Source organism: Anabrus simplex, chromosome 1 (genome assembly GCF_040414725.1).
Source record: "Anabrus simplex isolate iqAnaSimp1 chromosome 1, ASM4041472v1, whole genome shotgun sequence".
NCBI lineage: Eukaryota > Metazoa > Arthropoda > Insecta > Orthoptera > Tettigoniidae > Anabrus > Anabrus simplex.
In genome coordinates, this window is record NC_090265.1 from 695,947,659 (window position 1) to 696,091,837 (window position 144,179).

The following is a 144,179-nucleotide window of genomic DNA, read 5'->3' on the forward strand; positions in this document are numbered from 1 at the left end:
TGTTCATTTGCCGCTCCTTTTCCACCCTTCCTACATATCCAGTTCACCTAAGCGATTTGGCTCCTCCAAGGGCGCCCGACCGATTCGGCTCCTCCAAAGAGACCCGTGATGTTAGCATTGCCCGCGCACGTAAGGGTACCTAGGGGTCAAAACACCCCAGGTTGGCCAGTGAGGTTAGCATTGCTCTCGTACGTATGGGTATGACATCATAACCTCACCAGGGGTCAAAAGCACCACAGATCATTATCTGACCAATTGGGCCCTTCCAATGGAGTATGTGAGGTTAGGCTTGTTCTCGTAAGCAAGGTTATGACGATATTCCGCATCTTAACCTCACAAAGAGGTCATTGAACCCGAGTAAGAACCCAGATAGGTACACTAATAGGTCATTGTGTCAAAACCGAGAAAGCTATACTACTCAAAAAAGCGTGGGAAAATACTGACGGAGCACCCATTGTTTTAAAACATACTTTGCCCTTTTAATCGTGGCTATGAAATAGTTCTCCATTCTTCCACCAAACGATTTACTGCTGTAACAAATGAGGGGAAAATGCGTTGCGCACATCGACTATCCACTCAATTACGGTTAAGTCTCCCATTCTTCAATATACTGTACATCGATGGTCCTGTGCAGAGAGAAATATTATCTTTGGTTTCGCAGGTAGGCTACTTATTTTCGAGAAGATCGTGGCGTTTGTTTAGTAACGTCACGTCATATGTCACAGGGGTTTTGTTGCAGATTGATGGGAAGGGAAAAAGAAAAGTATAAAAAAAGGAAGACAGATTTTTTCAGGGGGCAAACTTAGGGGCCAATAGCAAAAAGATAGTCATCGCGGCGACCTGGCGCTCGGGATTTCTGCATCTGCCATAAACAACCTAACAGTATAATAAGATATAATATGAAGTCTGGTTTGAATGAATGCAGTTTACATAACGCTAAAAGAGGTAAAAATTTGAGAATCTTGATGAGTCTCTCATGACCACTGTTTGAGATCCAAGGGAGTTAGTGTTAGTACGTGGACTGTCAGAGGTGACGGGATGTTCGTTCCCAAATGGCTTTGAATGCTAATACCGGACACCCAGGTGTTAGTAGAGATGACCATGTAGTAGAGATGACCATGTTCTCTTTGAATTCCATTGGAAATGTGATTTGTTGCTAGCTGATGGTCCTTCCAATTTTATTGAAGTTCTGTACCTTTCTAATTTACTTAGTGTTACATTGATAAAAAAAGGGCAAATAATTCTTTCCAAGACAGGAGATACCCCTTGGTGATTTTCTCGGATGGAGTTTTGGACTTCGAATTAGAGAGTGGAGTTTTGTTCATGTAAAATCTAGCCATCATCATCCGAAGTCAAATCGTTTGGTGAGTCAGCTGTAAAATCAGTAAAGAACGTATAAAATAAGTATTTAACCTAGACGGAAGTGAAGATCATTATCTGAATTGGCTGAAGTTGAAAAATACCCGTGTATCCAAGTTAATGGGACAGTATCTGAGAACATATATTCTGTTTTCATTTAAAGCTGAGACTTGATGTATGAAAGTAACCAGCGTATACTGATAAAGCAACGACACAGAAGTAAGGAGTTATATGACCGCAATGCTAAGTCTTGGCTTGCGTAATCCATAGGGTATCCATGCACATGTGAACCTGAGAACATACCTGGGTCAGAGGTACCGCAGGAGTGAGATACATTCACGGCTATGGTACGAAGGGGAAGAGGAGGAAACAGGAAGGTAGAACTGTGGAAGAGAGTGTTTTGTTTATCAAAATACACTCCATCTCGACTCATATGTCAGCTAGTGATGGGATTATTGATTCATTTTACTTAAACGATTCATTCGATTCCATTCACGTTATTGAATCGATACAGTGATCCGATTCACGGCACATTAGAGTCACCGTTCCTATTACGTCTGTGCAGTGTGAACTGATACGACAGCCGCAACAGCATTCAATGCTCACTTCTGCCATCTGGTTTTCATTCTATAAACTGCTTTCCTATGTGTCATCCAGCTATCAGATTCAGGTTTCCTGCAGCCACCTCTTCGCATCAAGTTTTGATGTTACAAAGGTTTTCTCCCACGGTGACAACTCCATAAAATAAGTAGGCCTATATAGAATTAGATGAAAAGATCTGTACACACAATCACCAATGATCTCCATTTGGTGTTGTCGCCCAGGTGGCAAATACCCTGTCAACTGTTTGCATAGTCTTTTTTTAAAAATTATTTCAAAGAACTTGGAAATTTCACTGTATTCATGGTTTTCTGATTCAACGTCTTTTTAGTTATTGTGTCAGACGGCTCACTTATTTATTGTCCACGTATACCAATGGTCTCGGTGATTCAATTATTGAAATCTTGTGTAATGATGCGACATACGAAATGAGAGAATACTGAGCGGTTCTTCCCAATATAAAACAGATAATTTTCAGGTGTCATGAGCATCATTCATAGTCATAGAATTAATTGACGAATGTCAACTAAGTTATAATACTAAGATTCATTTAAACTAATAAATAGAATAACCTAATAATAGCCTATAAGTAGAATATAAGAAAGGTCAGTGTTCAAGAGAGAATGCGCTGAATGAGATCCCGGCCGGAAGCGATATACTCTGTGGCCTAAGCGCTGATTCAGCCCGACACAGCATTGTACTCTGCCCAGTTATATGTTGCCAGTTTTAGTTTCCCATTACTAGTATTGCCATATTGTCAAATAGATGGAATTACCTTATGGCAGTAGTTATATTAGTTTTCGTTTTATCCCTTTTTATCAATAGCAATATTGAGATCGTTGATATCTGAAAAGACATCAGTGATGCATTGACATTTGATTATTATTATTTTCAATACTATCAGTTTTCGTTTTATCCCTGTTCTTAACAGCAATATTGAGATTTTTTGAGGTTTGGTTTATATATGAAAAGACAACAGTGACTTATTGACAATTGATTATTATCATTTCTAGTAACTTTGTTTTTTTTTTCTTTCTTTTGTTTGGTGTTAGTTATTTTTACTATACTAGCTTTATGATATGTGTACAGCAACTTAAGCAGACTAGGCTAGGCATTATTATTTTTCTTCCGTAAAGGATCAATAAGGCTTCATTGCTGTAGATCTGGTAGAAAAATAAAGATTACTTACTTATTTACTTACTAACTAATAATAGCCTATCTACTCACTAGCTACTTTGGAGTTATGTTTTGACTACCTTTCTAACACTGCTAATAAATCCATCTATTGTTTAAACCTCCCTGTAAGAAGAGGACAGTGAATGCCAGTGTGTATTATTTTCAAATGAGCCGAGAGTGGGAGTCCGTTATAGTGTATGATTCTTTCAGTGTACCATGGCTCTGTATAGCTTCCCACACACTAGCGTTCTATCCCACGTGAAAGTCGAATCATAGAGGAAAGAACGCCAGTTAGCGTCTGATGCAATACTGTCCTGTTGGTTGTACGATATCTCGTCGATAATTCCGCAGGGAAACGCATGCAGGTAGTGAGTCACAGTGGGTTAACACGACGACTTGTTGTCATGTAGCGCTATACTCTGGTGTTCGGTCTTCTTGGGAAAATACAAACGGATGATCTAACACAGGATTATGTTATTTCTGAGGACAGACAGGAAAAGAATTATATTAGAAATGTTCTGAAAAGAATCTTCAAAGATTTTATTGATACATATAGAGCTCATCCTGCTTTGTGGCAAATAAGAAATAAAGCATTGTACAGTAACCGCAATTTAAAGCTTTGTGGCTATGCAGAATGTGTGCAAGTGTGAAAGAATTATGATCCTGAAGCTGACATAAGAACAGTGAAATTGAAAATTCAGCCATTGCGAGGTTCATTCAGGAAATAATTTTTTAAAAGTGAGTAATATGCATCAATATTCTGTTATGTATGATTATTAAGTCATTTTATTCACAGGAATATGGGCACAGCTCAGCTGTTGCCATAAACATGTATGTCTATGCAATAATGTACTTACTAACTACTGTTTACAGGTTGAAACCATACAGGAACTGGAGCGGAGGAAACTTATCAGTCACATCTCTGATACTTCAATACAATGAGTTTTTTAACATTTGAAGAAGTACGAACAAAGAGCTTAGACTAGACAATTTCGAAGATTCACCAGGCACTTCAATCGCAGAGGAAACACAATACCCCGACAAAAACAATAATGGAAGGAATGAGGTAATACATAATATACATAACTGACTCCAAATAGGTAGTTTTGATGTAACATCCGTTTGTTATGCTTTGTCCTTTTCAATCACTTTTTTTTGTTGCCAACAGACTTTGCCTATCCCATTGAAATATTCAAGGTAGGCCTACTGCGTTTTCGCAAATCGCAGACTGCAGCACATTCTTTACGCCATTCACCATATTTTCTCAGTTCATGAGTTTTCTTGTCTTGTGAGTCTACCGTTCTACCATTTAAATAATATTTGCTTTTCCGTCGCAGCAAATTATATAGCACACAAATAGCCATCAACACAATCCGTATGTGTTTAGGTTTAATATTAATAGCGGTACGAAGTACTCTGAATCTGGAACTCATCATTCCAAACACATTTTCGACGACATTTCTCAACCTTGAACAAGCGGTAATTAAAAATTCCCTTCTCGTACGTTAGTTCAAACTGGCTGAATGGCAAGTATTGACCAAGGGTGGTCGGACAGAAAATATGGACGTGAGGAGCTTGATACAAGCGCAAGCAATGCCAGACGTACCTAGGGGAACTGTGCTTGCCAAATTGAGAGTCTCAGGTCCCCCTTTTAATTAACTCTTACAACAGGATACGTGGGTGTATTTTACCACCGCAATTCACAGGGTTTTTTAATTGATCCCATAGCTTTTGTTTTTGGAGTATCTTTCACTGAAAAGTTCCTGCCCCCCCCCCCCCCGCCCCGACTCCCATGAAAAAAATAACCACACTTACATTGTGGAGTTCGTCTAATTTCACGTGGAACTCCATTCCTGTACACTTCCTGCTTCCAAGATACCTCGGCCCCAGATCCCTACGCGTTTGAATTTAAGGTTCAGTCAAACAAAGTCCATCAGATCATGGCAAGCAAGAACCGCCAAGTCCACTGGTACCAATGAAACGGCTCATCCATCTCACGTGACATAGTTCATGTCTTTATTCTGCATAGGTTTCATTTCACAGCTGTTTAGCTGGTCGTAATATCACATACATGTGTTTAAATTATCAAGAAATTTATTAATAACATGGAAGATTGTTCTGTTAAAATAATCCCATGTGATCCAGGCAGAGGTCAGAAGCGAAAGGCGTGTCCTAGCAACCCGAAACGTGAGAGAGAAAAGAGGATAAGGTATGTATGTTTAGTTCTTTAGCTATGAAACTTCATACTCTGCGTTAGTACTATAAAATGAAACTACCGTTCTGAAAACAATGTTTATTATTGTTACAGATATATTGCAGAATCATTGCCAGTTTATCCAACTTGCAATCATGCTGGGAAGCCACATCAAGCATTTCAATGTAAGCGCCTGACTATGAACGATATGAATCGTTCTATTCTATACCTGGAAAAAAAGATTCAGGATAGTTTCATATTGAAACACATTGTGCCAACAACACCCAAACGCTCTAGAAAACGTGATGGTTCACAACAACATTTTTTTTTTTTTTTTTTTTTTGCTAGTTGCTTTACGTCGCACCGACACAGATAGGTCTTATGGTGACGATGGGACAGGGAAGGAAGCAGCCATGGCCTTAATTAATGTACAGCCCCAGCAACAACAATTAAATACAAAGTGCGAGCCAAGAATGGGTTATTAATTCCTGTGTGTAGACAGACTTTCTTAGCTATTCTCTGCATTAATAAGGACCATGTGCAATCAGTGGCTAAAAAAACTACCAAACGTCTGGTCGGTTATTACAAGACAAAAGAGGTCGCATGTCGAAGAAAAATGAACCAAGTATATTAAGATGTTTCTTGAAACACTAAGAGTGACTGAGAGTCGTTACTGTAGGCCTAAAACTAGTACTCGTCACTGCCTCCCAAGTGAGCTCAACATTAAAAAGCTGTGAAAAATGTACAATAAGAAGGTGGAAGGTATTTTCTGAATTAAGAGTAACAGAGTTGGTTTTCTAGAAGATATTTCAATGAAAATTATAGTATTGGATTTGGAGCACCTATGACTGATGCTTGTTCAGTATGTTTGAGTTTGAAGCAGAGAATACAGAATGAAAAAGATAAAATTTGTAAATACCAAACTGATGATGGAACTCAGAGTGCATCGCCTAAGGAGCAGTTCTGCTATTGACATAGACGAGCTGAATGTTCATAATTTTGCAATAGTAGAGGGCTTTTTCCAATCAAAGCTGAACAAAGAAAGTGTGTTTACGTACACATGGTCAGTGTATGACAGGAACTGATTTTACAAACATCAGACGCATTCGATTAGTAGCAGATGGATGTGGAAGGCAGAATAAAAACACTATGCTATTTGTTTTACGTTGCACCGACACAGATAGGTCTTACGGCGACGATGGGATAGGAAAGGTCTAGGAATGGAAAGGAATTGGCTGTATCCTTAATTAAGGTACAGTCCCAGCATTTGCCTGGTACGAAAATGGGAAACCACGGAAAACCATCTTCAGGGCTGCCGACAGTGGGGTTCGAACCCACTATCTCCCGGATGCAAAAAAGACACTCTGATGGTGTCAACGTGTTCAAAATGGTTGTGTGAATGTGCCCCACTGGTACTGAGAGCCTTGGAATGGTTTACCCAGTGACCGGACACTCATTTCCACCAGCAGGCCGTGTATTTGGTCACATAGAGAAAGTTGTCAGGAAAAATCCAGCATAATCCATCCTCAAGAGTATTATGAAATTTACTCACAGTTTGGAAGTGTTCATTTTATCAATAATGACTTCCATGTCTATGACTTTAAACACTTCAGCAAAGAATTTCAGAAACCACCGTCTGCATGACATTTCAAGATTTCTCAAATCAAGAGAGTAATACTGAGAAAAACAAGCAGTGGAGTTACAGTTCAGGGTGAAGCACATTACTGCACTGATCTATGTATCCCTAAAAGTATTCTCAAGAAGGGAAAGAGATTAGGGAATTACTGCTCTTAATATTCTTACAAATGGTGTCTAAGTGAAAAAAGAAAAACTCGCAGACATAGACAACATACTGAAAAATCACTTTGGAATGGAATGGTGAGAAATGGAGAGCCTCAAATTCTACAAGGAACTCATCGATACTAACAATGAAAATCTACCTGAATTAATAAAAGATGAGCCTGCCTGTGAAGGGAATGAGAGTGTGTGCCTGATCTCAAAGTTTAAAACAATGTGAATGTTTTTCGATTGTCAAGATCTATTTGGTGAACTATAACTAATTCAATTAACCATTATTCTTGAATTTACATTTGTAAGAAAGCCTTTTATTATTTAAATATTTCATTGCTAACAAAAAAATACTTGACTGAAGAGACCTAGCTTCTCATTCGTCTACATGGCAGTATTTTGAATTGATGATTACTATCATGTTCCAACCAAAACCCTCCAAGTCCAAAATAAAATCCACACTTAGGCCTACAGCGAAAATAATAGGTGTACGTTTATTTTTCTTTGCTCATATTGTTCCCAAACCCCCTTACACTTGTCCAATACACACACACACACGATAAGTACAAATGGTAAAGCAGAGGCAGGTTTTTCTCAATTTCTGAAAATTTTGTCAATATGGACTTGGCGGCTTTTGCATATTGTCCTCAAATATCAGAAATAATTTTCTAATAAAAATGTTTTGTGATACTCTCGTCCGAGATTCGAATCAATAACCACAAAGTTGAATTTTCCCTCCTAAGAGAGAGCGCATGGTGGTGGTAGCAATATGTATATAGTAGGCCTATATAATACATTATGTATTGTTTTGGATAGTAGTCGATTGCATTTCTGTCTCACCAAAAGCAATTCTTGGACCTATGACCTTAGCTGTTAGGACCCTTTAAACAACAAGCATCATCATCAAAGTATTCCCACTGGGAGAGTTGGTCGTGCAGTTGGAGGCACGCAGGTGAGCTTGCATCCGGGAGATAGTGGGACGAGGCAGCCCTGTTAATGGCATGGAACAGTGAACAAAGACTGCTGTGAATACACGGACAGAATTGTGAGACTGTGTTGCATACAGGCTATAAATTAAGTGGCTGTGCCATTAAGGGATTTCGTTAAGCCACCGTTTGCTTCGATTACATTGTATTGTACACCACACGTGTCTGCGGATGAAATGGTGCCTACATCGTCATCCCCCTATGGGTGGAACTGGCAGAATAACACCCACGGTATCACCTGCCTGCCGTAAGAGGTGACTAGAAGGGGCCCTAGGGGCTCTTAACTTGGGAGCGTGGGTTGGCAACCATGGGGCGCTCAGCTGAGTCCTGGCATTGCTTCCAATTACTTGTGCCGGGCTCCTCACTATCATTCTATCTGACTTCCTTGGTCAACTGTTGTTCTTTTCGACCCCGACGGTATTTTGTTGCGAATCCGCCAAAAACCCTTGCTAAATGAAATCAATCATGCTTAAATCAGTTACAATAAACATAAGAGACCCACAATTTTGAGTGTACCGAGTACTAAAGTAGTTGTAAATAGAAATTTAGCAGGAGTATTAAAGATTTGAAAGGGGACTGCCTGGCCGAAGCAATAAAGGCGTGCTCGGTTTATCCGGAAGGACGTGGGTTCGAATCCCCATCACGAAGTTGTAAAATTTAACGAATGAGATTTCCACTTCCAGAGGTGCACATGGCTCTGAGATTCACTCAGCCTACACCAAAAATGAGTACCAGGTTAATTCCTGGGCACAAAGGTGACCAGGCATAGAGTTAACCACTCTACCCCATAATAGCGGAAGCCTTTTCCTTTCACCCCTCCAAGGGCCTTCATGGCCTTAGAGACGACTTTGCTCTGCTTTGCTGTTAAAGATAAAAAGGAGGGCAATCCTATTCATGGGGAGTCTTTCATTTTCACGCCCTTCGTGGCCCTTGTCTTTCTATGACCAATACCTTAATTTTTCAAAGTATGGGATCCCTTCCATTTTCTCTCTCTGATTATAGTGTTATATAGAGGATGGTTGCCTAGTTGTACTTCCTCTTAAAGCAATAATCACCACCGCCACGTCAAGTGTAATCACATATGCTGAGTAGACCTTGAACCACCTCTCAGATTCAGGTAAAAATCCCTAAACTGGCCGAAAACCGAACCCGGGGCCTTCACGTAAGAGACACGCATGCTGCCCCTACACCACGGGGCCGGAAAAATTTTACAGGAGACAATAAAATCGTTCCTAAATTTTCCAAAGTGCATGAATAGGAAAGCAAATTTCTCACACAAATTGTATGGTGATTATCAGGAATGTTGTGTGGTTATCAACGTTTTTGTGCTTTTCTTTTGGTACACGCATGCACAGAAATGGTATCCCGACATAAACAATCAAGACTGCCCTACTCCAGTACTGAAAAGGAGGGGAGTGAGTGAAAGGGTAGTGTTGAAGGCCACTTCATTACTGAAAAGAAGGGGAGGGAGTGAATGGGTAGTGTTGAAGACCATTCCAGTACTGGAAAGGAGAGGAGGGAGTGAAGGGATAGTGTTGAAGGCCACTTCATTACTGAAAAGAAGGGGAGGGAGTGAAGGGGTAGTGTTGAAGACCATTCCAGTACTGGAAAGGAGGGGAAGGAGTGAAGGGGTAGTGTTGAAGACCACTCCAATACCGAAAAGGAAGAGAGGGAGTGAAGAGGTAGTGTTGAAGGCCACTCCAGTACTGAAAAGGAGGGTATGGAGTGGTGGGTAGTGTTGAAGGCCACTCCAGTACTGGAAAGGAAGAGAGGGAGTGAAGTGAAGAGGTAGTGTTGAAGGCCACTCCAGTACTGAGAAGGAGGGTATGGAGTGGTGGGTAGTGTTGAAGGCCACTCCAGTACTGAAAAGGAGGGGAGTGAGTGAAGGGGTAGTGTTAAAAGGCCACTCCAGTACTGAAAAGGAGTGGAGGAAGTGAAGGGGTAGAGTTGAAGGCCACTCCAGTACTGTAAAGGATGGGAAGGAATGAAGGGGTAGTGTTAAAGGCCACTCCAGTACTGAAAAGGAGGGGAATGAGTGAAGGGGTAGTGTTGAAGGCCACTCCAGTACTGAAAAGGAAGGGAGGGAGTGAACGGATAGTGTTAAAGGCCACTCCAGTATCGAAAAGGAGGGGAGGGAGTGGTTGGTAGTGTTGAAGGCCACTCCAGTACTGAAAAGGAGAGGAAGGGAGTGAAGGGGTAGTACTGAAGGCACAGTGTTTGCATTCCTATACATCCACCACTGTGCTCATTTCAATTACAACACTCTTGTAGCAGGCTGTCTATCCGTAGCAATGTGTTAAATGAGGAGATGGTGGGACGCCATGCTTTGTTTATATCGGAACACCATTTTTGTGCACGGTTGTACGTAAGACACTTTCTAGGAAGATGACTTATCTGTTTCTTGACCTGAAAAGATACAGTGCCATATTAGTCATGCTAAAATGGCATTTATTGTTTAATTACAAAACCTTAATATCCAATTTCCACTCAATTTACTTTCCAAATTAGACAAATGGGTCATTAATCATTTGAAATGTGGAAGTCTTATACATATTATGATAAGCATATGTACACACGCCTCTGTGGTGTAGTGGTAAGTGTGATTAGCTATCACCCCCGGAGGCCCGGGATCGATTCCCGGCTCTGCCACGAAATTTAAAAAGTGGTACGAGGGCGGGAATGGGGTCCACTCAGCCTCAGGAGGTCAACTGAGTAGAGGGGGGTTCGAATCCCTCCTCAGTCATCCTCAAAGTGGGTTTCCGTGGTCTCCCACTTTTCCTCCTGGCAAATGTAGGGATGGTACATAACTTAAGGCCACGGCCGCTTAATTCCCTCCTTGACTATCATTTCTAATCTTCCCATCCCTCCGCAAGGACCTTGTTCAGCACAGCAGGTGTGGACGCCTGGGCAAGGTACTCGTCCTCCTCCCCAGTTGTATCACCTCGACCCAAACCTGGAGGGTAAACAGATTAAGACAGAAAGAATATGTATACACACATTTAATTTTTTATGTCCATGTTAAAGGTAACATAGGTAAAAGACTTATTTAAACAAAACAAAAATGACAAATGTATCATGTTCAGACTTAGCCATTTTTAATGCAAATTCTTGACGAAGTCGTCCTCTATGGCAGAGATGTTACTTAAAGGAAAACATGTCTGATTATTTTATCAAATTTGTGGGCATCTACTTTTCTACCCAGTAGGCCTACGCATAAAATGTCATTTTTTCAAAAAAATTTGACATGACTAGTTTTTGCACCGAGGTCTTCAATTACTTGGGTCGCCACTTGATGTTGATTTCGCCAAGGTTTACGTCAAGATGCCCTTCCTGACACATCAACTCAATATGGAGGCCTGTATTCACAATTGCGGGCTTTTGGGTTTGTTGGCAATATGGTGTGTTGTTTGTAAATGGATAGGTGAGTGTTAAAGAATTAACCATACAGAGTAAAAATCTACAACCTGGCTGGGAATCAAACCTGGGGCCCTCTGAGGCGAGTCCCTAACCATTCAGCCAAGGAGACGGAGAAAAGTTATAAGCAAGAGACAGATTTTTTAAATGTTTAAAATAAGGGAATAATTATTACATTTGCCTTCTTTGGAGCCCTAAGGTTTTAGAGGTATGTGTCTCCCAAGTGTTCCCCTCAAAATTAGCCCAGGTCAAGCCCGCAGTTTATTTTATAACTCAATACAAAGCTCTGATTATAAAATGACTTATACTTTATTGACAATTAAGAAAATTGATACAGTTTAATAATAATAACTCATTTCCTTCTTCGTCTCCCTCCTTTCTTCTGCCTCTTCGGCTGCCTTCATAGCATTAAGCCCGCCACCATCATTGGATGTGGCGCGCACACTGAACCTTTAGTTAGCATTCCACTCCCAATTTTGCTCATCCAACTTCTTGTCTATCATGATGTGATAGCTCTCCTCCTGCTTGTCAACGTTTCCCTGTTCAAAAATATACACATTCTGTTAATACGATCAGATCTGGAACCCAGATGAATTTCAGTGAAATACAAACCTTTGTTTTAACTTTTCCTAGGTTGCCAGATATTTGCGGTCACGGACATTTGTGGTCATCGGACATTTGTGGTCAGCGAGATAAACTTGTGCCCATTCACAGAAATACCCCAGCAGTGACAGGACATTTCCAGTCACTGGAGCAGGGGGTGGGTAGCTTAATCTCGGGATATCCACGCTAACCTGCCTGAGTTCCTGCTCCCTCTTTCTAGATTAATATTCTGGATAAAGTGTGATGGGAATCAGCATTTTAAAATATATAATTTACTATTGACCAAATTATGTTATGTACTTGAGTTTGGAGGTTGTTCATTAAATAACCAATAGGCCTACAGAAAATCCGATGATGTCATAATTTTCCAAGCTTTGTTTCAATTTTCATTTTATGTAAGTTTTGAAATTTTTAATTATATTAATATTTTTTACTGAAGGTAGAACACAAAAACTCTCTTATGATGCTATAAAACTTACGCTGCACACACTGAATTTGTACCCAAATTGAAACAGCGAGTTTTGAAACTATTGTAGCTAATAGAGTAGAATCTCGATGCGTCGTCCCCGGAACCGTCGTTTTCCTGTAACAATCGTTCAATTTATTCAGTCCCAAAAATGTTCCACATAATCTAATGTTAAATTTCCCCGCATCTATCGTTCCTCGAACTATCGTTTTTCTCATCAATCGTCAAAAATGTACTAGTCCTCGGCCACAATTTCCCTGCATTTTTAGTTCATGAGAATAAAAAGTACACAAATGTTCTTTTGAATTTAAAGCAGTATGGAATAGCAACTTGGCTCCAGTCATCCCGCGGTAAGCATGTTTTCTTTTCTCAAATGTTAATTTAATATGTGCGCCCGATCGTTAAGATGTACGAAAACCAAAGATGCTGAACAGAGCCTTGCTACTACCGAGTAGCCAAAGGCCAGAAATTGAGAAACACTCAAACAGCCAATCAGGGAAGCTACCTATGATTCGACCCAAAGTTTTACCAATAAAATTTATCGTTATTCTTACCAATCGGATTACAGCACCATATATGGTAATGTGGGAAACATATTCTAGAGGTTTCGATTGTGAAACTCAGCAATTTCATGATCGAAGCCTCCACGTGGCAACCACAGGGTGATACAAAGAATGGAATACAACATGTACAATACTGGAGATCTCCAATACCAAAATCAATTACCAAAATCAATGTCTTCCAACACTCATAATGATTATTAAATATGAACAGTCTTTCCTGTAAGTCCTGAAAATTCTTTAAATCCACAAAATTTCACAACAAATGAAACACATAAAAATTTACATAAATTTACAGCAACAAAAAAAAAATATTTCATTGAATTCTTCAAAAAATATCTGTTCCTTAGTTTCTTTCAATGATGGTTTCATGACAAATTTTTAGTATAATGTCAAGAATTAAATGATTCCAACGACTTTATGAACTCATCACCGGCGACAAATACATAAGAGTTTTTTATTTATATTTAAGAAATAGTTCTTAACATATTACATATAGGGACATGTTTCACCCATAATGAGGGTGTCATCAGCCTAAATCTCATACCTGAAAGACAATTAGATTAGGATCCTGATTGTTCTTATACGTCTAAAATATAGATAAAGAGGATACTGTTTTAGATCCAAATGTGTATAAAATGACTAGCAAGTAGAATATAGTAATTATAAGTACTTTTATGATAAAGTTTTATAATCAATCCTTATTATAGATCTTTACAAATGTCTTGTTTTTTAAATGTGGTAACAAGTAGGTAAGTTCAAAAAGAATACGTAAATTGCTGCTTTGAAATGAAACCTGGTAAATAGGCCTATAGTGCCTTATTCTGAATATGGCGTAAGGAGCTTATAATAGCTTAATATTTAGGATAAAAGTCACTCTTAGAGGTAGTTAAATTTAAATCCAAAGTTGAAGTTGTTAATTTTATATGAAAAGATAGGATGACAAACTTCTTGAAGTACTTCGGAGTGAGGAGAAGTACTCGTCAGAAACGTAGCTATTTTTATAATTAGCTGGTAGACGTGGTTGTAGCTTCTTGTATTAAAAGTCGAAAGGAAAATGTGCGAGGTTGAGTAGAGCTTGTGGTGTTATGTCCCTTCGACAGTTGTTATCTTAATTTGGTTAAAGATGAGGTAAAATCCAAAGTTGTTTGTCTGTTGAAGTTGTTAATCTTATATGAAAAGATAAGATGACAAACTTCTTGAAGTACTTAGGAGCGAGGACAGGTACTCGTCAGAAAACGTAGCTATATTTATAATTAGCTGGTAGACGTGGTTGTAGCTTCTTGTATTAAAAGCTGAAAGGAAAATGTGCGAGGTTGAGTAGAGCTTGTGGTGTTATGTCTGAAATAAGAGGAGAGTGAAATGTTAAGGAATAAAATTAAAGGAGAAGGAGAGAATGAAGAAAAAAATGATATGTGTGTGAAGATTACTTACCCTTTCGAGAGTTGTGATGTTAATTTATTTAAATATGAGGTGAGTTGAAGAAAATATGTTGTGTGTGATATCATTTATCTTTTCAACTGTTGTAATGTTAATTAGTTGCCATGGTAGCATTTGAATGACTGCTATTTGTGCTTCTATACTAGACTTAACTAAAGTTGGCGTCTGACAGGTAAGGTTGGAGGGAGGAGCACTGCACGTGCCATTTCACGATGTTGCCACATTCCAGCATTCCATCTACATACTCTTACCCCTCGCTTCCGGCTCACTTGTTCCCTCCTTCATTCTGACCGCTGTGATCTGTTGTAGACTACCTGCCCAGGCGGTGTCGTCCCATTTGCGATCACTCTTATACAAACAATCAGGTTCTTGACAGTGACAGGTTTGGCAACTCCCAGCAAGACGAGCTGCCCTGAAGTTTTGTCTCCATGGCAACCGCAGTCGCCCCACCCTCGTTCCCATGGCAACCACACAGCCACTCCCTTTATCCCGCCTCGGCAGGCAGTAAACGGACCTCCCTCTAAGAAATGTCAGACGACAACTCTTATTATTAGCAGTATAGTGTTATACTGATGTGACATTGGCGGGGGTGGGGGTAGGTTGGGCGGAACGTTAAGTTTATGCGTTATTGGATGTGGCTTGCTTGTGGGGGCAGATGGGGAGGTAGTTGTGTTTAGTAAAGTGGGAGGGGTCTTGGAAGATGATAATTTCAGATTGTTTATTAAGTTATCTCGTATAATGGGTTTTTGACTTCAAAAATATTGTTAAGGTTTGAATTGTTGTTGTAATATTGGTCTAAACATGTGTTGTGTTTGGAGGCATTATAATGTTTTAAGTATCTAGTGTGAAAGCTGCGATGTGTCCGATGTACGAGACACCACATTCGGTGCAAGTGAGTCTGTAAATGCCTGAACCTGAGTAAATGTTATTTGAATTGACTGTGTTGTGATTGAAAAATAATTTTTGGTTGGTGTTATTTCCTCTAAAGGCTATGCAAGTGTTTTGGTTTTTTTAGGGGGTTCAAAATTTGGTAAATGTCTGGATTGTTGTAAGTGAAAGTAATAAAATTAGATTTTTTGGGTCTGTCAGGGATGAGGTTAGTTAGTTGTTAATTTGTTGATTAAATTTTATGTAATTGAGTTCATCTTTTAGGTTCTTAGGTGATATAGGGATTTTTAAGGCTCTGTAAATTAAACTATGGAAGGTAGATAGTTTATGGGAGTTTGGATGTAATGAAGTATTTTTTATTGTTACTGCAGTGTGGATTGGTTTTCTATAAATTTGGAAGTCAAAGTTATCATTATTATGTGTTACTGTGACATCTAGGAAATTTAAGGATCTATTGATTTCATCTTCCTTGGTGAATTTTATATTTTTGTCTAGGTTGTTAAGGATATTTAAAATATTATCGCTGTTATTGAGTTCTTTATTAATAATTACAAAAGTGTCTTATTTATATTTGAGGCATATAAGAACAATCAGGATCCTGATCTAATCTTTCTTTCAGGTATGTTTTGGCTGACGATGCCCTCATTATGGGTGAAACATGTCCCTATATCTGATATGTTAAGAACTATTTCTTAAATAAAAAATCTCTTATGTATTGAACAGGTGGAATGTATAATCAATAACATGAGATTTGTAACATGTAATGCATATATGTATGCATTAACCTTCCATGTTTGCTTCTTGATTTCATTCTGTGTGAAGATAATATACAGCATAGGACTTAATGTGTCCCCCCTGTAACACCCTATTTGTATGCCGGATCCACCTTGATGTGCAGAGATTGTCACTTATTTGAATATAGTTCTCCGAAAATATGTTGGTAACTAGCCTTGTGAGCCATGTACGGCCAATGATTCCCTCCAGTTTTCTAGCAAGTTTCAGCCTATCTACTGTATCAAAAGTCTAGGAGTAGTCAATAAATATTACATACATTTTGCCTTGCTTTTTTTCTGGTTGTTTCATGAATATCTTGCAGGAGGCATTCCACTGCCATCAGAGTTGATCTCCCGGCTTTAAATCCAAACTATTTATCAGGGAGAAGCGGGTCTGCTATTCTATTCATTCTTTGAGTTATCAGTTTGATGAGAATCTTAAAATCTGCTGATTCAGGAGCCACTCCGTGATATGATTCCGAGTTTTTTGCTTCTTCTTTCCCTTTGTAGAGCATCTTAATGACTGATTTTCTCCATGCATTTGGAATGTTTCCTGATTCCAGACACTTGTTCATCAGTTCTAACCACACTGTTTCTAGACAAGGGAGAGATGTCTTCAGGTATTCGTTGTAGAGGCCATTAGGACTTGCTGCCTTATTAGATTTTGCACTTGAGATCACTTTCCTTACTTCTTCTTAAGTGAAAGGACTGCATGGTTTAACTCATTCCATTGTAGGTGTTAAGTCTTATTTGCACAGTACATTTTCCATGTACATCTCCCAGATCTCCATTGGTATGTCTGTTGGGAACCTTGGTTGGCATGGCGTGTGTCCTTGATTTCCTTTATTAGCTTCTGGTATTGTACTTCTATGTAACTGGCTTTCTTTTCCTTCAAAAGAGTTTTGTATGCCTTTCTAGCAGTTTAGTTGAAATATACATTGTAATTTACTACAAATTTTCAGGAAACATGCCCTAATGTCTGCTGTTTGAAAATTAAAGTTAAGCTGTAAAGATTTAATTCAAAATTTAATAAAGTACGGTAAACAAAATACGTACTCACAACACAACAATTTCAGAAAATTACAAATTATTAGGTACATTTAATGTTATTGCAATATTTCTCAGTATTTCGTGGGATACCTTTTGATTTAATCACTGCCTTGATTCTGCGTGGTATCAAGTCTATCAAATCTCTGAGATATTCTGGTTTGATCACTCTGAACCATAAACTGACAATGGCTTCTAACAGCTCCCTCTTGTTACTGGGATTCCGCTGTGAAACCAAAATTTTCAGCCTTGCCCACAAGTTCTCAACTGGGTTGAGGTCGGGACTGTTGCCAGGTCAAGGAAGCACACTAATGTGATGGTCAGCAAACCATTTCTTATTGATTCTAGTGCTGTGGCATGGCCCATTGTCTTGTTGAAAGATGCACGGATGGTTGTTACCTTGAAACAAATCATGGATGGAGGGCAGCAATTTCGACACTAACAAGAAAACATTGGGAATGGTTAAATCATCGATCGCGATGAAACTTGGAAAATACATTGAGGTACACGTAAAAATGATGTCGGCATCAATTTTGGGTGCCAACATTCATTAGGGCGTTAACTACGGGGCCTAAAAGTTGCAACATTTCAAATTCCACGCGATCAGCGATGAATACCTGCTGGCCAATGCTAAGCCTGCACACTGCGTGCTTGGAGACACACCTCTTCACCTCCTCCCCTCCTCGCTACAATTGGTTCGCCACCGCACGTTTCCCTTTTTCTCGCGCTTGCCGGCTGCTTAGCTGTTCAACGGGACCGGCTCTATACTTTGCTTCTTTTCGTACTATAATTATTGAAATCCTTTAAATAACGTTCCGTTTCACACATAATGATAATAAATAACCTACACTAATATACCCGTATTTTATTCAAATGTCACATTTTCATTCCTGCTAATTCCGGTGAGTTGTCACATTCGTGGGTACAACTCCGAGTTAAGTACCACCAGGCGTGGTCAAACGTGGGATGGGGAACTGCATCCTACCTATGCTTAAATTATTATTTACTTCTAAAACGCCTTAAACCTGTCAGCAGTGTCCTTTAGATTTGACATACATATGGAATTAATTAAATTAAATCGACCACCACTAAATAAATCTCCCACTTTTAAACAACGTTAAATACCTTTTTATGTAAAGAAATTAGTGCCCGGGTAGAGGATCTCATTGAATGTAATGAGATTCGGTACCTCGGGATATCAAAACCTGGTTATAGGTCCAGATCTTCATTTTATGTCACCTTCCCCCCCACTCCCACCCATTTTGTGTACGCTATCAGTTGTGTCATAACGAAACTATATCGCGGACGACAACACCAACAATTATAAACTCCGAGTTTGAAACTACTGGTATTTTCCGTATTGCATACTCTGGTATAAGGAATAGGCCTATGGGTAGAATGTTTTTATTTGTGCTTGTACTGAACAATTTATTTATGTTTTGCAGTGACAAGCACAACGCATTTCAATTACAGCAATGGTTGCCGAATATAAATACATTTAATGCATAGGCAACTTTGATATGAGTATGACATGGAATGTAGTAAAGTTTGACGTAATAAGAAAAACCTTGAAAAATAAAAAAGATGTGCATTTATATATGCAGTAGATATACAGTAATCACAGGCAGGCCTGTAGTCTTACTGTACTGGTACTTTTGTGTTATAGCTGACGAAGGTCTATGTTGTTGTTGCTAGGGGCTTTACGTCGCACCGACACAGATAGGTCTTATGGCGACGATGAAGGTCTATGTATTCAACAAGTACCGATATTAAAGTATCACACTACAGTCTTCTGGGTATAATGGCAGTTATATACGCAAGAAGTTAAATGGCTATTGTACGAACTGGTACAACAACAAACAATTACAAGGCAACACAATAAATTACTCCGTATAAGCCTACATTACATCGGGCAAACTCCCCGCCAGTGACTGATAGTAAACAAAAACAGTCTTTGGTCTATTCGAAACATTAAAAAATAGTGAAAAGAAAACCGAAACAAAACAATTAACAACAGGCACCATTTTTTTTGCTAATTGCTTTACGTCGCACCAACACAGATAGGTTTTATGGCGGCGATGGGATAGGAATGGCTTAGGAGTCGGAAGGAAGCGGCCATGGCCTTAATTAAGGTACAACCCCAGCATTTGCCTGGTGTGAAAATGGGAAACCACGCAAAACCATCTTCAGGCCTGCCAACAGTGGGATTCGAACCCACAATCTCCCGGATGCAATCTCACAGTCGTGCGCCTCTAACCGTACGGCCAACTCGCCAGGTGCAAACCTTTTCATAAACATTTCAGAAAACATAAACTGACTAATACAATGTGGAAATTACAAACGAGAGATATGAGGAAGGCTGATAGATTACCCAAAGTGCAGCACCGGTTCTCTTCGACAGCTAAGAAAACAGGCTGGCGAGGGGGAAGGGAAACGTGCGGTGGTGAACCAATTGGAGCGTGGAGGGGAGGAGGTGCAGAGGCATGTCTCCAAGCACGCAGTGTGCAGGCTTAGCATTGGCCAGCAGGTATTCATCGCTGATCGCGCGGAATTTGAAATGTCGCAACTTTTAGGCCCCGTAGTTAATGCCCTAATGAATGTTGGCACCCAAAATTGATGCCGACATCGTTTTTACATGCACCTCAATGTGTCTTCCAAGTTTCATCACGATCGACGATTTAACCATTGCCGATGTTTCCTTGTAAGACTTCTTCTTGGTACTTTTTGGCGTTAATGTTACCCTGAAACACTTGCGGACGCCCAATTCCATGTCTTGTCATGCAGCCCCACACCATGACATTGATGGGATGCTTCATAGTGGCAATGGTGCACTCAAGCAACAAGTCTTCGCCTGGTCGACGACGAACGAACTTTATTCCATCGCTTCCAAAGCTGCTGATCTTGGTCTCGTCACTTCAAATGACTCTAGCCCAGTCTTCTTGCGCCCACTCCTTCTGTGCTAAATCCCATTGCAAATGTTTCTGCCAAACCATTTTCACAAGTTTCTGTCAGACCGTTCGATCTGAAACTTCAACCCCTCAAGTCTTCAAGATGGCATTTATATCTTTTGCGGTATGCCGACGATCTGTAGAGAAAGACGGCAGATTCTATGACAGTCTTGATCAGTCAATGTTGGTATTCTGTCAGTCTCGGAGCAGTTTTGGTTGACCCAGTTTCTTCATACCACTTGCAAACTTTCCTCATACCCGACTTCGTAATGCCTCCACCCAATCTTTTTGCTATTTCTTCATAAGTATAACCTTCTTCACGGAGTGTTATTGCTTTACTCCTTTTACTCAATGACCAAACAGTACATTTTGGTGCAGGAGACATTGTTTTCAACACTGTATTCCGTCTCAACTCAGCTCACTTTAAAGAAATCTTACACTTCAACAACAACATTTTGCTGACTATTACTGTTACAACAATGATCATAATGCTTTTTCTCACTGGATAAAGCAATAATAATAACCATTCATTGTTTGATTTGTCAGAACAAAACAAATGACAAACTTGTTTTACAGCTGAAAAAGCATGTAAAATAGTGAAGTTTTTTAACTGTTGTCAGTTATATCTATTTACTTATTTTTAATAAAAATACAACATATCCCACTTTTAAAAAATGATAAATATTTAGTATACGTATTATAAACAAAAGGTAAAAGCATAATTTATTGATTTAGTGTACCACAACTTACGTACATTTCATGATAATTATAAAGAATGAACATTTCAATAAAATGTCCAGAATTTATGCCACTACCGGTACTGTATAACTAGAACAGTAATAGTGTCAATATTGTTTCCAAGAAAAAAAAGAAACATAACAAACATGACAGTGTAAAGAAAGGATCATTTATAGCCACAAATGCTGTAAGTTTTCTTCGTACATTTGAATTAAAGAATAACATTCTACAAGTTTCAAGCGTTTCTTCCGCCGTTGCTTTCCAGTACAAACACCGAATGGATGTTTGTTTTTAAATTTAACAACTGGCAATTATTGTAAGTCTATTAAAACATTGACCAAATATCACAAACACCGCTATTAAAAACAAACTCTGCATTGGCGCATCCCATCGCTCTTCCCAAGAAAATGAACGCCACCCCCTGTCCTCTAACATGCGCAGGTTAGGGTTTGTCAGCTGGGAGCCGACTTCATGTTCATGATTACAATTTAAATGTCCATGATTAAGTGATCTATTTTCCACAAAATGATGAAACAATTCTGGGATGGTGAATTGAGAACATACACCACATTTCTAACCGAGTCGTATGTACAGTAAAAAACAAAACAACCGAGCATGTTGGTTGTACGTTGAGGGTCTTGCAGCTGTGAGTGTGCCTTTGGGAGATAGTAGGTTCGATTCCCACCATCAGCAGCCGAAAGATGGTTTTCCGTGGTTTCCCAATTTCACTATACCTTAATTAAAGATTATTATTAATCATATACAGTCGTATCAGCACACTTGTTTTTAAAACATACCGGTAACCGGTTTTTGGACACTAAGTTCCATCATCAGTGTTAGAATTTAAATTTAATATCACATGAGTGTGTCATCAAAATTAGTTAAAATGAGTTTAAAATGTAGCCCTGTTGATATTATGGTATGTTCATGCCTTTTACAACATCATTTTAAGTTTCTATGTAGGTCTATTATTTGCATACTTTTACACTTTTTTTCTTTTTCTTATTTTACAGTTAATGTCAACAGGGCTACATTTAAACTCATTTTAACTCATTTTGACGACACAATCATGTGATATTAAATTTAAATTCTAGCACTGATGATGGACCTTAGTGTCCGAAAACTGGTTATGTTTTAAAAAAGAGTGCACCGATATGTCTGTACATGATTAATAATAATAATAATAATAATAATAATAATAATAATAATAATAATAATAATTGTTACAGAGTTTTCCGTGGTGAAAGAAGGTGCGGGCTGGAATGGGTCTAACTACTAGTCCGAAAGATGAATTAAAATTTCAATAAAGGTTATATTTTCAAAACTTAAAAATGGTGACATAGAATTTTGAGTGTACAACAAATAACAACAAGTTAAATCAGGTACACAATCAAGAAGTCCAAACTTGACCCAGTTTCCACTAGGGGAAATAACAAAATCAGGTACCAGAGTAGATTTACAAGAAAAGCCCGAGATTCGGGTTCTTACAAGTTCTGGGCTTTGTGCCCCAAGTTACAATTCCTGAGCCCTCAGCTCATAACCTCAAATTATCAAAGGGCAGAAAACCCCTAATTGCATGGAGCACTTGCTCCCAACTTTTAACTTCAAGCCTCCCAGAGGCACCTTTCACACACAAGAAAGAGCTGACCCGCTCTCAATTTTTCAAGCCTATTTAAGAGACCATAAACTGACTTTACACTTACTACCCTCAAGGCACACAAAGAAACAGGGGTATTTAATACCCAACCTACAGGGCCTTCGCATGAAGAAAACAAAACATCAGGTTAAGTTAATGGCCCAAAGTACAGAAAGGACTGGAGGTGTGAACTTGCACTCCTAAATACACAATATTAAAACCTAGGTGGCTCTAGGCCGATACACAGGGGCTAATCCCAAGCTAGGGAGGTGACTCATATGAAAAAAACTTTAATACATTAAGGGAGAGAAGAAACAGTTATGAAAACGTAGTCACCTCAATTTCAAAATGAAGGGGAGCTCGAGAGGGTGAAGCACTCTCTATCCCCGCTTTACGGTAAAAGAGATTTGTAGTTTTTACATAGAATGAAAAGGAATTTACATTTTAAAGAGATGGGTTACATATTAAGGTTTCGAACCCTCCCCGAAAGTTAGACTGCTGAGCTAGCAAGAAATAAAGATGTTAAAAGGCCATTACCTTATTGAAGATCTAACTACGAGTCGCTTCCTGCCCCCTGCTACATATTCACACACTGAGTTAGATGTTATACTAGTGGCCCCGAGACAAGAAAATCAGCAGTTTTTATACTCTCGTGGAAAATTCGAGACCTTTCAAGAATGAGTAGACACACCCCCTCAATTTTTATTGGTAGACTATGAATTACACATGGAAATTTGAAGAAGAAAGCTATGATTGGAGGAAAATTAATTACAGAAATTACTGATTGGCTTAATTCAAAATAGGCGGAAGGAAAGGATTACTATTGCCAACCCACAAACCACAGAACAAAATTTAGTAAAGACAAAACTTATGAATGCTACATTTCTCCAAGAAGGTTCATTCCTTTACACCAGAGTTCGTTATCATAGTTTTGGGTAGAGACATCTGTTAGAGAATGTCCACACTTCTCGATCAATGATAAACAAAAGCAAATAAAAAAAAAACACAGTGACATCTTCTGATAACCAGTAGAGTTGGTTCAGTTGTTAAAGTTCCGGGTTTCTCCAGTAGAGAAGTTTCAATTGGCGCAAGATTTGAACTTGTGTCGCGTAGAGGTGTACCGCCCGGTACAATAATAATAATAATAATAATAATAATAATAATAATAATAATAATAATAATAATAATAATAATAATAATAATAATAATAATCTATATATATAAAATAAGAGTTTTGTCTGTATATTGCTCAGAATTTGAAAAGAATGGTATTTCTGTTTCGGTCATGTCCACAGTAACAAGGAAATGCCCTTTTCACTTTTCCGTAATGTCTGTCTGTCTGTCTGTCTGTCTGTCTGTCTGTCTGTCTGTCTGTCTGTCTGTCTGTCTGTCTGTCTGTCTGTCTGTCTGTCTGTACACGCATCACTAGAAAATGGCTAAAGAGAATTTAATGGAAATTGGTATGCGAAGTCGGGGAATAAGTCACTACAATCTAAGCTATAAATAATTTTATTTACGCTGATGGAAATGGTAGTTTAGGGGAAGGCCTAAATTTTAATTTACGTAATTAGTGGTCCTATCTCATTGAAAACTGGTATACAAAGTTGGAGAATGATCCAATACAATCTAGGATATAAATCATTTTATTCACGCTGAACAAAATGGTAGTTTAGAGGAAGCCCTAAAATTTAATTCTCAAATATTTATATTAGACCTATTAGTGGTCTTATCGATAAATACTACACAACCAAGGTTATATAGAATTAAATTTCCAACCATTTATGTCTTATACATTTTTACCGTACTGGCTATGATAACAGAGATATTCATGAATTTGTATTTTTGTTGCTAAGTCAATATCGACATCGAGCCACGAGAAAATGGGTTAACAGAAGTTAATGAAAATCTGTATATAGGGTCGGGGAATAAGAAACTACAGTCTAAGCCATAAACAACTTTATTCACCCTGGATGGAATTGCAGTTAAGGGGAAGGCGCCTAAAATTTAATTTTTAAATACAGTACTTATGTTTTTGGTCCTATAGAAAAGTACTACATAACAAAAGAGAGAATACAATTTTTGATCATTTTGTTTTATTCAGTTTTACCATTCCGACTCTGACGAGTGGTATTTCAAGAGTCGGAAGAAAACTAAATGTGAAGGCCTACAATACCGAAAGTGCATAACATTGATCAACAATAACATTATATAGGCCATGGTTTGTTGTGATGTTATTTGTCTCTTATGCTGACTCTCAACTCCAATAGATGGGATTACTGCTGCATACCGAGTATAATACCCTGACTGAATATTGGCGGGAAATAGCCGGGGAGTTAGAAAACTTTCTTCTTTAGCATGCCATTCCTCTGGTTCCTACGTTTTCTGATACAGCTGGTACGTAACACACTGGTTCTTCATAATATACCAGCTATTCGATCCCTACTCTGACGTGCTGTTTTGAATGATCAGTGTGCATACTTTAGGCGTAGTAGTAGTAGTAGTAGTAGTAGTAGTAGTATGGTCTGGTCTAGAATAACAATTTAGGCCTATTCCAAATTATGACAGCACAATAACTCAAAATTCAACCCTGAAAAGAGCCGTTTCTTAAGAAAAGCTTCTTCTTCTTAACTTTTATTAAATTCTACATACATTTTATTCCAAATTATCAGTGAAGAGGGGGTTTCTCCTCTGGCTTGGAGGAAAAATTTGCCTCCAAGTCGGAGAGATTTTTCTGACGCCAGTGAAGTGAACTGATATTTTCTGATTCATCAGATACTCCTAGGAAACATAAAGGGGCATAGTTTTTGCTCTGGGAGTCTCCACTATTCGACCCTCTTCCCACCGAAAAAAGACGAAGAGTGTTCACGAATCACGGTTGTTTGCGGCTTGGTCATACCAGCTTTGGGACTTTGGACTGTTAGATCGGCAGTGTAGTCCTGGTCGTTAAAAGTGAGAAAATGTGTGGTGTTTCATTTGATCAAGTATTTCATATGAAAGCATTGCTTTTAATCGTGCCATTCCTACTGACATCATTGTAATGTATGTTCATTTCAGTTGGGAAAACCACTAAGACAGTCTTTCTGAGGATGTAAGAAGGCAGGTTGGAGAGTGAGTGTCTACTATTATAATGAAAACTCCCCAACCTGATTGTGACTGATGGCATGCAAGCGGGTCTAACATTACAGTGAAAATTTCCTAACTCAGTCTTCATATGAGAAAAGATGTTTGGTGACTTTCCCGCCGCGTTTCTAGGGTAACGTTAAGAGCTATGCAATTTAGTACAATCTTGCTCACAACGTGTAAACTAGAATTCTGTATACAATGTAGAGTTCCATAGCGAAGCACGGGTACATCAGCTAATAATAATAATAATAATAATAATAATAATAATAATAATAATAATAATAAAATAACTACATCAGCACTGTTAATAAGAAATGGCTTTGATATTTTATAATGATTATAATTCTGAATTAAAAACACAGTCAATACCTTTCTAATCCTAGCCTTTTACCAACCTTCTATCACCAAAAACCTTCCGACGTGTTAGTGCAACATTAAACAAGTAGGAAAACAAAGTAGAACAAAACAAAGTCTACAAACTTTCTATTCCAATTCTAAATTATGAAAAATTACATATTCTTTGAAATCATTCCTATTTCTCTGAAAATTAAGGTTATTGCCGTAATGTCATCTTATAGCAGTAATTTGCAACAAGGAAACTGACCTCAACGGTTTTCAATTATTACGCGATGTAAAGAAACTGTGCAAATATTATGCTTATTATTTCCAACGTGTATATCATGGTTGCAATATTTTAATGCTTCTATGAGGTTTACATTAAGAAATATGTCCAAATATAGTAACCGTATTTTATTATTTTGCTTTCCCCCAATTTTTTATATCACCCCCATTTATCATTTTCCCACGTATGTATGTTGGGTAGTCAGCCCGAAGGCCTGTTTGATCCTCTGTAGCTCCGCCAACAGCTGTCATAAACAGCCTAGGCGTCACTGAAGGGGCGTACTAGGGAAATGAGGAGCGAGGTAGTTTCCCGTTGCTTTCCTCACCGAGCCAGTCGTTGCTATTACATACCAGTCTGCCAAGTCCACTGAAATGCATGCACCAACCGACCCTATGAGCGATATTTTCACACCATTCATAACAGGGACTGGCTGCATAAGGAATGGTATTACTAGCATCACTCGTACCTCAGTCACTTTCATATTGTCAAAGCCAAGGATGAGACTGAGACAGGTCAATGAAAATAACAAATTTGATATAGCCCATACCAGAAGACATAGTGCCACATCCATCGTAATTTTTCTCCTCCCCCTTGAAAAATGATGCATCAAAGTTTTACTGTAGAAGGGTGCTATACAATTTTAGTTCTAATTGTATTAACAATTAAATTAATGAAAATGTATTATTGTATTTAGTTTCTTAGGTTTTAGACCTCATCTCATGTGATAGGAAAGTATGCTTTATACGAGTATAACAATTTATAACTGTACTTCTGGATAAAATTTAAGCTAATGATTTTAGTTATTTCCATGTTATATGAACTTCTAAATAAATTAGGTGATAATTATATTTATATAAATAAGATCTATGCGGGGAATAGAATAGGGATATGTTTCCTGTAAAACCAGTTACTGTACATAGTAAGCAGAATACAGTTTGGTCAAATATTATTAGTAATTTTTTATGCATTTTGTAACATTTTTCCAAAAATTTAAGGGGATTTCATATTGAGTTTACCGAGCTCGATAGCTGCAGTCCCTTAAGTGCGGCCAGTATCCAGTAATCGGGAGATAGTGGGTTCGAACCCTACTGTTGGCAGCCCTGAAGATGGTTTTCCGTGGTTTCCCATTTTCACACCAGGCAAATGCTGGGGCTGTACCTTAATTAAGGCCATGGCCACTTCCTTCCCATTCCTAGGCCTTTCCTATCCCATCGTTGCCATAAGACATATCTGTGTCGGTGCGACGTAAAGCAAATAGCATATTCAGTTTTCTTTTTGGTCTACAACATCCGACACTTGTGATTTGCTTCATTTGGCGAAACCTGGGGACAAAGAGCCAAAGAATGCATGCAGGTAATGGAAGGCAGTGAGAAAGAATTACTTTTTTATTTGTGAAAAACTTCTATGTTAAATAAGGCTTGATTATTTAAAAAAACGACCCCTTAGATGTGAAGATCAAGAAAGAAGGCTAAGTTATATGAATTTTCTTTAAACACAAGAAAATATTTTTACAACTGATGACCATTCAACCATAAGATGTAATCCACACATGTGCAAGTCTCATCACAGGCGAGATAATACTTGCACATAAGTTGTGTAACAATATTTTACAGGAGAAAAATTAGAGAATCAGACACATGGATGAGAAATATTGATTATTCTATTTTAATGGCTTCTTTTAGTGTGGTGGTAGAAGGAGGGTAAGTATCATGTTGTGAGATTATATCTATTGAATGTGATATTATAGTTTACTACTCAAGTGACTTAGAAATCTCTGCTGAATCTTTTGTTGATGTGGAAAATGCACTTACTTTTCTTCTTTGGTGGTGAATCTCCATTGCCATTCTCCCGTTTCTAAAAAGAGAAGAGAACATACTGTCGTATCATGTAGATCAAGAAAAGACAAAAGACCAGAACTCAGGCTGATAGGAGAAATAAAATAAAATGTTTCAATTCATTATTATTACATGCATTTCTTTTTTGCTTTACGTCGCACTGACACAGATAGGTCTTATGGCGAAGATGGGAGAGGAAAGGCCTGGGAATTGGAAGGAAGCGGCCGTGGCCTTAATTAAGGTACAGCCCCGGCATTTGCCTGGTGTGAAAATGGGAAACCACGGAAAACCATTTTCAGGGCTGCCGCAGTGGGGCTAGAACCCATTATCTCCCAATTACTGGATACTGGCCGCACTAAAGCGACTGCAGCTATTGAGATCGGTACATGCATTTATAAACAGATCTAGTAATATTATAAGAGCTAGTACTTCCACTTTCTAAAAATATTTTCCCAAAGACTTCAGGATGTGGTGGTGGTGATTTTTTTGTTTTAAGAGGAAGTACAACTAGATAACCTTCCTCTCTGACCAAATTAAGTGGAAAAGAAAATTAAAAAAAAAACTAAACTAGGAATTTCTATCATTACTTTCTACAGAAACAGAAATAATCTGAATCTTGGAATAATAACCACAATCTAAAACATTTTATGATTCTTTTGGAAATGTTAGGGGGCATAGAAATAGTTTTTTACTTTGGAAATGTTACCTCAATAACAGGTTTATAGATGAGAATTTTACAGGCAAGTCAAAAGGCTAGGAAGTGCGAACTATTCTCAGGACCATACTCTATGAAGACAACTGAGGACTTTATTTCATAAACAAGAAACAATTCTTCACATTTACTCCCTTTCAAAATCTTTCACAAATTTTTGTAATAATGGTAGAAAGGGATATGAATGTTTTAAGTAAATGAGGTGAATATTTTCTAGATCTGCTGAAGTCATGAATAGTGAAATTTAGTGGGAGAATAATGATGGCAACAGAATTGTGCTTTATGAAGTGGAAAGGAGGGTAAATTTGTCCGACTTACCCTCCACTATTGGAAATGCTTATATGAGTCAGGCACCCAGTACACTGACGACTTAAAAACTTAATAATAATTGTAATCCTCTTGCTCTCTTGTGTATTAACCCTAGAATACTAACATACGTATGCGGACTGCTCCTTCCAGCGTTACCCCCAACAGACCACCTCTATGCAGTGCTTCCACTGATCAATGTGGATGATGTCACTATAGCATTTAGATGTATGTGTGAGGAGCGTATGCCGGGAGAGTTAATTTTCTGGAAGTCACTGTGCTTTTTTACGTATTGTTAGTATTGACGTATTATCATTTGTACGTAAAACATATGTATTGTTAGTACGTAATAGGTACTTGCATGTTGTCGTATGCAGGTAGGTTGCTCATTCTGGATTGGTTGCTTTATAGTTAGTAGGCATGTGGCTTTCCAGGTCACGAGGGGTGAATGAAGAGTGAAACAGGAGTTAATTTACCGTATGTTTTACGACATGAGAGCAGGGAAGACAACCATTTAGAAAGTGAATCTGAGCACAAAGACTCTCCAATGACTTTTACAAGCTTCTGTTGAAATTGAAATAACACAAGCGAAAGGAGAAGAGCTTTTTGTTGATTGTGAAGTGGATAAACTCACCCGGTATAATCACTTTTATACCGCTTTTCATGAGAGTTTAATCGTGATGTAAACAAATAGGTGCGGCACCTTGCCTTTGTACATGGACATAGACGTAGTTGATTGGAGAAGCAACCGTCGCACTCACTCAACTGTATACGAGCTTGAGGAAAAGTAGTACATCGCATTAATTTTGGGAATATGTTCAATAAACTAAGTGAACAGAATCCAGGTTTAGTAGTTTATTCAGAATTTCAGATCTTCGCACTGTTGTCCTATGCGATTCGCAGCAATTTACATCTGAACACGAGACGTTGAGGACCGAGCTCAATAGCTGCAGTCGCTTAAGTGCGGCCAGTATCTAATATTCAGGAGATAATAGGTTCGAACCCCACCATCGGCAGCCCTGAAAAAGGTTTTCCGTAGTTTCCCATTTTCACACCAGGCAAATGCTGGGGCTGTACCTTAATTAAGGCCATGGCCGCTTCCTTCCCACTCCTAGCCCTTTCCTGTCCCATCATCGCCATAAGACCTATCTGTGTCGGTGTGACGTAAAGCAACTAGCAAAAGAAAAAAAGAAAAGAGACGTTGAGGGGATGGAGGTAGGTACTATATGCTCAGCAAATCACAACTCTTTCTTCAGCAGAGGCATGGGCATACCATGTTCCATCAGGATTAAACTCAACTCTCGTGAAAAGACATATAACAGTGTTCTTACTTGTGAATTTTTATATGAAGTGTTTGTTAGTGACATGATGGGAAAGAAAAACAGTAGTTATGATACACAGTTTAAATTGTCTAATAAAATTTGCCAAAAATAATGGCAATCGTGTTGCATCTCATGAATTTTCTGTAACATCACCACACGTGTGATACTGGCAGAAGCAGAAAGAAGAATTACAATGTACCAAGAAAACAATTTTATCATTGCGGGGACCAAAAGCCAGTAAGCATCCAGAATCAGTGAAGGCAGGCCTACAGATCTCTCTTGAGAAAACGAAAGTTTTAACTAATATCAAGCTGGCACCCAGAGAGCTCACAGTGGGACAAGAAAAAATGATGTGAGTAGATAAGTTCAAGTATCTGGGAGAACTGATAACACCAAAATTGTCAGCGAATGAAGCCTTTACATTACTGATGAACAAAATGGAAATGGCGTACCATTTAACCAAGAGCGTCTACAAGAAAAGTCCATACATTTCAAAGCAAAGCTGAGACATTACTGCACTGTCATCTGTCCAGAGGTCTTATACACTTCAGAATGTCTTGCAATAAACAAAAAAGACCTGATCAAGAAATTGGAGGCCAAAGAAAGGAATATTTTAAGAAAGATCATAGGTCCTGTCAAAGACAATGGGGAGTATGGAAGACAGCATAACGACGAACTATACAGCCATGTAGGGAAAATTAGCAATACCATCCGGAAAAGAAAAATTATCTTTTATGGGCATGTGACATGAATGCACCAAATAAGACTGACCAACTGCATCATTATCTTCTTTCAGCAGAAGAAAACCACCTTGAAGAAGTGGGAATCACACATAAGGACATCCAGGAGCATATCCCACTTAAGAAGAAACCTCAAGAGTTCCTGGGTTTCCGAGACAAGCCAAAATTATAAACAGGATAAGCACGGACACCGCAGAGGAAAGAATGACACCAAGAACGCATGTGAAAATACTGGGCCGACATCAACGCCAGAAGTAGCCAGTTGAAATGACGTGGTCCAAAGTTGGCCAGTACAACATGAATAAAAATTAATAATATGAATGTCCATCACCATCACCTCCCCATGGCCTATTAATTTCCAATGTTGGGAATGGTTTGCTTGTTAATACATCTTATAATTACATAGGAACCTAAAATCAGCCTATCATATTAAATAAGGTTCAAATTGACTGCCCTTCTACAGTAAAATGAGAAATGGTACTTGGAACAACATGGCTCTAGAACAGGGTTTTCCAAACTATTTGTCTCTGAGGGCCCCTGAGCATATCATATGCATGTCCAAGGACCCCTTAGCCACTGCATTCAGTAAACAAAATATAGAATTTTTTAATGATACCATGTTCGATTTTAGGACTAATATTTACTTTCTTTGAAACCGGAAGTTCAATTTAACCTAATTTACATAATGATATTTGGAAATGCACAGAAATTATAAAACAATGTGACACTTAGGTAAGGGTTATTCTGCCCGAAGGCAGGTCCGAACCTCCGCAGAGGTGTTCCTGAGCCGGAGTTTACGTGCGGTAGGGTGGCCAGTTCCTTTCCGCTCCTCCATTCCCTTACCCTTCACCAACAGTGCGTGGCAACCCATCCAACTCCTGACCACGCCCAATGTTGCTTAACTTCGGAGATCTCACAGGATCCGGTGTTTCAACACGGCTACGGCCGTTGGCATATGACACTTGGCTAATACTTAATTACAACAGTCTGGACCTGGAAACTTACTTGAAAAAATTGACTTATTGTGGTTGTCGGATCAATGAGATGCATAATGCTGTTTTCCTAAGATCAAGCGTTTTACAAACATGGTCACTCCGACCGATCAGCCTCTACATAGCTCTATTCCTGTACTTCGTTTTCATTTGTGTGAGAACAGAAAAGGTACACTCACACAGGTATGTTGTTATGAAAGGCATTAAACGCAGTATTTCCGTTCTAGAAATTGTAGGGCATAGGGTATGTCATGACCTGAAAAATTGATGAGAGACATGGTGTTGCAATACTTGCATGAAATTTCCTGAAGCTAAACATGCCACTCCACCCATATCATACATCAATTTATTTTTCCACTTTCTCTATACCAAGACACTTTGGCTAGTTGATCTTCCTCAAAGGCAGGCAGTTCATGTTTAGTTTCAAAGAAGGGATTTCTGACCCACGAGATATTCTCAGCCACAGGCGGAAAATATAGTCTGAGTGCAGATACTAGCAATTCCAAGTTTTCACAATTACATCACTTATGCCGCCTTGTATTTATGTCTTCTTTTTCCGCTGCTAACTTGTTCATCTATCAGCCAAGTAAGAGTTACATAAACTGTGAAGACATAGTTCCTAAATTTAGTATAATCCATGAATTGTGTGTGTAAAATAAAAATTCAATTTTCAAATACAACTTACATTATTCTTGTGGACCCCTTGGATTATCGTTGCAGCTCCCCCAGTTTGGGAATGGCTACTCTAGACCTTCGAGTGAGAATCTTCTAATAAATGAGTGTTGAAGCCCGCCCTCCTGATGAAGCTGGGAAGTAGGAACAAACTCGTCGATGCCTGAGAAGAGATGGGATTGGTGAGGAGAGAGCCTGTATATCTGTTGGTGGCAGTGTACGAAGATGTTGAGATTGTAGTTCTTCTTTTGTGTTTCCATGTTTGTCCTCATCTCCTATTTCTGTTGCTTTCTCTTCCTACACTGACCTTCCTGTTACATGCGATCCTTTCTCATTCCTGTCTCTTTCTCTGACTTGATTTACTACTCAAGTGACTTTGAAATCCCTGCTGCATGTTTCATAGATGTAGAAAATGCACTTACCTCTTTTCTCCGGTGGAAGATTCCCTCCTTCATCCTTTTCCTTCAGCGTCTAAAAGATAAGAGAAAAAATATTGCCATGTCATGTAGAACTAGAATTGAAAAAAGAAAAATGCTTTACTTCATTATTAATACGTGCATTTTTAAACAGATCTCATAACATTATAATACTTCCAGTTCGAAAAATATTTTCTCACAGACATCAGGAATTTTTATTATTATTACCTGTACATTTTACAGAATATGGGATTGCAGTGGAGTCAAACAAAGCCAGGTGATGCAGGAATTATCAGATTAGGGAATGAAGTCTTAAAGGAAGTAGATGAACATCGTTACTTGGGTAGTAAAATAGCTAATTACGGCAGAAGTAAGGAGGACATAAAATGCAGACTAGCACAAGCAAGGAAGGCCTTTCTTAGGAAAAGAAATACACTAACTTTGAACTTTGATACAGGAATTAGAAAAATGTTTTTGAATTATATGGAGCATGGCACTGTACAGAAGTGAAACATGGACAATAACCAGCTTAGAAAGAAAGAGAATAGAAGCTTTTGAAATGTGGTATTACAGAAGAATGTTGAAGGTGAGATTGATAGATCAAATCACGAATACAGAGATACTGAATCAAACTGGTGAGAGGAGATATATTTGGCTGAATACAACGAGAAGAAGAGATAGAATGATGGGAGTGGTGGTGATTTTTGTTTTAAGAGGAAGTACAATGAGGCAATCAACCTCTCTGAACTAATTAGTGGAAAATAAATTTAAAATAAAAACAAAATTATTTATTCTACAAAGGAATTTGGAAATGCAGTACAAAATAAAACAAAACCTTATTGAGTTAGGCCAAAAAGTTCCCTGAGTAACATTACACTTGTAATTTATATACCCTTGATTAGTCCACTGACGCACATAAAGCGGATGACGAGATCAGCCGTAGTTGCGTCATCGGCTAGTATGCATTCAAGGGTTTCCTGCAGGCCAAGGCTCCGTCTTAGACCGTTGAGATCGGCGCACTCTGTGAGGATGTGGGACACGGCACCACAAGAACACACTGGGGGGTCTTCCCTCTTTAGGAGATAAGAGTGTGTAGATTGTATATGACATATCCTCAGCCTACACAACACTATGGCCTCTCTCCGTGAAGGCCAGAAAGAGGACCGCCACATGGTAGTTGTTTTCTTAATTGATCTCAGCTTGTTGGAAGTTTGGATAGCTAGCCACTCCGGTAGAGGATGGTTGCCCAGTTGTACTTCCTCTTAAAACAATAATCACCACCACCACCACCTCAGGACGTGAAGATGGTTTGACATAGCTGAGAACAAATATCTTTAGCGGGGACATTGACAGCTCTTGGAGGTAAAAGTACCGCTTCCTTTGCAGCAGCATCCATACCTTTGTTTCCCGCAATCCCAATGTGGCTTGGAAGCCACGCAAAAGTGATTCTGGTGCCAGCATCACTTAACCTGGCTAGAAGGTCATGAATCTGCTGCACCAGTGGGTGTTGCGAGAAACAGGTGTCAATAGACTGCAGAGAGCTTAATGAGTCGGTACACATAAGAAAGTGGCTTCTTTCGTCATGCAGTGCAAACTGCAGAGCCTCTAAGATGGCGTAAAGCTCCGCAGTATACATGCTACATACATTAAGAAGCAAGATCTTCGTGCTCATATCATCGGTGACAAAAGGGTAACCAGCATTATCTCTGATTTTAGAAGCATCCACGAAGATATGTTTCATGGCCGGATATTGGTTACAACCGTACATCGCAATGAGGTGTGGCCAAACTCTTGACAGTTATAACACCTCATTGGTGCCAGAATATATGGACGAACAGTCAGACGGTACATTGTCACTTTTATCCGTTCAGGTACAGTCTCAGCGTCAAAGGTAAGGATGAAAGCACCCGTATCGAGTAGCTTATCACCCACACGCCTCTTCAACCTCTTTACGTCAGTTACAACCGGATGTGCTAGGTACCGGATCATAGTATCATCGGAAGACTTAACCAAATCCCTGTGGAATATAACTCCCTTGCAGGAGTTAAGGGTTCGGTGCTTCTCGATATTTGTCAAGGACACTTTTACCATCGACCCTGGAAGCAACCAGGAATTGTGGAAGACGTTCGTCACTTATATAATCTACTGGAACTGGAGTATACCGCTTACGTTTTTTACCTATCTTGGATGCTGTTTTTTGCAGGGTGCCACCCTTTAGAAGAGTTGAAAGAGAAGAGAGAGGTTCCATTTTTGGTCCCACAAGTACTCCAGAAATATGAAGTTGACCTTCGGCAGAGCCAAGGAGTTGTACTGAAGGCAAGGCTATATACATTGCAGAGGGCACCCGGTATCTGGAGGGGGTTGCTAAGAACTACTCTCCCAGTAGCCATGCTTCACCTCACCACGACCTGAAACAGGCAACATTAAGAAGACGGCTTAAAGTGGGCAAAATAGACTTGTAGAATCTCTAAAGCCAGTTGGCTTGAGGGAGGAATATATTACCAAATGGTGAACGGAGGCAAATTAGATATTGATAACACTGTACCCACAATATCCATCCCGGTCTGGAAAGAAAATCGTAAGTTAAATAATTGTAGGATTCCTTAATTTCTGCATAGTGAGACAGCAGATTCATAGATAACAATTGTGAATTACAGGGTCTCTCATAGTGCATTGGCACTGCCAATGGCTACAATTAGCCTACACAGTGGCCTCCACGGTATGCACTAGCCAGCGTCTTGGTAGGTGTGCTAGGTACCAACTGATGAGCCCAGCCTAGCACACGGGGGCGAAACGCTGGCAACCAGGAATGAGTTAGCTGGAAAATTTATAATGTCCATTAACGGACTATTTATATTGGTTATTTTGGTAATCAGTAAGGGAGGACTGCTGTAGTCTGGCGGAGATAAGCTTGTGTCTCACGGTCAGTCACATCTTTGAAACATCTGGAGAGGAAGGAGTTGGAAGATTTTGCAAACTGCATTAGTTGAGTTCTTGACATGAAGCGGGGCATTTTAACTGTTATATATGTGCACAGAATATGTCCTGCAAGTGTGAGAGGCTAAGTCCACGCATAAAATTAAGCCAAGATAACGCTACTCTATGTCAACCATAAAATTGCAGGTCTGTCTAACTTAAATATCATGTTTTGTAGTTAGAAATGTAAATGCTAATCCCTTTAAATTAATTAATTATTTTAAATTTTTAAATAAAATCACGTTGTATATGTGGCATATGTAAAATTTAAGTGGGGCGTTTTAACTGTTATATATGTGCACAGAATAAAATTTGTTGTAAAGTGTTATATAAAAGTGCAGAATCAGAGTATTTATAAGGTAGTGTTTAAAAGAATGTGTCCTGCAAGTGTGAGAGGCTAAGTCCAAGCATAAAATGAAGCCAAGATAATACTACTCTATGCCAACCATAAAATTGCAGGTCTGTCTAACTTAAATATCATGTTTTGTAGTTAGAAATGTAAATGCTAATCCCTTTAAATTAATTATTTTTAAATTTTTAAATAACATCGCGTTGTATATGTAGCATATGTAAAATTTAAGTGTTGTGACAATGAGGATATGCCTTGTCATTATTGTAGTGTGGAGGTGAATTGTCAGTTATTCATGTCAATGCGCAAGATTTTAAAATATGGTTAAATTTCTTTAAAAAAACTAAAAGTGAAGTTAAATATTGCAATGAAAATCAATGAAATAATGTTTGGGCCGATGAAAGTTACAAAAATGATAATGATAAAATAACTGTTATGAGTGTGATAAAGTCAAATATCCACATATCCAATAATAATAATAATAATAATCATAATAATAATATTCACATCAGGATAAAATTTGAGATCATGATAATTATACGTTCAGCAGTTACCAGTATGTTAAACAAGATTTGTGGTTTTTATTGAAATCCAGTGAAGTATGATAAAGTTGGCATTTTTGGGAAACTAAAATTTTGTGACACCGTGTATTTGTGATACAGAAAATCATGGTATGCTATTTTGCTCCCGAGGTCTGGAAAAATTTCAAGAAGTTAATTGTGAGATCATTATAAAGTTGTTTGGTTGTTGGATGACATGTATTTAATAAAGGTTTCAAGTTTACTTCACTGTATAGTTCACAGTGATACCTGTTTGGAGTGTTAACATAAAGGTCAGTTGAAGCCTTACACTTGAGTTGTGCCATGAATATTGTGATGGTAGTGATATTACATATCAAACGAGAGTGGAGTTTATTTTTATTTAGTGAACTTCACTGCATGTGTTGAGATTGTATTGAGGAATGGATTAAACTATTCGGACATTTCTAATTTTGATTCCAGCTTTATTGTAGGAAATAGAAATATTTCCAGGTTTGAGTTCATTTTCTTAGCGAATTTCACTTCGTGTGTTAAGAGTTTCAACAAGGATCAGATTTAAATATCCGGACATTGTGTTAAAAGTTTTGATTTCGCCTGGCAGTATGAGTGATGTGTAGACACTGTAACGTTGGCTCAATGACAGGATCAGGGCATTGTCTGTACATAGTCAAGTCATGGGTTAGGCATTTTTGCGAATCAGCTTGAACGATGTTAGTGCTTGCAGTAGTGGATATGAATGTGAAAGATATCAGCGGGTACTATTTAGGCCATGTTTCGGCATAATTTTTACTAGCCAGAAGGTGCTCCCATATAGTGTTGCATCAGTAGGGGCATGAATTGAGGCTAGCCCAGTGCGGCTAGGCTGGTGTGAAGTAAGTGCAGGCAGCTTACGTAACAAGCACACGTCACAGTGAAGAGAGAGAGTGAACACACTTAGCAGGAAAGCTATGGAGTATTGACGTCTGATTGCGATTATGAGGCTCTCCTCCACTACTCACTGAAGTGGTGATTGGGATACATTATCTATATATATAAAGTAGCTTGTCCTGACTGACTGACTGACTGACTGACTGATTCATCATCGCCGAGCCAAAACTACTGTACATAAAGAAATGAAATTTTGGAGATATATTCATATTAAGATGTAGGTGCTCGCTAAGAGAGGATTTTTGGATATTCCGTCGCTAAGGGGGTGAAAAGGGGGGTGAAATTTTAAAATGAGTGTGTCTATATCTCAAAACTTTAAAAGTTTACAGATGTGAAAATTGGTATTTAGAATCTTCTTTAAAAATAAGGAAACACGTATTTTTTTGTTTTGAGACAATCCCAATAGGAGGGGCACAAAAGGGTGAAAAAGGGGTTGAATGCCTTTAATCGGGATACCGGTACTTATATCTCAGAAACTGAAGATATTACAGACATGAAAATTGGTACTTTTGATCTCTTTTAAAAATAAAGAAACACGTATTTTTTTGTTTGGGGGAAATCCAATTAATGGGAGGGTGAAAAGGGGGTGAATTTTTAAAATGGGTGCATCTATATCTCAAAACTCTTAAAGTTTACAGATGTAAAAATTGGTACTTAGAATCTTCATTAAAAACAAAGAAACACGTATTTTTTTGTTTTCGGAAAATCCCAATAGGAGGGGTGAAAAGGGGTGAAAACGTGGTTGAATGACTTTCATGAGGATACTTATATCTCAGAAACTGAAGATATTACAGACCTGAAAATTGGTGTTTAGGATCTCCTTTAAAAATAAAGAAATACATATTTTTTGTTTTTGGAAAATCCAATTAATGGGGGGTGTAGAAAGGGGGTGAATTTTTAAAATGAGTCTATCTATATCTCAAAACTTTTAAAGTTTAAAGATGTAAAAATTGGCATTTAGAATCTCCTTTAAAAATAAAGAAACACGTATTTTTTTGTTTTCGGAAAATCCCAATTGGAAGGGTGGAAAAGGGTGAAAAAGCGGTTGAATGCCTTTAATGAGGCTACTTATATTTCAGAACCTGAAGATATTACAGACCTGAAAATTGGTATTTGGGATTTACTTTAAAAATAAAGAAACAGGTATTTTTTTGATTTTGGAAAATCCAAATAATGGAGAGTGAAAAGGGGGGTGAATTTTTAAAATGAGTGTGTCTACATCTTAAAACTTTAAAAGTTTACAGATGTAAAAAAATGGTATTTAGAATCTTCTTTAAAAATACAAGAACACGTATTTTTTGCTTTCTTTAAATCCCAATAGGAGGGGTGTAAATGGGTGAATAATGGGATGAATGCCTTTAATGAGGATACATATATCTCAGAAACTGAAAATATTACGGAACTGAAAATTTGTATATGGGAGCTCCTTTAAAAATAAGGAAACAAGTATTTTTTTGTTTTTGGAAAATCCAATTAATGGGGGTTAAACAGGAGTGACAAACTGGGGTGAATTTTTTGAAAGACTATATCTACAGAATATCTGAGAAACGTAAAATGTTATAGACGTAAAAAGTGGGTATTTGGAATCTCCTGTAAATGTAAAGAAAGATAGGTGATTTGTTTTCGGAAACTCCACGTAAAGGGAAATAAAAAGGGGTGAAATTTTAAAAAGCGAATTTCTACAGTATATCTCAAAAACTTAACATGTTACAGAAGTGAAAAATGGTATTTTTATCTCTATTAAAAATAAAGAAACGTGTATTTTCAGCTTTCGGAAATACCACTTGGGTGGAAGGGGGGGGGGGGGGTAAAAGTGACTGAAAATGGTGTTGAATTCTTTTAATTAGGCTACTGATATCTCAAAAATGAAGATATTACAGACGTGAAATCTGCTTTGGAATCTGCTTTAAAAGTAAAGAAACACGTATTCTCGGAAAATCCAATGAAAGTGGGGGGGGGGGAGGTGAAAGAATTGAAAAATTAATTGAATTAATTGTATGAGAATACATACATCTAATAGAAACTAAAGTTGTTACGGACGTGAAAATTGGTATTTGAATCTCCTTAAACAAAGAAAAACGCGTTTGGGGGGCGGGAGTGAAAAGGAGTTGAATTCCTTTCATGAAGACACATAAATCAAAAACTGAAGAAGTTAGAGTCGTGATAATTACTATTTAGAAGATCCTTTACTATTAAGGAAACAAGTATATTTTGCCGGAAAATTCACTTACGGGGTGGGGGGGAGGGGAGTGTGAAAGGAAGTGAAAATAAAGTGAATTATTTTTATGGGGATACTTATATCTCAAAACTGAATGTAACAGATGTGAACATTGGTGTTTGGAATATCTTTTAAACATAAAGAAACACGTCTTCTATTTTTTTGGGGGGGGGGTGTAAATAAACTTAACGGCGGTGGGGTGTAAAAGGAGGTGAGATCAATTGATTTTACTGTTCATAATGTACTTAAGGAGCCTCCGTTGCTCAGGCGGCAGCGCGCCGGCCTCTCGCAGCTGGGTTCCGTGGTTCAAATCCCGGTCACTCCATGTGATATTCGTGCTGGACAAAACGGAGGCGGGACAGGTTTTTCTCCGGATACTTCGATTTTCTCTCTCATCATTCATTCCAGCAACACTGTCCAATATTTCATTTCATTTGTCATTCAACGATCATTGCCCCAGAGGTGTGCTTCGGCAGCCGGGACAATTCCTATTGTCGCTGCTAGATGGGGCTTTATTCATTCCATTCCTGACCCTGTCGAATGACTGGAAACAGGCTATATAGTTTCGATGTACTTATTCTGATCATAAACCGATCATTTTTAATCTTTCCTGGGCTGGTTTTCAACAGCCATCTTTTCCTTCGGAGAACGTTCTTAGATTACAGTAGATCCTCCTGGCATGTAAATAAAAATTTAAACACATTTGAAATAAACGATAGGAATGAGATGGACCGTCAAATTGTTCACCTCTATAATAAGGTCAACAATGCACGGAAGTATGTCATTGGTATCGCCAGAAATCCCGCACACTTGCCTACGTGCGACGATGGTGCTGGTCACATTGTAACAATGACACTGGCAGCAGATGTAATTTACCGCCAAGTAGCGATCTTGCAGCTTGCTGTGGGGTTCAGAACATCTTTTAATAATAATAATAATAATAATAATAATAATAATAATAATAATAATAATAATAATAATAATAATAATAATAATGTTCTGGACCGTTGTCAAATGTGCGGACCCCCCTGGAAAATGGTCCTGGACGGGTAATGACTAAGAATGCAGTCCGGCCGCGGGTTCAGTACCGCCAAGGCACCTAAGACGACACCACGCCGAATCTCCTGAAGGATTTGATCCATATTAAAAACGCTCATAGGAAAAGATGGCAAAGATTTAGGGACCCAACTGACGGGGTGGAATATCTGGACCTAGCCCGGGAAGTACGAAATCGATTGCTTGAAAGAAAGATTGAAAAATGTGAGGAAACATACCGTAATCTATTAGAAAACGAGTCAGATCGCGAATTTTGACGGATTCTCGCAGAAAACGAGTCAGATCGCGAATTTCGGCGGATTATATATCTAAAATAATTAGCATTCAATTATAAATTTCAGTATAATACCGTAGCGAAGCACGGGTATCTTGCTAGTTTACAATAAAACTCCTCAAAAAAAACAGACCTTTTCAAGATATTCCAGTTTTATTTATACTGTGCTCGCTGAAGTGTTGATTAGGATACATTATTTAAAATGAAACTCTATAATCACAATGATTAGGATACATTATTTAAAATGAAACTCTATAATCACAATGATTGGGATATATTATTTAAAATGAAACTCTATAATCACAACAAAAAAACCTGACCTTTTCAAGATATTCCAGTTTGATTTATATTCCAGTTTGATTTATACTGCACTCGATATAAGCAGTCAGTTTGTTTTACCATGTATAAAGGAACAGGGTCAAAGTGTACAAGCTACGATTTACATTTTCTTGCATAGAAATGACGGTATTTTCATTTTGAAAAAGTAAAATTCCTGTTATTCATTAAACAAAAATTAATATCATTACATAATGCAACAAATATTTTGCACAGTTTTGTAGTGTTGTGTGACTTTCCTTCACTGAATATCCGAAAATAGTTTTCAATTCCTTTTTGTTCTTTTTGTTTTTCTATTTGCTTTACGTCACACCAACACAGATAAGTCTTATGGTGATGATGGGATAGGAAAGGCTTAGGAATGGGAAGGAAGCGGCTGTGGCCTTAATTAAGGTACAGCATTTGCCTGGTGTGAAAATGGGAAATCACGGGAAACCATATTCAGGGCTGCCGACAGTGGGATTCGAACCCACTATCTCCCGGATGCAAGCTCACAACCGCGTGCCCCTAACCGCGCGGCCATCTCACCCAGTAAAAACTCTACTCTTTTATCTTTCATGCATTTTTACAAACAATGTTTATTTTTGAGTGCTTACAGGCAATTCTTATACTTCTTCTGAAGGTTTAAAGCCTCAGTATAATTAAAAAACAATTTTTGTCAATACAATCAAATATATACAGAAGATTAGAGAATACATTTTCTCAAACTACCGTTTTGAACAAACTGAATCTACTTTCAGAACACTGAATAGTTTTAGATAAATTTTTGCATAAAGCATGAAAAATTATCATATGATTTTAATAATTTTTTTAATGAGACTGCAATCACACTTTAATAAGACTCTGTTTAGAATTAGTGTTTGGCAAGATTTGACAATCATAATCCAAAAGCAAGATTTGTTAGAAAAACTTTTAATTCCACTATTTGTGGATTTTAATATGTAATGTATCATAATTGTGAATTTTTATACTATGTCAATACAATACAACCTGTACTTTAAAAATATCTACTGAAGATGGCCCATAAATAAGGGCCGAAACATGTATGATTTTGAGTACATTTGACATGAACTTGTAACCCCCTCAGGGAGCGTTAATAAGGTATTGAATAGAAGGAAAAATAAAGGCTTATACTTTGTACAGTTCAGGCCAGGGTAAGCCACTTAACCTGCAAGGACTCGCGCGCAGACTTGATGTGAGGACATGCACATGAACTTAAAAGACCATAATTATGCTTAAGTGAAATATCACTTTAAAATGTACTAAATATTGATTTGCTGCTGTTTATAAAGTTTTGTTTTGTTTTTAGGGTTCTTTTGATGCCTTTCTCATGGTTTACTGAAACATATTGTTTTTATTTGCCATTACAACACATAAGGTATAAAAAAAGTAACATAAGCAACATAATAAAACAACACAAATTGATTACTCAGTACACAAACTAATTTAACAATGTTTCATAAATTAAACAATTTCTGAAATTAAAATGGACATAAGAAATTATGTACGTATATTGAAACAACTGCCACATAAAACTAAAATTTTCTAGACCAAATAATCAAATATCTTTACAAAGTACAACGTAACATGTAACTCAGTGATTCGTCAGCACGCTCTGAGCAAGAGAAATGGATGTATATCAGATGTCTGTGGTAACATTCCTCCTGTTTTGTGAAACTGGTTCCACCAGCCTCTCAATGGCAGCCTGAGCACTGTTATTCACTGAAAACTGTCCAGCAGACTGCTTGCCAGTGTATACTTCCATGCTGCAAGTATATGTTCTTGTGTCTGCAAGGGCATAGAACTTGATGCCGTACTTTGTTGAAAGTGGCACCGTCCCTGAAACCCCTCAAGCATCTCATCTATAATAGTGATGTATTTTCTGGGTGAATAATTACTCTTGCAGAGGTCAACTAAACCTTTAAAAAATTCTGGTATCAGAGCAAGTTTATCTTCTTTCCTCCTTTTGTTCCTGGTATCCAACTGATTAGCTTGCAGAAAGAATTGGAATCTTTCCCGACTCATAGTAGTACAGAATTGTTCTGTTGCCTATAAATGTCTCAGATTAGTGTGGGAAAATATTAGTATCCCTGCTAAGTACAACAATCCAATGACCGATTTTATCTCAGCTCTATTAGTATTGACAGAATCCCCGTCTCTCTCTTAATAATTTTCTCTTGACTGTGCAATCTAAATGTTAGTGTACCTAATAATCTGGTCCATTGAATCATTCAGGTAAAAGAGCATCCATGATTCCAATGATGAAGTGACATTTCTGGCTCGGTTCGTTGGTCCAGGTAGGTGGGTAACAGTATTATGCTGTCTGGTCCGCTCACGGCCAGTGTTTGCTCCACAGCGCATGTTCCATGATGTAGTCATATCTCTTCTGGTATACTGAGCAGTATTGAATTGATTCACATTCATTTCTTCATTTTCAGAGTCAGCAGATTTTTCGGTGTTGATGTTGTGGTCACAATTCTCAACATCTTCTACATAGTCTGCCTCTTCCTTCGAATACAAGTCGTCTTCACTTTCATTGTGCTCATCACCAAACAGATATTTTTTAACTGCACTTAGTTTTATTCCTAGCTGTTAATTATGTAATTCCTCTTTCTCAACCTGAGAATATTTTCTAGTTCAATTGAGTTCATCTTGGTAACATAAATTATAGCACACGAGCGCTTGCACATTGTCCGAAAGACTATAACATTTGTTATGTAAGAGCCCGCGCGTGATCTAAAGCACCACAGTCTAACAGTCCTCACTCCAGACAAGACCCCTGCTAACTGCGGGACAGCTGTAACAGCAGATTTGCTTGGTAATACTGCACCATGGATATCGTGGAGGGGGTAACTGGGCTGCCAAAGGACGACCAATGTCAGAGTGTGTGTGTTCTTTTTCCAACCGTGTGAGTTACCACGGGCTAATATATAATGAATGATTGGTGTTTTAGTTTTTAATAGGCTCAAGAATCTTCAGAAGCTTGGAACGGCTGGTGGTGGTGGTGGTTGTTATTATTGTTTTAAGAGGAAGTACAACCATCCTCTATAAAACACTAATCAGAAGGAAAAATGGAAGGGATCCGACACTTCGAAAAATGAAGATATCGGTCATAGAAAGACAAGGGCCATAAAGGGCGTGAAAATGAAAGACACCCTAGCCCTCGCAAAGCTAATAGCGTCGGGGCTGGAAAAGAACAAGAGTTGACCAAGAGAGGTCAGACAGAATAGATGCAAGTGAGGAGCCTGGCACAAGTAAGTGGAAGCAATGCCAGGATTCAGCTAAGGGCTCCGTGGTCGCCAACCCACGCTCCAAAGTTCAGAGCCCTTGGGGCCCCTTTCAGTGGCCTCTTACAACAGGCAAGGGGTACCGTGGGTGTTATTCTACCGCCCCCACCCACAGGGGGATTGGAAAGGCTGCCAATATTAAATCTTAAATACCTTAAATATTAAATATTCTTTTAGGCCTGGTGTTAAAATATCTTTTTATAACAATCACCAGTTACATGACACTTTTTACTGTAATCTGTAGACCACTGGTAGATTGTTAAGTCAACAGATAAACTCGCTTAGTATAGTTCAAAGGTTCATATTAACTGATATTTTACATTGTCTTTAAAGATTATAGTTTTGATAATAGGAATACTAGTGCTATTATAGTAACTATTTCACCCTGTGCAAATTTGATAGTCTTATTGCATATGCTATCATGTACAGGCATTATTTCTTTTTGCTTTACAGAACCCTGTTGGCCAATATACGGGTGCAATTTAATTAAGTTTGCTGAGTTATCACCAAATGTATAACCAAACATTTTTTACTTGCTGATGGCAAAACATGGAGTATCAATTGCCAATTTTGCCCTTCAACTTTCCAACTACCTTTGCAAACTGGAACGTATGATTCTGAGATCGAAAGGCATACACCTTACCACTGATCCACAGAGGGAACTAATTTATGGTAACTGATGATCAAAGAAAACTTGTGTAATATACTGTATTGTGATGACTAGAGCCCGGATTTCCATGCAGATGCATGTTTTCAAATAAGCTGGTTACAATTCTCAAACTTTGCAAATATTTGCTTTATGGCTTAATGATTCCAAATAACCGTTCTTTTTCTGTGCATGTTTGCATGTTTTGGCCTTTTTAGGACAAAATTCATGCATAATGCATATTTTGAAGATTTTGGATTTAATAGCGAATATTTGGACGTTTAATATTGCATAATATGACTTTTCTTGTGACTTTGGCGCATATATAATGCTAACTTGCATGATAGTGCCTTTTAGGAATGTTGGTTTGCGGAATTTAGGGCCTTCTTTCCATGTTATACAGAATGTCTATTACTGAGAAATGGAGGGAACGTATTCCTGGCATCCTACATGATAACCAAAATTAGTACATAATCCAATTAACCAAACACTTTCTTATCTGCTGCTTGAGTAAACATTGACGTAAGCCGGAAGGCCCCACGTCGATCTGTGTAATTCTTGGGATTAAATTGTCCCAGTTATACATTGTTATAAATCGAACCATAAATTGTGCATTACTCATTGACGGCTCATTCTTTCGTCTGTGTTAGACAAACAAAATAAAACTTGCATCGCATTTCTGTGACGCCGCGTTACTGAGCTAGCAGCTGGTTTTGCACTGAACCCTCTTCCGTTGTTATCCTGGATTTTCCTACCGGGAACTCTCACTCGTCGCAGCAGGCAATCAATGCCAGTTATTGAGGAGATTCCAATGTGTCTGCCATCATCGCACGGAGAAGTATAGCTGCGGCAGCTAGATATAAGTTGAAAAAAGTGATCCGTTCAAATCCTGATTTTGATTCGTCAAGCTTATATAAGACGTATTGTAGTGAAAATGCAAAAGACGTACAATTTGACCTCACTTTGTCCCAAATGTTTTCAATTAACTATGCACTGTCACTTCTTGTGACGTGGAACTTCTGTGCTTAAGGATGTGCTGACAGATAAACGGACGAGCTTAAATCAAGGCAATTTGGAGAAATTAGTTGTTGTACAAATGTTTCAAAAGGAAGTGAATTTTGATTGTGCATATTTCCAGTTTATCGTGCATGTTTTGCTATATGATAGTGCATGAATGCATGCATATTTTGAGATTTGATAGAGCATGGAAATCCAGGCTCTAGCGATGACAATAACTGAGCATAACACTGCAACATTTAACACAATTATAATACGGTGAAACAAATATCTGTGCATTACATTACATTCCAAGACTGTTGCAAAAATCTTCCAAGAGTATTATTTTGCCGGTTAATTACTTTGAAAAAATATCCCTAGGAAACTTCATTTTTGAATTGATTGTACTCTATAGATAAGTTAACTTATGATTTATTTATCTTTCCTCTATAACTTTTTACAATCTATGTCTACATCTTTATAGCCATTTTATGGCATTCTCCATTAGTAGAATAATGAGCTGTGCTGCTTTTGTACATTAAGCCATGTTCTCCTACAGCTATAACAGATTTCTATGATACATTTTAACATACAGTATTGCTTATCATATAATCATGTTTTAGAATGTGTTATGAAAGTACAGCATGTCCTCATCTGAATAATTTCCAGTAGAATGTAACATTGGTTACTGTCATTGTTCTCGTGTTTCTTTTATTTAACACTGTTGACAGTGGTGGTGGTGGTGGTGGTGGTGGTGGTGGTGGTGGTGGTGGTTTCTCTTTTAAGATGAACTACAACTAGGTACTGATCCTTTCTGAAAAAAAATTTCATGGGAACAAAAAAATAAAAAATGTATTAATTCAACAGAGGTATTTTAAAAAGAATTAATAAATCAATTTATTTTATTAATCTGAAAAGAACATAAACAAAATGGAATTTAAGTTTGCTGAATAACAGAATGAATGAATGAAGCTCTCTGAACAAATGAAATGGAAACAAAAATTCAAATAAAATACATTTTATTCAAAGGAGAAATTTGAAAAGTAATTAAAGGACAAAAAATTTATTATTTTATTACCCAAAAAGGTCGCTAATGCATCAGAAGGGAACGTATGTTCCCCGAGTAAGAGAACACTTGAAATTAATCCACATGAATGACGAGATCCACAGTAGTCACGCCATCAGCTAATATTTCCGGTTTCTCCTTCAGGCCGAGATTCCATCTTCGGCCACAGAGATTGGATGTGGACCTCGATAAAGTCAGCATCTAAAGAACACACTGGGGCATCTTCTCGCTTTAAGAGGTAAGGGTACGTAGATCTTCCATGACCTATCCTCAGCCTAAAAAGCTACTGCCTCTCTCTGTGAAGTCTGGAAAGAGGAAGTCGTGGTGGTGATTACTGCTTGAAGAGGAAGTACAACTAGACAACCACCCTCTCTATAATATTAATCAGAGAGAATGGAAGGGATGCAACACTTGGAAAAATTACAGTAAGTTATCGGCCAAAGAGAGACAAAGGCCATGAAGGGTGTGAAAAATGAAAGGGTCCACAGGCCTTGATATCTAATACTGTAGGGGTTGGAAAAAAAACAAGAGCTAACCAAGAAAGGTCAGATAGGATAGATGAAAGTGAGGAGCCTGGCACGAGTAAGTGAAAGCAACGCCAGTGCTCAGCTAAGGGCCCCATAGTCATCAACCCACGCACCCATATAAAGGGCCTCTAAGGCTCCTTTTAGTTGCCATTTACGGTAGGCTGACGATATGGTGGATGTTATTCTACTCCCCCACCCACACATCTCCAATTATCTACGAACCAGTGGCACTGTTCTTTACACCCACCAACACAGCAAAATTTTCAGATTATTGGAGGGTGCCTGATCTATAAACCACAGTCCTTTTTTTCTCCTGGGACACAGTCATGGTGTTTGCTATGCTATTCGTGGCACAGCAGAATTCACGGTTGATGGTATCCTACATTAGCATATGGTTTTCCTGTACCATCTTCTTCAGTGCACAGCAGTCCCCATCATCATGGCATACACAGCTGTGGTTTTGTTGTGGTTGAGTTTTCTTACTTTCATTTCACTATCAGGTCCCAGACAGTTGACTTGGGCAACTTAAGTTCAACAGAAATGACCCTGTCTGATGGCTTACAGACAGAACAACCAAAAATCCTTCCCCATTGAGTTTATTAAGCTCCCTTACTCAAAACATTCTGTACGTATCTCATAGCTGTGAACAACATTAAGTGATTAGTGGTGGTGGTGATTATTGTTTTAAGAGGAAGTACAACTTGGCAACCATCCTCTATATATGACACTAATCAGAGAGAGAAAAATGGAAGGGGTCTGACACTTCAAAAAATGAAGGTATCAGCCCTGAGGTCAGTTAGGATAGATGAAAGTAGCAAAAGTAAGTGCAAGTAATGCCAGGACTCAGCTGAGGGTCCCATGGTTGCCAATCCATGCTCCCAAATTAAGAGCCCCTGGGGCCTCTCTTAGTCATCTCTTATGACAGGCAGGGCATACTGTGGGTGTTATTCTTGCGGGCCCACCTACAGGGTGAAAAGTGGAGAAGCATGAACATAACTTTATATGGAAAGTGGATCAGAAAACTTCACCGAAGTACACCATGTCCTATATTCTCATACTCAGTGAAAAAACAAGGAAACAAAACCTTTGAGATAAGGGTGAAAGGACCTTGAAATTATCCCAAAAATCCAACAGCAATAACAACAACAACAACTTGAGAATAAATATATTTTGCAGTATAAGAACATTAACAACACCCGCCAACAAGCAGCATACATATATTATACAGTAATTGTTTTGATTGGAAATCATTCATAATGCAGGAAGTTTTGTCCTTTGTGTGATTTTCAGCCGATACCTAAACCATGACTACCACCACGATGACTTCAGCCCTCATCTTTTCCTCCCATCCTATGATGACTATTACATCTTCCCATCCTACACCACTTATGTCCACGTCCCTATCCGTGCCATAAACTTTTCCTCAGATTAGTGTACCACCTCCTCACTTTCTGTGCCACCGTTCACCACCTGTTTCTTCGTCTGCACAGCCACCAACTACGACACTGTCAACCCCAGCCGCACCAGCATTGGTCGCCTGTCAACCAGCATCACCGCCATCACTATCAGTTACCAACACAGTCTTCAGTTGCGTCGTTCGCAGCATCGACCCACACATCCCCGTAACAGAAGTCCAACATCAGCTATGCCTTCACGCCATACCAGTCTGGAAGGCGTTTTGCATCTTCAACTCCACCAGCCCAACATACTTAGTACGCCTACAGCTACCCAACCATCTCATCGCCACTGGTGCCCCCATCTACGGTCGTCTTCATAACGTCGATACCTCCTGACTTTCCCCTATAGTTGTGAGGTGTCGGAGATGTTCGAGTGTTGGCAGCCGTGGGAAGAAGATATTAATTGGGGGAGAAGGTGGACGGACGTTGTGGGGTGATTGAAAAGGAGGATGATCAGGCCGAGTGCAGTAACGTGGTGTGGTGAGGGGATGTCTAAAAGGCTCGCTAATTACTTCTCATGCTCCTTGAATGATGCCACGTTTCTAAGCAAGGTCTGTTTACAAACCTGCATTGTCTTCAAAGAATCCGTCACAAAGCCTGAGTTCAAACAGATTATAGCAATACAGATCTTCAAATTGTTATCAAGAGATGGCAGTAGGTTACTGTATCTGTGATTTGTGTGTGTAACGCGGCAAAGGAGTATTATGGTGAAGGAAATCATGAGGAGGATCTGTGCGGGATAATTTTGTTGTCGAGCATGGCCTGCTGTGTGAGTTCTAAAGGCCTGCTGTGTGAGTTCTAAGGGTTAAACATGCTCGCAGGCAGATTTGGTATTTGGTTGTGTGGTATTGGAGATTGGTAGTAAGGACCAGGGTAAAAAAAAGGCAGAAATAGAGAGTGCCTACTGGTAAAACCAGGTATATTGTGCAAGGATTTGGGCTGAAATATTCATAACCATTTTCCTAGTGTTTGTCAGTTATTAATGGGACCAGTTCGTCTTGTTACTGCTGGGTTCAGGCTCGGACCAAAGGATGGTCCCACAGTCCAGCAGCCAGTGGTTCCTGGTGCCAAGTCTCCATTTATGGAGAAGGGGCAGTAAGTGCCAAGCAGTATGTAAGGTAAGGGGCAACCTTCTTCCACCTGTTGATGTTCCAGTCTATGCATCTGTATCTGTAAGTAACTAATTCATTCTAAGATAATTATAGATATTAACATAAACAGTTTCCTGGGTGATTATATAAGTTTCCTAGAGTGCGAGCCTGGTTGTCCACTCTCGTGTCCTAAAGAAAACAAGAGAAAAATAGAGAATAATAATCTTAAAATGCTATCTCCTCGGTAGGACACGGGCTGAGTTTCCGCTCCCAAGTCACTGTCGGAAGGCTGAGGTGGAATGATACATCCAGTGTCATCCAGCTATGTTCTCTTTGTTGTGGGGTGTTTCTGTCACTCCTTTCCTCCCTTGTGTCCTTGAGAGATGAAGAGAGCTATAACATATAAATCATAACATTGGCAGTGTACATTTTGGTGTGTTATTCTTGGTATCAGCTTTGGAGTGGGATTGCCTTTGGGCCTCCTGCAGCAGGCCTTAAATAAGATCAGGTGTAGATGTGCTGAGTAATATATCAATCTATTAAAAAGAACTGCACGTCAGTTGTGGGTTCTAGGAGCTATTTGTGGTTTGATTATATGTGTTGACCATGTGTTGGTGTTATCTTGCAACTATGATCTGTTATTAGTGATATTAGGGTTATATTTTGCTGTATTTTTGTGCCCTATGTGACCAACATCTCAATTTCTTACAATCAGTCTATAGTTAATACCAGTTAGTAGGACAATTTATTATTTTTGTTGATCATACTGCCTTAAGTGTTGGCCATTTTGCATGCTTTAAAACCATAGCCGTGAAAAACCATGATACAGATGGGGATTCTACTCTTCATGTTCTGCATTGCCTAGGTGACAAGAGTTTATACTGTTTATCTGCATCTTCTGCCCTTACTTAGTCAGCCATCTTTAGGGCAGGCAAACTGCGTAGAGACCGAATATCTCTTGATATAAGGAGATCCGCTATACCAAGTGCCAACAGTCTCCCTGAGAGTGGATGAGCAGGTATAGGTTAGGGCACTCTACTAATATGGGGGCAAGAAATTGTCCCTGAAGGCAGAGGAATGAAATTTTGGTCAATGGCATTAAGATGCAGAAGGCCACTGCATTCATGATCCTCAAGGATATCCCTAAAAATTCACATAGTAATGGTTCAGTACAATGCAAAATTATTTTCCACAGTTTCTATTCCTCCAGTTGGATCCTCAGGAAGGAACGCTACGAACTTTGTGATGAATAATTGTATGTTGCAATGTTTAGATCAGATCTGGCTACGTGAATTGCCAGCCACTGTATGGAGATGGCATCTTAAGAAGAAAATAGCAATAATAAGAAGAAGAACAGTATGTGTTTTGGTGTGAGGTAATATTTTTTATCAACGTCATAGCATCCAATGCCACTAACTAATTGCTTGATCTTTTTCCTCATGACTTCGTGTACATTTGAAGTGTTTGTTTTTGGATATGGTGCCTTATAGGGTGGACTTTCATGATTTGATACAGTTCCCATAATAGTGTATCAGATGGAAGTTTAGCTGACGCTCATAGGCATTTGTGTTGAATTCTTTCCAGCTTATACAGGTTCGTCATGGCAGTGTAATCCCATGCTGGAGCTCCAGACATGATTAACAGCCTTTTATGGATTTATACATGTTTATGGCTACCTTCATGTTCAAACTGGATTTTTGGTTCAGTACTGGATAATGCTGAATGAGTCGTATATGTGTATTGTGCTGAATGGCTTTTATATGATGTAGCATGGTGAGCTTCTTGTCTAGGACTACCCATAGGTATTTAGCTTTGTGCCATGCCATATCTTGGTTGAACAGTGTGAACGGTATAATACTGGCCTGCCTATGTGTGCATCTGTTCTTCTTTGTGAACATCACAGCCTGGCACTTATCAACATTGACCTTTATGCACCACTTAGTTAGCCATGGCTCGAGAGTGTGGTGGTGGTGGTAGTGATGGTGATTATTGCTCTAGAGAAAGTACAACTCAGCAACCATCCCTTATATAACACTAATCAGAGAGAAACAATGGAAAGGATCCAACACTTCAAAAATGAAGGTATCAGGCAAGTTAAGATAAAGACCATGAAGGACGTCAAAATGAAAGGCTCCCTACTCCTCAAATGCTCTAATAGCATCGGGGTTGGAAAAGAACATGAGTTGACCAAAGGAAGTCAGATAGGATAGATGAAGGTGAGGCGCCTGGCAAAGTAAGTGGAAGCAATGCCAGGGCTCAGCTTTGGGCCCCATGGTCACCAACTCATGCTCCTTAGTTGAGAGCCCCTGGGGCCCCTTCTAGTTGCCTTTTCTGACAGGCTGGGGATACCATATGTGTTATTCTACTGCCCCCACCCACAGGGGATATTGCGGGGGAATATTTCCCCCTTTACTCCAGTCAAGTGAGAGGCGGTGGTTATTACTGTTTTAAGAGGAAGTACAACTAGGCAACCACCCTCTATATAACAATAATCAGAAAGAAAAAAGGGAAGCGATCCGACACTTCGAAAAATGAAGGTTTTGGCCAAAGAAAGACAATGGCATGAAATTGAAAAACTCTCTAGCCCTCGCAAACCTAATAGCGTTGGGGTCGGAAAAGAACAAGTGTTGACCAAGTGAGGTCAGATAGGATAGATGAAAGTGAGGAGTTCGGCACAAGTAAGTGGAAGCAATGCCAGGACTCAGCTAAGGGCCCCATGGTTGCCAAACCACGCTCCAAAGTTCAGAGCTCCTGGAGCCCCCTTTAGTCGCCTCTTACAATAGGCAGGGGATACCGTGGGTGTTATTCTACCACCCCCACCCACAGGGGGAAGTCAGATGAGAAGCTACAAGTGTTTAGACCTTTCAGAGAGTAAGTGTTTGTTTGTCCACCCCTTGTCCCTTTTCCCTACAGGGTCGGGTATGAGGTGAGATGAATCTGTTGTGGCGGATTTTTATCACCGGATGCCGTTCCTGACGTCAACCTCATCAGAGGACTTAATGAGATGAAATGAATGACGTGATATATGATAGTAGGGAGAGGGTGAAACTCGGTGCCGGCACATAGCCTACTACTCCTGTCAAATAGCACCAAGGGAATCTGCTCAAGGCTTAACGTCTCCATCCGATGGACGAATCACCAACAGCAGCGTTATATGCCCTCACTCCACATGAGCCCTGCGGAGAGGTTTGGAATTTAATCCAGGCTTTGGCACGCAATCTAGTGATTAGAAATTGTATACCACCACCTCCTCTACCCTGCCAGCCAATATTCTGATGATGAAAATTTTTTCGACCAACGGGACTCGAATCAGCTAATCTCGGTGTCAGACTGTTTAGACTTCAGTGCCTTAACGACCATGGCCACCAGCTGGGCTTTTTCAGATAGTAAGTGTATTGGCTGAAAATAGGAAAATATGGAACCTACAAGACTTATTGTTGAAATACATATGTAAATCTTAGATATGTTGGAATTCAGCTTCAGGTTTTAATTTTGAGGCTTGCTACTGTAAATTATTAGTCTTGAACCATAAGATGTTGAATTAGGTAGATTCTGTTGAAACAGATAACAGTCACTGTAAACTAGAACTTTGAGAAATCAATTTTAGCCAAATTTTGAACATTTGAAGATACTGTGTTTAGGAGGTCAATTTCTTTAGAAATAACAGTTATTCCAGTTTTAGTATAATATTACTGCTTGTGTGTACAGTGATGACACTAAAACACTCACTGCAGTATGTACCTTTAAAATAAGTATGCATCCAAAGACAAATATCCTAATGGTGGTGGTGATGATGTTGGTGGTGAGTATTGTTTAAGGAGTACAACTTGGCAACAATCCTCTAGTAATACTAATAATAATAATAATAATAATAATAATGTTATTTGCTTTACGTCCCACTAACTACTATTTAAGGTCTTCGGAGACGGCGAGGTACCGGAATTTAGTCCCGCAGGAGTTCTTTTACGTGCCAGTAAATCTACTGACACGGGGCTGTCGTATTTGAGCACCTTCAAATACCACCGGACTGAGCCAGGATCGAACCTGCCAAGTTGGGGTTAGAAGGCCAGCGCCTTAACCGTCTGAGCCACTCAGCCCGGCACTCTAGTAATACTAATCAGAGGGGAAAAAAAGGAAGGGTTCAGTACATAGGAATATGAAGGTGTCGGCCAAAGAAAAATAAGACTATGAATGGTATGAAAATAAAAGTAAATAAAAGTCTCCCTAAATTTTGCAAACCTAATACTAGTGGAGTCAGAAGAGAACAAGAGTTGACTCAGGAAGGACAGATGAATGTGAGGAGCATGACAGAAGCAAGTTGAAGCAATGCCATCCTATGTTATGAGATGGTGGTTGTGATGATGACTATTGTTTTAAGAGGAAGTTCAACTAGGCAATGCAACCATCCTCTTTACAACACTAACCAGAGAGAAAAAATTGAAGGGATCCAATGCTTCAAAAAATGAAAGTATCAGCCAAAGAAAGAAGAGGGCCAAGAAGGATGTGAAAATGAAAGACTCTCTAAGCCTCAAATGAACTAAAACCACTGGGGTCAGAAAGGAGAGGAGTTAACTAAATGAGGTCAGATATGAAAGGCACTTAAAGATGATGTATGAAGCACAGAAGAAAACATTCTGATTCCTGCACGGAATCTCACCAGAAAGGTTCTTTTCCCTTTCAGTCTGGAGAAAATGAATGTAAGACGTGCAAAGTATGTGTTTTCGACACCTGTAATAGCTATTCTGAAATCTTTACCAGTAGTTGCTCCCGAATGTGACAGATCATCAAAGTCTTCATAAGACAATTGAATTCCTGGACACTGTGAAGAAATGGCATGACATTCATGATGCGTGCTACACCAAACAATCTTACACTTCTAGAAATACAGACAATGAAGTATTTGCACAAATTGACAATGAGCAGTTGACCTGGCTTTCAGAACACTTTTTGCCTTTTATGGGGGAAATTCAAAGATCCGAGATAAAAGAAGTTACTAAAAGGAGCCCCGGGGCTTTGAACTTGAGAGCATGGGTTGGTGACCACGGGACCCTTACGTGGCCTCCGGCCATGTCACCTATCGTCACATTCAAGAAGCCCCACCTGCTTTTTTTTTTGTCCTGCTTAGTTCTATTTACACTTTCATTCTTTACACCGGTGCCTCCCCCGCTTCCTGGGGTAAGGCAAATATCCTCCTTTTTCTCAAACCTCCAAAAACCCCCTTCTGACTTACATTCCTACCGTCCCATTTCGCTCATTTCCGTACTATCTAAAATCTTAGAAGGCATACTAAGTAAACAGATCTCTTCTTACCTTCGTACCTTTCACCTGTTTTCTGCTTCTCAGGTAGGTTTTCAACCCCGTCGCTCCACTCACGATCATCTTTTTCATCTATCTGCCTCCCTTCATACGTATCTCCGACCACGAAAAACAGCATCTCTGGTATGCCTCGATGTCAGCAGGGCCTTTGACTTTGTTTGGCACTCAGGTCTACTTTATAAATTTTTGTCATCTTCCCCTCCCAGTCACTATTATTCGATTTATTCATAATTTCCTCAAATGTCCTACAGCTCGTATTCTTATTCATGGCACTCCCTCTTAGACCTTCCGCCTGACCGCGGGTGTCCCTCAGGGCTCTCCGCTTTCTCCCCTTCTCTATTTTCTTTATACGTACGAAATTCCACACCCTGAACTTCCATTATGGCTCTACCGGTATGCAGACGATTTAGCTATCCTTGCCCTAACTCCCACCGTTACTACCCTCAACCGTAAACTTCAACAATATCTGAATATCTTAGAAAACTGGTTCAATACTTGGCATCTTTCGGTCAACCCATCCGTAAGAAATCCCGCCTTTGCCGTCCTCGTCACCGTGTTTTCCTTACCATGTGCAACATTCATCTCACGGAAACCAAACTCCTCAAGTATCTTGGTATAAAGTTTCAAAATAACTCGCAATGGAAATATCACCTTACGGATGTCTGTCACCGATTCCTTCAACGTCAAAAATTTCATTGTTCCGTATTGAAGAATATTACAGTTAAAATTTAAATAATTGATAAAGAGATTCAACCTATTCAATACAAAAGAATAAGAAATGTAGTGAATTACATTCCCATTTAATAATAAGTAGAAATGGTACCGGTTTCGACCCTAGTCCAGGTCATCATCAGCCGATTAAAACATGAAAAACAATGCATAGGAAAAGGAAATGAAAGATCAAGTACAGTCCGGATCAGTAGAAGAGGGGATATAAAAATGTCCTCCATACCCTTACCGGTCGTACGTGGGGTCTCAAACCATCTCACATTCTCCATCTTTACAAATCCTTCATTCGTCCTATTGTTACATACGCTTCCTTGACTTGGTTAACGACTCTTCCTCAACAATATACTCGACTTTTGACTTTAGACAGACATGCACTGCGTATTGCTCATCATCTTCCCTACGATTCCCACACTGTTGATGTTAATCGCCATTACTCCTTTCCCACCATTCTTCATCACCTCCACGACCTCCGCCTTAACTATCTTCATACTAATACTACCAATCATAACCCTATAGTTACCGAAGCCCTTTCTCTTTCTCCGCTTACCACCGCCTGACACATCATATCTTTTTCCACCTTCTCATATGTAGCTTCCTTTCTTGTACCACTATCTCCACTCTACCTGCTGTTTTTCTTTCCTCCTCTTCATAATATTTGGGTGCTGTGTTTCTGGAGACAGTGATGTCACTCAACTGCTGATAGCAATTACGGCACCAAAAGTGCCATTGACAGTTTTTCTGTTTTTCGCATGCAGTACCTATCCTCGAACTCTAATTCCAAGATTAACGTTTCCATTTCATTTTTGTTCTTATTACTGAGTTTGTATGTGAATTAATGTTAAGCCTTCAGGACTCAAAGTCAATTCCCAGTGTTTTCTCTTATCAAGTGTTCATGTGTCAAGTGCTTTAGTGATCTATATAACTTATGGTGTCATTCTGGACTATATACACATCAGGAAGAATTTTTATGCTTATCTGATCATGGTTCCTTATTGTTGTATATATGTACCATTATGTTGCTGTATTTGTTTTTGATCAATAAATGGGGGATGGCGGGTGCGGTGCGAGCACACTCTGGGGGCCGTCCTGGGTGTTCGCGGTGACCTCTGCGCCAAAACCACCTTCTCCTATTATGTATGTACGACACATACTGTGATAAGTGACTCTTCTTCCAATTTCATTACTAGTTCTCCCGGCCAAAGAGCTACACGTTTAGCTGGCAGCCCGCCCACTCACCATATTGGTGATGGGAATGAAATAACCATGTGATTGATTGATGATTGATTGATGATTGATTGATTGATTGATTTAGAAGTCTATTAGCGAGTTTGTCACTTATTCCCGTTTTCTCTAATTCTGCCTCAGTGCATCCGATAAACTGATCGAGATTGCGGTCATAAATAAATTTGGGTTTAATCACCATCTTATAAATTATCAGCTATCTTAATTTTTTCCTGCACACATCTGATGTTGCGACATTCGTATTGAATACCAATATAAATGGTCCGTTATTGGACATTATAAAATTTCCAGCTAACTCATTCCTGGTTGCCAGCGTTTCGCCCTCGTGTGCTAGGCTGGGCTCATCAGTTGGTACCTAGCACACCTACCAAGACACTGGCTAGTGCATACCGTGGAGGCCACTGCGTAAGCTAATTGTAGCCACCGGCAGTGCCAATGCACTATGAGACACTTTGTCCCATTATCAAAAATTGATGCATGCTTGGCCATCAGATGATATAGATGTTGATTCCCATAGGGAATCTGAAATATTTGTTCCGAATGAGTTAATTTATAATACCAATATAAATGGTCCGTTATTGGACATTATAAAATTTCCAGCTAACTCATTCCTGGTTGCCAGCGTTTCGCCCTCGTGTGCTAGGCTGGGCTCATCAGTTGGTACCTAGCACACCTACCAAGATGCTGGCTAGTGCATACCGTGGAGGCCACTGCGTAAGCTAATTGTAGCCACCGGCAGTGCCAATGCACTATGAGACACTTTGTCCCATTATACACATCAGGAAGAATTTTTATGCTTATCTGATCATGGTTCCTTATTGTTGTATATATGTACCATTATGTTGCTGTATTTGTTTTTGATCAATAAATGGGGGATGGCGGGAACAAATATTTCAGATTCCCTATGGGAATCAACATCTATATCATCTGATGGCCAAGCATGCATCAATTTTTGATAATGGGACAAAGTGTCTCATAGTGCATTGGCACTGCCGGTGGCTACAATTAGCTTACGCAGTGGCCTCCACGGTATGCACTAGCCAGCGTCTTGGTAGGTGTGCTAGGTACCAACTGATGAGCCCAGCCTAGCACACGAGGGCGAAACGCTGGCAACCAGGAATGAGTTAGCTGGAAATTTTATAATGTCCAATAACGGACCATTTATATTGGTATTATAAATTAACTCATTCGGAACAAATATTTCAGATTCCCTATGGGAATCAACATCTATATCATCTGATGGCCAAGCATGCATCAATTTTTGATAATGGGACAAAGTGTCTCATAGTGCATTGGCACTGCCGGTGGCTACAATTAGCTTACGCAGTGGCCTCCACGGTATGCACTAGCCAGCGTCTTGGTAGGTGTGCTAGGTACCAACTGATGAGCCCAGCCTAGCACACGAGGGCGAAACGCTGGCAACCAGGAATGAGTTAGCTGGAAATTTTATAATGTCCAATAACGGACCATTTATATTGGTATTATAAATTAACTCATTCGGAACAAATATTTCAGATTCCCTATGGGAATCAACATCTATATCATTCGTATTGAAGCCGCTGTTTGGAGAGCAATGTTATGCCCGTTTCGCCATTAGAAAATCCTATATATATTTTTTCAGCATATTCTGAATGGTACAGTTAGGCAGTACAAAGATCTCAAATCTGTAGCCGGTAGTTGCTTTCCTATGCCAGAAGATGCAAATTTTTAGCTTAGTTTCTCCGTATTTCATTTTTTCTTCCCGTAAGATTCAGTTTGTTCTAACAGGAATAAAGGCTCCTAAATGATAATTTGTACCATTATTTTCAATTTGGTTTACTTTTTAGTCAAGTTCAGGTATCTTAAATCATTTTTCTGATTCCATTACCGTTTCCTACTTCTCAATATAAGACTGTTTTCTGTAATCTGGCATTTGAAATCTTATCAATATATATTTAGATTTAACATAGATACTCGTAGCCTTTCCTCGACATAGAAACGAGACTTGTAGGTACTTCTTTTTTGTTTGTGGGTGACACAGATTAGTTATATGCTGAAGATATGGTGTGTTCATCGTTATCTGAATCAGAAATTTTACTAAATTTTGATGGCAAGACGTCATTTCTTGGAGCTGGAGCCTTCCTGCGTTTGACACTTTTCTGTTGTGAACAGGATATAACTTACACTAAAAACAGAAGGAACTTTGTTGGGGAGATTTCGCTTGATTGATATGCTTACACTGAAATCTGATGTATTAAAATGCAAGCTACGTACATACTTGTGCCTTGAAGTAGCTTCCCTGCATTTCTCTCTTAAACCGCACTCCGAAGGAAAATCGTGGAACGTCATATTTTCTTGCTTTTTAGCGGTATCTGAAGTACATAGAGGTAACCTACACAACAGTGCACCATGCTTTTCAACCTCACGGACACTCACCGACAGAAACAATACGCACAATAAATTGCATAAAATCAACACATCACAATTACTTCGTATATCACAATGTTTAAGTCTGCCAAGAGCAGAACAGAAACCTGACATCTAGAGGCCAAACCATCTTTTCAGTGGCAAATTAGCAGCTATGTCCCGCCCTTGTATATCTCGTATGCAACGCCTGTGCATACCGATTCGTGTACCGAACAAGTATTCAAGCGTTGTGGAATAAACATTTTTAGTGCGGATCTTCTGACCACCTTCTCTGTTCTCTGGAATGTATTAAACTATGACATTTACCAGTTTTCCTCTAAAGAGCTTGAAAATTCCCAGAAAATTTGCTAATTGGGAAAATGAAATTTCGTCGGTTATGCTTGTATAAAGATTGAAAAGTAATGTTCTTTCTTTTTTCTTTTCTTTTTTTTTTTTTTGCTATTTGCTTTACGTCACACCGACGTAGATAGGTCTTACGGCGACAACCATCTTCAGGGCTGCCGACAGTGGGACTCGAACCCATTATCTCCCAATTACTGGTTACTGGCCACATTTAAGCGACTGCAGCTATCAAGCTCGGTAAAGTAACTTTTTACAATACCTGAAGCATAAGAGAGGAGAGATTCTTCCTCTACACTTGCTATAATCCTACCATCTCGCCACAACTACTACTACTACTACTACTACTAGAATATTTTCATTCTTCCCCTGAAGGGTGAGGCAGGCCTCTTAGATGGTGACGCCGTCTCTCAGGCCGGGAGATTTGTTACGGCGAAGGAGATGCTCGGAGAAGGTGAAGGGGTTGGCGGCTGTGGCCTATACCACGAACTGTCCCAGCATTCGCCTTTATGCAGGAGAATGGAAAACCACGGAAAACGATTCTCAGGACAGCCGACGGTTGGGACCAGCCATGAGGTCCAGCCCTGTCCCGTCTTCCGAATGCAGAGGCGTAGAGCCACGGTAGAGCCGTGACCAACCCTCCACTGCCAATTATGGGCCGAGACCCACTTTGCATCTGCCGACGTCGCCCCAGAAAGTATTCTTTCTTATACAGGAAAATTGAAAGTAAGACAGCATGAAACACCGCCATCTCAATTGGGTGAAAATAAGAAAAGCCCTCATTTTTATAATGTAGCAATGGTGGATGCAATTTGAGTAATCATAAAATCAGTCTTTTGGGTGTTGACGAAGCTAAACTGAACAACTTTTAATCAGTCATGAGCTAATTAAATGTTCTGTTCCTTGTGGCGTATGCTCAACAACATTATATATTGGTGTTCTGTGGTTGAACATCAAAGTTTATAAAACAAATGTGACGTTCAGGTGCAGGAAAAGTGAGTGCTCTTATGCTATCTGCTAAAATGGGTACATTTTTGGAGGCTCGCCTTTCGCACGTGAAAATCATACGATTCGTTGGGTACTGGTTGTTATCAAACAGGCCACATCAACCATTCACATTCAGTGAGCACTAGGGATGGGCTTGAGCGTAGCTTGAGTAGCTCGAGCTGACGACGTCATACCTCGATGCAGGTCAAGCAGTACTCGAGCAGGAGTATAGCCCGCCACCTATGAGTGATTTCTTTGCACTAAATCAGTTGTGTGGCAATCTTCTTTGCTCTTTGATGTCAAATACCCCATGTTTGTGCTAATAAAATAAGTTTATATCAAAATAAATTGAATTATTAATGACTAATCCACTAGAATGACAAGAACATAATACCAGCCCTATGTGTCCAGTGATGCATTTTCACAACATGCAATATCTACAGATTGTGAAAAGTAAATTAAAAAATCCTGAAAGTTCAGTTATATCCTGTCGGACTCAGGACTTCAGTTCTGTTCAGATTTTCTCATTATTACAATTCTCCCTGCTGTCCCTTTTCCTAATTAGCACATATGGCAGCAAAATAATTATAAATTGAGTGGGTACAAATTAAATATCGAAGGTCCCGTTATACCAATGGTGTATTGTATAAAAACACGTCTTCGTGTAGGAGAAGTAGTATCATAGCACTATAATAAAACTGAAAAAATATGTTATTAAAATGATACATCCAATCATTAGAAGAACCATAAATTGAAGTAACAACCAAATAACGACAGAAAAGCCACAGAAATATTATCACTATGCAGAGCTCATCTTCATGTTGAGCAGTCAGTTAAATTTGATAACAGAAATTTATTCTGGGCATATATGGGTTTAATAAACTGATGCGTCCACTACAACTTTTAGTACGTCCGTAAATCTGTAGAATGGTCGCTAATTACTCTACTACAATGTAATGCTGAATGTGAAGACCAAAGAGAATGAGTGAAGACGGAAGTGTAGCTCGAGCAAGTTGAGCTCGAGTCAAAATAGACACGCCCTGCTTAGAGCGCATGCACGCCTACGTCACGAGGAAATTTTGTGCTTCTCGATCTTGCTCAACCAGGCTCGACCAGGCTCTAGGAGGCGCTGACTCGACACACCAATTCGTGATGTCAGCACTCGAGCCTGCTCGAGCAGACAATCGAGTGGCACATCCCTAGTGAGTAGTGGTGGGGACGGAGCGGTTCGGTTCGGAGCAAGTACTGTGACCTCATTACTCGGTTAAACCAAGTACAGAACCGAGTACAACTTTATAGCGGTCAATTTAAACTTTATATTGACCTTCTAAGCTACAGTTTTCATTCATAAAGAAGATTATTAATTACTATCAGTGGTACAATGCTCCTACTATTTATTATTGGTTATTTGCACAATTTTTATAAAGTAATATAAATTTAAAAGATAACATAACAAAGAGTTAATTACAACTCTGTGCTTAATATGAGGCATATGAAGTAGACATAAATAAAGAAATAAACATACAAATGAATAAATACATACAATAAATATTAATGCATACGGATAAACGTACCGTATTCCATAATGTGATCATTGATGAAACAAAATCCAGTGCTTTGAAATGTGCCTAAACTCATATAATATCAAACATTTCATTTATAAGTATGTGGTAAGGAGTTAAAAGAAAAATCTGTTAAGGTAACATCAGTATTGGAAATAAGTAAAGTATACAAATGAACCCAATTCCTCATCTTGTAACAAGCATTAACATCAAGACACAACACGTTGTGCACAGACAGTATGGGAAGTACCATTAGTGTTCTGTATTGCATGGAACAGGTGTTATAGAGGAGGAATTTCCATTCAGAAATATCAGAGTTTCAGCTCATTTTGCAGAAAGCGACGACCTTCGGTCTGAAAGAATTTGTCCAGCACATGAAAACACCTCCTATGCGGGCACAGATGTAGCAGGTACACTAAGGTAAGCAAGAGCAAGTTCACTTAAGGGCCAATGAATATTGAAACTTCACGATCGCATTGTAATCGAAACCGACTTTCAACCTATTAGGTCGTGTTATGTACATTTAGTACGTGTTGAAGAGATGTTAAGTACAGAAAAACAATGGCCAAACAGACACCAATGGAATCCGAACCCACAATCGCCCGACATCGCGTTGGTAGCTCTACCAATTGAGCTATGGTGGCCTAGTTCTCTTTTGTTCTGTTGGAAAGGATGTAAGGGACAGGTCTGGCTCTATCCTCTTATAACCCTCAGTGACTGCATGTCTTCGCATACAAAAGTAGCCAAACTCTTATGGAACTTACTTTTTTCCTGCACTGTCTCATCCAAACGTAAGAATGAAATTAATTCGACGATGTGCAACTGTATTTGTAGCATGTTCTTATGATGCGCCCGCTTTATGTGATTCCATAAATTTGACATTCCTCCACCTGTACAATAGATCTGATTGCAAATTTTACAAGTAGCGGATTTTCTACCTGGACTGCTAGTAAAATACTGCCATGCTTGGGAGGACTGTAATGGCATTATTCCTTCTTTCCATTACATATATCGGTAGACAATAGAGCACAACAACTTTAAACAAATTTATATATTATAAGGAAACACAAATAGAACAGACGTCTCAGTCTGGAGTCTGAACAACAGCACAGTGGTGTTGCGAGTGTAGCCTGGCTGGAAGGTTTACTAAAGCGCCCGCAGCGCTATACGGTGTATTCGAGTTGAATCGGTGCTCCGCTGTGACGTCACATAAACCTGAAGAACCAAGTTACTCTACAGTTCTACTCGCTCTGTCCCCACCACTACTAGTGAGCACGAGTACAGCTGGGAACAGTATGAGCGGAGCAGAGCAGTTGTTTCCGCTCATCCTACGGAGACCTCTGGTAGTCGTCCGATTGAATTCACTGGCGGAAAATTCAAATGCTTTAATGTGGACAATGTTGTAACGGTGATCTTAGGAGGAATTACAATTTAGATTTCAGTACTAATTCCACAGATGTATGTGTTCCCCTACGTTTGTCATTCAAATGCTATAGTCGTTTCAAGATCGCCGCATTATTTTTATAAATAACAGATTTTGATCAGCTGACAATCAGTTTGCAATAGGTGCAGGTGGATAGAATTCTGTAGATTGAATATTAGCATACATTATACCATTGCAAATGCATATACAATATTATTAAAGCGGTAGTAAAAAAGTTTAAGTAATAATTATATTCCATGCATGTAAACATGTATTATATACGATGCTCTTACATGTAATTATACTTGTAGCTCATTTATTATAGTAGGGTACGTCTGGCTCCATGGCTAAATGGTTAGCGTGCTGTCCTTTCGTCACAGGGGTCCCGGGTTCGATTCCCAGCAGGGTCAGAAATTTTAACTTTAATTGGTTAATTTCGCTGGTACTGGAGCTGGGTGTATGTGTCGTCTTCATCATCATTTCATCCTCATCACAACGTGCAGGTCGCCTACGGGAATCAAATCAAAAGACCTGCATCTGGTGAGCCGAACTTGTTCTCGGACACTTCCGGCACTAACAATAAATGCCATACACCATTTCTACTTTTACTGAAGGGTACGAACTGATTGGAAATTGTTATATGCTGTACCGGGCTGAGTAGTTCCGACAGTAGAGCGCTGGCCTTCTGAGCTCAAGCTTGCGGTTTCAATTCCGACTTTGCTCGGTGGTACTTGAAGGTGGTCACATACGAGAGTCTCATGTCGGCAGGTGTACCGGCACATGAAAGAACTCCCGTGGGACAATTGCCGGTACCTTAACGTCGCAGAAAACCACAGAAGTGGTTATGGGAGTATAATAATAATAATAATAATAATAATAATAATAATAATAATAATAATAATAATAATAATAATAATAATAATAATAATAATAATAATAATAATAATAATAATAATAATAATAATAATAATAATAATAATAATAATAATCTTTCTATCAATTTACCCTCCAGGGTTGGATGTTCCTTCGGACGCAGAGAGGGATCCCACCTATACCCCCTCAAGGACAGTGTCCTGGAGCATGAGACTTTGGGTCGGGGATACTTTTTTGTTTCGTTTTACGTCGCACCGACACAGATAGGTCTTATGGCGACGATGGGATAGAGAAGGCCTGGGAGTGGAAAGGAATCAGCCGTGGTCTTCAGTTAGGTACCATCCCAGAATTTGTCCGGAGGAGAAGTGGGAAACCACGGAAAACCACGTCCAGGATGGCTGAGGTGGGAATCGAACCCACCTCTACTCAGTTGACCTCCCGAGGCTGAGTGGACCCTATTCCAACCATCGTGCCACTTTTCAAATTTCGTGGCAGAGGCTGGAATCGAACTCGGGCCTGCGGGGGGTGGTAGCTTATCACACTTACCACTACACCACAGAGGTGGATGCAAACTGAATGTCAACAGACCAAAATCTGTTATTCATAGCGTAAAAAAATAATGAGGCAGTCTTGAAAAGACTGCAGCATTTGAATGACAAACGTAGAAAAACACATGCATCTGTGGACTTAGTACTGAAACCTAAATTGTAATTCCATCCAAGATCACCATTACTACATTGCCCACATTTAAGCATTTGAATTTTCCGCCAGTGAATTCAATCGGAGGACTACTGGAGGTCTCCAGAGGAAGCGCGAAAACAATTGCTCCCCTCTGCTCCTACCGTTCTCAGCTCTAGCCAGTCTGTCTTTGTCTTAGCTATGTTATGTTCCACAGTTTCATCTGAGATTGCATCAGTTCATCATTGGACGTAGAGCTGGGAAATGGAGCAGCTGCTCCTATGACTGCAATCAGTAGTGCGAGTGCAGTGCTCCCTCTGGTATTCTCTGGTAGTAAACTGTTGCTTAGAAACCAATCGGTGCTTCGGTGGGCGAGCGGAGGGCGACGGAAGATGGAGGAACAGTACTGAATGTATGCTCACTTGCCGTTCCATCCATGGAGAGCAACAGATGTGCTAGCGACATAGTAAATACTGCTTTATAAGTATGACGAAGGCGAATATATGAAATATATACATTCTCATTTATCGATTGTGTTTCATTTGTTTATTACTTTTGTAACAATTTGTTTTGCGTCATGCCATCTTATGGTGATGATGTGATAGGAACGGCTAAGGAGAGCAATTTCTAGGCGTGAAAATGGAAAACGACGTAAAACCATCTTCAGGGCTGCCGATAGTGGGTTCGAATCCCACTGGTTTTCCGTGACTTCCCACTTCTCCTTCAAGCAAATGCCGGGATGGTACCTAACTGAAAGCCACGGCCGCTTCCTTCCCACTCCCAGGCCTTCCCTGTCCCATCATCGCCATAAGACCTATCTATGTCGGTGCGACGTAAAAACAAAACAAAAAATTATCCCCGACCCAAAGTCTCACGCTCCACGCTCCAGGACACTGTCCTTGAGGCGGTATAGGTGGGATCCCTCTGTGCGTCTGAAGGAACACCCAACCCTGGAGGGTAAAACGATAGAAAGATTATTATTATTATTATTATTGTACTCCCATAACCACTTCTGTGGTTTTCTGCGACATTAAGGTGCCGGCATTGTCCCACGGGAGTTCTTTCATGTTCTTTCATGTGCCGGTATACCTGCCGACATGAGACTCTCGTATGTGACCACCTTCAAGTACCGCCGAGCAAAGTCGGAATTGAAACCGCAAGCTTGAGCTCAGAAGGCTAGCGCTCTACCGTCGGAACTACTCAGCCTGGTACTGCATATAACAAGTTCCAATCAGTTCGTACTCTCCAGTAAAAATTGAAATGGCTTATGGCTTTCAGTGCCGCAAATGTCCAAGGTCAAGTTCGGCTCACCAGATGGAGGTCTTTTGATTTGATTCCCGTAGGCGACCTGCGCGTTGTGATGAGGATGAAACGATGATGAAGATGACACATACACCCAGCTCCAGTACCAGCGAAATTAACCAATTAAGGTTAAAATTTCCGACCCTGCTGAGAATCGAACCCAGGACCACTGTGACCAAAGGTCAGCACACTAACCATTTAGCCATGGAGCCAGACGTACCCTTCCATAATAAATAAGCTACGAGTATAATTTAATGTAAGAACATTGCATATAATACATTTTTACATGCAATGGAATATAATTATTACTTAAACTTTTTTACTACAGGTGTTAATAATATTGTAAATGCATTTGCAACGGTATAATATATGCCAATATTCAATCTACAGAATTCTACCCACCTGCACCTATTGCAAACTGATTGTCAGCAGATCAAAATCTGTTATTCATAAAAATAATGCGGCGATCTTGAAACGGCTACAGCATTTGAATGACAAACGTAGGGCACTCAGTCTACAGTATATGATCGGACCGGAATCTCTACACGTCGACAGTCTTACACCTACATATCAGGAATTTTCTGGAAGTTACGCGATGATTCCTTCACCGCCGCCATCACCTGTGCGATCACGTTCGCCCAGGTCACCACCAAAGTTCATGGAAACTACTCAAGTAAAACAACCTCGTCGTTTATTGGAGTCTGGTAAGTCCTCATGGAAAAAGGAAAAGAATTTGTCCGACACAATCCCTGACACAACGTTCTCCAGGCTCTGTCAAAACCTCACTGGGATCTAATGCTCATCTGGAATCTTCTGGAACGGACCTTGGGATCCATTTGCTGGGCCCTGGACCATCGACCGCCTGATAACTGCCCAACCTGTTAGACCAACCTGCACTGTACATGCCTGCACATGTACGTAGTTATGCTCAGGTGGCACAAAACCCAGCAATACCACCTAATATTTGCCAGCGCAGTATTTTTACTCCATCGCTCCAGCCTACTGTTCAACTGCCTTTCTATCTGATAAAGCTTACAAATCTGGACATCACCAAAGCCAACGTCAGGTGCATCTATCAACTAATTGCAAAATTCATGCCAAATCTTCAGGATTATAAACTGGAAATCCAACGGATGAGGGATGGTTATAATCTTAAAACCTGCCAATCATTTTACCATCACATTACGAGTAACATCGGAGCTCATCAACTAGGGCCACTAATGTCACCACACAGCATCCAGCATAACGTCCTGCACACCCCCCCTACAACCGGTCACCGATTCTGTCTGTGGTTGCTTATGGAGTCGACCGAGGCTATACCGACGATGAGGTGGCTGCTCAACTCCAACTCGAGGACCACCATATCTACCGAGTCATTCGTATTCGGAATTCTCAAGGACCCACTTCATTGGTTCGCATTCTATCACGCAACGTCTCGACGCTCGACACCCTGCTCCGCGACGGTGCCATGATCTACACCCGGCGCCATCGGGTGGAACCCTCCAGAACATCACCACCTCAGAAGATCCGCTGCGGGACGTGCCAGAGGTTCGACCACACCGCAGGGACACCATGTGTTCATCCGGAGGTTTGTACCATCTGTTCATGTGAGAAGCATCCAACTCATGCTTGTCCCAATAAGTCGAATCCAAAGTGTGTTAATTGTAATCAAAATCATCCTGCTTTCATTATAAGTGTCATTCCAAACCTGCTCCTGAACCTGATCACCCTGAAACTGTTGTCCTTGTTCAATCTCAAGACCTCCCTACCCCTGTCTCTTCCTCCTCCCTCTCCTCCCCGAGTTCTGAGAACATCATTCGTTTTATTACGATGGTGTTACAGAATGTCTTCCTCTTCCATCGCCCACACATCCTAAATCAGATCCAGGTAGCGGCTCGATTGGTTTTGAACACCCATGTTGACGTGGCGTACTCAGGAAATAAGATGCATTTCGCATTTTTCCCCCTAAGTACTGTTCACTTTATGCGTTAGCGTATTGAAGCTGTACTATGCTAACATAAGATCTCTTAAGTCCAATCAGCCACTGCTGAACACCTCCCTTTCCTTGTATGCCCTGGATATATTTGATCTGAATGAGACATTTCTGACGCCGGCCCAAATGCCTCAATTTCCCCTGTTTACTTTCTATCGCGCTGATCGTCCGACTCAAGGCCATTGTGGCATGGCTATCGGCGTCAGATGGGATTTTACTGTTATTCAGCATTACTTTCACTTCCCTACTAATTTTTAAAGGAGATTACAAATACCAAATTTCACATCTGTAACATCTTCAGCTTTTGAGATATCAGTTTCCTAATTAAAAGAATTCAACCCTATTTTCAGTCACTTTTACCCCTCCACCCAAGTGGTTTTTCAGAAAACAAATAATACATGTTTCTTTACTTTTAATAGAGATAAATACTACTTTTCACTTCAGTGGCATGTTAAGTTTTTGAGATATACTGTAGAAGTGCTCATTTTAAAATTTCACTCCCTTTTTAGTTCCCCTTATGTGGAGTTCCCAAAAACAAATCACCTATGTTTCTTTACTTTTACAGGAGATTAAAAATACCAGTTTTTATGTCTGTAACATTTTACGTTTCTCTGAGATATCCTGTAGATATAGTCTTTCTAAACATTCACCCCAATTTGTCACTCCTGTTTAACCCCCATTAACTGGATTTTCCAAAAACAAAAAATATGTGCTTCTTTATTTTCAAAGGAGATCCCAAATGCCAATTTTCAGGTCTGTAATATCTTCTGTTTCTGAGATATAAGTATCCTCATTTAAGCCATTTAACCCATTTTTTTACTCTTTTTTGCCCCTCCTATTGGGATTTTCTAAAAAAATATGTGTTTCTTTATTTTTAAAGGGGATTCTAAATATCAATTTTTACATCTGTACACTTAAAAGTTTTGAGATTTATATATATATATACACACTCATTTTAAAAATTCATCCCCCTTTTCCCCCCTCCCCCATTAATTGGATTTTCCAAAAACAAAAAATATGTGCTTCTTTATTTTCAAAGGAGATCCCAAATACCATTTTCAGGTCTGTAATATCTTCAGTTTCTGAGATATAAGTATCCTCATTAAAGGCATTCAACCCCTTTTCACCCTTCCTATTGGGATTTTCCTAAAACAAGAAAAAATACATGTTTCTTTATTTTAAAGGAGATTCTAAATACCAATTTTTACATCTGTAAACTTTAAAAGTTTTGAGATACCGGTATAGATACACTCATTTTAAAAATTTATCATCTTTTCACCCCCCATTAATTGGATTTTTCAAAAACAAAAAAATACGTGTGTCTTTATTTTTAAAGGAAATCCCCAATACCAATTTTCAGGTCTGTAATATCTTCAGTTTCTGAGATATAAGTATCCTCATTAAAGGCATTCAGCCAATTTTTCACCTCTTTTCACCCCTCCTATTGGGATATTCCGAATACAAAAAATACGTGTACCTTTATTTTTGAAGGAGATTCTAAATATCAATTTTTACATCTGTAAACTTTCAAAGTTTTAAGATATCGATACACTCATTTTAAAATTTCACCCCCGTTTTCACCCCCTTAGCGATGGAATATCCAAAAATCCTCTCTTAGCGAGCACTTACATGTTAATATGAATGTACCCCCAACATTTCATTTCTTTATGGCCAGTAGTTTTGGCTCGGCGATGATGAATCAGTCAGTCAGGACAAGTTATTTTATACTATAGACTAGCAAGATACCCATGCTTTGCTACGGCATTATACCGAAATTTATAATTGAATGCTTAATGTTTTATATATAATCCGCGGAAATTCGCCATCTGACTCGTTTTCTGAGATAATCCGCCAAAATTCGCTATCTGAGTCATTTTCTAATAGATTACGGCAAGTTTCCTCCTATTTTTCAATCTTTCCTTCCAGCAATCGATTTCGTACTTCCCGGGCTAGGTCCAGGTATTCCACCCGGTCGGTTGGGTCCCTAAATCTTTGCCATCTTTTCCTATAAGCAATTTTAATATGGATCAAATCCTTCAGGAGATCCAGCGTGGTGTCTTTTTGGGTGCCTTGGCGATACTGAATCCGCGGTCGTACTGTATTCTTAGTCATTATTCGTCCAGGATCCATTTCCAGCGCGGTCCGTACATTTGACGACAGTCCAGAACATCATCATCATTATTATTATTATTATTATTATTATTATTATTATTATTATTATTATTATTATTATTATTATTATTATTATTATTATTATTATTATTATTATAGATGTACTGGACCCCACAGCAAGATGCAAGACCGCTACTTGGCGGTAAATTACATCTGCTGCCATTGTCATTGTTGAGAATGTGACCAGCACCATTGTCGCGCGTAGGCAAGTGTGCGGGATTTCTAGCGATACGAATGACATACTTCCGTGCATTACTGACCTTATTATAGAGGTGAACAATTGGACGGTCAATCTCATTCCTATCGTTTATTTCAAATGTGTTTAAATTTTTATTTATATGCCAGGAGAACCTACTGTAATCTAAGAACGTTCTCCGAAGGAAAAGTTGGCCCTTGAAAACGAACCCAGGAAAGATTAGAAATGATCGGTTTATGATCAGAATAAGTACATCAAAAATCTACAGCCTATTTCCAGTCATTCGACAGGGTCAGGAATGGAATGAATAAAGCCCCCCATCTAGCAACGACAATAGGAATTGTGCCGGCTGCCGAAACCTGTCGCACTGCTCTGGGGCAATGATTAATGAATGACAAATGAAATGAAATTATATTGGACGGTGTTGCTGGAATGAATGATGACAGGGAAAACTGGAGTATCCGGAGAAAAACCTGACCCGCCTCCGTTTTGTCCAGCACGAATGTCACATGGAGAGACCGGGATTTGAATCACAGAACCCAGCTGTGAGAGGCCGGCGCGCTGCCGCCTGAGCAACGGAGGCTCCTTATAAATACATTATGAACAGTAAAATCAATTGGACTCACCTCCTTTTACACCCCACCACCGTTACGTTTATTTACCCCCCACCCAAAACAAACTAAAAGAAGGTGTGTTTCTTTATATTCAAAGGAGATTCCAAACACTAATGTTCACGTCTATTACCTTCAGTTTTGAGATAAAAATAATTCACTTTTTTTTTACTTTCACACCCCTCTCCCCCTAAGTGAATTTTCCGGCAAAAAAAACCTGTTCCTTTATAGTAAAGGATCTTCTAAATACCAATTATCATGACTCTAACTTCTTCAGTTTTTGATTTATGTGTCCTCATGAAAGGAATTCAACTCCTTTTCACTCCTGCCCCCCTAGATGGTTTCCCCCCAAAACGCGTTTTTCTGTGTTTTTAAAGAAGATCCAACTACCAATTTTCACGTCTGTAACAACTTTACTTTTTATTAGATTTATGTATTCTCATACAATTAAGTCAATTAATTTTTCAATTCTTTCATCCCCCTCCCCCTCTTCATTGGATTCCAAATATCAAATTTCACGTCTGTAACATCTTCATTTTTGAGATATCAGTAGCCTAATTAAAAGAATTCAACACCATTTTCAGTCACTTTTACCCTCCCCCTCTTCCAACCATGTGCTATTTCCAAAAACTAAAAATACACGTTTCTTTATTTTTAATAGAGATAAAAATACCATTTTTCACTTCTGTAACATTTTAAGTTTTTTGTGGTATACTATAGAAATTCTCATTTTAAAATTTCACCCCTTTTTAGTTCCCCTTAAGTGAAGTTTCCAAAACAAATCACCTATGTTTACATTTACAGGAGATTCCAAATACCCACTTTTTATGTCTTTAACATTTTACGTTTCTCAGATATTCTGTAGATATAGTCTTTCATAAAATTCACCCCAATTTGTCACTTCTGTTTAACCGCCATTAATTGGATTTTCCAAAAACAAAAAAATACGTGTGTTTCTTTATTTTTAGAGGAGATCCAATATACAAATTTTCAGTTCTGTAATATCTTCAGTTTCTGAGATACACTGACTGACAGACCAAATGCAACACCAAGAAGGAGTGGTTCGAAAGGGATGAAAGTTGGGGAAAAAACAGAGACGGCACGGACGAATAATTGATGTTTATTTCAAACCGATATGCAGGTTACACAATGCGCACGGCATCGACTCAGTAGGATGTAGGACCACCGCGAGCGGCGATGCACGCAGAAACACGTCGAGGTACAGAGTCAATAAGAGTGCGGATGGTGTCCTGAGGGATGGTTCTCCATTCTCTGTCAACCATTTGCCACAGTTGGTCGTCCGTACGAGGCTGGGGCAGAGTTTGCAAACGGCGTCCAATGAGATCCCACACGTGTTCGATTGGTGAGAGATCCGGAGAGTACGCTGGCCACGGAAGCATCTGTACAACTCGTAGAGCCTGTTGGGAGATGCGAGCAGTGTGTGGGCGGGCATTATCCTGCTGAAACAGAGCATTGGACAGCCCCTGAAGGTACGGGAGTGCCACCGGCCGCAGCACATGCTGCACGTAGCGGTGGGCATTTAACGTGCCTTGAATACGCACTAGAGGTGACGTGGAATCATACGCAATAGCGCCCCAAACCATGATGCCGCGTTGTCTAGCGGTAGGGCGCTCCACAGTTACTGCCGGATTTGACCTTTCTCCACGCCGACGCCACACTCGTCTGCGGTGACTATCACTGACAGAACAGAAGCGTGACTCATCGGAGAACACGACGTTCCGCCATTCCCTCATCCAAGTCGCTCTAGCCCGGGACCATGCCAGGCGTGCACGTCTATGCTGTGGAGTCAATGGTAGTCTTCTGAGCGGACGCCGGGAATGCAGGCCTCCTTCAACCAATCGACGGGAAATTGTTCTGGTCGATATTGGAACAGCCAGGGTGTCTTGCACATGCTGAAGAATGGCGGTTGACGTGGCGTGCGGGGCTGCCACCGCTTGGCGGCGGATGCGCCGATCCTCGCGTGCTGACGTCACTCGGGCTGCGCCTGGACCCCTCGCACGTGCCGCATGTCCCTGCGCCAACTATCTTCGCCACAGGCGCTGCACCGTGGACACATCCCTATGGGTATCGGCTGCGATTTGACGAAGCGACCAACCTGCCCTTCTCAGCCCGATCACCATACCCCTCGTAAAGTCGTCTGTCTGCTGGAAATGCCTCCGCTGACGGCGGCCTGGCATTCTTAGCTATACACGTGTCCTGTGGCACACGACAACACGTTCTACAATGACTGTCGGCTGAGAAATCACGGTACGAAGTGGGCCATTCGCCAACGCCGTGTCCCATTTATCGTTCGCTACGTGCGCAGCACAGCGGCGCATTTCACATCATGAGCATACCTCAGTGACGTCAGTCTACCCTGCAATTGGCATAAAGTTCTGACCACTCTTTCTTGGTGTTGCATTTGCTCTGTCAGTCAGTGTATATGAATCCTCATTACAGGCATTCAACCCATTATTCACCCTTTTACAAACCTCCTATTGGGATTTACAGAAAACAAAAAAATACGTGTTCCTTTATTTTTAAAGGAGATTCTAAATACCAATTTTTAATCTGTAAACTTTTAAAGTTTGAAGATGTAGACACACTCATTTTAAAAATTCACCCCCTTTTCAACCCCCATTAATTGGATGTTCCAAAAAAAATACCTGTTTCTTTTTTTAAAGGAGATCCCAAACACCAAGTTTTAGGTCTGTAATATCTTCAGTTTCTGAGATATAAGTATCCTCATTAAAAACATTCAACCTTTTTTTCCACCCCTTTTCACCCCTCCTATTGGGATTTTCCAAAAACAAAATAATACGTGTTTCTTTATTCTTAATGAAGAATCTAAATACCAATTTATACACCTGTAAACTTTAAAAGTTTTGAGATATAGATGCACTTATTTTAAAAATTCACCCCCCTTTTCACCCTCCCATTAATTGGATTTTCCAAAAACAAAAAATATGTGTTTCTTTATTTTGAAAAGAGATCAAAAGTACCAATTTTCAGGTCTGTAACATCTTCAGTTTCTGAGATATAAGTATCGGTATCCTGATTAAAGGCATTCAACCCCTTTTTCACCCTTTTTCACCCTTTTTCACCCCTCCTATTGGGATTTTCTGAAAACAAAAAAATATGTGTTTCCTTATTTTTAAAGAAGATTCTAAATACCAATTTTTACATCTGTAAACATTTAAAGTTTTGAGATATAGATACACTCATTTTAAAATTTCACCCCCCCCCCACCTTTTCACCCCCTAAGCGACAGAATATCCAAAAATCCTCTCTTATTGAGCACCTACATCTTAATATAAATGTATCCCCAAAATTTCATTTCTTTATGTCCAGTAGTTTTGGCTCGACGATGATGAATCAGTCAGTCAGTCAGGACAAGTTATTTTATATATATAGACTAGCAAGATACCCGTGCTTCGCTACGGTATTATACTGACATTTATAATTGAATGCTTATTGTTTTAGATATATAATCCGCCGAAATTCGCGATCTGACTCGTTTTCTGCGATAATCCACCAAAATTCCCGATCTGACTCGTTTTCTATTTGATTACGGCACGTTTCCTCCCATTTTTCAATCGTCCTTTCCAGCAATCGATTTCGTACTTCCCGGGCTAAGCTCAGGTATTCCTCCCGGTCCGTAAATCTTTGCCATCTTTTCCTATAATAATTTTTAATATGGATAAAATCCTTCAGGAGATCCAGCGTGGTGTCATATTGGGTGCCTTGGCGGCACTGAACCCGCGGCCGGACTGCATTCTTAGTCATTACCCGTCCACGCGCCGTTTCCAGCGCGGTCCTCACATTTGACGACGGTCCGGAACATTATTATTATTATTATTATTATTATTATGTGTTGCTGGAATGGCTGATGACAGGGAAAACCGGAGTATGCGGAGAAAAACCTGTCCCGCCTCCGTTTTCTCCAGCACGAATGTCACATGGAGTGACTGGGATTTGAACCACGGAACCCAGCTGTGAGAGGCCGCCGCGCTGCCGCCTGAGCAACGGAGGATCGTTATAAGTACATTAAGAACAGTAAAATCAATTGGACTCACCTCCTTCTACACCCCACCGCCGTTATGTTTATTTACCGCCAACCCCCCCCCCCCCAACAAAATAAAAGAAGGCTTGTTTCTTTATGTTTAAAGGAGATTCCAAACACCAATGTTCACGTCTATTACCCTCAGTTTTGAGATATAAGTATCCCCATAATAATAATTTACTTTTTTCACTTCATTTCACACTACTTCCCCCCCCCCCCCAAGTGAAATTTCCCGCAAAAAATACTTGTTTCTTTGATAGTAAAGGATCATCTAAATACCAATTATCACGACTCTAACTTCTTCAGTTTTTGATTTATGTGTCCTCATGAAAGGAATTCAACTCCTTTACACTCCCGCCCTCCAAGATGGTTTCACCTCCAAAACGCGTTTTTGTTTTTTTGTTTTTAAAGGAGATCCAAATACGAATTTTCACGTCTGTAACAACTTTAGTTTTTATTAGATGTATGTATTCTCATACAATTAAGTCAATTAATTTTTCAAATCTTCCCCCCCCCCCCCCCCCTTCATTGGATTTTACGAGAATACGTGTTTCTTTACTTTTAAAGCAGATTGCAAATATCAAATTTCACGTCTGTAACATCTTCATTTTTGAGACATCAGTAACCTAATTAAAAGAATTCAACACCATTTTCAGTCACTTTTACTCCCCCCCCCCCCCTCCACCCAAGTGGTATTTCCGAAAACTAAAAATACACGTTTCTTTATGTTTAATAGAGATAAAAAATACCATTTTTCACTTCTGTAACATGTTAAGTTTTTTTAGATATACTGTAAAAATTCTCATTTTAAAATTTCACCGCTTTTGAGTTCCCCTTAAGTGGAGTTTCCAAAAAACAAATCACCTATGTTTCTTTACATTTACAGGAGATTCCAAACACCCACTTTTTACGTCTGTAATATTTTACGTTTCCAAGATATTCTGTATATATCGTCTTTCAAAAAATTCACCCCAATTTGTCACTCCTGTTTAACCGCCAATAATTGGATTTTCCAAAAACTAAAAAATACGTGTTTCTTTATTTTTAAAGGAGATCCCATATACAAATTTTCAGTTCTGTAATATCTTTCGTTTCTGAGATATATGTATCCTCATTAAAGGCATTCAACCCATTTTTCACCCTTTTACACCCCTCCTATTGGGATTTACAGGAAACTAAAAACTACGTGTTCCTTTATTTTTAGAGGAGATTCTAACTACCAATTTTTACATCTGTAAATTTAAAAGTTTTAAGATGTAAACACACTCATTTTAAAAAATTAACCCCCCTTTTAACCCCCCAATATTTGGATTTTCCAAAACCGAAAAAATACGTGTTTTTTTACTTTTAAAGTAGATCCCAAATACCAATTTTCAGGTCTGTAATATCTTCAGGTTCTGAAATATAAGTAGCCACATTAACGGCTTTCAAACCATTATTCACTCTTTTACACCCTTCCTGTTGGGATTTTCCGAAAACAAAAAGAATACATGTTTCTTTATTTTTAAAGGAGATTCTAAATAGCAATTTTTACATCTATAAACTTTAAAAGTTTTGAGATGTAGATACACTCATTTTAAAAAATCACCCCCTTTTCACCCCCCTCCCATTAATTGGATTTTCTAAAAACAAAAAATTACGTGTTTCTTTATTTTTAAAGGAGATCCCAAACACCAATTTTCAGGTCTGTAATATCTTCAGGTTCTGAAATATAAGTAGACTCATGAAAGGCATTCGACCCCTTTTTCAACCTTTTCCACCCTTCCTATTAGGATTTTCCGAAAAAATTATACGTGTTTCTTTATTTTTAAAGGCGATTCTAAATACCAATTTTCACATCTATAACCTTAAAAGTTTTGAGATATAGATACACTCATTTTAAAATATTACCCCCTTTTCAACCCCCTTAATTGGATTTTCCAGAAACAAAAAAAATACGTGTTTCTTTATTTTTAAAGGAGATCCCAAACACCAATTTTCAGGTCTGTAATATCTTCAGTTTCTGAGATATAAGTAGCCTCATTAAAGGCATTCAACCCCTTTTTCACCCCTTTTCACTCCTCCTATTGCGATTTTCTGAAAACAAAAAAATACGTGTTTCCTTATTTTTAAAGAAGATTCTAAATACCAATTTTTACATCTGCAAACTTTAAAAGTTTGGAATATAGATTCACTCATTTTAAAAATTCACCCCCTTTTCACCCTCCCATTAATTGATTTTTCCAAAAACAAAAAAATACGTGTTTCTTTATTTTTAAAAGAGATCAAAAGTACCTATTTTCAGGTCTGTAATATCTTTAGTTTCTGAGATATAAGTACCGGTATCCTGATTAAAGGCATTCAACCCATTTGTCCCCATTTTCACCCTTTTTCACCCCCTCCTATTGAGATTTTCTGAAAACAAAAAACTACGTGTTTCCTTATTTTTAAAGAAGATTCTAAATACCAATTTTTACATATGTAAACTTTTAAAGTTTTGAGATATAGATACACTCATTTTAAAATTTCACCCCCATTTTCACCCCCTTAGCGAAGGGATATCCAAAAATCCTCTCTTAGCGAGCACCTACATCTTAATAGGAATATATCCCCAAAATTTCATTTCTTTATGTCCAGTAGTTTTGGCTCGGCGATGATGAGTCAGTCAGTCAGTCAGTCAGTCAGTCAGTCAGGACAAACTACTTTATATATATAGATTATTGCAGGTCACATTCTTTCTAAAAGTAGAAGCCTTTTACTTCGAGCAGTGGATTATTAAACACTATTTTCTGGTCAAGCTCTTATAAACAGACAATGAACTGGAGGTTACACTCGACCATGTGCAACTGCAAGGAATGATTTTGGCCACCATTTTGAAACTGACTAAAACTTTGACCAATTCAAATGATCAAATCAAAACTCCAAGGTGTGAGTTTCAAGATTCATGACCTCTTCGCGCTTAAAGATGCAAAAGCCAGTACACGTTGACAAATATTAATTGTCTTGATTAGTAAGGAATTTCACAACTTCTTACGTACCCATAACTAGGCTATCACAAGACAAATATGCACCATGCTAGTCAATTTCACATAATTATGTTCCTAATCCAGATATAGGCTACTGTATCATGCGACAGATATTTGCTACATTTCACTGTACCACTGAACACAAAATAAATTTCTAACTTCTGAATTGAATGTGAAATATAAACTATAGGCTCACTGTGTTATTCAGCATTCTCGCTGCTAACCAGCAAGCAAAACTGAACATTCCTGAGGCTAACAGCCCACTCTCCGAAGGTGCAACGTATCCTGTGAAGTTCAGAAATTTAAGCCCTTTTTCTAATCACGTAACTGCAGTGATGGCTCTTACCCGAGTTGGAAGTCACATTTCTTCCACAAGGGGTGACAAATAAAATTTTCAGGGCTAGGAAATATGTGATTGTACAAAGTGGTAATAGCAAAAATTCGTAACGCGATAAGTGAGGTATATTTATATAGATTTAATATGATGAGAATCGGGACTTTGAATTTACAACGTGCTAAGCGTGAAAACGAATGAGGAATGCATTATCAAGGTTTCACTGTATTTCTACAAAGTCATTCTAAGTCATCTGTTAACTGTTCCATTGGCCCAGCTATTTTTCAGCAATTAATTTTAATAATAGCATTGATTTTATAGTAAAATATTTACTACCACTAAATTTCAGTTATGTCATCCACCCATGTTTCAATATGTCTGGTCAAATCAAAACAGTCCTCTAGCTAGTCTTAAAAGAGATCAAAGTAATTTTGCTCTTTGTTCAGACTTACCAACCACAAATACTCGGCTGCAATGTGGTATTCGCCAAGATGGACCAGGCTCGTCGTGGTGTCCCAGTGGTGATGGTGGTAGACGTCGTGGTGATGGTAGTAGACATCGTGGTGGTTGTGTTCCTGTGACATAGATTAAATAGCGCAGTAAAGCATACTTTTACTTCCTGTCTCATTCATAAGCCACCTATCAGAGAATAGGCAAATATAGCCTGCTATTACTAGCACATGCACTATCTAGAGACCATGGATGTTAGTTTCCGTCTTTTGAAACGTGTGCAGGCTTAATACAAAACAAAGAAGGCAGTCACGGATGTAAACAGAGAAGTCTGCAGTGACAGTAAAAAAAAGTCTGCAGTTAATTTTGCATGGAAATACGTTTCGTGATAATGAGATTGAACTGTGAAGCGGAGAGGGAAAAGGAAATTGATAACGTTAGGGGAAATGACGATGTATACATCCGTGATGACACAGGTCGTAAGCCAAAATTTCAGTGTCTCACTTCAAACCTGAGGACTTCAATGAAGAGGTAGGACCTTACCATTCTATTCTTATGGGTAGTACAGCATTAGACTACTTCTCCTTTATATATGACCAACACATTCTTTTACTAATTGTAATTGCCAATCAAATGAGAATTATATTTTTAACTTCATTAGTTTCTGTACAACATATTTTTTTATAAATGTCTGCATTTTCAGAATTTAGACTAAAAGGAATTCATTTCATTCTGGGGATAATATGCATTTAAATATGGACAGGAGAGGATTAAGCTATGAGGATCTGTGTTTAGAAACACTTCCAGACATCTTTTAAACTACAAGGAGCCATCAAATCAATCAATCAATACTGATCTGCATTTAGGGCAGTCGCCCAGGTGGCAGATTCCCTATTTGTTGTTTTCCTAGCCTTTTCCTAAATGATTTCAAAGAAATTGGAAATTTATTGAACATCTCTCTTGGTAAGTTATTCCAATCCCTAACTCCCCTTCCTATAAATGAATATTTGCCCCAGTTTGTCCTCTTGAATTCCAACTTTATCTTCATATTGTGATCTTTCCTACTTTTATAAACGCCATTCAAACTTATTCGTCTACTAATGTCATTCCACGCCATCTCTCCGCTGACAGCCCGGAACATACCACTTAGTCGAGCAGCTCTTCTTCTTTCTCTCAATTCTTCCCAACCCAAACATTGCAACATTTTTGTAACATGTTTAATAGAACACCTTCAGACATGTTTTAAGCTAAAAAACATAGTGTTTAGCACATTGATGACAGGCTCCAAACAAAAGCTGCAACACCCTGCTGACCAGACAGGTCAAGCCTGCAAGAACAAAACTACTGTACACTGCTGTGCTCAAACTATAGTAATTCGAAAAGTAACTAATATTAACCTCAAACTTGGAACATGTACTCACCATGTTGGTTAGTGTTTCTGTACACTATGATAACTTTCATAGAAATACTATTTTCCTCACAATATCTATCCCTACTACATAACCTAAATTTACATATTCATTAACTGTATCTGAGTCACTGCTGCATTCCAACATATGATACTGTTATCCATGATTTGATGTAAAAATGTCCGAGATCACTTTCTGAATCACTCGTATCAGTAGAAATATCCAATTCAGATTAATACAGGAATATACAAGGAGCATAAGAATATTTTAATTACAACAGGGTTTTCACTATAGACTTCTACAGACTACAACGAGCCTGGTCAATTGTATATGCAAGCCTGACATCTCACTATAGCATTAAGTGCCTGCACTCTAAATTCCTCTTCTGCTTTGAATAATCCTTAGCAAGCTTATGACAACCTTTTTGTAGGTTCTTATCATCCCATAACCAGAACAAATAGAAACATTTCTTTATGCTAAATGCAGATTCTGCCCTAATGTGAATTACATTAAATTGAATATAAAATAGCATTGCTTTTATGGAACAATTTTCAGGACTTGATATCTCTTCCATTAAATGTAGGGTTACTCAAAACTGAGGTGTCACAAACTTGGGGTTCTGGTGCAGGATTTTTTCTAGTAGACGGCCAAGAGGCAACCTGCAATATTTGTGTGGATGGCGCCCTCTCTAAGATGATTTCTAATGAAGAAGATGGCTCATACACCCAGCCCCCAAGCCAGACGAATGAATCAATTAAGGTTAAAATCTCCAACACAGCCAGAAATCGAACCCGGGACTTCCTGGATGAAATGTCAGAACACTAACCATTTACCAATGAAGCTGGTCAAATAATTACTAAACACCTATGAAAAACTACTCATTCCTCCAAAACCATTTCATATACCAGTTTTTCCCAATTTTTGTGGTAAAGAAAACACATAATTTTCAAGGGAAATTCACGCTTTGTTTATTCAAAATATTGGCCATCGGCTTCTACACACTTCACCCATCTTTCAGGTAAGTTATGAATACCATGCCAAAAAAACTGCTGGTCTTTTGTGGCAAACCATTCGTCGAACCATTTTCCAACTCCCTTAAAATTGCTGAAGTGCTGCTCTGCGGGTGCGTGCCCCAATGATGCAAAGAGATGATAATCAGATGGCGCCAGGTCAGGGCAGTACAGTGGTTGCAGTAAAATGTCCCATCCAAGCGATTTCAAGGTGTCTTTCACTGGTTTTTGCTGTGTGAGACGGTGCATTGTTGTATAACAAAATCACTTTGTCATGTCTTTTGGCCCATTCCGGTCGTCTTTCAATCAATGTGTGATTTAAGTTAATCATTTGTGTGTGATAACATTGTGCATTAATGGTTTCGCTGAGCTTCAAGAGTTCATAATATACACTTCGCACTTTTGTGGTCTACCAGAGCGCGCACTGTCTTTCAAATTGAAAGACCAGGAACACTTCCAGACATCTTTTAAACTACAAGGAGCCACGTTTAATAGAACACCTTCAGACATGTTTTAAGCTAAAAAGAGTAGTGTTTAGCACATTGATGACAGGCTCCAGACAAAAGCTGCAACACCCTGCTGACCAGACACGTTTAAATTGTCAAAACGATGTCTCACATGTTCTAATCGATGGAGCGTGTTCACCATATGTTTCTACCAGCAAACAATGACTTTCCACAGCCTTTTTCTTTTAATTAAATAAGAAAAGCAATGCATGCCACAAATGTTCTTTTTCAGGCACAAACGTCAACATGATCACTGAACAATACAAGACAGACACTAGTGTTTGGCGGACTCAGTTTGAGTGTGTTGGTAGGTTAATGTCGGACGCACAAACTGACACATACGTCAGTGAAAGTGGAAAAGACTTATGCATACACCTAGAATAAAGGTAAATTCTGTATGATAGTTTTTTTATGTCCTAGATGTCAGTAATTAATTAAGTAAGTAAGTAGGTAGGTAGGTAGGTAGGTAGATAGATAGATAGATAGATAGATAGATAGATAGATAGATAGATAGATAGATAGATAGATAGATAGATAGATAGATAGATAGATAGATAGATAGATAGATAAATAAATAAATAAATAAATAAATAAATAAATAAACAAACAAACAAACAAATAAATAGATAAATAAATAATGGTGCGTGGCCTCCAAAGAGGGCTGGAGCAGATCTTTTAAAGTGGCATCATACAGGTGACCTGCGCATCTGTGAGGATCTAATATGAAATGTAATGCCAAAGACTTCACAAACACCCAGCCCTCGGAACTAACCAATGAAAGTTAAAATCGCCGACCCGGCCGGGAATCGGACCCGGGTCCCCTTGAACCAAAGGCCAGCATCTTAATCATTTAGCCTTGAAGCCGGACAAATGTTAAATAATATAGGGATTCAAAACATGCCTCCCTTAACAGTTATATAGGTGGTAACACATGGAGAAAAGAAACATTCATTTCTCCAAATCCATTAGAGATACAAATCTGAAACTTCACATGATGGCTCTTGTATATATGAAGGTTCTAGGAATTCAACCCTTGATTAAAAAGGGTTAACAGGCTGAAAATCAAAATTACTGCCTGTATTCAAACAAATGAAAGTGAAAAAAAACAGAAGGAATGAATGAATTATTTGTGGAAGTGATTAAGACAGCAGGACTTGTCGATTACATTGGCTGTATAGACTGCTTAGATGTATTTGCTCTGGTCAGACTACTGCAGAAAAGGTGACAAGAAGGTATACCCTCATATCACAAGTAGAAAAAAATATTTGAAAGAATACTAGAAAGGAGAAAGAGAAGAAAGGTGGAAGGACAATTAAAAGAAGTGTAATATGGCCTTTGACATGGGAGATCAACACCAGATGCTAACTTCGAAATGAGACATCTTTTAAAGGACAAATGGGGATATATGAGAAATGGATGATATATAACAGAAGGCAGCTCAGACCACTGGGGAGAGAAGAATGAAAGCAGATGATCTACTAATATGGGAAAATAGTGAGAGTGAAATGCAGGAACAGCTAAATGTATGGGAGAAAGTCTTATGGAATGAAGTTTTCAGCCCAACAAAGTGAAGTGCTGGTAACGTCACGAGACATGAACTGAACATATAATGGCATGACATTATGAGAGGAGCAGTTGAAAAGAGCTGAAAACTTTAAATACCTAAGAAGTGTAATTGAAGAAAATGAAGGAAACAGGTTGGAAATCAATGAAAGAGGAAGGTGTGCAAATGGATTCTTTAATTATGTGGGAGGATTGATATAGAACAGGAATGTACCACAGAGATGTAAAGGAATTATCTACAAGACTTAATTTATGTCAATTTTGATGTATGGATGAGAAATGCAGGTGATGAAGGAGTGGGATGAAAGTAGAATACAAATGAAGTTTCAAAGGTGTCGAGTAGGTTTAACAAGAATGGACAGAGTAAGAAATGAGAGAGTTCGGAAAATGGTAAATGAGGTACCCCTACAGGAAAAGATAGAAAAATCAAGGCTGCAGTGATATGGACATTTTAAGAGAATGAGGGAAGAGAGGATACCAAGAAAGATGTTAGAAATGGAGTTGAAGAGAAGGAGCCCTAGAGGAAGACCATGGGACTGATGGTTGAAATGTGTAAAGAAGAGCATCAAGGCAAGAGGAAGGAACTGGACGACAGTGACAAAAGAGAAGTGGTGGATGGACAGAAAATGATGGACAGGCGTATGTTCCAAGCAGACCCAACCTGTGGTTGGATTTTGCAAGTTGCTTTACGTCACACCGACACAGATAGGTCTTATGGCGACGATGGGACAGGAAAGGGCTAGGAGTGGGAAGGAGGTGGCCATGGCCTTAATTCAAGTACAGCTCCAGCATTTGCCTGGTGCAGAAATGGGAAACCACGGAAAACCATCTTCAGGGCTGCCGACAGTGGGATTCGAACACACTATCTCCTGAATACTGGATATTGGCCGCACTTAAGCGACTGCAGCTAGCGAGCTCAGTGGTTGGATGTTGATGATGATATGATAGCATCCTCAGAGCAAAGGTATGGACAGTCATAAAATGAAGGGGATTTAAAAAACAAATGACAAATCAATGCAGCCATGTTCCAACATGGAAGTGTGCTGTCACTATTAATGTTCATAATGATGTATGTCTACCCCTTAGTCCGTCTTCCTGATACGGTGTCAGGGGAGGTATGGCAATATTTTATGGCTGAATGCCCTTCTTGATGCCACCCTCAGCTGATGAGCTAAGGAAGACGAAATGAATGATGGTGAATGAAATGAAATGGCGCATGGCTTTTAGTGCCGGGAGTGTCCGAGGACAAGTTCGGCTTGCCAGGTGCAGATCTTTTGATTTGACTCCCGTAGGCAACCTGCGCGTCATGATGAGGATGAAATGATGATGAAGACGACACATACACCCAGCCCTCGTGCCTGCGAAATTAACCAATGATGGTTAAAATTCCCGACCCTACTGGGAATCGAACCAGGGACCCCTGTGACCAAAGGCCAGCACGCTAACCATTTAGCCATGGAGCCGGACAATGATGGTGAATGAAACTGGGTAAGGAAATGGGAGGAATCGGCTGTGTTCTATGATCAGGAACTGTCCCAGCATTTACGTGGAAATGAAAATGGAAAACCACAGAAAACCATTCCCAGGACAGCCGATGGTGGAGTTTGAATCCACTCACCTCTGAAATGCAGAACTTGGCTCCATAGCCGTAGTGAGTTAACATGCACGGCGACTCCGCTTGGTAATGGTTAAAACTGTGAAGAAGATGAAAGAAAATTATGGGGACAGGGAGCTGAAGATAATGATATTTGCAGATGATAATGTGGTTGGAGTGGCCAACAAATGAAGAGTAATTGTAAAGTTAAGTGGATGTGTTGAGAGAGTATAGTGGTAGTTATGGAATGAAAATACAGCACCTATATAGAAAAGCGAGACAATGGTGTTGATGAGAGGAGAAAGAGAAGAGAAAGTGTAGGCTTACTTGTAAAAGTTGGTGGACAAAACCTTGAAACAGTGGAAAGCTTTGACTACTTGAGAAGCAAACCAATGCAGAACTGGACAAGGAAATTTGTAAAATGATACAACAAGGGAAATGAATTTTACCAGACTATGAGCAACTTTATCAGAAAGAAGGAAGTACCAAGGAGGGCATTTTTGCCCCATACTGACATGAAGCAGAGACCTGAACACTGATGAAAAGATAAGGGATTCTAAATTAAATTTTCAAGAAATATTATAGGAAGGAGAAGAAAAGTCAGGATAAGAAAGGAGGATATGAGGAAGAAAACTGGAGTGACAGAATGTAGAGAAATAAACTGAATGGTGTGGACATTTACTAGGATGAAAGAGGGAATGATATTTAAGCAGATGACGGAGACTAAGAATAAAAGAAGGAGCATGAGAGGCAAATGCAGACTACAGCAGTTGGACTCAATCAGGAACAGCATATATAAGTTACAACATTAATAAAAACCACCTTTCCAATACATAACAATCGGTCACTGATAGACCTTCTTAAACAACCAAGGGACTAATCACTTCACAGCCAACACAAAGGGGTATACCTGGTTGATTCTGCCTATCCACTTTATAAGATTATAAGATTTGATGCTCAAGATAACAGATCATTCATCTATGATAATAACGACTGAAGACAACGTGAGGAAGTCCCTTGAGTTTTTTGGCCGATTCAGGTTCAATTTTATTTCTTCTTCACAACATTCGTTTTTCAACCAACACATCATGTGATTTCCACACATCTCACCACGTTTTAATCTATGAAATGAAATGAGATCACAGATCATAATTCCATGTCAGCTCACTCCTACTGGAAAAAACTCTTTTAACCACAAGCATTTTAATGCCATCGTGTGAAGATTGTCGTGATCTCAAATATTACATGAACAATCATTTATAGCAACTTACTGTAACATTTCCATGTCACTCATTTCACCTGCATTTCAGCAATTTTATTGGTTACTACTTGTTTTTAATAGACATAATATTTAAATTGTTAAAATTAATTTTTATCAATGTAATATCAGACCTCATATAATGTTTTGTATTATATGAACCATGTACAGGGCCCTGACCTATCTTGGATTAAGTTATTCCTAGCTGATGATGCTTACAAAGTACTGTATACAGTTAATGAAACACGTCCTAGTTCCAACATCTGATTAATGGTTTTATCCTAAATATAAGGATTGTTATGTATTGGAAAGGCAGTTTTTATTAATGTTGTAACATCTATATTCTGAAATCCAGTATGGTTCTATAATGATATTCATAAATTGCAGGAACAGCATACAGTATACCCAAATAATCCCTGCAGTACTCCTGGCAAACAGTAATCTAGAAGCTGGTATGTACGTTTCTGCCTACCGTGTTGGCAAATCTGTCCCTGGCAAAATTGAGAAGTGTGCTGCATACCTATAACATCATTTGTGTGACATCAGTTTAAGTAGTACGTCATGTTTAGGATGGCTTGTATGAGTTCTCGCTCATGGCTAAAGAAAAGCTCCACATTACTGACTGAGGAGAGAAGATCTGTATTAGTAGTATCAAGTGAAATGTGTCAGTTGAAAGCCAAAGCAAAAGTGACAGAGTCTAAAGATATTGGTTCTAAGGCCAGCCGTGGATATCTCACTTGTGCTTTCATAGGAAAACTAGATTTTGAGACATCTACCAGCCAATTATGAAGAAAATGTGAGATCTATTATCATTTTGTACCAGAGAAATTTTTATTTACCCTCACAAATTGCTCACGCAGAACAGACCTATTTATTGTACTGCAGTAATTACGGTTTTCAATATTAATATTTGACGAACCCATAAAATTACAATAAACTCTTTTCAAAATTTCCTTCCCTAAAATATACCTGCCAAGTTTTAGAAATCAAAAATAGGAAGATGTTTTAATTCTTAGATTTTATCACATACATCACCATGGTCGAGGTGAAAACAGAACAGGATAAAAGGCATACATATCTACAGTTACAATGCAAACTGACCATTAAATTTAAAATCTTAAACTAATATATATAAAAATGATTACAAGAAAATGTACTTAATCTTTCTCATTTATGACATACAAACAAATAATAATATTTACATCAGACTGACACATGCAACAAAATGCATAACAGTTTCCTTCTTTTAGACAGTATAATGAACAGAAATTTAATTTTATAGGTATCTCTGAACATTTGGAGATAATGTTTATGTTTTTGTCCATAATGTGAAGAGAAAATACCAGAAACTGTCACCGACACAACTCCCTGAAATACATTCAACTCATTCAAACTATAAAGAATAAACACAAATGCACTGAAATATGCAAAACTACCACATACAAAACACATCAATATGTCTTATATATTACTACCATACGACTTTGACAGAGGGAAAAGCACAGAACCACAAGAAAAAAACACATGGCCTACAACTCCAACGAAACTAGGCACAGAAACAATGTAACAGCACGCGAACCACACAACAACAAAGTCATTCTTTTGTTGCGATTAACTGAGTTTCCAGCGCGTGCTAGCCTCTCTTACTTGTAGGACGAGTTTCATCCCGAATCGCCAGCAGTAAAGCATACACGCTGCTGTGGTGAACAAGAAACATGATAGACGAAAGTGACGGACGATACACTCACGAAATAAAGCATTAAATATACACACTTGTAATGAGGTTGCGTAAATGGACCCTATTTCCAACTGAAAGTCTTCTTATTTCATCAGAAATTTGTGCAGCACCAGCAAAGTCCCCACAGTTTGCTTTTTCTTTCTCTAAAGCGGTGACCTTTGCTTTGTATTCATCGCAGGTAGAACAATTGTCCGTTCGTGGGTATCCAGAACTGATATTGAATTCATTGTTGAATACTGAACGGTAAATTTCATATGAAAGCTGGATCATAGGGTACTTAGTTTTAAACATACCATACATTCTCTTAACATTGAGATCTTCAGCTAAGTATGCTTTTTTGGTGTCTCGTATACCATAGTGACTGTTTCTTGAGGGAAATGATTTTATGTGTTCACGAACAGCATCTAAACTTTCTTCCAGAATCTTCCACGGCCGATTGGAATGCTTTCCTCTCATGTTCTTTGAACTTACACTGGTGATTTTAAGACCTCTTACCAGTCGCTCGACCCTCTTTTTACCAATGCCATGAATTGCAAGGAAACCTTTATGGCATACATCGTAATCATTCGTTACACCAACACATCCCCTCACTCTGTACTTGTACGTGGCTTGTTTGGCAGTATTTGCGTGACACTCCAAGTTTCTAGACCGTTGACGAGCGACTGGTAAAACAGAAATAAGACCGCATAGGTATGAATCTTGGATGCCCCTGCTTAGCATGAGATTAAAATTCCTTAAAATGTTTTTCCTGTTTTCCTCACCAACCACATCAAAACATTTCATCTTACAATTGCAGTTCTGCCCCATTACATGACTTCTTAGCTTAAGTTTGGTCCTGACCTCTGACATTCTTCCATGACATCTCCTTTTCTTAGTTACCTGGTGCTGATCATCCTTACTAATTGAAGAATCTGATAGTTCACTTAAGTCACACATATTGAAGCATTAATGAACACTTTCCTGCTGAATCAATCACAGAGCACTCCTAGAACAATATCTTACACATTAACTAACCTCCGAATGGTACAATGGAGGGAAATAATAAATATAACAGGGGTGGTAACTTAAACGTTCAAAACTATTGTTTAAGAGCCCGTTTATTCCCTGACTTACTGGACATGACCCCTTCTTTCCCAGTGCACTGTTTCTTGTTTTTACTGTATTTGTGGACCTAGCTCCTTCTTTCCAAATCCACCTGAGGTATTGTTTACGACCGGGAATAAACATTTTATTCACATTAAAAAATAAAAAAAATAAAAAATGGACTTAGCTCTTTCTTTCCCTGCACCCTTCATATCACTTTTAACAGTATAGAAATTTTAATGCTTTGTCTGGACTTTTAATTTTTAAATGTGAACGCATATAATTTGACTGTGCAAGCCCTCATTCATCCTCTGCACAAAAAAGGGGACAAAACCGACCCTAATAACTACAGGGGAATCTCTCTCCTAGACATAACATACAAAATATTTTCAATAATCATCCTTAATAGGATAAGTTTACAACTTGAGAAAGAACTAGGAGAATATCAAGGAGGTTTCAGACCCTGGAGGAGCTGTCCTGATCAGATCATGAGTCTTAAGTTGATAATGGACTATAACAGGAGAAGAAACAGAGATATGGTGATAACATTTGTAGATTTCAAGAAAGCTTATGATTGCATCCATGGAGAATCTCTGTTTAAAATTTTAAGACACCTTGGACTACACCCCAAATTAATAAACATGATAAAATTGACTCTCACCAATACCAAGTCAAAAGTGAAGTTTAGGGGTGGAACATCAGAGACATTTGAAATTAAAACTGGACTACGGCAGGGAGATGGGCTCTCACCACTATTATTTAACTGTGCTCTAGAAATGGTAATGAGGGAATGGTTTAGAAAATGTCCCCCCAAAATAAAGATTGGCCGAAAAATCAAAACAAATTGCCTGGGTTTTGCTGACGATTTAGCATTACTAGCAGTGGACATAAAAGAAGCAAAAACCCAGATATCAGAACTTCAAAACATTGCAAATAAAATTGGCCTCAAAATATCATTTGAAAAAACAGAAATTATGCCCCAAAAACCAACACAGCTAAAAGAAGTCACCATAAATGGTAATAAAATCAAAATAGTAACTCAGTTTAAATATCTTGGAGAAGTAATAACACATAACTTAAATGAAAAAATCTCAATCCAAGTAAGAACAAATAGATTAGCTAAAGCACAAAAATTAACATGGGATATCTACAAAAAGAAATGTCTATCAATAAATACAAAAATAAAACACTACAACACAGTTATAAAACTGGAAGCTACATATGCAGCCGAAACACTCTTTTACCTGAATAAACAATCAAAGACTGACAGACTTCAGAAAATTGAAAGGAGGATTGGAAGAACCTGTATCAACAAAAAATATCAGAAAGATGGACAGTGGCGGTTAATACCTAACAAAGTCGTGTACAAAGAGCTAGAACCCATTACAGATACTATGCGTAAGAGGAGACTGGGATTCTTTGGACATATCATGAGGATGTAGGACTCGAGACTTCTGAAACAACTAGTACAACACAATCTCGTCTCAAAAATACCACAACAGGATGTAAATGGATCAGAGAAGTAAGAGAGGATCTGAAGAAAATAGGTCTTACAACAGAAGACACCAAAAATAAGATAAAATTGAATACAAAACTCAAGAATACAAACCTCCGCTTTACCCTTACACAAAACAAACCAACAACACGCACACTTTCAACTGAGGAAAGGGCACGAAGATCGGAGCGTCTGAAGAAGTACTGGGAGGACCGCAAAGCCCGAACAATCCCTTCAAAGAGACCTGAACGACGGACTGACTAAAGTGATCCTATGTGGTCATAAAAGAAGAAGAAGAAGAAGAAGAAGAAGAAGAAGAAGAAGAATAGCCACAGGACCCTTGTGACCACTAGGATGAGACTTTACTTCAAAAATTCCATATGCTTAGTCTGTGTTTAAATCGAAAACCTTGGTAAGAAGTCCGTGATTATGGATGTTAACTCAGAACAGATGTCTTACCTTCCACTGGGACATCAGAACCAGATAATGTGATTGTGCCTGCATCGACAGTGTGGCCTGTAACAATAAAAGATATAAGCATACCGGTACATAAGTATACTTACTCCAATTATTCCTGGGTGGAGGGGGGTTTGGGGTCAACTCCAGTTCTCTGCAGTGAGGTTTGATTTTAATTTGTAATAATAATTATGGTGAATTATATTGAAGCTGTTTTGGTCATCTAATTGTGTCGACTGTCTGGTTAACAAAATAATACATCTCAAAAAAGCTAGCTCCATGTTATATGATTTTGAAAGTTTACGTGTGTCTATAAAATCAGAGATTCTTGGTAGCTTCTTATTCTTTTATCCATCTGATTCACTGTAGAAAAATGGCATGACATATTTTTCCTGTTCAAAACTACTATATTTCAAAACAACTGTGGACAGTTCTGTAGTAATTTTTTCAGTTTAGTTTGGATTTGATTCGCGATAAGACTTATTGCAGTACTCAACCAGAAAGAGCTTAAAAAATAGAAGAGAATGAATATAAATAACTCAAAATTGACAATTTTTGAGTTGTATAGGCAATAATTTTTTTATTGGCGCACTTTTAAGCCAGACGATCAATGTATGTTAAGAGCCAGTAACAAAATGTTCTTGTTTGAACCCAGTACCTCACTAATGGACAGCAGCATCTGATGAGTCTTTTCTTTAGAGGAAATAATGTTGCATTCATTCTTCCTCCTCTATAATTTTCCCTTACTGCCTTCACAATAAATTATTATGAACAGTAAAGGTGACAACATACTCCCTTGTTTTAGCCCATTATCAGTTCCAAACTATTCTGTTCCAACCAATGTTGTCTTCACACAGCTGGAACAGTTATCATATATTGCTTCTATCATTGTTATTAGTTCCTTTAGATCTGGGAATGCTGTCGTATGCCTTTTTTAAGTCTATCAAAGTTTTTACTATATCCTTCCCATATTCCCAGCTCTTTTCCATGATCTGTCTCAGAATGAAAATGGGCTACTATCGACCTTCCATCCACATTGTTTCTCTTATAACTAACTTTCCAACTTTTCTCTACCCTTTCCATTAGTTTGGCAACACGGGAGAGGGTGGCGGTTCCTTAGTAGTTACTGCACATCTTCTTATCCCCTTTCTTGAATACTGGCATTATAAACATCCCCCCACTTTCCAACCACTGGCACTTTTCTCTCTCCCTCTCCGTACATACTTGAGTATTCTATAAGTTCACTGGAGACCTGCTGGTCCTGCAGCCTTGATCATTTCTATGACCACTTCATCTATTACCAGGCAAGTTGGCCGTGCGGATAGGGGTTCGCAGCTGTGAGCTTGCATCCAGGAGATAGTGAGTTCGAACCCCACTGTTGGCAGTCCTGAAGATGGTTTTCCATGGTTTCCCATTTTCACACCAGGCAAATGCTGCTGTACCTTAATTAAGACCACGGGTGCTTCTTTCCCACTTCTAGCTCTTTTCTATCCTATTGTCACCATAAGACCTGTCTGTGATGGTGCGACGTAAAGCAATTGTAAAAAAAAAGAAACTTCATCTATTCCCACAGCTTTTCCCATCTTCATCTTTTAAACTTCCTATTCCACTTCTGTCACTGTAAGGTCAGATTCTTTCTCTGTTACTTCCTCTATTCCTGCTGCCTGGATACCTACTCACTTTAACTGTTCACTGAAACATTCTTTCCATCTGTTCATTATCTCTTCCAGTTTTGTCAGTATCACTCCTCCTTCATTCTTCACAAGCCCTGTGTTCACCATTTCATTCCTACAGTTATTTTATAATCCCAAATAATGTTTTACCATAATTTAAATCTTTCTTTACTTTCTGGGTGAATGTCCATTAACATTTCTCCTTCTTGATTATTGTTGCCATATCCATATGTCCCCAGAATCTCTTCTCTTCCCAGCCTCCCTCTGTCTCTTCTTCTCTCTCTTGAAATGGCTAACAGAGAAAAATGATTCCACTTCATCCACATTCACTCAAGACCATCTTCTTGGTACCAGATGAGTGTCAGTTCCTCATTGTCCAACTGGTTCACAAATAAATTCAGGAAACAGTTCTGTATAAACATGACTTGTCACAGTAGAGTCAAAAAGAAAATAGGCCAAATTATGTGCCATTATGATAACGCACAAAACACCCCTACCTTTTGTGAATAAAGGAGTTCCTCGACCAGTGCATGCGAGTTGTTTTCACTACACCTTAAATGTGTGTTTTGGGAGTTCACATAGCCAGATAGGTGGAATCATGCCTCATCACTGAACAAATGTATTGCATTCCTGGCCTCTCAACAATAAATTGGTGAAACCAATGGCAATATGCAAAGCGCTTATCTTTGTCAGGGATACAGACGGGCTTTCTGCACAGCACACTGACATGTGATTTGTGTCATTCAACTTCCCCACAATAAATGTTGAGCAGACTTTGAGGGAGATAACAACAATAGGTTTCTTACATCATCCACAAACAGTTATTGGCATCCCCTGCCATGCAGACCACAACACTGCTCCACTAGTCTCCAGCTTCCTCACTAAACGTTGTATGAAGTGTATATACGGTCTTTGTTGGCCACCAAACAATTCCAGAAATGTTCACAGTCATGACTTAATGGAAACAATAATCCAATACTTTTTCACAAGAAACAAATGCTCTTCAACAGAATAGCGATACGTTGTCACGAGTACTAGCAAGCGAGCATGACACGTCACTTACTCCGCTTCCACTGAACTAGATCATGAACACCAAACACGACAGCTTGCTTGTCTGTTGACACACTTTCTGAGTGATTATGAAGTACAGTGTTGCCATGTCAACTTATGTACTAGATTGTCTTCTGTCCAAATTTGAATGCATTCGGTGAAATATTTACGTAATGACATGACACATTTTGGGGTCCCTTTTGAGTGGGGCATGAAGTACTTTTTATTTTAAACATGTGGCACTTGAAAACATACGGTATTTATGAAATTCCACAACCAACACTCGATTGAACATCCTGACAGTAATAGCACGAGAGGGTGATTGCCAAGGGAGACACAGACGACATCACTGACATATTATTATTAGTTATTTAAAGATCTGCCCTGTCATTACAATTTAAAGCCTAGTGTATTTGCTAATACATCAAATACATAAATATATATATAAAAGTACACGTTTCGAGAATCCATTCATATCCTCTTCTTCAGCTTACGGATTAATATCACATGCATGTAATAGACCTTATTTTAAAATTATGTCTTAACATAAAACTGGTTAAAAAAAATAGTTTAAAAAATGAATATCATTCATGTTATGTTCAAACTGGTGCTGTAAAAATCGTGTGAGAGTTCATTTATGGTACTAATATTATGGTGATTTGCAATTATCAATATTGTTGTGGTGTGGCATCTGTGTGACCTTCATAAACCAAACGCCCTTCATGGGTCTCATACTGTTGTTCTTGATAAAGCTGAAGCAGTATGTGTCTTCTTATACCATAAACAATTGTCACAGCGCATCTAACGTAAAACTTTTCGCGTTAGAGAATTAACCTGGCAGAACAATATGAGATCCATGAAGCACGCCTGGTTTACGAAGGTCACACAAATGCTACACCATAACAATATTTGATCATTGCAAATCAGCTTAATATTAATACCATAAATGAACTCTCATGTGGGCCGATGACCTTCGATGTTAGGCCCCTTTATGTTTAAAATTTTAGTATGTTTTATTTTATTGTTTTTTAACCAGTTTTATGTTAAGGCATAATTTTTAAATAAGGTCTATTACATGCATGTGATTTTAATAGGTAAGATGAAGAAGAGAATACTAATGGATTCTGGAAACATATATTAATATATTTATATATTTGATAGATTAGCAAATTCACTAGGCTTTGAATTGTATTGATAGGGTGGATCTTTAAATAGCTAATAACAGTCATTTGGTAGCCATTACAGTCATAATTATTGATCACTGACATATTCAACTCCACAGCCTGGAATTGCATTCTCTAAAATCTGAAATTAAGGCTATTTAACGTTATCAGTTATAATTCTCACAAGTAAAACTTAAGAAACTATACCAGAAGGAAGGTTACATTTTTAAAATATTCATCTCTTAATGTTGTTTAATGAGAACTTTATGAATACTCAACTACACCAACACTGACCTTTGCAGAAGATGACTTTCTTTTGAAAATCCTCTTGTTTGAAATAGGATGAACATGTTGTGCAGGTGGTAGGATTCCAACCATCATCTTTTCGGCCACCGGCTATCCACAGCTTACGAATTTTCTCGTATTTCTTGAATGTATACAACTAAATATTTCTTTGCTGGCCAATATTTGTGCTGTTTGGTGTACAGTACAAATATTCCAAGTTTCAGATTTTTCTACATGTTCACCCATATTACAGAAAACAATCTGTACCATCCAGCCTTGCCATCTGGAGTAAATGGATTTATTCAACCTGTGCCTCCCACAACAACCAAGTGAGGAAGGCCTTTACTGCTAGGGATTAACCTACCTACGTATCCTTCAATACAAAATCCATTTATAATTTCTGAATGGAATGTGAAATTCAAGCACAAACTGGCTCACTGTATTACTCAGCAATCTCACTGTTAACTTGCAAACTGAACATTCCTGAGGCTAAGAGCTCGCTCCCCGTAGGTGTAACTTATCCTGTGAAGTTCAGGAATTCAAGGTCTTTTACCGTTATCACAAAACTGTGGCGACGGCTCTTACCGAGAAATCACGTTTCTTTTACAAGAGATGACAAATAACAATTTCAGGGCTTGGAAAAATGTGACTGTACTATGCGGTAATAACAAAAATTCATGACGTGATAAGCGATGTCTATATTAATATACAAAGAGGTAAAGTTTGTATGAAATGGCTAATCTCAGGAACTACTGGACCGATTCTAAAAATTATTTTACTAATGTAATTATTCATTATCCCTGAGGGACATGGGCTGTATTTTATTTTCAAAACAATTCGAGGGGCGGCACAGGGTAAGATGTAAAAATACTAGGCTAAAATAGGCGAAATATCGAATTTGTCGTACAAGGACGAGACAAAGCTCAATGTAAGCCCCTTGACGCAAAGAACAAAACTCGGTAAGCCCTATGGGCCTGGAAACCATGTTTTATGGCCCTAAAACCAATCATTATGGAGATATTGGCACCACACTACCCCTGCTCTAGGAATCGGATAAAGAAATGAACACCGAGCTCGATAGCTGCAGTCGCTTAAGTGCGGCCAGTATCCAGTATTCGGGAGATAGTAGGTTCGAACCCCACTGTCGGCAGCCCTGAAAATGGTTTTCCGTGGTTTCCCATTTTCACACCAGGCAAATGCTGGGGCTGTACCTTAATTAAGGCCATGGCCGCTTCCTTCCCACTCCTAGCCCTTCCCTGTCCCATCGTCGCCATAAGACCTATCTGTGTCGGTGCGACGTAAAGCAACTAGCAAAAAAAAAAAAAAAAAAGAAATGAACTGCCGTAACCATGGCAACGTCAGCTCCAGTACTCTTACAGCAGCGAGATTATCTACAACATATCACAAAAACCTAACATGTTAGAGATATGAAAATTGGTATTTGGAATTGCCTTTAAAAATAAAAGAACACAAATTTTTGTTTTCAGAAAATCCACTTAAGGGGAAGGAGGAGTGAAAAGAAGTGAGAAAGGAGTTGAGTTCTTTATATGAAGATACATATACAGAATCCCAGAAACTGAAGATGTTACAGACATTAAAATTGGTACTTGGAATCTCTTTTAAAAATAAATGAACACACTTTTTTGGAAAATCCACCTAAGGGAGTGAAATAATAAAAACGTGGGTGAAATTTTAAAATGAGTATCTTCTTCTTCCACCACTTTTCCCACACCTGTGGGGTTGTAATTGCGAACTGTGTCACACATGTGGATAAAAATTGTTTTATGGCTGGATGCATTTCCTGACACCAACCCCATGTGTAGGGATGTAATTACTATTGCGTGTTCCTGTTGTGGTCGCTAATGTGGTGTGTTTGAGTGAATATGAAGAGGAGAGTGTTGGGAGAAACACAAACAACCTGTCCCCAAGTCAGATAAATTAATCACTCGCGAGTAAAATCCCTGACCCAGCCCAGAATCGAACCTGGAACCCTGTGAACCAAAGGCCTCAACACTGACCACTCAGCCAGGGAGTGGGTCAGTTTTTAAAATGAATATATCTACAGCATATCTCATAAACTTAACATGTTACAGATGTAAAAATTGGTATTTGTAATCCCCTTTAAAAATAAAAATACTCACTTTCTTTTTGTTTTTGGAAAATTAAGTAAGGACACTATATTTAAAGAGTCAGAATTTTTTTCAGGAAGAAAAAAAATCAAGCAGTAAGGGGTTAAGGTGTAGATCGAAAATAAGTGAAGAAGGAGTTGAATTCTCTTGATGAGGATGCTTACATCTCAAGATGTTACAGATGTGAAAATCTATATTCGGAATCTTCTTTAGAAATAAAGAAACACTTTTTTTTTTTTTTTTCCACGACTGAAAAGAGGACTGTTTCTCACATGTAGAGTTCCATGACGCATGTTCCAGATTTAGCTTTGCCAGTAGCCTGGTCATCTTAGCCCCAAAAGGCAATGCCACAAACGTGGTTTACAAAGAGGTTCTGGGGTAAATGAAATACAATTTTTCGGTGAGTTTTTATACTTTAGGGATTTTTATCAACTTACCAAATCCTCGTGAGCGAAGCCGTGGGTAACAGCTAGTATTTTTATATAAATGAAATGTCGTATGGCTTTTAGTGCCGGGATATCCTAGGACAGGTTCGGCTCACCAGATGCAGGCCTTTCTATTTGACGCCCTTGGGTGACCTGCACGTCGTTATGAGGATGAAATGATGATGAATACAACACATACACCCAGCCCCCATGCTGTAGGAATTAACCATATAAAAATCCCCAACCCGGCCAGAAATCGAACCCGGGACCCTCTGAACCGAAGGCCAGTATGCTGACCGTTCAGCCAATGCTGGACTATTTTTATATAGATTTAATATGATGAAAATTGGGACTTCGAATTTACACTGTGCTAAGCGGGAAAATGTGTTAATGAGGAACGCATTAACGAGGTTTCACTGTAATTAAATGAAATGAAATGGCGTATGGCTTTTAGTGCCGGGAGTGTCCAAGGACATGTTCAGCTCGCCAGGTGTAGGTCTTTTGATTTGATGCCCTTAGGCAACCTGCATATCATGATGAGGATGAAATGATGATGAAGACGACACATACACCCAGCCCCCGTGCCAGCGAAATTAACCAATCAAGGTTAAAATTTCCAACCCTGTCGGGAATGGAACCCAGGACCCCTGTGGCCAAAGGCCAGCACGCTAACCATTTAGCCATGGAGCCGGACACTGTAATTAAATGGAAAGTGTAGACTTGGGTTTTGCTGAATCTTATCTTCATGTGATTATTGTCATAACATGATGTAAAACAAAATGGTTATCGTGAGCATCATGGCATCCCAGTGCTTGACTGGAGACACAAAGAAGCTATGTCCATTTTACTTTCAACACATTCATATGGCTGGAGAGAGCAATATCATAGCTCTTACAGTGAACAACGTACATGAAGTAAGGTGACTCACCTGTACCGGTTCCCTAGCAGCTGGTGTTCTGCTGCGGGATGAGAACATGTAGCTCCTGCGGTTCTTGGACAGGAGACCGATACGACACTAAAGAAGAAATAAAACAATACATTGATAGCATGTGGAATAATAAATGTATTTATCTAAACTTAACCTAGGATGGAATGTTTATACTTAATCTCCTACCACCATTTTCTCACTCAGAACAAGCTAAATTAGCTTGACCCTTAATACAGGGTCTTTTATTTGGCTTGCTCCATGTGTCAGGGAAACATGCACGGAAGGCGATAGCAAGGCCGGGTGACTCATTTGCCGAGAGATATATTGCTTCATGACCGGCCAAGATGATCTAATGCAGTACGGTAGCAATCTTCACAGCAATAGTTTTACATCTGATATTGGTAGCGTGTTCCATGTGTTCACTTTAAAATAGCGTAGTTTATGTAGGAATACAAAAGTATCGTATGTTTAACAAGTGATTTATACAGTAGAACAGCGTGTATTCATTGTGTTGTGCTATGCGGAGCATTCTTTTTATAAAGATTGCCGCCTTCGATTCATTCACAATTTTCCTGGCATCCTCCCTCCCCATAGGAGTACGGTACGTAAATTAGTAAAGAAGTTCCGCACCACCGGGTCCATTCTTAACAAGAAATCATGCAGGAGACGAACCATTTTAACAGAGGAAAAGCTTGACAAAAAAGGAGCTCTCTTGGAAAGAACCCCAACAAAATCCCTGTCACGTCTCGCCGTACAAGCTAATGTGTCATTATCTTCTGCCCACAAAGCAACAAAACTGTTGAAATCCAAACCGTACAAACCAACATTTAAGAGGACCTGACAGTTTCGCTGGGGTTCCTTCAGTCAGTTCACAATTTGTATGTTGACCCAAAGCTTTCATTTTATAGTGATGAGGCATGGCTACACTTGAGTGGTTAAATAAATGGTCAAAACAATTGCTACTAGTTTGCAGAAAATCCCCACCAGCTGCATGTCCATCCACTTCATGACGTAAAGATAGGAGTCTGGTGCACAATAAGTGCTCGCAGAATTATAGGGCCTATATTTTTCCATGAAACAATAAGTGTTCATCAATATATAGACCTCATTCTCAGACCATTCCTTCAAGAGCTAATGGAAGATGAAAGGAGTAATGGTTATTTCATGCAAGATAATGTAATGGCACACACTGCTAATCGGTCTATGGAGGTAATGCAGTGAGTTTTCGAAGATCGTGTGGTTAATTACCCCCTAGATCACCTGATTTATATCCCTGTGATTATTACCTGTGGGGCATGCTGAAGGGAAAAGTGCATGTGAACAACCCTCACACAAGAGAACTACAAGAGAACATTACACAAGTTATTTCAAACATCATACAGGCTGAAATTCGCCAAGTGTCTGCAAACCTGTTTATGAGGTGTCAGGCATGTCTGACAGCTGAGGGACAACATTGCGAACATCAAATGTAATGCCAGGTAGGTTTTAGAAAAATAGTTTCACTACAAATGGCTTTCTATAAGTGTGAATTGCCGCGATATAGTGGGGAGGAAAAGCACGCATTATACCAGCTAGCGAAGGAGTGTCATTGCGCCGGCTGTGCCGTGCTTCGAGTGGTGCTACGGAGCGAGCGGAAAAAAAGAAAACACTCTGTACTTCTGTCTTGCTATATTTCTCAGTATTTCTAATCCAAGAATTCAAGTTTTATATAAAAAGGAACACATAATACGATAAACACAATGACAGGTCAGTGTGAGAAAACTGAAAAATAGAAAGATGTAATACAGGTGAACTAAAATTTCCCAGTTCAATTGGAATTAGCCTTGGGCAGCATGTTGAGAAACTACAATTTGTGAGAAGGTATGGACTAATACATCAGAAGAGAAGACGCAAGGACAACCATTTAGCATTAACCATTTCTTACTTGGTAATTTTATTTTAATTTTAACGACACAACAAACTTTTCGAGACGTGTGTAATGAGATATATTAACGCACATTTCTACAAGTTCATTACATGAACAAGGTGTTATCAACTAAAATTACCCTCTCACTTTGACAACATTTGAATAACAAGTGTCTTAAAGGACAGACAAATTATCGCCAAAAATTCAAATGCAACCGTAAATATGACATGTGATAATTTGAGTATTAGCACATAAACAGATCGACAAAAACAGTGTATCAAGTGAATCAACGAGACCGTACGAATCTTGTCGGGATGTCTGAAGCCAACTCCAGTTGACAAACTCTACCCGATTGTTGGAATAGCTCCCCCCACTATCAGAAGGGCTGTTGCTGCTGATGCAGAGAGGACAAAGCAGACTAATGATTCTTGCCACCCACTGCATGATCACCAGGCTGTGGTCTGTCGACTGTAGTCGAGAAAGAGCTTCATCACCAGGACTCAACCACTGATAGGAACATCTGAGTCTAACCGCATCACCAGGTGGGAGAGCGTGCTGCCGTCTGATACTTCTGCAAAGGAAGAGCTAGCTCCAGGAAATGACCTGCCCTACCCTATTTGGAGATCACTTAATCGTCTTAGGGTGGGCATACCTCTTTGCAAGACCAACATGCAAAAATGAGCCATACTTCCAGCTGATGGAGATGCATCCTGCGAGTGTGGTGTAACACAAGATCCGAACCACCTGCTCATCTGTCCCCTACTAGAACATTCCTGCACTACACAGGACCTGATTGAGGAGAACAACAAGGCCATCGGAGTTGCTACATTTTGGAAATGCTGACCGGACACGGAATGATGATGATCAAGTGATTGTTAGAAGTTTATTTTTCACTATTTTATTCAGCACACAGAGTAAATAAGTGTTTCAAAAGACTTTTATATGTCGATAACATGTCAAAAAATGTTAATCTTTTATTGTTACAAAACTATGTATGTATTTATGTGTCATAACGTCAATTTTAATTATCACGTCCTTTCTCAATTGTGTGATTAATGTATTTTAAGGCTGATGATGACATTTAAATGTTGAAACTGGTACCACTATTAAATAAATCGTAAATAATATCTTATATAACTCGTAATTTGTATTGAAAAGGTTGAACCTTAAAAAATTTACCTTGGTCAGCTCAGTTCAATACGGAAACAAAAATGAAGTTTATATCTTTGTATATATATATATATATCGTATGGCTTTACAAGTACACAAAAAAATCTAATATCAAATGGAAATGTCCAAATTTGACAACCAGTCCAGAGCACTCGGAGTCACTTGTAGAAGCCTCAGATCACCGTTAAATGCTCGAAGTGGGCACTCCTTAACGATGTGTTCCATTGTCTGCTCCTCCGCTCCACAGTCACAGTCAGCAGATGAACGGAAACCCCATTTCTTCAACATGTAGCCACACCTCCCTTGACCCGTCCTAATTCGGTTCAGCTTTGACCAGGTTTGACGCGGCAGTTGGAATCCTTCAACCTTCTTTGTTGGATCTTGAACCAAGTGAGCGTTGTTGGGTGGATGTTCATGCCAACGTTTTCGCCACTCAGAGGTCATGTCGAAAGAACTGATACTTTTAAAATCAGTCCAGGGTGGTTTGCGTGATTTCAGATGAGTTGTTGGTGGGTGTTGTAGGGCATCGTACAAGGGAGAGTTCTTATGAGAAGAGTTCTTCTTGAGCAAGTTTACCCTAGCTGCTTTCCTCCTTAGATCTGGCGGGGCAATATTAGCTAAGACAGGTAACCACTGAATGAGAGTAGATCTGACAGTACCAGTGATCACTCTCATGGCTTCATTAAGCTGGACATCAATCTTTGTTGTGTGAATGCTGTTTTGCCATACAGGAGCACAGTATTCACCAGCAGAATACACAAGAGCGAGTGCAGCAGTGCGTAGGGTATTGGCGTCTGCACCCCAGGTACTTCCGGCAATCTTGCGGAGTAGATTCACTCTGGAGCCAAGTTTCTTAGATAATGTGATGCACTGTTGTTTGAATGTCAAGGACCGATCCAGAGTGATTCCTAGATATTTGGGATTGTAGTTATGCGGTACTTCGGTTCCGTCGAAAGTCACATGTAGCTTCCTATGGGCTTCCTTATTATTTAAATGGAATGCAGTAACCTCAGTTTTATTTGGGTTAGGTTGAAGTCTCCATTTATGGAAGTAGTCATTCAATTTCGTCAGATCACTTGTCAGTACATTCTCACAGTTCATAAGACCTTTACTCTGGAAGACTAATGCTAGGTCATCTGCATACTGTATTTTCAATGAGTCAGTGTCTGGCATATCATGAATATACAAGTTAAACAGAATGGGGGCCAGAACAGATCCCTGAGGTAGGCCATTGCTTAGAGTCCTCCATCTGCTAGACTGTCCGTTCAGAAACACCTTAAAGCGTCTGTCAGAGAGCATGTTGTTCACTAGAAATGCCAGCTTTTGACATGGGATGATTTTAATAAACTTCGACATCAAGCCATCCCTCCACACAGTGTCATAAGCTGCTGTAAGGTCCACAAAAACTGCAGCTGATCGGAGACCTCGTTGAAATCCAGCTTCAACTAGAGTAGTCAATGTTAAAATCTGGTCGCAGCAGCTCCGATGTTTCCTAAAGCCACCTTGTTCAACAGGGATGGTTTGATCAATGGCCTCTTGAATGCGATTTAGAATAAGCCTTTCTAGTAGCTTATAGGTCACACTGAGTAGCGATACTGGCCGGTAGTGAGAAGCATCCATTCCGTCTTTGCCTGGTTTCAGGATGGCAATTATCTTAGCCTGCTTGAAAAGCTTTGGTAATCTTCCAGTTCGTAGAATTTCATTGAAGAATTCAATGAGCCACAATTTTGTTTTAGGTCCTATGGCTTTAAGAAACTCTGGATATACACCATCAAAGCCAACAGCTTTATTTACCTTTAGCATATTCAAGGCTATATCAAGTTCCTCAATGCTGAAGTCACCTGAGTAGTCAGGATGTGGTGTTAGATTGGATCTCTTTATGTACAATTCATTTCTCACGATAACAAGGTACTATACTCTTGAGCAAACTTACCATCATGACAATCATGCACAAGCATTTGGTAACCACCTCCAAGCATGCCAAAACTATGCCTCGACAGAGGCTCCTGGAGGGGTCACCTGTAGCACACTGTAACAGAGCAAGAACAGTAACAGTAAGAAATTAATAATAGTAATAAAATTTCTAGAGTGCTTATTGCAACAATTTACTAGTACCAAATGTATACAAATACTTGTAGAGATGTGCTGCTTAACATTACATTATCAGGACTAGATGTGTCCTCATTACTCAACAATAGAGAACATAACATCAGTAAAGCACCTCAACAGTCTAGGCTGGGGTTTCCCAAACTTTTTGTCTCTGAGGCCCCTGGATCATATTGCATACAAGTGCAAGGATCCCTTAGGCACAGAACATAATACTGCATTCAGTAAACAAAGCACAGAATTTTGTAATAACACCATGTTTGATTCTATTAATCTAATTTAAGACTAATATTTAATTTCTTTGAAAGTTTATTTTAATTTCATTTATACTTTATAAATGCACACAAATGATAAATCAATATGACACTTGGCTAGAGCCTCCATGGCTCAGGCAGCAGCATGCCGGCCTCTCACCGCTGGGTTCCGTGGTTCAAATCCCGGTCACTCCATGTGAGATTTGTGCTGGACAAAGTGGAGGTGCCACAAGTTTTTCTCTAGGTACTCCGGTTTTCCCTGTCATATTTCTTTCTTTCTTTCTTTTAATCACTATAGTACTCAGCATGTAAGGCTATATACTAAAAAGCAAATAATTTTTTATTGTATTTTTATATATTAGTGTAGTTTTTAACCCTTTCGCACTTAGCGCGCCGATCTATCGGCGCGAAAGCCTATGGCAAGAAAGCTCACGGCGCCAACACATCAGCTCTCTCATATTTAGGGATTTTGGTCATTTGCGTGGCTGTTAAATGGTAACAGTTGATTGTGACAGTAACTTAATGCATTGAATTTATGTTTTACTCTAGAGATATATCCACCGCCCTACAAAATATTTTTATTTTCGACAAATGAAATCTGTTGACCGTGAATGTTTATGTTGTGGTTATTCGAAGTTGTTAGTGCGTGGATCTGTTTTGGTTGGCTTATGAATACAACAATTCTATCTTGCTATCAGTTTAGTTTAGAGTTTATTTAGTTTCTCTAGCATATCGTGTGTTCGCTGCACTTCACGAACTATAATTTTACTCCTTCTCATTACTCCGTTGTTGCTCGTGCTTGCATAATTTTTTTATCATAATGGCTAGGCCAAATGAGCCCAATATCCTTGAATTATCAGATGATTTAGACAGTAATAATGACCTCCTCTTGCAGAAAGTGATTCCTGTTATGTGGGAAGTGACACAGTCACAGCTGCTCACCGTGCATCGGATTGCGAGGACCTGACGTCGATGACAGTTACGTGTACAGTGAATAACTTTGTGCCATGCTTCATGAGTGAATGGCAGCACACACATCACATTGATATCAAATTATTCAGAATTAAATGTTCTTTCTTTCAAGTCTAAGAGTAAAGAAGAAAGACGCAATAATGTCTGATCTTTCTGTCATTGAAAACCATAATTTATTTTTTTAAATTTATTTTCAATGTTTAGTAAATTTTTTTGGCTTTACCAATAATAATACGTTCAAGGTATATTAATTTCTGAAATGCTTATAGTTTCCTGTATTAGTGTGATTTCTTTTATTTTAATATGTGTTAAACTATTTACGTGTTGATTTTTTGTAATTTAGTTGGAAAATCACAGAAATTTGTTTGAGCTTCTTCAAGCAAACCCCTGCATAAAAGCTGAGTGAAAAAGGGTTAAAATATCTGCTGAAGATGGCCCAGTAAGGGTAGAAACATGTTCTGAAAATTTTTATATGACTAAATTCAACACCCAGTTTTAGTGGGTAGCTAAGTTGTATTGAAAAGGTGGACCCGCAAATACAAATTAGGCTATATTATGAATTGTTATTTTTGTCTTCACATAGGTCTACTATGGACCACATTATGAATCGTTCAATTATGGTTCTTCCTCCGATCAGCCCAGTACTTCTTCATCCTTTCAGAATGGGCTGCTTTGCATTCTAGCGACCAGGTGTTGCCGGTCCGTTTTTGGCTCATTCAATCTTGAAAACCCTTAATTTTGTTGATGACCATACTGTATTCTTGTGTATTGTATACTCTCTTCTGTGTTGTGTTCTTTTCTTCCAGGTCCTCCTTGACTCCTTTAAACCAGTTAGTTTGTGTCTTCCTGCTCTCCATGTACTCCAGAATTCTCTTGGCTGTTCTCTCTGTTGGCATTCTTTTAATGTGTCCATAGACGCAAAGTCTTCTCTTTTTAAAAAGGACGTTGCGGTTTTTTTGGTCCTTTTGTACAGTTCCTCATTTGGTTGCAGTCTAAATTTTTGTCCAACTTTCCTAACCCTAGTATCTTCCTCAAGATTTTTCTCTCTTTTTTCTCAATGTTCTCTAGTAATCCTTTCCTATTCAGTGGAATGCATTCAATTGCATACAAACTTTCTGGCTTTATCACAGTGTTATAATATCTGAGTTTCACAGTGATTGAGACATTTTTTGTTATAGATATTTCGACATAATTATATGGTATGCTGTTTCCATCTTTCTTGCCCTGTTCTGTAATGCTATTCCTGGTAGTCCTGTAGGGGTTATCCACTCTCCTAGGTATTTAAACTTCTGCACTCTTTTAACTATTCCATACTTAGTAACAATAGTGTCTGCTGGGTCATTTTTGCTCTGAATCTTTAGTTCTGTTTTTTCAAACAATATCTGAAGTCCTGTCTTTACAGCAATCTCTTGAAGCATTTCAATCTGTACCTTAGCAGTTTCTGCATCTTATGAATTGATATTTGAGATTTTAACTGCCTGTCAGAAAACACAGTAATTCTAGTCAGGCAGCCACCATTCAACAGGGAATGGCAAAGGATTAAGAAAACTTACCATCATGAAGTGCCCTCAGAGACACTGCCGATTCTGGTCTGACTTATGGGACAGCCAGGAAATGTTCCTCTATATCCCTTTGGAGAGCGGATGACAAGGGAACTGCAAAAGAAGAAGAAAATTAAGACCACAGTAATATCTCCACACTTCATTAAATAAAACTTATGTTAGAGACTTAAAAACCTTGCTCTAAACAAGCAGCAGCAAACACAAAAATTAACCTGGGACATCTACCCAAAAACAGAAAAATACTACAATGTAGTCATAAAAATGGAAGCCACATATGGAGCAGAAATATTCTTCCACCCAAGGAACAATAAAAGAGTGGTGGTGGTGATATTTTTAAGAGGAAGTACAACTAGGCAACCATCCTCTATAAAACACTAATCAGAGAGAAAAAATGGAAGGGACCTGACACTTCAAGAAATGAAGGTATCGGCCAAAGGAAGACGAGGGCCATGAAGGGCATGAAAATGAAAGACTCTCTAGGCCTCCCAACCTAATACCAACGGAGTCGAAAAAAAAACAAGAGTTGTCCAAGGAAGGTTGGATAGGATAGATGAAAGTGAGAAGCCTGGCACAAGTAAGTGGAAGCAATGCCAGGACTCAGATAAGGGCCCTGTGGTCGCCAACCCACACTCCCAAGTTGAGAAACTGTCGATGGGAGGTGCAGAACCTACTGTCGACAGTTGATAAGGCAGACATTTGAAAGATGCATTGCTGGTAGGAGGACCGTGCGATCAGCCCAAAGTTATTCAGTCACCTAGACAAATGGACCGGAGGAGCCGACCGATTGATTTTGATCTAATAAAAGCATCCCTTCTACTTCTGGTCGGGACTCTGTTTGCATGTATTAGCTCTAGAATTACCACAGTTATCCAAGTAAAGTGGTACGATCTAAGGAACCACAACTGATTTAGTGACCCATTTGCGGTTTCACCTTAATTTGACTTGCACTGAGACGTGCATGGCTTAATCTTAGAGACAAGCAAATGACTACCGGCAGGATCAACCAGGAAACTGGCTAGCAGAGAGTGGCCGCCAACTAAAATTTCTTAGGCCACCGAACACGGGCTCTCACCTGGCCGACAGACCTTCCATAGGGAACGGGTCCCTTCATCATCCATCGTCACATCTCCACTTCGTCAGCTGCCGAGGCCGACAGGACCATACGAGAGGCATACGACACAACATTTTCATGCCCCAGTAAGGCTGAGCGGTGGGGCCCCTTTTAGTCACCTCTTACGACAAGAAGGTGATACAGCAGATGTAATTCTACCGCCCTTATCCACAGAGGGTAAAAACAGATTGATTGATTGATGTTTGTTGTTTAAAGGGGCCTAACATCGAGGTCATCGGCCCCTAATGGTACGAAATGAGATTAAATGAAATGACAACTTAAAAGTCCAAAATCCTCCACTGACCAGAATTCAAAGCGTGAGTACGAAGAATGAATCAGTGGATCCGACCCCCAGTGACTCATATGCACAGAAACTGGCACAAAACAATAGTATTACTGACCAAGGGACTGCTTCTATAGCACGATGCTGAATTGATTATGCTTATATTCGAAACAGGTCCAAAATCCAGGTCATCGGCCCCTCATAAAGGTATTTATCGCTAGGAAAGTAGAACCATGCTAGGTGTGATGTTGCAGTACTAATCAAAAGTAGCGTAGACTCGTGGTATTCCACACATTATGGTACTATTCACAGGTAGTGTAATGCGCACATGTAATACAGACCTATGGTGTTTCGCACATTGCGGCGCTATTTACACGCAATGCAAACCTATAAATGCAACGCAAACCTATGGCGTTCCTCACATAAGCGGACTAACCACAGAGACGCGTACTATCCCGTGGTATTCCTCACATAGTGGGAACTGAGCATAGGTAAGGCAGAACCATGGTGTCGCTAATCACATGGTGTCACTCATATAATAATAATTATTATTATTATTATTATTTATTTTCCACTAATTGTAGTTACAATTTAGGGATGGTGAGGGGTACGAATCACAGGTACTGTAGAACCCACCTCCTGATTCACACACTGTCACTACTAATCACAAACCTATTGTGTACCTAACATAGTGGTAGTACACACAAGTAAATGCGACCCATGATGTTCCCTGCGTAATGTACTAATTACAAGTAGTATCATGTTTCTAACTGGATCATCCCTTGGTCGCCCCTTTTAGTCGCCTCTTACAACAGGCAGGGGATACCGTAGGTGTATTCTTCATCTGCATCCCCCACCCACAGGGGGTTTTGTGTTTGGTCCGCAAGAAGTATTTTATTTCCCTCAAGTCTGCCGGCAAGCCGGTTAGGACCCCCCTATCCACCACCTGGGACGCGCCACGTGGGAGTATCACCTCTCCCCCCACTATGCCAGCATAGTAGGTTCGTGGAGGGTAAAAACAAAGACTGACAGACTCCAGAAGATCTGAAGAAAAATCAGAAGACCCCACATCAACAAAAAGTACCAAAAAGACAGGCAGTGGTGAATAATGCCCAACAAAGCCTTGAACAAAGAGTGGTAATGGTGGTTTTTGTTTTACGAGGAAGTAAAACTGGGTATTCATACTTTCTAAACACATTAACATACATTCATCTTCATTATAGACCGTTATGCCTTTCAGTGTTAATCCTCTGCAAATTTACTAAACCCTGCTGCAATCCTCTAACTTGTTCTGTGGCCTCTAAACATCGTCGTCTTGGTCTCCCTCTACTTCTCTTACCCTCCAAGACCAAGTCCATTTTCTTCCTAGGTAAAATATCCTCCTCCATTTGCCTCACATGACCCCACCAAGAAACCAGTTTAAGTATACAGCTTCATCAGTCAACTTCATTCCTAACTTGGTCATTATCTCCTCATTCTGAGTACCTTCCTGTCATTGTTCCCACCTGTTTGTTTCCGCAATCATCAGCGCTACTTACATGTCTGTTCTAACTTAACAATACGATGTCCTGAGTCCACCCAGCTTTCACTCCCGTAAAGTGAAGCTGGTCTGAAAACAGATCTGTGTCAATGCAGCCCAACTGTCAACATAAATTTCTCTGATTGCTTTTAATAATCTGCCCTATCCTCATCCTAAGAAAAGCTATGGCCTCTCTCTGTGATGGCCAGGAAGAAGATCGCTGCACGGCAGTTGTTTTCTTAATTGCTCTCATCTTGTTGGAAGTTCAGATAGCTGAACAAGTTAAATGGAAACAAAAATTAAAATCAGATAAAACCATTGCAGGAATTTGAAAATGAATTTAAAAATAAAACAAATATTTTATAAAGCCAAAAGGAAACGTAAGTTCCCTGAATAACAGAACACCCAAAATTTAGATGCCCTTGATTAATCCAGTCTCACACATAAAGCAAATGGCGATATTAGCAGTATTCTAGTCATCTGTTAGTATGAGTGTGAGTGCCTGCTGCAGGGTGAAGTTGCATCTTAGGCCAGAGAGACCCGCACACTCTGCGATGATGTGGGCCACAGTGAATTCAGCACCACAAGAACACACTCGGAGAGTCTTTGCTCTTTGGATAAGAACGTGTAGATCTTCTATGACCTATCCTCATCTTATACGAAACTACAGCCTCTCTTCTTGAAGATCGGAAAGAGGACCACCACACGACACTTGTCTTCTTATAATTGCTCTCAGTTTGTTGGGAGTTTGGATAGCCAGTCACTCTGACTCCCAGGACTCCAACATGGTTTGACATAGCTGAGAGGAGCCCATTTACTGATACTATGTATAAGAAGAGACTGGTTTTTTTTTTTTTTTTTCTTTGACACAAACCAAGAAAGCAGGATTTGAGACTTCTGAAACAACTGATACAATATCATCTCAACTCAAAAAAATACCACAACAGGATGTAGATGGATCAGTGAAATAAGAAGGATCTGAAAGAAACTGGCCTTACACCAGAAGACACCACAGCATCATCATTTCCCCTTATCCAGCTTCTGCCGGGTCGGAGTATTTGTGGCACTTCTCCATCTTCCTCTTTCCTTCCATCATTCATCTTCCACGATCTTGTCCCAGTCTAAATTTCGTCTTCTTATGCTGCTCTTCACGATTCAATCCACCTTGTTCTAGGTCCTCCTCTTGCTCTCTTGCCCTTGCACTTTGCCTACAGCATCTGTCTTGGAATTATATTCTCCTCCGTCCTCTTTACACATCCAAACCACCATAGTTTATTCTTTTTAACACTCTCATTTAGCTTTCCTATCCCAACTTCCTTCCTAACATCTTCATTTCTCACTCTGTCTTTCCTTGTCTTTCCTATCATACTTCTTAGGAATTTCATTTCACTGGCTTGAATTCTACTCTGCTGCTTGCTAGTCAAAGTCCAAGCCTCAGCTGCATAAGTCAGTATGGGTACACAGTACATATTGTACGTTATCTCTTTAATTTTTCTTGGTACTTTTTGCTCCAAACAAGTTTTCTTGCACTTTGGTAGAATACCACAGATAAGATAAAATTAAGCAGAAAAATCCAGGGCACAAACATCTGCTCCATGCTCACAAGAAAGAACACGAATATTTTCAACACCAGAAAGGGCATCAAGATCGGAACATATGAGAAAGTACTGGGAGAACTGCTAGTTCCTATGAAGGTTTCTCCTTAAAACAGAAGGTTTGAGCTTTCGAATGACATACTATTCCTCAATTCCTATTTCGATAGTGTTTTGCTCACAGAAATTCGAGTGATATTCCAAGGAATGTTCCTGTCTGCCACAAGGAGCAACCACTGCATTTGTCTGCCATCTAGCACCTACTATGCACACTTCTTGCATTATACCTTTCTTTCTGCTTTCTGTCAAGGGCTCTCGAGACTCTCTTTTTCAATCTTTTTCCTATCACTCGCTATCTTGCATTCTATCTGCCATAAGTGGAGATTTAAAGATAAAAATTTCATTGTTCCGAATTGAAAAGTATTACAGTTAAAATTGAAATAATAAATAAAGAGGTTCAACCTATTCAATACCAAAGAATAAGAAATGCAGTGATTACATTCTTATTTAATAATAAGTAGAAGTGGTACCGGTTTCGACCCTAGTCCAGGTCATCATCAGCCGATTAAAACATGAAAAACAATGCATAGGAAAGAGAAAATAAAAGACCAAGTTCACTCCGGATCAGTAGAAGAGGCGATATAAAAAATGATGGGGGTAGACACTGTAAAATTCAGAAGAAGTAAAATGTAAGTCACTTAAAAGAAACAGTGCATAATTTTCTGAGCGGCAGTATGGCACACGCAGTGTTAGGCAAAGTCTTATAATGTTTATGAAAAGCGGAGAACGGTTAAATGAGCTAGCTTGTATAAACTGTTAGGCACAAAGTTATAACACAATCGAACACATATGAAGATCCATAGTTGTGCTGAAGCTGAAGATGAGTAGATCAATTGAAGTAACTTGCCAGCTCCCGGTGATCAGCGCGATATATTCAACATCAGGCAATGTGGTTTCAAACGCCAACGTAAAATGAAGAATAGCTTAAAGATCCAGTATTTGCTTTGGTTGCAGGAATGTAGGTATATATAGATACATGTAATAAAATTCAATATAATTAAATAATTGTGATCCTGTAGAATTTCTGGAACAGTTGACGTGAAAAAACAATTGTGAAAAGAAAAAATATAGTAAAAAGCGCAATACCAGAAACAAATGAAAACATATATGCACAGTGCGCTATTTTTTTAAGTGTAAAAAATTCAGGTAGTGATTGAAGTAGTCAAAGTCGGCGCAAGTCAAGAGTTAAATTTGAATGAGAAGAACCGAAATGAAGGTGGCAGTTTTTTTTTGTTTTTTTTGTTTTCGTTTTGAGGTGAAAAGAAAGGAGAAATTAATAGAGGAAGAGGAATAGTGGAATAAGAGAAGAATAAAAGAGATCGAAGTTAAACGGTGTTGAGGAAGGATATTTTTTCTCTTCACAATTGTTTTTTCACATCAACTGTTCCAAAAATTCTACAGGATCACAATTACTAATTCACTTATATTGAATTTTATTACATGTATCTATATATACCTACATTCCCACAACCAAAGCAAATACTGGATCTTTAAGCTATTCTTCATTTTACGTTGGTGTTTGAAACCACATTGCCTGATGTTGAATATATCGCGCTGATCACCGGGAGCTGGCAAGTTACTTCAATTGATCTACTCATCTTCAGCTTCAGCACAACTATGGATCTTCATATGTGTTCGATTGTGTTATAACTTTGTGCCTAACAGTGTATACAAGCTAACTCATTTAACCGTTCTCCGCTTTTCATAAACATTATAAGACTTTGCCTAACACTGCGTGTGCCATACTGCCGCTCAGAAAATTACGGTACGCACTGTTTCTTTTAAGTGACTTACATTTTACTTCTTCTGAATTTTACAGTGTCTACCCCCCTCATTTTTTATATCGCCTCTTCTACTGATCTGGAGCGAACTTGATCTTTTATTTTCTTTTTCCTATGCATTGTTTTTCATGTTTTAATCGGCTGATGATGACCTGGACTAGGGTCAAAACCGGTACCACTTCTACTTATTATTAAATAAGAATGTAATTACTGCATTTCTTATTCTTTGGTACTGAATAGGTTGAAACTCTTTATTTATTATTTCAATTTTAACTATAAGTGGAGATGACGGCATAGTTGCTGCTACTGGGCCTGCAGTCATTCATGGCTGTAAATAGATGATTTAACTCTTCATTTTTAGCTCAGGAAGGACAACAGTTGCTAAGAGACAGCTGCAGCAGGCTATAAATCATGTCAGTGGATGTGCCCTGCAACTGTGCTTTCTATTCTTGGCAACTGCAAACAGTGCAACATGTGCTGCGAGTGTTTCTATACTTTGTGGTCTACTTCAAGTCATTTCTGGATCATTTAAAAATTGTATTAAATTTAATCATCTGAACTTGCGGGACACCCTGTACCACAGATGTTGATTTTTCTGAGACTTGCACAAGACACAAGTGTCCAAGGACAAGACAATCAGTGTCAAATTAAAAATGTTAAATTCGATTGACTTAAATAAAATCAAGAGGTAACTCCTGTGTGTTCACTGGTCATTAATTTTGCTGTGCTGTTTCCTGTTGCACCACTCAGCGTGGGTTACCTTCAGGAAGCGCAGCGCAAGGTAGCTTCACTCTGTCTTTGGGACCATGTAGAACGGACATGTTATCCAAGAGCCCTGAGTATCCGTGGGGAGCTCTGGTTTTCTCGGGGTAAGCAAATTGTGCACTTCCTTAATTTAACTTGGTTTTAAGTCTATTTGTCACAAGTGTTTATCTGTCAATTTTGCTGACATGAATCAAAATAAATTCACAATGGGTGCAAGAGTGTTTTACATCCATCCTCATGTTTGCCGCTGCTGCTTGGAGAGACAGTTTTTCTAACAGTTTTTGTACCTTAAAATGAAATTGCTCACCAAGCTTGACTTCAGTAATTCGGCTTTATTTTAAACTAGCTGATGTACCCGTGCTTCGCTACGGGATTCTCAGAAAGAATGACTTCGTGGTTTTCCTAACCTGAGATCAACATAGGTCAGTACAAAAATGTAAGTATGAATGTAGCGATTAAAAGCAATGCTATCATATAAAATACTCGATCAAATGGAAAGCCGCACGTTTTATCACTTTTAATGAACATTGCTGTGGTTAGATTGCGGTGCTAATCTAATAGTCCAGAGTTCCAGAGCTGGGATGACCAGGCCACAGATTGCCATGAACACTCATCTGCCATTATTCCGCTAAATATGCACACTGTTCATTCCAATCAGTGCCTCAGAGTAGGGATTGAATAGCCCGAATGCTATGATGATCCAGTGTGTTACATACCAGTAGTATTAGAAAATTTATAAACCAGGGGAATGGCATGCTAAAGAAGAAAGTTATCTAACTCCCCAGCTACTTCCCATCAATATTCAGACAGGCAGTTACACTCTGTACGACTGGGCGAGTTGTCCGTGTGGTTAGTGGTGCGCAGCTGTGAGCTTGTATCCGAGAGATAGTGGATTCAAACCCCATTGTCGGCAGCGCTGAAGATGGTATTCCGTGGTTTCCCACTTTCACACCAGTCAAATGCTGGGCCTGTACCTTAATTAAGGCCTGAGGCACTCCTAGCCCTTTCCTATCCCATCGTCGCCATAAAACCTATCTATGTCGGTGCACCGTAAATCAAATTATACTCTGTACACAGCAGTAATCCTATCTACCGGAGATGAGGGGCAACAGAAGACACAAAGCACATCACGACAAACAATGGTCAATGTAATGTTATTGTTGATTAATGTTATGAGCTTTCTATATTGTAGGCCTTCACATTTAGTTTTCTTTCGACTCTGTGATTTGTAAAATATTTTATACCATAAACTGTAGTTTCTTATTCTCCGACTTTACATACCGATTTTCATTAAATACTGTTTACCCATTTTCTCGTTACTCGGCGCTGATATGGACTTATTAACAAAACTCCAAATTCATGAATATCTTTGTGATCATAGCCAGTACGGTAACAATGCATAAGACATGAATAATATGAAATTTAATACTATATAACCTTAGTTATGTAGCATTCATCGATTACACCTCTAATAAGAAATATTTGATAATTACATTTTAGGCCTTCCTCTAAACTACCATTTTACTCAGCGTGAATAAAATAATTTACAGCTTACTCTATAGCGACTTATTTCCTGACTTTGCATACTGATTTTCATCAAGATAGAACTACTAATAACAACAATATTTGAGAATTAAATTTTAGGCCTTCCCCTAAACTACCATTTTTCTCAGCGTGAATACAATTATTGATAGCCTAGATTATAGCAACTTATTCCCCAACTTTGCATACCCATTTTCTTTAATATATGACCACTAATAACATAAATAGTTGAGAATTCAATTTTAGGCCTTCCCCTAAACTACCATTTCACTCAGCGTGAGTAAAATGATTTATAGCCTAGATTGTAGAGGCTTATCCCCCGACTTCACATACCGATTTTCATTAGACCACTAATTACATAAATAGTTGAGAATTCAATTTTAGGCCTTCCCCTAAACTACCATTTCACTCAGCGTGAGCAAAATGATTTATAGCTTAGATTGTAGAGGCTCATCCCCTGACTTCACGTACCGATTGTCATTAAATTCTCTTCAACCGTTTTCTCGTGATGCGTGTACAGACAGACAGACAGACAGACAGACAGACAGACAGACAGACAGACACAGACAGACAGAAATTACGGAAATGTAAAAAATGCATTTTCTTGTTACTATGGACATGACCGATACAGATATACCATTATTTTCAAATTCTGAGCAATGTACAGACAAAACTCTTATTTTATATATATAGATTGTTTTCCTATGACCTGTATTTCTGTGGCTTGATTCTAAAAGAGCCAATCTCATTTTTTTATTGAAATTGAGATATTAACTGATACAAACGCTTTTATTCTGGCTTGCAACATGTTAAAAGGGCCAATGTCTCTGTTAAGTACTAAACAAACAGTTAACGTTTAATTAAATAAGACCTTGCCAATAATGTTAGATTACCAACAAAGATTAGAGACCTAGCAATTTTTAAAGAATACGATAGAAAAAATTAGCGTTTAATAAGGTGACTTCCACAAAGAAAGTACTGGTATAAAGTTATTTAAAGTTAGTTGTTGATGTAACCGCATTTGGGACAATTACGGTTACACATAATAATATAAGAATAGTAATAATAATAATAATAAAATAATACCAGAAGTAAATAATATAATACTTAATAATATGAATAAGGAGATAGAAAAATGACGCAGTGGCGATGAATTCCCATCGAAACGTGACGAGTATCTTACGATACGCAAAATTAAAGCAAATATAGAAAACACTTACAGGCCTAAAATGACAACTAAGACAGGATGCGGAAGCTGCTGGAAAACCCTACGAGGTCTATGGGAACGTATAACGTTATGGGGGAGAAAAGACTTACATGAAACACCCTCTAGCTCAATTCTATTAAAAAAACAAATAAAATAAAAATTACAAGAGACTAAGTTACATAACAGAGCAGCAGATACTTTACACATTTGACTAACGGAATAATTACGAAACCAAAACAGAAATGAAAGGATAGTTGATTAAAAGACAGGAGAAAAACTTTAAATTACAAGATCGAGAATCTAGGGCAAACTCAGACACATTGAATATTAAACTATGAAAATTACATTAAGCAAGAAAATACCGAAATGCAAAGGAATTAAATTAAATCGAACGACATCAGAAAACATTGATAATAACATGAAAATAGCACTGAAATAACACTTACTTCGGAAAGGCAGGAGTTCCCGAGGGTAGCCCTCGAGTGTGAACGCTCGCTAGGGCGGTCGGATGGAAAATGATGCCGAGCATATGCATCATTTTTCCAAAGCCAGCAAGAAGACCAGATATGGTCCGATTACAATCAACCAATAAGAAACCATTTCCACTAGATTCTCTTTCGCCAATACATTTGCATGACCTTATATGGTCATTTCCTGGCTACAGACGCTAGATAAATTACGTCAATTATTTCAACATCCATAACCGCGCGTGCGGTATAGGCTGTTCCAAATTAAAGCACCTTTACATTTTTCAAATGTTACCAAATTACATCATGATATACAAATCACTTTATCACTCTTGCAATGTTAACAATCCAATCTTGAGGTTTTCTTAAATTACATTTTACTAGTTACATCATTTCAGAATCAAAATACTTATTGCATCTCGCAATGTTCATACAGTTCAACATTTCTTGCCTATTGCCTAAAATAAAAATTATTACACACATATTTCAGCTACATAAACAAATATTCCAGAAAGTCCAGAGTTCTTATTTCTTCATTTCTCAAAATATTACAAACAAAATAAAAACATTCAGATATGTTAAATTAAAAAAAAAAAAAAAACTTTTACATTTCCAAACTCTAACTTCTTACAACACACAACATCCAGTTCCAGTTCTCTATCCCACCACAGCTTACAGTTGAAAACAATAAATGGAAAACTATAAGCAAAACTTCAAATGCTCATAGCTAACAAAACAGGTGTTTTTTTTGACATTGGCCCTTTTAGAACCAAGCCACAGATTTTTCTTTAGTGAAGGCGGTCGCTTCACATTTTCAACATGTAATCGATGAAGTATCTTTTCTTTGAAAATTGACACTCTTGCAGCGACCAATTCGCTCTCACATCTTACCTTCAGTTTTATTTGATGTCTATTGTAATTCAAATTACTTTTCCTCAAGACTAATACCGAAAAGGTAATTGTAAGACTTCAATTTAATTACACCACGGTTCGCTTTTCTATTTGACTGTCTATGTTAGTGTTCTTTATTTCCTTTTCATTTGTGTTTTTTTAATAATAAATAGGTATTAACTAAATTATTCTTTATTTGAAGTTTCGCCCACAAAATACTTCAATCCTTAACCTTGTACGGTTTCTTCAGCTTTCCACATCCTGTCTTTAGTTGCTGTGTATTCTACCTTGTTTAATTTTGATTTTTTGGTATGGTTTTAACGATTTAAAATTTATTTTCACCTTTCAAATTTCTTTCTTTTACAATTTTTATGTTAATGCGCTCAATAGCGGTTACAACAGTATGACTACAGATCGCCGAGGTACTCCAATTTTCTTGAACATAATACTGAGAATATGCCCTGCCTATTTGGACATAAAACTTACAGGGGGACATGAAGTTCTCCGTAAATGTCTCCAAAATTCTTTAGAATCCCCACTAGTGTAGGGTAGAGATACTGCCCGGTAGTATAGTAAACCTATTCGTGGTTAGAAAAGCACAGTAATCAAGTACTCCTTGCCAACGAAGTCCTCCTGAATGGCACTCTCCAGTCTAACAAGATGATCGGTGACAGACCGATGAGAGCAAAATTCATACAGGTAGTTAAGAGACCTCTGGCTTTCAAGGCCCACCCCACAAGTCAGTGGATCACCGTCCTCTCGAATAACTGACAGAGGCTACTGCCTAGGCATACTGGCCTATAGCTATCCAGAAGCATTGCATATTTATCTGGTTTGGGAACTGGTATTATAACTTCCTCGTGCCACTGAGATGGAAATTCTCACCGACTCCATATCCTAGTGAGTAGGAGTGATGAACAAAAGTATCACTTACATTAGAACAATGGTAAAGAATTCTTAGGCGCAATTCATACAGAAAAGATATGGCTCGGACGATAGATAGAGACGTGTCGATGGCATGACGTGAGCAAAGCATACAGAAGAGTAGAAATCCCAAGCGACACTTCGTAGTGTCTTCTTCAAACAACTCACAAATATTCAAAGACAGGGAAAGCGTTGGGTCCACCCTTTGTGGTTAAAAAAGGAAGTATGTATGAAATGAATCGTGTAGTTTCAAAAATCCCTATCTCCGATTTTCACGAAAATAGAGATAAAGATTGATTTGATTTTGCTGTGGGCATGTCCACTGCTGTATAATATTAGTACGCATCAAAACCAGCTCTAACCTTTCGAAATTCAATGTCAAAGTATGGGCATCTCCAATGCCTAGTGCTCGGGCATAGATAACATAATCCGCCATCTCCGCTGGCCAATAGGAAGGCAATAAGTGGCCATGTGTCAGGCGCGTGAGGAGCTCTTGGTGCAATCGTGAGAGGAAGCATTTGTGTTGACACAGTGTCGTGTATTGTCTATTACTAATGGATTCACCTCATAACGAACAGCAGTGGAAATGCAGGGAAGCAAAAATATCAAGTATGTTTTCTTATAGTAACATTATGTTATTACGTTCCCCTCTTGTGAGCATAATTGTAGTACTGTATCAGAAACTGCACTTTTAGAATAAGCTTTAGAAAACATGCTCTGCTGCATGAAGTCAGCGCGCGGGGTTGTGCCGGATCGGTCGTTCTCCTCTCACAAAAATGGCCGCAGTTTGAATCTCGGCCAGTGCATGTTCGATTCCCGAAAGCCCGTACCATTGTGACTTTGTGCATCTTCTGATATTACCTTCTATGGTCACGCTGAGAAGTGAACTTATCTTTCTTTTTCGATGTAGGACATTCATAAATACCTATGATATTTTAGTAAACATACACATTCTCGTAACTGAAAAGGGTGTTTATTACACAGGTAATTGTTGGCTGGATCTACTGTCACACCAATGAGCGGCCATAAATCCGGAGATATTTCTTTGTTGGATGTGAAGAAGTTTCACTCGGTATTCTACTCTGCAGGATCAAAACTGCAGCAGGATAGTTTCATTATCAAGCATGTTACTTGTATACCAGTGGCGAGACGCAGGCCAGATAACAGTATCAGATCCAGAAAAGCTCACACATTCAAGTACACTATTCGGAAAAGGGATGGAATGATGGTACCATTTTGCCGAGAAGCATTTATGGGAGCTCTCCTATTGAAGAAGAACAGAATTCAAGGGGTACTAAAGCGTGATTTTCAGTCTGGCGGAATGCCTGTGGAGAGAAGAGGGGGAGACAGAAGAAGCTATGCCAATAAACCAAAACGTGAGGTTATCCATAAATTTATTGAATCGTTTCGTGTTAAAGAGCCGCACTACTGCCGTACCAAGTCAGCGGCACGTATGTACCTACCATGTGAACTAAATATCAAAGAAATGTGGAGACAATACAATACTACTGTTGAACCTGAATTGCAGGCAAAACACGCCTTCTTCAGGAAGATCTTGAATCGTAACTATAATATTGGTTTCAGAAGTCCGAAGACTGATGTTTGCTCAACTTGCTCACAGCTAGATGAGGAACTAAAAAAATTGCACATCAGAACATGCAAAAGTTGCCCTGCAGACCAAGAAATGAGTCCACAAATTAAAATACAGTGCATTCTATGAATATTTAAGAGAAGAAGATGAGTCTATTCAGTCTATTCAGAAGAACATGCTATTGCCCAAGCTAAATGACCAAAGTGCTTACTTCAGCAGGCAAATAAATGTGTACAGCTTCACTGTAGTGTTTGGAAGCTCTAAGACATCACTGACGCATGAAAATATGATGATCTATTCATGGAATGAAGCTGACTTTCGTAGAGGTGCAAATAAAATTTCAAGTTGTTTGTTTCATGCTCTTAACAGCATTGATCTGTCACAAAAGGAAAACGTACGCCTATTTGCAGATGGATGCGGTGGACAAAATAAAAACAGTATTCTTGTGGCTTCTATATGCATCAGTGAATGAGAAAGAAGTTGAAATTTACTTTCCTGTAGTTGGTCATTCGTTTTTACCACCCGACAGGGTGTTTGCACATGTAGAGAAAGTTACTTGTTACTTGTAGAGAAAGTTGTTCAAAAAAAAGTTATCCTTTAGCATATTTTCAGTGGACATGGGAAGTTTCTACAGCCTAGTTGTGAAGTACCAATATTTGACTGGGAGACTGCTGTTCGAGATGTTTTAAAACCTGTTGGCTCATGGCATTTTCAGTTCAGTCCTGTGAAAAGAATTTTTTTTAAAAGGAAGAAAAACAATATATTGGTACAAGGGGAAGTTGCTTATCATTGCACATTTGGCCAGCCAAAGAGTGTGTTAAGGAGAGGCAAAACCTTTTCTGGGCTGGTTCCACAGTTAATCGAAAAAGGCAATGTTCCATTAAACAATGCAAAAGTGAAGGATGTGTGCAGATTGGTTGAGAAACATTATGGGGCTAAATGGAGGGAGCTTGCAGATCTCCAGTTTTATGTTTTGCTGGAAACACGACAGGCTGAACATCGTTGTAGTATGACAGAAGAGCAAGAGGAAGAAGAATGCTGTGAACCAAGAGATGATTCCGTATCCTTGTTGTATTAGATTGCAATAATATGATTATGTTTCTGTATTTCATGTTTGCAATTTGTTTTCCATCGCAGTGTGCTACATAGATGCTAGTAAGTGAAGTACAAATAGTTTCTTTGAGCATTAGACAGTAAGAGTATGTTTGAGATAACCATGCTTACTTTCAAACTCTGCCATGTCCACCTGTGATTTTCAAAACCCCCTATGTTCAAGTTAAATATTGCCCTAGTACAAACATGTAGAGATGAAACTGAATACATTTTGTGCATATTGTTCAATATGAGCTAATTAAAATAAAAGTAAAGAAAATGTTACAAAGGAGTGTAAAATGCAGTCATGGCAGTTTTTTTCCCCTTCCTGAAAAACTGATTTTCTAGGACATAGGGGGTTTTGAAACTACATGACTCAAATATTCAATGTTTAATTTCCTTGTGATCATTTTCAGTGCTTTGTCCTGTACACTTCTATTACAAAAATCTGAGTGATTGAAGTCATATATTGTTGGAAACTTTTCGATCTCTTCTTAAAATTGAATATTAAATTCCAAATCTCCACACATTTTTGTAGTCTTTTATAGCTTGCACCCCACTTTTTACTTAAGTCATATGCCATGTGTCGCTTTCTACGGCCACTTGAGACTAGAAGGGGACATGGTGCTGGCTTTGTAGTGGGGGTCTTCTCTGTGTGCATAATACCTTAAATTCAAAAGCTCATTATTAGAGAAGTCTTACTCATGAAAGGACAAGATTTTCTCCTGAAGACTTGGAGTAAAGTTATCTGCAAAACATAAAGAATTTTGTCTTGTTTTCTCACATGGCAAAAACCCAAAACCTTATTATCATGTCAACAATTATTACAGGCCATGAAAGCATCAAACTAAATAGTAGGAAGATATCATTCAGACATCAGTCACTTCAATGCTTAAGAAGTTGATTATGGGTTTTAACTGGCCGGAGGGCCATGTTCTTGCACAGCGTCAGGGCGCTTTGTAATTCCACTCTGTGAAAGGGATGTTAAAGGAAACGAAGCACTAGAGGCAAGAGAGAGGTGGTGAGCCTCTGACTTGTGATCGTAATAGTAATAATAATAATAATAATAATAATGTTATTTGTTTTACGTCCCACTTGTTTTGCGGTTTTCGGAGATGCCGAGGTGCCGGAATCTTGTCCCGCAGGAGTTCTTTTACTTGCCAGTGAATCTACCGACACGAGGCTGACGTATTTGAGCACCTTCAAATACCACCGGACTGAGCCAGGATCGAACCTGCCAAGTTGGGGTCAGAAGGCTAGCGCCTCAACTGTCTGAGCCACTCAGCCCGGCGACTTGTGATCGATCATCAGCAGAAAAGTACAGGTATATTTCCCACCAGCATTGGACGTATCTGTGAAATGTGAAATGATGTGATTTGCAGTGACAGAAGAAATCAAATCTACTATGTCTCCATCAATGAAGATTCCGCATACTGCCAGAGAATGGAAAATTCTAAATTCCGATGGAGGGAATTAGATATTTTTCACCAATAGAGCATGTCAAAAATGTCAAAAAATTTCAGATGTAAGGCTTTTCAGGCATTTGCTCTATTAACCAGCGTTTCGTCTTAGGTCTGACACTAGACTAGTGGAATGTGTCAGACCCTACCCACTGACGCTGGGGTGTATGCAGGTGAACATCATCATCATCAAAGTGTCTTTTCATTCCCACCTGACTGGTGGGTGGGCCGTCAGCTGAACGAGCAGGTCTTTGGCCTTTGTATGTGATATATATTCGATATAGTTAATAGAAGTATGTATCGTACATACATAAGGGAAGGGTTGTGGTTTGGCACAGAGGCCAAGGCGAACAACAGACGGACCCACAAGGGAGACCCGCACCACACCCCCCAAGGATGGAACCCCCACTCCACCAATGACCCCGTTTATTTTAAAAAGCACAGATACAGACATGGGAAAAGATCACTGGATGTAAATCAAATAATGGTTACATTCAACAGAAAAAGTATCTTCCGGCAATAGTCTTTGCTCTGAGTGGGTAATAAGTCTGTTCGCTAACACTGCAGCCGAATGATAACACAAATACATACTTGATAATGAGCAATGTGTAAGTATGTACAGAAGACAACTTATACAAAACATAATGAACAGTAAAGGCAATATGAAGTAATACACAGTGAAGCAGTAAAGAAAAGACACTAATAGTGAAGTGAGGAAGTTGAAACTTTGACATGAACTTGTTTCCCTGTAACGTGATGTCATGTCCTGTGACGTCATTATTCTGTGGGAAATGAGTAACATAATATGTAATTGTGAAACAAGGAAATGTTCATCACTTCAAAACCATGGAATTATAAAGAAGGAACACGTAAACGATGAATAGGGGGAAAACAAACAGAACTAATGAACACTGAATATAGCGACTGGTGAACACTACACTTCACAGCACTAGTACACTAACACAGAGAGCGCTTGTGGCGCTGTAGTCGGTGTGTGGACAGGGACATGTAGCTGCAACCAAGAGCATCAAAGAAAGTGCGAAGACTTGTATTATATAACAGCTAGCAGAGGGGGTTGCAGCATGTGGTATCAAGTGGAAGCTAAGGAGCAGCAGAAGGAAAGAGATGAGAGTGGGCAGGAGTACAAGTATTATGTAAGATAGCAGTGACAAGTGGGGAGAGCGTGAGGGCTTCAGTAATGAGGGTATTGTTATGCAAGGTACCAGAGGTAAGATATTTTAAATGGAGTGAATGGAGATGGGAGAGAATAGGTGGAAAACTGAAAAGTGGTTGGAAATGAGCGGAAGGTGTGACATAAGGGAGGCGGTAAGCGAAACGTATTGCGTGGCGGTCCAGTCGTGAAAGTCGAGCGTAGTCAGGAGGGGGCGCTGTGATCCAGGTAAGAGAGGCATAGGTGATAAGAGGGCGAATGAAGGATTTATAGATTGTGAGGAGATGACGAGGTTTCAGGCCCCAAGAGGGGCCGGTGAGAGAACGGAGTGCGCGGATGCGGTAAAGGGCTTTTTGATGGATAGCAGCGAGGTGATAATTCCATTTGAGGTTGTTTTGGAAGGGGATGCCGAGGTAAGTTAGTAATTTGGTTTCAATGAGCGGGGTGTTATACATAGTCGGATACAGTGACTGAGAGGACGGAGGTGGGATTTTAGGCGAGAGACAACAAATTGTGTTTTGTTGTGATTAACCGTTAAGTGCCAGGAATTGAACCAGGATTCCAGGGTATCGAGATAGGTTTGGAGTTTAGTAGAGAGGGAAGTGAATGAACGACCGAGGGCAAGAATGGCTAAATCATCCGCATATTGGTATAAACGAAGAGGGGGGCTGGGGTGGGGGATATCATAGGTGTATAGGATATAGAGAAGGGGGAAAGAGGGGAGCCTTGTGCTACACCAGATGTTAGTGGAAAGGTGTAAGAACGGGTACCATGGAATGTAATGGTAGCCGTTCTACACTTGATATAATTAAACAGAAGGCAGAGGATGGTAGAAGGGAGAGGTAGGTGACTGAGTTTGTAAAAAAGACCTTCATACAACACGGAATCGAAGGCCTTATTTACGTAAAGACAAACAAGTGCTGCAGGGTGGTGAGACTGAAGGAAAGTAGATAGGGAGGAGGTGCTATGAATGAGGTTATCGTGAGTTGAAAAATGAGGGTGGAAACCTGCTTGAGAGGAGGGAAGGAGATTGAGGGAATGAAGATAACGAGAGATGTGGTGACAGAGAATGGCTTCGAAAATTTTAGAGATGATGGGGAGAAGGAAAATAGGGTGGTAAGATGTGACGTCGGAGGGTGGTTTGTTAGGTTTGAGAAAAAGCAGAATAAGGGCATGACCCCAGTGAGCAGGATACATGCCCGTATAGAGAAGGGTGTTATAGATAGAGCAAAGTGCGTAAATGAGAGAGAGGGGAGCTTCACGGATGTGACGGTAGGTGATATGATCAGAACCAGGAGCAGTATTCCGTTTGTAGCAAAGAAAGGTGTGGATTTCATGGGGAGTAATTGGGCATTAAGTGTATGGGTGAAATCGATATCACGGAAATGGGTAAAAGAGGGTTGGAGATGTGGGAGAGCGGGATCAGAATGTTGGAGAATAGTGGGTTCGTCAGGGTGAATGAACTGGGGGGAGGGAGAGGGGGAAAACACATGGGAAAAATAGTTCGCAAATGTATCAGCTTTGTCTTTATCTGTGAGTGGAACGTTAGTTGTAGAATGAAGAGGGTAAATAGGCAAAGGTTTATTGGTCTTAGGTCAATTTACGGAAAGTAGTCCAGAAGGTACGAGTAGTTTGCATGTCAGAAAGGGTGGAGCAGGCAGTAGTCTAGTATTTCCGTTTAAGGGCTTTAATGTAAGATCGCGCTTGTTGAAGTGTCCTTCTATGTTCAAGTAGAGTCGTCGGGTCCCGGGTTCGAATGTAAGAAAAATAGTAATCATGAGCGAGTTTTAGGAGAGAGAGAGAGCTTTAGGTGGAATAGGAGGTTTGGTAGGGTGGAAAGAGTGTCAGGGAAAATGAAGATTATCAGCAACCTGTAGAGCGTGTTCTACTTGAGCAATAAGTAGGAGAAGGTTGGGTAGGGAGGTGGGGGGAGGGGAGTGACGAAGAAGATTAGTAATGGTAGTACGATAGTTGGACCAGTGGGAGGGGTCGGGAGTGGGGGAGACGGGTAGTATAAGAAAAAGTAGGAAAGGAAAGGAGAGCCAGAAGGTGGTCGGAGTCTACATGGAGACATTTATCTATAGTAGGGGAAGTGGCAAGGGAGGGGGAGAGGATGAGGGCGTCAGGGGTGGATTGGGAAAGAGGATGGGTATGAAAGGGGAAAGGAACCTGCATGCCCCGGATGTCTGATAATAGAGTGGTAAAACCGTTAGACTGAGTAACATTATAAGAATTTATATTAATGTCAGCAATGACAATATAATTGGAAAAAGTTGAATCTACATAATGAATACGGTCAGTAGGAGGGGGAGAATGAGGGGGTAAGTATAGAGTAACAATTGTGATAAACATGTTATTCAGTAGAAAAGTTTCAAGTATTAAATAGTTGTAATAATGACGTTTGCTAGTAATGTTACGTTTTAGGCCAATAGCTACTCCTCCACGAGTTTCACCGAGTCTATCTGTGCGATGCAGAGTATATTTTGGGAAAGTTGGATGGAGGAGAGGATTGAAAAACGTTTCATTGAGTAAAAAAATATCCAGGTCATACAGGTTTAAGGAAAGGTCCAGAAGAGCACGATTGGCATTTAGGGAACGAATATTAACGAAATAAAGAGTGAACATGTCAACCCACTAGGGGAACAGCACTGAGGGGAAAAAATGCAAAGTGCATTTTATTCCCCGCATATGCTAATATCCATGTGGGTGTTAAAAACCAACCGCAAAGCAAGCTGGACCTGGTTAAGGATATGTGGGCGGTGGAAAGGAAGGATGTTCTGGAGCACCATCGTGATAAAACGAAGGATGTTCTCAGAACATATTTAAACAGAAATAAACATAAGTTAAATGTTTATACGTTTCTAAATGTTTGAGTGTGATTAGTAAAATTAGTTTCAGCTGACTGAAGAAACTAACAGTTAAAAAAAGGGAACCCTGTAAGGCAGGCCATGACAAATGTTTTTTTAATGTTTTTTATTCTAGGAGTCTGGTAATTTTTCTTGTACTCGCTCGTCAACATACTGGCGTCTAGCCTTCTGAAAAATGAGACAGTATTAACAGCAATAGGTATTGTGATTTTATAGTTTTATACACTACAACAGATTTCCACAAAATGTAAAGACATGATGATCCTTGTGTAAAGACAGCAGGGCAATGAACTAGATAAGACATGTTACTATGTATACAAATTTATGAAACTAGCCAACAGTTGCATACTTATACAGTGCCTTTGCTTAAGTGGTGGCCAGCCGGGCCGACTGGACTTACAGCGAGGAACAGCGCGCTGCTTGCCGGCTGTGGAATATTCACAGACCTTACATCATTGGTTAATTTCGCTGGGGTGTATGTGTCGTCTTCAGCATCATTTCATCCTGATCACGACGCGTGGGTCGCCTACGAGCGTCACATCAAAAGACCTGCACCTGGCGAGCCGAATTTGTCCTCGGACACTCCCGGCACTAAAAGCCATACGCCATTTCTTTTCACCCTTCCTTCACAGCACATGCAAGGTCTCCACAACTTGTTATGGCGCTGTATAAATTGGTTAGCCGCGACGAACGACATTTTCTGCATATTTCCGCTAATAATTGTGTTCATAATTAAAGAAAATAAGGGAAACAGTTAGCTGATAAGACAACAGGGATTGTACAAACTGCTTATTCTAATAATTCCTAGTTTCAGACGGTTAAAATGGAATTGAAAATGGAATCCATGAAGTGGGAGAGGAGCACCCCTCCTACCAACCCCCTAATCGCCACTACTGGCCCCAGCTATTGTCTGTTTGGTGAAAGCTTATTGTCGGATTCACAAGATGAGTTCAAACATTCATAAAAACGAACGAGTTGATCAACTTCAAACCTAAGTACACGAAAACTATAGTTGCTTTATTTCTGCAGTTAAGAAATATATACCGTACACTATGGCTTTAGGGTACAGGGGTCCTAGGTTCGATTCGCGGAATTTTAACCACAATTGATTTATTCTGCTGGCACGGGGGCTGGGTGTATTGTGGCGTCTTCATTTCATCCTCATCACGACGCGCAGGTCATCTGCGGTGTCAAATCGAAAGACCTGCATCTGGAGAGCCGAACTTGTCCTCGGACACTCCCGGCACTAAAAGTCATACGCTATTTCATTCATAAACGTTACCTGCATCTGAAATTAAATTCTTGACGTCAACAATTCAGAAAACAAAACTGGACAAGTTTAATAATTGCATGGTGAGAAAGAAAGCCGGGATTGAAGCATCATTGTTAGATCGGGTGAACATATACCTACAGACTGAGGTACCTGGAGAGTCAAGTGGCAGGAAAATGATGATGGGAAGACCAAGAGCATACCGGATAAACATCGTAAAGATGGAGCTTGCAGATCGGGGAAGGATGCTATAGAAGACGACGTTAACAACAGAACGTATCTGAAGAAGACAAAATGGAAGGGGCTCGCCAACCGTATCGCAGCTCTTCCATTTGGCGAGAATACTCAAGGCCACTTTGTGATTGGCATTACATTTATGTGCCGAGAATGATAACCTTTTTATTATGATAAAAATATTATGTGAAGTATGGAAGATCTGAATTTACTATTTTTTTATATTCTTTCCGTCTGTATTATAAAAGATTCTTTGGTAAGATTAGAAAAGCAGCTCGATTTGTTCTGGGTGATTTCCGACAAAAGAGTAACGTTACAAAAATGTTGCAAAGTTTGCGCTGGGAAGAACTGGGAGAACGAAGACGAGCTGCTCGACTAAGTGGTATGTTCCGAGCTGTCAGCGGAGAAATGGCGTGGAATGACATCAGTAGACGAATAAATTTGAGTGGCGTCTTTAAAAGTAGGAAAGACCACAATATGAAGGTAATGTTGGAATTCAAGAGGACAAATTGGGGCAATATTCATTTATAGGAAGGGGAGTTAGGGATTGGAATAACTTACCAAGGGAGATGTTCAATAAATTTCCAATGTCATTGAAATAATTTAAGAAAAGGCTAGGAAAACAACAGATAGGGACTCTGCCACTTGGGCGACTGCCCTAAATGCAGGTCAGTATTGACTGACTGACTGACTGACTGACTGATTGATTGATTGATTGATTGATTGATTGATTGATTGATTGATTGATTGATTGATTGATCAATAACAAGACGCAGGTCATAACTGACAATGTAAAAACGTAAATATTTCCTTGTAAGATCGGAAAGTTTATTTTCTACTACTTTTGCTATGTAGGCTAGTATTTATGGATAGAACTACCATTAACGGAGATATTTGAGAATTATATTTTAGACCTTCTCCTAAACTAGGTACTCCTTCACGCAGTATGAATAAAATTATTTATATCCTAGATCCCTGACTTCAAGTAACCATTTCTATTGCATTCTGTTCAACTCGTGATGCACGTATTAATACATACATAGGCTCTACACATGGCGTATTTTCTATTTCATTCCGAGGGGAGCTATACTTTTTTTTTTGATTAGGGCCTACCTCCTAACGCATCAAAATTGATGGGCTCGTAGCAACATAATTTTAATTCACTGTGACCACTTGTTACAAAAGGCTCTTTTAATTTAATTTTCAAAAAATTCCATAAATCATATTAATAACAACATTAAGACCACACCTGCCACACTTTGTTATCTCTCCAGTAAATATTTACAATATCACATTGTTCCTTTATGGCAAATATGTTATTTTTCTTTTAGATGTCAAAGGAATTAAGAGGTTTACCGTACTGTTTACAGAATGTCTAACTACAATAAAAACTCTGGTTCATTTTCATATCCACATTTTCTTTTACCTTCGTCTTCAATAATCGGTGAAATATAGTAATCATGGTAAATAGATAGAATATACCGAAGATATAGACAGAAAAAAATAAGGAATTATTATAAAGTTAACATAATAGTAAGCCACTACATTTCATACAGAAATCTCGTAATTAGAATGTTATACTCGTATTTTTATAACCAAATGCACTGATTTATTGTATCATTCTATGCTCCGTGGGGTGCTCCGTGTATGACTATTATCTATATATCTATATAAAATCTTAGAAAAGACGAATATACTATTCCTATGTTAAGCCGTTGCCTACGCTATAATCTTTAACAGCTAAGCTACGGTACAATATGTGGAGTTAACAATGTGAAGCCACGTACGTATACCGTACTTTATAAGCACTTACTTTAGAGGAACCAGTCCGGTTGATAATGTGTATTCTTGTCACTACCGTCAACAGCAGATTCACCATCACTTGCAAATAAACAACCATACATACAGTACGTAGTAGTATAATCATAATGATATTTTTTCCTGGAACGAATCCGTTGCAGTCCTATTTAAAGTCGCCATCTTGTACAAACATGACGCTTTTTCTATGAAGGTGGTGATTATTGTTATAAGAGAAAGTACCGGTACAACTAGGCTAAATAGAAAGTCAAACCAATAAGAGGGAAAAATGGATAAGTACGTCATCATTTTGAGTACCGGTACTTCGTAAGTTTCACTGATAAGAAATTTTTAACTGCAATCTTATTCTCGTGCTCTGTTCTCATGTAGGCCTACGTGAGAAAATATTTTCAAAAGAGTGAAAAATCCGACTTTCGATAGTAGAGACTGGCATCTTTCTTTCATCTGATGCCATATCAGCTTGTATTGTTGATATTATGAAGAATCTTTAAAAGAATAGTAGATATTTACCTAACAGTGATGCCTTTGCTGGTAGGACCTAGTGTTTGCAGTGCACTATGTCTTCTGGTATAGGCTAGAGCAATTTTGTTACTTTCATAGATCTGTCTCTGTCTTATCCTTGGCTTTGACAATATGAAAGTGACAGGTATGGGCGATGCTAGTAATGCCAATCCTTATGCAGGCAGTCCCTGCTATGAATGGTGTGAAAATGTTGCTCATAGGGTCGGTTGGTGCATGCATTTCGGTGGGCTTGGCAAACTGATATGTAATAGCAACTCTGGTTCGGTGAGGAAAGCAACGGGAAACTACCTCACTCCTCATTTCCATAGTACGCCTCTTCAGTGATGCCTAGGCCATCTATGACAGCTGATGGCAGAGCTGTTGAGGATCCCACCAGCGGAATCGCCGACGGACTGAACATAAGTTACATACATACCTAACAGTGGCACTTACTGTTGAGAGATTTGTTACTTATTAATAGAGCCCGGAAGTCCAGGCATTTATGTTTGCTAAAATAGGCAAGCAAATAAGCACTTAAAATAATTCCTATCCTAACTTATGGTATGAAGATTATTTGGGTCAAGTTTACAAAGAACAGTCTTAGGACGCTAGAAAGGGTCAAGGCTCGCTATCTAAAGACAACTTTGGGCGTATCTAAATACACAATCAATCAATCAATCAATCAATCAATCAATCAATCAATCAATCAATCACTACTGATCTGCATTTAGGGCAGTCGTCCAGGCGGCAGATTCCATATCTGTTTTTTTCCTAGCCTTTTCTTAAATGATTGTCCGGCTCTATGGCTAAATGGTTAGCGTGCTGGCCTTTGGTCACAGGGGTCCCGGGTTCGATTCCCGTCAGGGTCGGGAATTTTAACCATCATTGGTTAATTTCTCTAGCACAGGGGCTGGCTGTCTGTATGTGTCGTCGTCATAATTTCATCCTCATTACGACGCGCAGGTCGCCTACGGGAGTCAAATCGAAAGACCTGCACCTGGCGAGTCGATCATGTCCTCGGACACTCCCGGCAAAGCCATACGCCATTTCATTTTTTTTTTTTCTTACATTATTGCAAAGAAATGATCAGGACTCGTCTACGAACTCGCCAGAGAATCTTTTCTAATCGAGACTAAAGTTCTTCCTACCATCAACTGACAGCTGGAAGAGGCTAATGGAGGAGAGGCAAGAGAAGAAGAAAGAAATCTGGTTAGAGTTTTACTCCACTGAGGCCATGGTGAACAAGACTTGGGCGGATACAAACCAGGCGCTGCGACACATTGTGACCTCAATGGCTGTACATGGATTCCATCACAGAGTTTGCAAGTTGAAGTCTTTCCACGACCCAAGTAAGATATGCTTGTGTGAACTCTGCGATAATCATTGTGATCGTTATCACCTTGTTAATTGCAGAAAACTAAGTCGCTCATTGAGTTCTGTACGTCTGAATGTCTTTAATTAATGCACAATTTGTGCGCTATAATAATAATAAATAAGCACTTAACATTTAGGAAATAGGCAGTAAATTAATTAAAATAGGCTTTTATAACGACAAAACTGGGCACTAAAATAATAAAGATTCTCTAATGTAAGTACGTAACACACATCTGCATCATATTTTAGTACTTAATCTTAGATCCCCCTGTGGGTAGGGATGACAGAATAACGTCAACGGTATCCCCTGTCTGTCGTAAGAAGCGAGTATAAGTGGAACCAGGGCCTCTCAATTTGGGAATGTGGGTTGGCGACCACGGTTCCCCTAGCTGAGTCTGGCGTTGCTTCCACTTACTTGTGTCAGGGTTTTCGTTCTTACCTTCCCTGTCTTACCTCCTTTGGTCAACTCTTCTTTTCCGACCTCGACGGTATTAGATTTGCGAGGTCTAGGGAGTCTTTCATTTTCGCCCTCTTCGTGCGCCTTCCCTTTCTTTTACCGATACCTTCATTTTTCGAAGTATACGACCTCTTCAATTTTCCTTCTGATTAGTGTTAGTAGAGGATGAGGGCCTAGCAACCCTCTCGGCCATTTGGCTTGTGGAGTTTTCTGTAGAGATTTGTGTAATATGAAAATATCGTTTGTGTAAACGTTATTTTTTGTCTATTAAAATGACCGAGCTCGATAGCTGCAGTCGCTTAAGTGCGGCCAGTATCCAGTAATCGTGAGATAGTGGGTTCGAACCCCACTGTCGGCAGCCCTGAAGATGGTTTTCCGTGGTTTCCCATTTTCACACCAGGCAAATGCTGGGGCTGTACCTTAATAAGGCCACGGCCGATTCCTTCTCCCTTCCTAGACCTTTCCTATCCCATCGTCACCATAAGACATATCTGTGTCGGTGCGACGTAAAGCAAATAGCAAAAAATAAAAAATAAAAAAAATGTTAAAATGATTTTTCTATATTATGAATACAGTAAATTCTCCGTAGCTCAGGCGGCAGTGCGCCGGCCTCTCACCGCTGGGTTCCGTGGTTCAAATCCCGGCCACTCCATGTGAGATTTGTGCTGGACAAAGCGGAGGCGGGATAGGTATTTCTCCAAGTACTCCGGTTTTCCCTGTCATCTTTCATTCTAGTAACACTCCCCAATATGATTTCATTTCATCTGTCAGTCATTATTCATTGCCCCAGAGGAATGCGACAGGTTTTGGCAGCCTGCACAATTTCTATTCTCGCCGCAAGATGGGGCTTCATTCATTCCATCCCTGGCCCGGTCAATGACTGGAAAACAGGTTGTAGGTTTTCTTCTTCTATTAATACATTAAGTTGGAATTATATTTTTCCTTTTCATTGATTAATATTTGTACCGGGAGGTACACCTCAACGCCGCGCATTCAAAATTAGCGCCTAAATGAACCCCTCTATAAATCAAAAGTGAAACTAATAACATAACAAGTTGGAACTTTAATCAGAAGATGTCACCACTGAAAAATTAAGTAGTTGTTTTGTTGTAAAGTTCCCTAAACTGAGTGAATTTCTCCTTGTGTTGTTTGTCATACATCAAGAAGTTTGAACATTTTTCTACAGATGACACCACTAAAAATTATGATCATGCATTCTGCTGCAAAGTGAAAGAACTTATAATTTAAAGAAGTTTCATATTCCTATGTTTTCCATAACTGATCTATGTTCATTTATTTTTGGGTTGGCAATACTTCCTTTTCTTTCCGCCAGTTTTGAATCTGGCCAATCAAAATTTCTGTAATTTATTTTCAGCCTATCACAGGCTTCTTGTTCGATTCTGAGTGTAACTTTGAGATTAACCAATTAAATTGAGAGGGTGTGGCTGGTTTAGTCTTGAATGATCTCGAACCTTCCCTGAGGGTTTATAAACTGCGGCTTTTCACGTTTCTTGGCCAATCGATCGTCATTTTTCTGAGTGTGTGTGTTTAAGCAGGAGGCTGGCGGCCTCTTTCGTCGGCAGCTAGAACATCTATAAGGTAATGGCCACATAATTCCATCTTTCTCGCTGTAGCCGCAAATTATTTCAAGGGGAAAGTCCGAATCTTTAACCATGTAACCTACTTTTCTAAAATGTAACTGTTCTTTTGGCTGCATAAAATCTTTAACTGTAAATCGGGGTTAGAGAGTTAAGTACCCTCTGGAGCTCCCCTTCATCTTGGTTTGAGGTGACTTCGTTTTGTAACGGTTTTCTTCCTGTAATGTGTTAAAGTGATTTCCATGCACGCCACCTCAAGTAGCTTGGGATTAGCCCCTGTTTCATCGGCCGAGAGCCCTGTAGGTTTTAAATTTCATTATCTGGGAGTGCAGTGTACGCCTCCTTTCAATTTGTGTTTCGGGCCGTTTACTTAACCTGTTCTTTTTCCAAAGGCTCCGTAGGATGGGTATGAGATACCCCTGTTTCAATTTGTAAGTTGGGTCATGGAAGGCCAGAGAATGTTAGAATTGTGTGTAATGTTGCCTTAAGCGGGCGGTTAAAATTGGATGAATGTTGGAGAGCCTGTTAGCTCTTTTTCCAAGTTTTGATTATTGTAAAGAGTGCCTCTGGAAGGCCAGATATTGTATTTAGGGAGCAAGTAATCTTGATTTAGGGGATTTCTGCCCCTGACTTAATGGTTTCTAATTTTTAACTTAAATGGTGTAAACTGGATCCGGTATCTCTGGAATTGTAAAACTACTGACTTGAAGCCCATAATTTGAGTTCACTAATCTTTAATTTTCCTAGTCTTGTTCTAAGATTGCTTAACCTCTTTCTGCTCCACGGGTATCCCCGTAACAATATTATTACATACATAATAGCAGAAAATATCCACAACAACTTAAAAAAAGGCATTAAGCTATCAAATAGACTACGGAAGCCATAAAATAGGCAAAAAAGGTAAAATAATAACTGGTCCTACCGTCCCCAAACGTACGGAAATATGTTTGTCTCTATGCGACACCACGGTATGTATACCAGACCAAAAAAAAAAAAAAAAAGGCATTTTTCCCAACTTCCGGGCTCTACTTGTTAACGACAACCATAGCTTTTTCCAGGGAATAAAGATTACAGGGAGCTGTCCCGCTACACTGCCTGCTCTGTGAGGCTTTCGCTTGAAGCCAACGGCCACGCCCCTCATGGTTAGCAAAACAATGGCAATTCTTACGTTGTGGACATATACAAACTAACAAGGGGGCATTCCCTACTCGTTACCATCGATTTCGCTCAAATTTATAGAACATGCAGGACTTGGCTAGAAAGGAAAGTACCTACCCGAAGTGGGAACTCCAGATGGCCAAGCGTAACGAAAATAAAAATAAAAATGTTGACGCGGCTTCGCACCGTATACACCTCTTAAGTTACAGTAATACAGGCGCCGAGCAGTAGTTGGCGTAACGGTAAGACATCGGACTAGTAATTCGGTGCTCGTGGGTTCGACTCCTCGTGTGGAGACTTCTTTTCCTTCCTCTCAACTTTTATTTTATTCATTTTCCAATTAAGCAAAGAGGTGAATAATTCATTTCATTTATTTATTTATACTCAAAAGCCATAGAAAAGGTAAAAAATGGGATTTCATTGTCAGACTTTTCAACAAGGGGTTGTAATTAAAGCACATACGAAAAGGTCCGCCTCTGTGGTGTAGTGGTTAGCGTGATTAGCTGCCACCCCCGGAGGTCCGGGTTCGATTCCCGGCTCTGCCACGAAATTTGAAAAGTGGTACGAGGGCTGGAACGGGGTCCACTCAGCCTCGGGAGGTCAACTGAGAAGAGGTGGGTTCGATTCCCACCTCAGCCATCCTCGAAGTGGTTTTCCGTGGTTTTCCACTTCTCCTCCAGGCGAATGCCCGGATGGTACCTAACTTAAGGCCACGGCCACTTCCTTCCCTCTTCCTTGCCTATCCCATCCGATCTTCCCATCCCTCCACAAGGCCCCTGTTCAGCATAGCAGGTGAGGCCGCCTGGGCGAGGTACTGGTCATTCTCCCCAGTTGTACCCCACGACCAAAAGTCTGAAGCTCCAGGACACTGCCCTTGAGGCGGTAGAGGTGGGATCCCTCGCTGAGTCCGAGGGAAAAACCGAGCCTGGAGGGTAAACAGATGATGATGATGATGATGATGATGACGAAAATACTTTGTACATGAAAACTCAAAACTTTATTCATTGACATTCGATACTTTACATGTGTCAGGAAGATATTTATCGTAGAAACAGGGGAAACAATAATTATTTCTGCATCTAGTACAAGTCATAAACGCCGCATTTTTACAACTACATCGCTGTTTCAACGCCTCCATAGAAAAAGAGTCTCCACACGAGGTAACGAACCCACGACCACCGAATTACTAGTCCCGGCTCTTACCGCTACGCCCACTATTGCTCGGCGTGCGGACTTACGTAAGTGACTTATACGGTGCGAGAGCCGCGTCAACATTTTTCTTTTTGTTTTTATTTTCGATACGCTTGGCCATCTGGAGTTCCTACTTCGGGCACTTTCCTTTCTAGCCAAGCCCTGCATGTTCTATAAATTTGAGCGAAATCGATGGTGACGAGTAGGGAACGCCCCCTTGTAAGACATTTTCTCGGGAGCAGAGAAACTTCGAATCGCTCGATTACGTACAATCGTTTTCAAAATAACACGGCGATTAACTTTAACAAAATTTTCTGGCAAACAGACCTATTAATTTTTTTTCTTCTAACCTCTAAGGAAGCGTTTCTCATTACCCGCAGCCTTAAATAGTATCTTTAAAACAGGAGATAACAAATCTTCACCAGATATCAGTAAAGATAAGGAGTAGGCTATTAATAAGGGCATACCGCAATGTGAATGCTTGAGGGGAATGCGCAATAAATCGCCAAACGGAGTGTAGCAAAATTACTAACGACATATTTTGGAGTGGTGGTGGTGGTTATTATTGTTTTAATAGGAAGTACAACCGTCAAGTAAACCATCCTCTGACACAAGTGGAAACAATGCAGGACTCAGCTACGGGTCCCTTAGACGCCAACCCACACTCCGAAGTTAAAAGCCCTTTAGACCAGTTGGACGACAAGCCACACTCCGAAGGTAAGAGCACCTTGGCTCCCTCAATCGCCTTTTACGACGCGTGGTGGTGATTATTGTTTTAAAAGGGATTACAACTAGGCAACTATAGTCTATTAGCACTAATCAGAGAGAAGTGAAGATATCGGTCAAAGAAAGATAAGGGTCATGAAGGGCGAGAAAATGAATGACTCCCTAGCCCTCGAATCCTCTTATAGCCTTGGGGTCGGAAAAGAACAAAAGTTGACCGTCGGAGGTCGGACATGATAGATTAAAATTAGCCTGACACAAGTAAGTGGATGCAATGCAGGACTCAGCTAAGGGCCCCATGGTTGCCAACCCATGCTCCCAAATTGAGAGCTCCTGGGGCTGCTTTCAGTCGCCTCTTACGAAAAGTAGGGTATACCGTGGTTATTGTTCTACGACCACCTCCTCCACAGGGACTTTTACGACAGGCAGGGGTGACGGTAGTGATTATTGTTTTAAGAGGAAATACAACTGGGCAACCATATTCTATTAACACTTCCAAAAATAAAGGTAGTCATCGGCCAGAGGAAGACAAGAGCCACGAAGGGCGTGAAAATGAAAAACTCCCTAGGCCTCGAGTGCTCTAAATTCTGTAACCGAGCTCGATAGCTGCAGTCGCTTAAGTGCGGCCAGTATCCAGTATTCGGGAGATAGTAGGTTCGAACCCCACTGTCGGCAGCCCTGAAAATGGTTTTCCGTGGTTTCCCATTTTCACACCAGGCAAATGCTGGGGCTGTACCTTAATTAAGCCCACGGCCGCTTCCTTCCACCTCCTAGCCCTTCCCTGTCCCATCGTCGCCATAAGACCTATCTGTGTCGGTGCGACGTAAAGCAACTAACAAAAAAAAAAAAAATTCTGTAGGTAAGGAGGGAATGCTTCAAAAATAGTAGGTAACTTTACTGCATTCTCCTTCAAAACAACTTTCTTCATGGACCGATCAAATAATTCCTGTTTGAAATGTGCTGAAAATATTGTGGTTTAAGGATAAGGTATCCAATTTTCCCCTAATTCACTCCGCTCTCCTTTCATCATGAAAAGGAAACCTGAGGAAAATTTGACGATAAACAACAAGTCTAATCTAGAATTCTTACGAATTGTGGACGGTGCTTCTGAGACTCCGAAATATGAGCACAATAACAGTGGAGGTAATATAATATACTGTACTACATATTACAAGCCACACTTAGAATCTTACCTGTGAAATGTTATTCCAGGAATATTTGTGGATTTCCGATTCGTGCAACCGTATGCACAACACGACAGTGTAAGATCAACATCAACTAAATATTAGTATCTCCTACATTTTAGCGTATCGTACAGTGTTTGCATCTGAAAATTCCCTCAATTACAATTTGTGTGCACCGTATTCACTTCAATGAGTCTGTAATAGATTTAACTATCAAAAAACAACATGTGTTCTCGCGCCTATTTACGACCACGCCCCCTATGTAGACCGCTGTCATTGGGCTTCACTCTCAGAGCTCCAAGGCATCTCCCTGTATTCTTTACACCCTGGCTTTTTCTTAAGAATACCAACTGCTGTAATCACATCTGGTGAGATTTTTTCTTTTATCATCTCCTTTTGTTCATTAAAAAAAATTGATTGAATGTTATTCTTACTAAAAATCTCACCTTCTTCACAATATCTGTTGGCTGCAATTACCACTAATTATCTGTTTGTTCTTCCATTATACCCTCTCCTCTGTCCCATCGTATGCTGTTCATTCAAGTAACCATGAGAGTAAGATAAGACACCTATCAAAGGAATGGAAGGAAATTAGTTCAGAATCTAGAAGGTGTTGTGTGGCATATTTTATATTTTTCCCGCGAGAAGAGAGGTTCCATAGAGGCAAGACCGTACCCAGGAGGTGGGTTAGGGGGGTTCAACACACTCCTCCACCTGAAAAAAGAAATGCCTTGACAAATTTAAACAGCATGTATGAGTTTTCGAATACAATCCATTAAATCAAAAATGTTATGAATTTTGAAGTGTCCTACTACTGTAGGTTTCCTCCAGAACAATTACTGCCCATTCCTTCTTACAAATAAAAATAAAATATATTTAAACTGTTCGTAGTAGTCACTAAAGAAATTCATAATTTTCAATTTTCCTTTGAAAATTGCATTTTGCAAAACTCTTACTTGTGTCAGGCGATTAACAAAAATCGAATATCTGACAGAGAAGCAGGAAAATAAATGAACCCAAAGGGAACCTTTAGCCTGAAGAAAACCCAACAGATGTAGTAGAAATTGGAGGAAAGACAAGAGATGTGCGGCACCCTTGCACACATTTTAGTTATTTTTGTTTTCCCTACCTAAAGGCTCACATTTGTAGTAAATAAATGGAGAAATGGGGCGAAGTTATTTAGTCTAAGGGTCCCTTGGTTGCCAACCCACGCTCCCAAACTCAGGGCTACTATTACCTTTTTTAGTCACTCTTAGTAACTCTTCATTGTGACACCTACAGTGCCACTTGTTTGCTGGACGGTCTGGTAGCTAGTAGTGCAATTCCAAATCAGTAGAGGCTGCCAGATTTTACGAAAGAGGAAGATGAACACAGATTGGGATATACACAACATTCCTCACTGCAGGCAGTTATTCCCCAGTTAAACTTATTCGACTTTTATTTTTTGAATGTATGTAATTTGTTTAAGACATCTGCCCCACTCTGCGCTAGTTCCAGGTCGCTGGATTACGTGTGATTAGAAGACTGGTGTTAATCAGCGCTGAGGGAACGTGCTGGGCTTCATCCTAGCTGTGGAAGGATGACAGCGATGCTCTATTTTGCTCAGATATAAACATCCAGAACATCTCATCACTTGAATTCACCATTTATTAAAATGCTATGTTTTTACAACACATTCGCTGCAGGAATAGAATTATTTTCAAAGTGAGACACTGACATTAATAAATATTTAAAGGCCTGTGTTTCTTTTTTAAAACTTCAGCAGTGTTCTTTGAGGTATTTTTTACTGTAGTCATTTATTACTTTAGTTACATCTTTGTTTTAATTCCTGTATTCTCATAGTATAGAAATATCATTGATGTACTTTAAATCGTTATTTTCTCCGTATATGTACTTTTTCTTTACGTCGCACCGACACAGATACTATAGGTCTTATGGCGACGATGGAATAGGAAAGTTGAGAATGGGAAGAAAGCGGCCATGCTCTTAATGAAGATAAAGCGTGTTACTACAGGGTGATTAATTTAAAAGTTCAGAGCGGAGTGCCGAGGATTAGGCGCGCTGGGAAGCGCAGACTGCGAGCCATCGGTCGACTAATCAATGTGCACCTCTTGATCTGCTTTGACGTTTCTAATCGGGAAGATACGAGGTATGTGCGAAGTGCGGTGTAGTAAAGAAGAGTGGCCGGGAGGGTGGGGGTGGGTGGTCATTCATTCGACTCGAGCGAGTAGCCCGCCTATACGCTGCTCACGTCCGCTGCTTCGCTCCTCCCTACCTCTCCGCCACACCCAGATACTCCCGCGGCACTTCTAATTTTACGACTATTTATTTGTTCGATTTTGGCGTTCAGACTTGCGCTGGGGACATGCAGTTTTCACCTTACCATTCTACTGCCTCCCACGAATATTCCTACAAAATTTCAACCGAATCCGAGTGAAACACATGTATGTGTTCCCTCGTAAGTGTGGGTAAAACTGTAAACTTCGTGTCTGGAGTTAATGAATTTTAGAATTTCATGGATAAAGTCTATTCATTGTACCATAGATACCAAAAAAATCAGTATCAACTGCAGGCAAACGACCTAGGACTGCAAGTAGCAAAAGTGGGGAAAATTCTGTTTGTGCGCTGGGTAGCTTCATCTCACAGAGCCGCTGAAGCAATCGTAGAGAGTTACAAAGCTCTGTATGAACATCTTCTAATGGCATCAGATGACCAGAATAACAGTTAAAGAGGGTTCAATGTATAAAGGTCGCTGCTATTTTATTTGTTCACACGAGTTTGTTTTTAATTTAGCACTACTGTAACTCCCAAAGTGATGTTGCCAATACTTCAGATTTCAAAGCACTGACTAAACAAATCAAGAATGGAACCTTTCACATGGCCAGTAGATGTAGATATTCCGTGGCTTGAAGGAGAGAACAATTTTGCACAACTATGTGAAAGGTTCTGCATGCCATTCGAAATGCTTCGTGAAGACTTGAAATATTTCATAAACAGGAATGGTAAATGTGTGAAAGACAATTTGAATAAAGTGAGACTGGCTATATCAGCATTGCCAATAACTAGTGCTGACTGTGAAAGGAGATTTAGCACTTTAGAACCGTCTTGTTATTGAAAATATACCAGTACCTAGTTTGATGTTCATCAACTTATTCGAGCCACGAGTTCTGTGGAATCCAACACCTTATGCACAAGAACAAACCATAGGACGGCTGATGACATAAGAATGAGACAGCGTCACCTTCAAGAAATTGAAATATACAAAACTCTCTGCAGGATCTTTTGACTGTGAATGTTTGCAATTTTTTGCCGTTTGTAAGTAATTTTTCATATAAAGTACTATCATGACAACTACTGTAAAGCTTTTGTGCTACCGGTATTCTATGTTATTTTATGTTATGTGGAACTATATTATAGTTCAGTTAAGTCGGTATTGAACTTTTATGTGAATTTGACGAATACCTTCATGCGTGTTTTGTTATTATTGTTATCGTTATATTTATTATCATTATTATTATTTACCAGATGATGTAGAAAATTAGTAAGATGTATAATAACTAACTGACACTTATTTATTTCGTATGGCATGAGGATTGGTTATTAACTATATTTATACATTTGAGCTCATCAATATCTGCATTGCTGCTAAAGCTGAATGTCCAGTTTCGTTAGCCAACTCACAGATTCATCACTGGCCTCGTGGATATCCTTTATTGTCCCACTGAATCTTCGGAGTGGGCACTCTGTGACGATATGTTGAACGGTCTGAGGCACATCAGAGCAGTCGCAATAAGGATCGCTGGTAATCTTCCACTTGTGTTTCCAGAAGTT

At 39.3% G+C, this 144,179-nt stretch overlaps 1 protein-coding gene across 1 annotated transcript; it reads right to left on the minus strand.

Annotated features, from left to right (window-relative positions):
- Positions 1–11,824: 11,824 nt before the first annotated feature.
- On the minus strand, positions 11,825–100,599 carry LOC137500454 (uncharacterized). The gene is made up of 5 exons (XM_068227348.1): positions 100,548–100,599; positions 80,785–80,907; positions 33,363–33,411; positions 28,173–28,215; positions 11,825–12,056 (listed from the first exon to the last, which is right to left on the minus strand). Exons 1-5 carry the CDS (start codon positions 100,593–100,595, stop codon positions 12,017–12,019), a joined length of 303 nt encoding a protein of 100 aa, XP_068083449.1. The 5' UTR covers positions 100,596–100,599; the 3' UTR covers positions 11,825–12,016.
- Positions 100,600–144,179: the final 43,580 nt, after the last annotated feature.

Excerpts from the sequence above, each read along its gene's own strand:
- LOC137500454 (XM_068227348.1), bottom strand. The coding sequence starts at position 100,595 with ATGTTCTCATCCCGCAGCAGAACACCAGCTGCTAGGGAACCGGTACAG. Across the intron at positions 33,412-80,784 it reads CAGCCGAGTATTTGTGGTTG|ACGCTGAAGGAAAAGGATGA; the intron begins GTAAGTCTGAAC and ends CTTATCTTTTAG. Across the intron at positions 12,057-28,172 it reads TTCACCACCAAAGAAGAAAA|GGAAACGTTGACAAGCAGGA; the intron begins GTAAGTGCATTT and ends ATTTTTGAACAG.